This window comes from Eumetopias jubatus, unplaced genomic scaffold (genome assembly GCF_037043125.1).
Source record: "Eumetopias jubatus isolate StellerSeaLion01/CBP00866 unplaced genomic scaffold, mEumJub1_p1.0 scaffold_13, whole genome shotgun sequence".
Classification (NCBI taxonomy): Eukaryota; Metazoa; Chordata; class Mammalia; order Carnivora; family Otariidae; genus Eumetopias; species Eumetopias jubatus.
Window position 1 is genome coordinate 88,813,705 of NW_028274819.1, and position 144,179 is coordinate 88,957,883.

Here is a 144,179-nt window from a genome sequence, read left to right on the forward strand (position 1 = left end):
CACCCTTCAGATCTGTGTCCTCATTTCCTGCCATCTATTGGATTGCTTCAGGTTTCTTTGTTTTCTCCCTATCACTCTACTGGTTTACAAATTATATGCTCTAATTCTATTAGTGCTTTATGTGAATATGTTTTAGCTACCATCAATACCTTTTCATATTACATAAATCACTTGCCCAGTATTTTAATTTCACTGTTTTTATACCCCACCTAATGAACCATCATTATTTTTCTTGTTTAGTAGCCAATTCATGTATTTACCTACAGGCTTATCAATTTCTTTGCTCAACATTCCTTCTGATACTTTTTGATTTAGTTTCTTTTTTTATATATACACAATTTAATAGTTCTTCCAGTGAGTTTCTGTTCATGATAAATTCTAAGTTCTCATTAATCCAGAAATACCTTAATTTCACGGCCATTATTGCATGCTACTTTAACTGGGTATAGGATTCTAGGTTTATGATGTTAATCTTTTATCACTTTGAAGATATTATTCTATTGCCAGTGGTTTAGTGTTGGAAGTCAGCTGTCGGTCCCCATGCCATTCTCTTAAGGTATCTTATTTTTTGCTATGTTTAAAACATTTCTCTCTGACTTTCTCTCTGGTTAAAAATATTTTTCTTCATCTTAAAAAGATTCTTTGTTTTTGTAGTTTAGTTACATTGTGTTGGTTGTGGGTTTTCTTTATCATGCTAAGTATTCAGCATGCTCCCTGTATCTGAGGATTCATTTCTTCAATGATCCTGGGAAATTGTCTTCGAATATTCTCTCTTCCCTATTTTGTCAATTCTCTCATTTTAAAACCCATAATAGATATAACTTGGCATTCTTAGTCTATTCTCTATGTCTGTTAATCTCATTTCCCATTTTCCATTTTTTCTCTTTCTGAGCTTCATTTTCTTTAATTTTTTTGACCTCATCTTCCAGTTTATTCTCTCTTCAGCAGCCTCTAATCTACTTAATTCATTTTAATCTGAGTGACTGCATTTTTTTCTTCTAAAAATTTTATTTAGTTCTTTTTTACAAATTGTCTAGTTTTTTTTAAGCATTTTTGGTCTCATTTTTTAAATCATTTTGTGTCTTCAATAATTTTAAGTATATTTATCTTATGGGCTTTTTCATCTCCTTCCATTACTGAAATTCTTCAGGGTCTAATTTGTTAGGTCTGATTTTGTTTTTTTAATACTCCTGATGACTTACTTCTTTCTGTGTTTGGTAATGTTAAATTCTGAACTCACCTTGACAGTCATTTATTTGTGGCTTTATTTGTGGAAATTTGTGGAAGCCTGGATTACATCTATATTTATGTAAATGTGAAAGGAAGGGTCTCTGTCCCTCCAGGGAATTTGTTTTTGCTCTTGCCTAAGTTATCAACATAGGACCACCTTTTATGCTACTTCCTCCCCAAAGCCATGTATGTTTAAACCCCCAAATCTTTGAAGTTATATAATTATAAAGTTTTAGGGGAACTTACTTCCCTCCACCAGAATCCAGACTAAGACAAATAAGTCTTCTCATCTCCCTTTACTTGCTGGCAGTTGTTTTCTGTTTGTTTTTTTTGTTTTAAGTCTATCCTTTCAATAATACCGTGAGTATCCTAGATTACATGAAGGTCTCAGTTTTAACCAACCAGCTTTGGGGAAGTGCCAAAGGTCTTCTTTAATGAACCAGTGTAAGTATTTCAATCTAAGCTCTGTAAGGGCAAAGATAATGTATATTTTGCTTAACAGTAAACCTCCAGGACCCCACACAGTGCTTGATACATAGTAGGTCACAAATAAAGGGGTGTGGAATGGATGGAGTTGCTGTGAGATTTAAATGAGAAATGGTATGGAATTAGCATATGATAGGTGCACAATTACTAGAAGGCATTTGTTCATAGTGTCTTTTATTTTCTTCTTCATTTATGTGGATTCTTGCTTCTGAAAAAATTAAAAAGCTTCAATGGGACCACTTATCTTATTGTGAGCCTACAACTTCCCTACCACTCTCATAAGCCAGTTTGATTTGAAACAGCCTCAGATATGGAGGTGTAAAGGCTCCTCCTCACACGTGGGTGCACTTATATTTTTTGAAATGCATTGTGGAGAAGATGTGGGTAGAAGACAGAGATGGGCATTTGATCCTACTGGGCTATCTCCTTTGACCTATATCCCAACATATTTTCTTCTGGTCTTTCTCTTCAATCCGTTGCATTCTCTAACACCCAAATGGGCTCTTATTGGACTAGCACATACCTAAGCACAAAAAGACCAAAGTTCTATCCAAGTTCTGTCACTGACAAACTATATGATCTTAGGTGGTCACTTAACATTCTTATATTTTGTTCCTAATAAGGAAAATTAAAAATTGGGGCTCCACTGAAAAATCTTCTGCAATGTAAATAGTTTATAACTTACTATAAAATTGCTTGCCTGTCAGACTATCTTCAACCTTCCATCACTACCAGAGCAGGATGCTTTCTTTCTCCAGTTTGCTTGTCTACCTTCTGGCTTCACTGTGCCAGTTGCTTCCTCCTTCCAATCCATACTTTCATCACTGGCTTATCCCCTATTAGAACAGGTAAGCTACTTGAGGGTGGAGTAATATCTGTATAAAATCTACAGATGAATTAATGATTATCATTGTTATAATAATAATTACACTTTATTTTTACCCTGATCCTTTGAGCTCAAATTAATCCTGCCCTACTTTCCTACATCAACAAGTAAATAATTGCTTGGAATCTCCTAATAGAGGGATTTGTATTTTCCAAGTGTCTCACTCTCTGTGACATCTTGTCACTGTTCTCCCTCTTTTACCAAGGAGATGACAGTGGCACAAATGAGGGGAGTTTCTTTCAGAGCCTGTAGAGATTCAGTAACTCCCTACTTCCTCTCAGATTATAATAGCAATGAATGGCCTAGAAGAAGAATATAATTGAGGTTAGGTGGTCCTAGGATTGGTTTTACTAGAATATCTTGGTGTCCTAAGGTAAGTCACTTCACCTCTCAGTCGCATTGTCTTTATCTGTCATAAGAAGGAATTAGATCAGATGACTGGTAAACATGGACCTCAAAGTCACATAGATCACAATCCAAATCTGGGCTCTGCTGCTTTAGCAGCTGCATAACTCTGGAGTCATTAAACTCTCTGAGGCACAAGGCCTCCATTTCCTAACTGTCCAGCCTAGGTTAGCTATTAAGCTCAATATTTCTATCTTAATTCACTCTATTTCATTTCCTGTCCCAACTAACTCAGTTATCTCACATCCTCACTCACTGTTCTCCTTTTTCACTGTTTTTTTCTCCCTCCCAAGGCAGCTCTCATTCCTCACATTTACTGGCCCCCATCTAGGCTCATACCCCTTAGAATCACACAGACTCAGGCTTAAAGCTCCTTCCTCATATGCCTAAGATCAGCACCAAGGAAACATGTACCCAATTAAGAGTCTCCCCATCTCTACCACCACTACAACCACCCAGCCCTTGCTTACAACCCTCCAATGATAAGGAGCATGCACCTGCTGAATCAGCCTTTGCCATTTTAGGTTACCTCTCTCTCCATCTCATTTATTCCTTTCAGCAGACTAGCTTTTTCCATGTGCTGAAAAATATGGTCCTTTAATTTTTCATCATATCACTTCACTCACAAGAGAGCACAAGGCTTTAATTATCTAGATCTCAAACATACTAATCTTGGAGGAGATATTTGTTGGCCTATCTCAGATGAAAACATGATAACTCCTATAAAAGCCATCTAAATGGGGCAAGAATGTAGTTGCCAGGAGAAAGGGGACGAGCTTAGCTGACAGAGTAGAGTTGTATTTTACAGGCGTGTTCTAAAAGCATATAAAAAGTACAATTTAAATATAGCATAGATCACCCTTGAAAATCTCAAGGATGCACTGTACTAGAGGCTGAAATCCAGTGTTTCACAAAGTCCAAAGTCACCAGTGTCTCTTCCAGGGTTGGAACAGATTGTTGCTTCCTCACTAGATGATGCCTGTGGGTTATGTTTAGTGGCCATGTGATACCAAGCAAAGCAAACACAAACAAACAAAAACTCTGAGCAGACATTCACATTCATCTCACTAAGATTTACTCTGTGGGGGCCCATATGTGTTGTTTGGTGCTGTGTGAAAATGGCTCAGGATTGCCTGAGTACTTTTGAAATAACAATCGCTTACTCCCTCCCTCATTCTTTCTCCCTTTTTAATATGGCCATACAGGTGAGTTCATGCAAATTAAAACCATGGCGGTGGCCTTCCCACCCTATTTCTACAAGCAGCTTTAAAGATCTTACAGCTTAGGGGCGCCTGTGTGGCTCGGTCAGTTAAGTGTCCGCTTTCGGCTCAGGTCATGATCCCGGGTCCTGGGATCGAGCCCCATGTCCCGGCTCTCTGCTCAGCGGGAGGCCTGCTTCTCCTTCTCCCGTTTTCCCTGCTTGTGTTCTCCTCTCACTGTCTCTCTCTGTCAAATAAATAAATAAATAAAATCTTAAAAAAATAAAGATCTTACAGCTTAATATAAAGGACAGACTGGTAATGGGCAAAGAGGATAATTGCCACAATAGAGGCAAATAAAAGGTCATGGGAGTCCATTGAAGAAATACCTAAGCCAGTATAGGACAGGTCATGAAAGCTGCCCACAAGATGGGACAACCAACTGGAGACCTGAAAAACAGAGAAGAGTTAGCCAGAGTGAGGAAAAAGATGATCCAGGCAGAATGTACCAAGGTTAGGAGGCAAGTTGGAGCATATCATACTAGTTCAGGAGAGGCTTTGAATACTGTGGATATATGACAGGAGAGGCAGGGGGCTGATGACCAAGGAGAGCCTTGAATACTGTACTAGGGAGTTTGGAAATTATTCTGAAAGCAGTAGGGAGCCACTGAAGCTGAAGAGAAATATGATCAACTTGTGTAGTACAAAGAAAATTCTGGTTGTGCTTTGCAAGTGAGAGTGAAGAACAACAAAGTATTAGAACAGGGGATCAATTAACATTCCAATAATGCAGGCAAAAGATGATAGGGGCCTAGACCATTGCAGTCAAGGTTTAGCGGACAAGAAAAAGGAATTAGTGAGGCTCTCCCAAGGGTCTGGCTTGCACAATTAAGTAGGCGGTGGTGCCATTTGCCTAGGTAAAGAATCATGAGAGTAACTTCCCATTTTCCAATTGGCTTTAAATTGCTCTTCACATAACCTATCCAGTCATCTCTTTTCTTCCTCTCTCTTCCCACTTTCAGCCAATGAAGACCCGGATAGCAAAGGCTTTCCTATCCTCATTGTACAGGAATCTAGACAAAAAGACCTCAGAAAGAACCTTCTAACTTCAAGACTTCTCATTTCTTAGTCCTTAAAATGGTGACTGGATGGAAACAGACAGAAGGTAGGGCATAATGGGATACGGAGAAAGATCTATCCATGGGGTAAAGAGTGATTTGGATGGCAGTTGAGAGACGATTGCAGTCCTCCCCTTTCCCTTGGTAACTCGAGCTCTGGGATGCCAATTTCCCTGGGGTTCCCCATCTCTCCATGTCAAAGCTTTCCTGGTGATGCCTCACCTTGGCTATGGTTGCCTCACCTTACTCAGAGCCTCAAAGGTCTATTTCACCTGACAGGAGATTGCCACACAAAGAGCCATTGAGCAAAGGAAAACTAACAGGTGAAACCTTGAACATGATGGATTCCTCCTGACCCTTCCCTTTTTGGTTATAGACCAAAGGGCACACATGAATCCCAGGTTTTAGGATTAAGAGATTACCTTTAAAAAAAGAAAGAAAAATAGATAGCGTTAATTAATTTTTATTTGAGGCCTCCACCCTTTTCCTGCTCTCTATTCCTCTTTTGTCTAGTCCCAGGGAGAAACTGTGGGAGAGGCCCAGCCTGTCAGCAGAGTTGGCTCTTCCGCAGCAGGGGACTCACTGTGGCCACTGTGAGCCGCCCTGCCCCGGCCACTCCTCTTCTCCTTCCAGCTCTTACACAACAGCCAAGCAGGCAGATGGAGAGTCCAGCTTGTGCTTTTCTTTCTGGGCTCCCAGGCTTTTCAAAGAATCCCTTTGTTAGTTAATGTCAACCTTTCCCCAAAGGCCTGAAGTGGGAGCCAAGGAGGCTGAGCCCAGGTGAGGTGGAGGCTTCTGTGAGGGGTGCTGGAAGGATGGGGATTTGCTGGTTGCCTCTGGGGTAACCTTGGCATCTGTCTGTTTTCCAGGGTGAGAGTGGTCTAAGACTTTCAACGTCTTTTATAAGTCTTACCTACTAAAGGAAAACCTCCTAATTATTCCCATTCCTGCTCCAAGTGTGTCTTCGTTGGGCATTCTCTCAGGCTGGTCTGCATGTAATTCCTCTTCCTGAGGTATTTCATAGACCACTGAATACACACAAAAAAGGTACATGCTTGGGTCAGAGACAAATTCAAAGCCAAGACTCAATCAAAATTCTGTGCTCTTTCTACTTCACTAAGTTCTCTGGTCCATTCAATAGTCTAGAATCAATTATGTAGTTTCAGGTGCCCAGGGGAGAGGTTGGTCCTTTTGTAGGACATATACTACTCTCTTGCAATGCTCAGTGCTTCCTCATGGCCTGAGGTGGCTTAAATACAGTGGACTCTGTCTTTCTGGAATCCTGAGAAGTTTAGGAGTATTTAAAAGGAGGCCCTGACTGCTCTAGGCCATAGCACTCCTCTTTTCCGAGCAGGCCCTCTCATGGACTCCTGACATGGTGATATTAGGGCTAGGGTGCAAAACAACCAGCTCCAAGAAAGACAGTGGGACGGGAAGCTTACGCAGCTTGTATAATATTCTCCATCTTTGATCCATTCTCACTGACAGGAGTAAAGAAAGAGGCAGCTAATGTTAGAGAGGCTGCACAGAGGAGCATTTCGAGCATGAACTTGAAACCAGATAGTGCAAGTGGGCCTAAATGCTGGTGCTAGTCATTCGTTGGGCGGACTTAGAAAAATTTACTTATCTCTCTCTAAACTTTATTTCTTCCTCCTTAAAATGGGATTTATAATATATCTACCTAAGTTAGCTGTCATGAGGGTTAAATGCAGTAGTGTAATTAGAAAGTACTTAGCATATAGTACTTCAATAAGTGGTAGGTGGTATAATGAAAGAATTCTGTACTGACCAGCCCGGGGTTAAATCTGAATTCTGTCTTTTTTGGTTCTGTGACCTTGAGCAAGTCACTTAACCTCTTTGGCAATCAGTAATCACTCCTTTAGTGAGAGATTGCACTGATGAACTCCAAGTTCCCTCCCAGCTGGAAAAATCTTTGACTCTGTGTGTCTACCTGCCTCATCTCCATGTCTGACTCCCAACTCACCTGTAAGCATCTCAATGGCAAGGACCATTTCACTTTTAACCCTAGAGCCAAGAGCAAAAGGAAGGCTCTTGTCAAGGCACCTTGACACTTTAGGCTCAAGGTGCCTAAAAGCCTGAGGCACTGATAGCCATGACCACTAATCACAGACACACTTCACATGTGTACACTGTAGACACAGCTCTAAGATCTTCAGCTTTGTCTGAATAATAGGAACATCCGATTGGTCACGAAGCCTTGTGGGTCCCCCCTTTAAAAACTTCATGATTTCATTCCCCACTTTCCTTTCTTTACTGCCTCTCCCCCAGTGACATGCCCCAAGGTTTCACAGGTCTGTGAATGCAAGTGGGAACACATACACATACATACTGCTCTTCTCAGATCTGAAGGCTTACCTGCCACAAGAAAATCCAGCCCTTCTCAAAGTCTCCATGTTAGTCATGGATGCTCATAACATATGTCTTCTGATTAATATCTACACACACACACACACACACACACACACGCACCACCACCAGCTCTGTTGCCAACACTTTCTGTAGGATGCCCATGTTTGACCTGGGCTGGGTTCTACGCCAATCAGGGAGAAGTCCCTCTGCCCACTGTTTCGTACTTGGTCACAGCTTCTACCTGGGGGTCCACAAAGATCCTTGTGGAAATGGCTCCTTTCTCTTTTAGCTCTGCTACTTTCTCCCCAGAGTCTCCAAACCAGTCTAACAGACAGCTGTCGGGCCATTCAACCATTCTCCTCAAGGTTCCGTCTTCTTCCCCCAAACCCTGTGATGATTTTTCGGAAGGGGGAAAGAGTCCTATGCACATTGGCACATTCAGTCAAGAACCTGGGGGTAGGCAGGTGAGGCCTAACGTCATTTCTCAGAAGCACCCAAGTCCACCGTGGCCAAGCAAAGATGTCCCATGAGAGCAGCTGAACCACCATTATCTTCTGCTTGAATTATTGATCACCAAAGTCTCCTGGTTATCAGTCTCTCTTTCTTCCAGTACACCGCCCACACTGCTTCCAGAGTGTGGAAGTTTCTAATCCAGCAACAATTAACCATTGTTCACAGAACAAAGAGCATGTTTTTCAAGGACCTGCCAAATCTAATGATTGGCCCTACCCCCAATACCACCTCCTTTGCACCCCAGAATCCAGCCACTGGGTTCTCTTTCCAATTCCCTAAATAAGCCAGGTGTTGTTGTGTCTTGATCTTTCGTTGACACTTTTTTTAAATCTCAAAGCCCAGCTTACATAGCATTGAGAAGAAACTCCGGCTTCCTCTATCCCCTCCTGCTACAGAATTCTTGGAAAGGGTTGGAGCTTAGAATTGGAGAATCCCACGTTCACATCCCGGTTCTTCTGTTTCCTAGCTCTGTGAAATAGTTAGCAAGTTATAAACTCTATAAGCTTCACTTTCTCATCTGCAAAATGAGGGTAATAACCCTTTCTTCCCGAGAATATTTTACAAATTAAATGAGATAATGCATGTGAAGTGCCTAGCACAAATTCTTATGACTATTATTTATGAGTTACCTTCTCTGAGCTTCAGTTCCTCATCAATTAGAGTGCAACTAAAATACCAAATGTGAACGTATTTTTTAAAGTGATCTATCAAGTGTTAAACGCAATTCACTAATTTCAGTATTTTTGACTTACAGCTATAGGCGGTTTATCTTCACCTGCCTGAATTCTTGTGGTTTGCTGGATGATGCATATTTGGTTCTGCAGTTAAGTGTTGTCCTTGGGTTTTTCATTTGTGTTCTACAGCTTTGTCTACTTTGGGGGGCAGATTAGAAGGTATTCAAACTATGAAGTTACCACTGCCACCTTCCCCATTACAATGACACTCCATTTTTTTCAGCTTTATTGAGGTATAATTGACAAATAAAATTATAAGAAATTTAAAACATACATCATGATGATAGGCTATACATATACATTGTGAAAAATTCCCACCATCCCCCATCTACCACCTCACCTATTTTATGTTTTTTCTTTTTCTTTTCTGTGAGAACATTTAACATTTATGTCCTTCTTTCTCAGCAAATTGTAATTAAAATGCAGTGTTATTAACTACAGCCAACATATTTTACATTAGATGCTCAGACCTTATTCATCTTATAACTGGAAGTTTGTACCTTCCCTTTTACTAACCTCTCCCCTCCCACCACCTCTCAGCCCCTGGAAACCACTCTTCTGCTCTGTCTCTGCAAGTTTGACTTTTTGAAATGCCACATTGAAGTGATACCAGGCAGTATTTGTCTTTCTCTCTTTGACTTATTTCACTTAGCAAAATGCCCTGAAGTTAGATCCATATTGTCACAAATGGCAAGATTTCCTTCTTTCTCATGCCTGAATAATATTCCATTGTGTCTATATCCCATCTTATTTATCCGTTCATCGATTGATTGATTCTTAGCTAATGTAAATGCAAATAATGCTGCAATAAACATGGGAGTGCAGCTGTCTCTTTGATATCCTATTTTAATTTTTTTAGATGTATACCCAGAAATGGGATTGCTGAATCATATGGTAGTTCTATTTTAGTTTACTTTTTTTAAAATTTAAATTCAATTAGCCAACATACAGTACACACTTAGTTTCAAATGCAGTGTCCAATAATTTATCAGTTGCATATCACACCTGGTGCTCATCACATCACGTGATTATCACCCAGTTACTCCATCCCCCCACCCTGGTAGTTCTATTTTTCATGTTTTTAGGAACCGTTAAACTGTTTTCCATAGTGGTTGCACTGATTTACATTCCCACCAACAATGCACAACCGTTCCCTCTGCTCCACATCAACACTTGTTAGGTCTTGTCTTTTTGATGACAGCCATTCTAACAGGTGTGAGGTAATATCTCACTGTGGTTTTGATTCGCATTTCCCTGATCATTAGTGATGTTGAGCACCTTTTTGTGTAGCTGTTGGCCATCTGTATGTCTTTTTTGAAAAAATGTCTATTTGGATCCTCTGCCCACTTTTTAACAGATTGTTTGCTTGTTATGGAATTGAGTTCCTTATATATTTTAGGTCTTAACCCTTTATCAGACATATGATTTGCAAATATTTTCTCCCACTTAGTGAGTTGCCTGTTCATTTTGTTGATGTTGACCTAATACTAACATCACACTTAATGGTGAAATATCGAACACTTGGCCCTTGAAATTAAACAAGAGGAGGATGTCTACTTGTATCACTTGTATTCAACGTTGTACTGGAAATCCTATTCAATGTAATAAGATGAGAAAAAAAAACAGGCATAGATTAGAAAATAAGAAATGGAATGGTCTCTCTTTGCAAATGATAATTGCTCATATAGAAAATTCTAACAAATATGGCAAAGAAACCTTAGTAGAACTAACAAGTAAATTTCCTAAATTTGCAGAATACAAGAAAAATATAAAGAGCAGTTGTGTTTTTATATGTTACTAGCAAAAACTGGACAATGAATTTTTTTAATACCATTTATAATAATGTAAAAGTTATAAATATTTAGGCATAAATTTAACAAAGAGCATTCCAAACCTATTAATGAAAATTACATAACACTGCTGAGAGAAATTTTAAAAGACCTATATGAATGGAGAGATATACCATGTCTACAGACCGGAGGACTCAGCAATTCTCTCTAGATTGATCTGTAGATTTAATGCAATCTCAGCAAAATTGATGTAGGGCTTTTGTGTACACTGAGCAGCTGCTTCTAAAACTAATGTGATAATGCAATAGACCTAGAATAGCCAAAAGAATCCTATAAAAGAATGACCCTGGAAAAACCAAAATGTGTTCATACCAGAAACTTTACTGTTCTAGCAGCTATATTTAATATTGCCCCTGAAATGGAAACAATCCAAATGTTCTTTAATGAGTGAATGGATAAACAAACCGCAATGTGTTCATAAAATGGAATATTACCCAACAAATAAAAGAAATGTTATTGGTACATGCAACACCTTGGTTGAATTTCGAAGGCATTTTACTAAGTGAAAGGAGTCCGTCTCAAATGTTTACACATACTGTATGATTCCATTTATATGACATTTTCTAAAAGACAAAGCTATAATGACAAAGACTAGATCAGTGGTTATCAGCGTTTAGGAGCAGGGAAAGGGTACCAGTGTTCTGTATTCTGAGGGTGGTAATGGTTACATAGATTTATATATGTGTTAAAATTAATCGAATGATACAGATTTAAATTTGCTTTCACTAGATGTTCATTCTAAAAATCAAATTTTGGGGCACCTGGGTGGCTCAGTAGGTTAAGCGTCTGTCTGCCTTTGGCTCGGGTCATGATCCCAAGGTCCTGGGATTGAGCCCCGCATCGGGCTCCCTGCTCAGTGGGGAGCCTGCTTCTCTCTCTCCCTCTGCTGCTTTCCCTACTTGTGCTCTCTCTCTCTCTCTATCTGTCAAATAAATAAATAAAATCTTCAAAATTCCAATTTTAAAAAGAGGAACAAAGTTAAAAGACAAAATATCTGACTTCAGAACATAAGTTGTAATGATCAAGACGAGTGCTACTGGCATGAGAATAAACAAATAGGTCAATAAAATGATATGGAGACCCACATTTATATGGCAATTTGATTTTCCAGAAAGACATGAAGTCAAGCCAATGGGAAAGAAAAGTCTTTTAGACAAATGATGCTGGAACGACTACCTATCCCATATGGAAAACGTTGAACTCCTATTGTATTTTCTGCACAGCGATTAATTCAAAATGAATTAGAGATCTAAACATAAAAAGCTAAAACTATAAAACTACTAGAAGAAAACTTAAGAGGTTATCTCTATGACCAAAAGGTAGGTGAAGATTTTTTCAACAAGGTTCAGGAAGAATAACCATAAAAGAAATACTTCATAAATTAGACTTCACCAAAATTAAACACTTCCCTCAACAAAAGAAACCATGTAGAAAACAAATAAGCAAGCCACAGGCCAGGAGGAAATGTTTGTAAGGCACATGTGTCTGACTAAACAATTATACCCAGGATCTCTCTTTAATGGTGGAGGATCTTTCAGAGACTCAGTGAATGTTCACTGTAAGCCCAGTTTGTATAGATGGCCTGAAAAATGGTGTGAAGTGTCTACAGAACCCAGAACATACCCTGAAAGTTCCTTCTTGGTTAACCCCTACTGTGTATTTGTTTTCTGAGAATTATTCTCTCTCTCTCTCTCTTTTTTTTTTCTTACTGGGAAAGCCATAAATGCTACACCCCTCCACGGAGGGGCCTGATTAAAATGCATACCAGAAGGTATGTTGTTGCATCAGTCAGGTCTGTGTTTGCAAAGAGTTCCAGCCTGGTTAGTTCATAGGAAAAAAAAAAAAAAGAATGTGTGGAATTGTTAAGGGATATTATGAGCTCACTGAATTTCCAGGGGAGCCAGAGAGGCAGAATCTGGGCTGGGTAACAACCCCACTCAAGGGCTTCTCTAGCAAAAACATCTCCACAAATGTTGCTTGGCACCTATAATGCCTGGAACCAGATGCCAGAAATTCTACCACTGTCATCATGAAGACTCAGCTATCTTTACCCAGCATGCTCTGCAGATCATCGCTCCCCCTACATATGTGAGCCACCGCCTCACGTGGCCTACTTCTGATTTCAGGGCCCAGCAGAACTATCTGATTGATAGAACCTAGATCGCATTTTTGCACTGTAGTTGGCTTCTTTCTTAGAATAGGAGGTCTTAAAATGTAGGAAAATAGGGGGCACCGGGCTGGCTCAGTCAGAAGAGCATGGGACTCTTGATCTCAGGGTTGTGAGTTCTAGCCCCACATTGGGCCTGGAGCCTACAATTAATTAATTCATTAATTAATAGGAAATTAGCAAAACATTACAAGGATGTTCAAAAATGCTGGCCGCCAAGATAATCCTCTCTACACATACCAAACAGATGAGTTCAGTGGGGGACATGATAGGAATCACTACACCTGCGTCTTTTAAGTCTTAAAGTTACACAAATCTCTGTAATTTCCTTGGGGCTATAAAATTGCTTGTGTTTCCAACTGTGAGAACTGGGAATTTGGTGAGTGCCCAGACGCTCTACTGTAGTTGCTAGACACATCTCTGTTCATCAGACCTAGGAATTTTTTTTAAATCTCTTCTAGAGATTAAAAAAAAAAATAGAACACTAAAAAATAAAACCCTAATGAACTGACCAACTATTTCAGTCCTTAAGAACTTAAGAACAATTAGTAATGCTAATGGTCATTCTAGTTACCACATTAGCCCTGCTAAATTATGATAGTTATTATGGTGGCCATCCATTTCACCCTTGTCCTTGTACAACTGAGGCTGGAAAACGGAAAGCCACATTTCGTGGACACCTTTGCAGCTGTGACTCTGGATGTAATTTAGGTTCCACCAACGGGGCGTGTTTTGCATAAGATTTGGAAGGCCTAATTGAGGAAGAAACCATGCTTTTGCTCCTTCTGTTGATTCTCCTAGCAAGCATAGTTACGTAGCATGTGTATGGCTGTATTGAGTTTGTCTTTGTCAGGGTTGGCTGGATTCCCAGTAGCCAAACCTTAAATTATCCATGTTAAGAGGCAGGATTGGGGGAGCATTTGTGTTTTGCTAGTATGGGTCTAGTGGGTATCCTTTGATTCTGGAGTTAGCTGTTATGATGGTGGCTTATTATTCCATGGATGGTGGGTATGGTGGTATGTTTCTAGAGCTATCATTTATAGTGGTGATTCCTGATTCCCTATCTTCCTGATTCTTGAAAATGTAGAAGCTCAACTGACTGGCAATATTGCTGTAAATGTCAATCCCTCAGCCCTTCTAAGCATTTTTGTAAGCACTAAATCACTGTACTTAATCCTTTTCTGATAGAGTGGTTTCCATGATTTATCATTGAGCCTTTACTAATACAGACATTAGATAAAGTTCCCTTCACATACTGCTTCAGCTGCATCCCATAAAATTTGATATGTTGTATTTTTATTCAGTTCAAAATAGTTTCAGACTTCCCTTGTACTTTCTTTTTTTAGCCCATGGGTTATTTAGTTGTGGGCTATTGAGTTTCTAAATATTTGGAAATTCTCCTAGTATCTTTTTGTTATTGATATCTAATTTAATTCCATTGTAGAGAGAGAACAAATTTGATTTGAATCCTTTAAAATTTATTGAGACTTATTTTATAGCCTAGAATATGCTTTATCTTGGTAAAGGAAGTGTTGTATACCTTTACTGATTTCCTATTTGTTTTACCAATTATTTAAGGAGGCATCCTCAACCATAATTATGAATTTGTCTATCTCCCCTTGCCGTTCTCTCAGTTTTTGCTTCATATATTTTAAAAAGATTTTATTTATTCATTTGAGAGAGAGAAAGAATGCGTGGGGGGGAGGGGCAGAGAGAGCCTGCCAAGGGGCTCGATCCCTGGACCCCGGGGTCATAACCTGAACTGAAAGCAGACACTTAACTGACTGAGCCATCCAGGTGCCCCTGCTTCATATATTTTAAATGAATTATGTTATTGTTATGTTGTTAAGTGTTAGGTGCATGATATTAGGTACATGCATATTAGGTGCATGAACCTTGAAGATTGTCACATCCTCTAATAAAATGACCCCTTTACCACTATGAGCATACTTTCTTTTTATCCCTGGTAATATTCTTTGTCCTGAAATCTACTTCATCTGATATTAAAATACCCACTCTAACTTTCTTTTAAGTAGTATTAGCACTGTATATCTTGATCCATCCTTTTACTTTTTTTCTTTAAACTTTTTATTTATTTGAGATAGAGTGCGAGAGAGTATGAGCAGGGAGGAGGGGCGGAGGGAGAGGGAGAAGCAGGCTCCTCACTGAGCAGGGAGTCTGATGCAGGGCTCGATCCCAGGACCCTGAGATCATGACCTGACAGTGGCTTAACCAACTGAACCACCCAGGCACCACCTCCCCGCCGCTTTTACTTTTAACTTAGTTGTGTCTTTATATTTGAAGTGGGTTTTTTGAAGGCAGCGTATAGTTGGATCTTGGTATTTTATCCGATCTCACAATCTCTGCTTTCTAATTGGAGTGCTGTGACCATTTACATTTAATTGAGTCTTTCATCTTACTATTTGTTTTCTATTGGTTCCACCTGTTCTTTGGTTCATTTTTCCTTTTTTGATGCCAATTTTAGATTGAGTATCTTTATAATTTCATTTGAAAGTCATCTCAGGATGATAAAAGGGTCACTTCATCAGAGGATGTGAGAATCCTACATGTTCATGTGCCTAGGAATATAGCTGATCTCTCAATCTCTCCCTCTCCTCTCTCTCTATAGATACATAGATAGATAGATGATAGATAGATAGATAGATAGATGATATAGATATAGACAATCCTTTAATGTACACACACAGATAGATAGATATAGATATCTATGTAATATACATATAGGTCTATAACAATTTATTATATACTACTTCATATAACATATAGGAGCCTTACGACAATATACTTCTATTTCTCTCTTCCTGGCCTTTGTACTATTGTTATCATACATTTTCCCTCTCTATATGCTGTAAGTTCCATAATGCTTTGTTATTATTTTTGCTTAGGCAGTTATTTTTATTTATTTATTTTTAACTTTTTAAAGCTTTTATTTATTTACTTTGAGAGAGAGAGAGCGTGCGCATGAGCTGGGGGAGAGGCAGAGGCAGAGGGAGAGGGAGAATCTCAAGCAGACTCCACAATGAGTGCAGAGTCCCACAAAGGGCTGGATCTTATGACCCTGAGATGATGACCTGAGCAGAAATCAAGAGTCAGATGCTTAACCGACTGAGCCACCCAGGCGCCCCACTCAGTCAGTTACTTTTAAAAAAGGTTTTTTTTTAAAAAAGAAGAAAATCTTGTATATTTATCCACAAAGTAACAATGACTGCAAATTTCTTGTCATAAACAGCAAGCCAAAGACAGTGTGGTAACATTATTGAAATACTGAAAGGAAAAAAAATTCAGCCTAGAATTATTACAACCAGCAATTCTCCAAAAATGAAAGTGAAATAGATTTTTTCAGACATCTAAAAGCTGAAAGTTACCATTTCTGGTCCTCTTTAATCATTTGTGTAGATTCAAAATTTCCATATCTTTATTTATATACATCCAATAAATGCCATAATACATTGTGATTAATTTTATTGGCACTGTCAATTATCTTTTCAGAAGTTTAAATAATAGACAAAAATATTTGATATTGATCCATGTAGTTATCATTTCACTCATTTGTATAGATCTTAATTTCCAACAGGCTTCATTTTGCTTCTGCCTGAAGGACTTTAACATTTATAAATTGTGATAAATTCTTTCAGCTTTTATATGTCTGAAAAAGTCTATTTCACTTTCATTTTTGGAGAATTGCTGGTTGTATAATTCTAGGCTGAATTTTTTTTTTCCTTTCAGTATGTCAATAATGTTACTACACTGTCTTTGGCTTGCTGTTTATGACAAGAAATTTGCAGTCATTGTTATTTTGTTCTTCTGTACATGATTTTTTTTTTCTGGCTACTTTTAAGATTTTGTCTTTACCATATGTTTTAAGTAAGTGATTAACTATGATGGGCCTTGATGTAGTTTTCTTCATGTATCTTGTATTTAAGATTTATTGAACTTGGAGCACCTGGGTGGCTCAGTCGGTTGGGTATCCAACTCTTGATTTAGGCTCAGGTCATGACCTCAGGGTTGTGGAACTGAGCCCTCTGCTGAGTGTGGTGGAAACTGCTTGGGATTCTCTCCTTCTCCCTCTGCTCCTCTGCACCTCTCTCTCTCTCTCTCAAAAAAAAAAAAAAAAATTCTATTGAACTTGCTGGATCTGTGGATTTAAAATTTTCATCAGATTTGGAAAATGTCCAGCAATTATTTCTTCAAATATTTTTTTCTGCCACCCACCCTTTCTTTCCTTCTGGGGCTCTAATTACATGTATTGTGCTGCTTGAAATTTTCCTACAGCTCACTGATGCTCTGTGGGTTTGTTTAATCTTTTTCCTCTAAATGTTTCATTTTGGATAGCTTTTATTCTAAACGCTTACTAATCTTTTCTTCTGTAATACTTAATCTGTTGTTAATCTGATCCGCAAATTTTTCATCTCAGACACTATAAATGTTATAATGACTGTTTTAATAACTTTTCTTTCTAAGGGCGCCTGGGTGGCTCAATTGGTTAAGCATCTGACTCTTGATTTCAGCGCAGATCATGATCTCAGGGTGATATCGAGCCCCATGTCAGGCTCCATGTTTGGCACAGAGTCTGCTTGACATTCTCTCCCTCCTGTGCTCTCGCTCTCTCTAAAATAAATAAAGTCTTTAAAAAAAAATAACCTTGTTTTCTAATTCCATCATCTGTGTCATTTCTGAGTCAGTTTCATTTAATGAACTCACCTTTCCTCATTATAGGCTATATTTTCCTGCTTATCTGTATATGTCTATAAGTTTTGATTGGATGCTAGATATTGTATATTTTTCTATGTTTGCTGTTGAATATTTTATATTTCTATAAATATTCTGTAACTTTGTTCTGCAATCCAGTTAAATTGCTTGGAAAGAGTCTGGTCCTCTCTAGTCTTGTGTTTATGTTTATTTTCTTGGTGTCAGAGCAACATTTAGGACTAACACTTCCCCACTACTCAAGCAAAAACCTTCTGAAGACTCCCCATCTGATGCCTCATGAATTATGAAGTTTTGCGCTCTGACAGATGAGAACAGGAACTATTCTCAGCCCTGTGTGAACTTCAGACATTCTTCATTCTAATTCTTTAATGTGGTTCTTTCCCTGGGCCTAGGGTAGTTTCCTCACATGCATTTGCTAATCTTTACTCTTATTTACCCTCCAGGGGGATCTTCTACAGTCCTGCAGAGATTTCTCTTGAAGCAAGTGTTTTCTCTTGGTCCTTTGCTCTGCAAACCCTAACCATTTTGTTCTTTCTACACTCCCAGCTTTGTCTTGTCGATTCAGGGACATTACAAATTCTGCCTGGGTCTCCGTCCCTGCATCAAAGGAGAGTTCCCCAGAAACTGTCTCCAGAATGTAAATTGGTACCATCATAAGAGTCCCCTCATTTGTTTCTTATTTCTCAGGGATAATTTGCCTTTATTACCTGATTTTCAATTTTTTAAACCATTGTTTCTTATATTTTCTCCCATTTTTTGATATTTCAGGTGGGAGGGCAAATCAGGTTCTGGCTCTTTCATCTTGGTCAGGAGCCAAAGTCCTTGTTATCTACCATCGAACCTTGACTAATATATACACTAAGCTTGCCTTGCCTCTTTTTGGATAAATTCTGCTACCTCTGTTCCCATATTACTCCATAATCTTCATTCAATCAAAGAGATGATTTCAATAGAAATATCTTCCATATGCATCCCCAGCCTGCAGAAAACAGCAGTGACAACACAACACCAATCCATTGGTGTTCTCTTCACTAATGTTATATCTCAGGGCCTTAGAGAATGGAGTGTCTTCTGGGTTCTTTCAAGGACATAGTTAAGGGTTAGTGAGTGAGTCACATAGGATAAATCCACTCCAAGATTCCTTTTCTTTCTGTGATCTTGGGATTTCTTTCTCCCTACATTTTCCCTTGAGATGTCTAACATCTCAAGTTTTATTTGGCATAAATCCTTGCTGAGACTAAATTTTAACCAACTAAATGAGAAACCATAAAGTTATTCTCAACCATTTGAGCTAACACATTCAATTCAAAATCTCCACTAAGTGAACCCATACTAACCAGCTTACCCGTATCTAAGATTACATTTCTACTCTTACCACATCCAGTCTCTTATCCTCTATGACCATATTGTATTTCCCAGTTTTTAACCATAGAAATTAGGAAACTCTTATCAGTATTTGTGTCACTTCCACAGATTGACTTGGTAATCACCTCCCGGGGATACCCAAGGATTTGACTTTAGTTCTAGATCTGAAGGCAGTGTGAGGTGGTTAGTGTAGCCCATGAAGACAAAGGTGACTTCTACGGTAACATCATGCAGAAGCAACAGACTAAATGAGGAAGGGAGAAGTCCTCTCCTCCTGAGACTTCGGGAATTGTGATGCCTCAAATGTCCGCATACCAATTCTTCATGCCTCACTCTTTCCCAACTTCCACATAAGAATCCTCTTAAAGCAAAGAATTCAACCTATTTTAGAAACCGGTGTCCCACTGTGAATCTTATTTTCAGTTACTTCAGCCCTGTGGCTGTAAGAGATAGCATAGAAGCTACCTGATTACAGGATAGTCTCATGTGCTAAAAATTTTAACGTTTGACTTAACATTTTATTTCTTTAAAACTTCCAGCAGAGGGGCTCCTGGGTGGCTCAGTTGGTTAAGTGGCTGCCTTCAGCTCAGGTCATGATCCCAGGGTCCTCGGATCAAGCCCCGCATTGGGCTCCCTGCTCAGCGGAGAGCCTGCATCTCCCTCTCCCTCTGACTGCTGGTCGGCCTACTTGTGCTCTTTATCTGTCAAATAAATAAGAACCTTAAAAAAAAAAACCCCAAAAACAAACAAACAAAAACCCCCAAACTTCCCACAGAGTTAAAAGCACCAAGCTCAGCCTTGCTTTCCTCAGGCCCTCCAACATGGAGGCCACCAATACCTTGGGTAGGTAGGTTGTATGGTAATTTATGTAATTGTTTCATCACTGTCCCTCATGGGCTACCTGAATCCTCTCCTCTAACACCAGCTAAACAATCATTGCCTTGCCATCAAATCCAACCACTTTAGATAACCAACCATCAGGTTCCCATTTCCTTGAGTGTTTATTGCTGGTAACCATCCCAAGTACCAATCAGTGCACCTGGCAGTGTCTTTAGATGCAAAGAGTAGAAGCTATTCTGGCATTTTAAGCTAAAAAAAATAAAGGTTTAAGGATATTAGGTAACTCATCAAATCTCCTGGAGTCCAAGAGAGCTAGGCCCTGAAGGTAAGCAGCCAAAACAATGTCCATCCACGTAGTCTCACAACACTTAGTCTCACAACAAGAAACTCCACCACTCCTGAAGATCTGGAGACTTCTGCTCCCACACCTTCTTGAAGATTGATCACTCATGTGTGGCTATCTCATCATATTTCTGACTTCTGAATCCAACCCTCATGAGGGTGTGCCTGATTGCAGAACCTAGATCATATGACTGCACCATAGTTGGGTGAGGTCTGCAGTTGTGAATTTTCTGGCTTCTACCTTGGGAAGAGGGGATTCGTAAGATGGTAACTTACCAAAATGTAAGGCAGAATTGAGAGTTGCGGGATGACCACAAATAATTCATGTCCTCTATACAATATTATAATTTATAATCATTTGTACCCCTAGTGCACAATTATGAGTTAATATACACAGATACACAATTTCAGTTGCCCAAAGATCTCTGAGATTTAGGGATCAGTATAAGCCTCAATCTAGATTTTGTATCCAATACTACTTTCCTCCACTAAAATGGAAGCGTGGTGATATAGAAAGAAGCCAAATCAGCCCACAGTGCAGTCTTACCTAAGACAATAAGGCTAGATCTAGTGCCAAGAATGCCCCTCTGTCCTGGAAATCCCACCATTCTATCACCAAGCAATATGCTTCAGTGACCCTCGCTGCAATCTTGCGTATTGGTTCCTCTATTTATAAAGCAGAATTTCTGGGTAGAAGAGTCTTGGCGAATGTCAGGTTTCCTCTGTGCCAAGATAAGATTAGGGTTCTCTTGCATCTTGGTCACACCAATTACTCCCAGAAGAGACATAGGCAGGCTGGGGCTAAAATTAAGTGTTCAGCCCCACCTGACTCCCAGTAGCCAGCCCATTATGCCCACTTTTGGAACAGCTAATGTTCCCTGCCTCTCCCGGGGATCAGGTGGCTGGGGACTGCAGCCAGGGTTCTTCTGTATGGTGACGGGGACTCCAAGGTTTGCAGCAGAAACAATATCACCTGGGATTAAAGGATTCCTGCCTCTTTAAATCTGATCTCTCTCAGAGTTATTAGTAGGCTGGTCTTTGGCCCCATTTCTCTATCATCGTTCATTCAGGACAATAATTTGATCCAGAGAAATAGATCTCTGGGTTCAAGGGGATCTTTTCAAGCCAGAAGGGCTATGTGGGAAGATCATCGGTAAGTAGACACATTCATCAAAAACCTGATTTCCAGCATCTCTGCCTAGACTCTGCAGAAAGAGAAGTGGCACATCCCCTGCTTTGGGGGGCATATAACTCAGCACGGACATGGGGGCTCAGACGGCTCTGTAAAGGACAGACATGTGATGAGGAAGAGCAGGGAGCCACTGACTCACAGCCAGACCACAATCTATGGTGCTGACTTCAAACCCACGGCTGTTCACCTCCATGCAGGTCCTCATGACCTCAGCCTGGAGCTCTGTGAGCAGCCTCCTCACTGATTCCTCTATCTTCAACAGCTCCCTTCTTCGACCCACACTGAGCTTCCGTAACTCTTCTCAGAAACCTCCAGGGGCTCCCCCTGCTCCCACAAACCCTCCTCAATCATTCTGTCAAAGAAATTTACAGCTTTCCACATCATGGATGTTGTACTGTACGATCTGCTTCAAATAGCCCAAAGCTACTTCATATTCAAGAAATCTTTCATATTAAGTTATATTTTATCAATCCAAACGACATCCACACTTGCTTCTCCACTTCTTCACCTTTGCTCACACTTTTCTTGCTCTGAAGGCTGTTTCCTACCCCTCTCCCTCCATCATCATCTGCCCAAACCCTCTCAATTGTTTGATTTGAATGCCACCCACTATCAGAATAATCTGCAGGTCTTTTTTTTAAAAACATGGATTCCCCAAGGCCCTCATTTTCTAGCTCCTTAGTTCTGGGACAAAGCCCAGGAATCTATTTTTTATTGTCCCAAACAATTTTTACTTCCCCCAGATTTAGGAACCACCCACTAGGGCTACGGATCCTAAACTTTTGGATTTCACAGAAAAACAAGATTTACAGACGCATGTGTGCATGCACACACAAGTGCAACCGAAGGACGTAATGTAGGCTGCCAACTCTATATTTTGCTCAATAAGGATATTATAAAACATCAGGAGAAAAGCACATTGCTTTTTATGTCTCTTGAATCAAACCATCAGCCCAGCAGCATTAGTTGGTGGAACCTGAGCAGGGGCTCAGTCCTAGCCCAGATACTGGGGCGTTGGGGACACTGGAGGATGGTCCCTGCCCGAGGGACCTGTAGCCTCGGGGGTGTGGGGGGGCACAGGATAAGAGTCATCAACTGAAGAACGATTCAAGTCCATGTCGAGGTCGGAGCAGGAGCTGACTCCCTGGAGCCGAAGCCACAGGGGAGGACTTCACAGGGAGGGTGGAATGCAGTTCCCATGAGTGGGAACCCAAGGGAGGGGAGGGGACAGATGAGATGGTAGGGGGCAGCCTGCATGAGAACTACCAGCCGAAAAGAACTTTGTATCCTCAAGACAGAACTTCAGTAGCCTTGTCCCAAAACAGAACTTAACCCAATAAGGAGGGAAATAGACACAAATATCAGTGTTATCACCTGAGCTTTAAAATCGGGCTCTGTAACTCTGCTGTGTCTCTATAATTTGGCAACCTGTGTATAGTTTGTAGAAGTGTAATGGAGCAGAAAGGGCAGGGGGCCTGGATTCAACTCCCAACTCTGCCTGGACAAGTCACATGGCTACACAGAGCCTCAGTCTCTTCACCTGAATGATGGGAATAGTATCTGCCTGCCTGGGATGTTGTCATTAGGTAAGAGGAGTGATCCGGCTCAACCCTTACCCTTTCTGTGAAACTTCTCTGTTCTCAGCCTCCCGATGTCATAGTTGAAAATAATCACTTCATGTTTTATGTCCTATTGTACTTTGTAGAGATTTCCAACACATCTTCCTCCATGCTTATATCCCTCTACTAGACTAAGAGCTCCTGGAGAAAAGAACTGTATCTTACTCATGTTAAGTTCCGGTGCCTTATGCACTCTTAATACAACTAAAAACTACCCCTTGGATGACAGAAAAAAATAAGTGTGCTTTATAAGGTAAATAGATATTAAGTATATATAAATATTAAGTACATACAGAAAAAATATGTGGTGTAAAACACTATAAAAATGGTAGTAACTCTTTCCATTCCTTTTAGGAACTTCCTGCATTTGCAGTATTTTCCTGTGGTTTGTAATGGCTGAGTGGTCATATGACAAAGGCAGTTAGCTAAAAGAGAATTCAAGGTAGGAACTGTAACAATAAAGCCTCTCTTTAAAGAAAACAGCCCCCTGAATTCTTGGGTGGTGAAAGATAATGTTTTTATGAGACCTCCTGACATTTTGTGATTATAGGTCAAAGGCAGCTCTCACTCATGGAGTGGTGTTAACGCCATGGCTTAGGGTTCAGCAGAGGCTTGTAATTAGTAAATGTGTTCACTGTGTATATTTTCATTCCCAGAGGCAATTATTAAGTAAATATTTTGGCCTGATAATAGATAATCATAAACCAAAGTGCACTCACATTTCCTCAAGTATGTCTGAAATTCACAGATCTAGCCAGGATCACTAGACATTTGTTATCACCTCTAATCAGAGTAAGAACCTTATGTAAACAGCTAATTGGCCTTAAGAACAGAAGGGCAAATGGGACCATGATTTGTGAACATATTAATTATCTTTTGTTGCTGTGGCTATTAGTTGACTTTTAGTCTTCTCTGATCATGAAGCTGGTAGAGACATCCAAAATCATCTAGTCCAACTTGCTCCCAACACATAATTGCCTCTGCTCTATTGGATAGATCATTATCTGCTACCAAGAACTTTCAGTGACAATGTGCTCTCATTTTCAGATATTTGTTTTTTTTTTCATTTTCAGATATTGGTAATAAGTATGAAAATTCTTCTTGATTTGGCAGATTCTGGCTACCTGCTCAGCAAACCCATCTCCTTTTCTTCCTAGGAACACAGAAAGACTATATCTCCTGGGTTTCCTTCAATGAGATGCAGCATGTGACTAAGTTCCAGCTATGCTTGGCAGAAGCATGTATCCCACCTCTGGGCCTGGGCCAGTGAAACCTCTACTGTGCTCCCTGCCGCTCATCTTCCAGCTGGATGCAGAGGATTTAGAGAGGCATTAAGAGATGGCAGGGGCACAAGAGACATGAGCAGACAGTTCTCCAAATAAGACATCCAGAGGGCCAACAGACACATGGAAAGATGCTCACCATCACTAATCACCAGGGAAATGCAAATCAAACCTACGATGAGATATCACCTAACACCTGTCAGAATGGCTATAATCAACAACACAAGAAGCAACAGGTATTGGCGAGGATCTGGAAAAAAAGGAACCCTCCTGTACTGTCAGGGATAATGCAAACTGGTGCAGCCACTCTGGGAAACAGTGTGAAGGTTTCTCAAAAAGTTAAAAATAAAACTGCCCTATGATCCTGTAATCTCACTACTGGGTATTTACCCAAAAAATATAAAAACACTAATTCAAAGGGATACATGCACAGTTGCATCTGTTTATTGCAACATTATTTACAATAGCCAAACTATAGAAGCAGCCCAAGTGGCCAATGATAGACAAATGGATAAAGAAGATGTGGTATGTATATACAATGGAATATTACTCAGCCATCAGAAAGAATGAAATTTTGCCATTTGCAATGACATGGATGGAGATAGTGAGTATAATGCTAAATGAAGTAAGTCGGTCAGAGAAAGACAAACATCATATGATCTCACTCATGTGGAATTTAAGAAACAAAACAGGATGGGACGCCTGGGTGGCTCAGTCAGTTAAGGGTCTGCCTTCAGCTCAGGTCATGAACCCAGGGTCCTGGGATTGAGTCCCACATTGGGCTCCTTTGCTGAGCAAGGAGCCTGCTTCTCCCTCTGCCTGCCTCTGTCTCTCTCTGTCTGATAAATAAATAAAATCTTAAAAAAAAAAAGACAAACCAAGAAACAGACTCTTAACTTAGAGAACAAACTGATGGCTACCAGTGGGGAGGTGGGTGGGGAGATGGGTGAAATAGGTGATGCGGATTAAAGACTACACTTATGATGAAAAAAATTTTTTTAATCTATTCGAATCAGACAATAAAACCACGAGAAAAATCGAGAGAGAGAGAGAGAGAGATGGCCGAGCCTCTAGAATGAGGTCCCTGATGCTAAGTTTGGAGGAAAACCATGCAGGAGAAACACGGGACTAGGAATATTCACGTTGGACGTCTGCGGGAACCAGTGAATTTCACTATGCTATGTGATAGAAATTGGGGTACTGTCTTACAAAGCAACTAGCATACCTTGACTTGCACAAAACTTTGTACCTTGAAATAGAGCGCTGACATCTCAAAAAAAAAAAAAAAAAAGACCAACCCACAAAAAACCACGATGATATATGACATTGGCTTAGCAGTGTGATGACAAGAGAACTGGTAATGAGGGCTGGGAAAGATATATACAATGGCAAAATCTTTGGTACAAATCTGCCTGTGTTAACTCAGAAGGCAGCCCTGTGGGTACTGAGTGTACAGCTCCAGGGGTGATGGCCGGAAAGAACCCAAGTGTTAGTGTGTGTTTGTTACTAGGGGCTGCCTTCAATAAATACTCTAAGAAAGAGATAAGCTCAGGAAAGAAACTGACCTTGATTAAAGATGAGATTAAGGGTTGTGGCCTCCTCACCCAAGCCTATTAGCACAGCTAGCTTCAAAGGAACAAATAAACTTGTTGAGGAAGCAAAGTAACTAAGCAGGTTGAGAAATGCTTGGGGAAGAAATTTAGGTATAGTCACTGGCACAGAGCACTGACTAGAAGCACACAGAATGGAAGTCCAGAAAACTTTTAAGGCTATTATATTACCAAAGAAGCCACAAAACCATACTAAAGAATCTTTCACTGTTCCAGCTCAAAACAACCCCTTGGGCCTCAAACTGTCCACAAGCGTGAATGAGGTACCAAGGCTGTACAGGAAGTGATGTCACAACTTCTTTGTTCCTTGAATAAAAAGGATTATTTGCCTCCTGCTTATCTCCTTCCCTTACCCTCTGTCCCAGGATTATATAAAATTTGAGTTCTGTACAGTAGCTCCCCCCCATTCTGCGGGGGATATATTTCAAGACCTCCAGTGGATTCCTGAAACCACGGATAGTGCCAAACCCTGTTTATACTGTTTCTTCTTATACATACATACCTATGGTAAAATTCAATTTACAGATTAGGTACAGTAGAGATTAAACAACAATGAATAAGAAAAATAATAATTATAACAATATACTGTAATAAAAATTATGTAAATGCGGTTTCTTTTGTTCCCTCAAAATATCTTATTATATTGTTGTTATATTATTTTTAAACCACATCGAATCAAACACCCCCTGTGAGAGATAGCGACATGAACCTCTGCAGTAATGGATCAGAACAATTAGCTAATAGGAAACGGTAGTTTGCCAGAAAGTGCTAGGATAGAGGTAATATATGAAATAAGGAACATGAGGGGGTAGAAAGGGTCAAGAATGCTCTCTGGGTTTCTGACCTGTCTAACTAGATGGATGATAATGCCACTCACAGGGACACAGCATAATCTACCTTGGCTCTCTCTCTTTTTTTTTTTTTTAAGGAGGAAGGAAGACCAAGTTTGGGAGAATATCATGAGTTCAATTTTAATATGTTGAGTTTACGAGGCATTTTTCAGCAGCTAAGTGTAAATGTTGCGTAGGCAACTAAATTATATTTGAAGTTGTGAATTTTGATGAGATGGACTGTAGCCAGGCACAGGGGAACAAGAGCACCTGGTTCCGGGGGTCCCAGACAGAGCAGGTTTGGCCACTCGATGCTGATGAAATCCACAGGCAGAGAGAGGAGTGGTGGGGAATCAACGGGATTTATTTCAGTGAGGCCAGCACGGGGAAAGACAGCTGATTAGCATCTCAAAGACTGTCTCCAAAGTGCCGAAAATACTTCCCGGTTTGCGTAAAGAAAATGTGGGGCAAAGGTGGGTAGGTCCGAGCAGGTGGGCAGGAAAGGTCAAGTCAATCATTGTCTTGGGGTCAGTCACACAGAGTATCGTGTCTTGTTGACTCAGGGCCATCCTCCATTGCTTGAAGGGGGTAGTTTCAGTTCCCATCTCGGGATGCTTTACCCACAGGGTCTTCTGCCTGAGCCAAGAGACCCGCTGGAAAGAAGAACCCAACTACAAAGTGTAAGGTCCAAACAGAGACAGCCAAAGTCTTCTTTAAGGACCAGGGCGGCAATATGGATTATAGAGAAAATAGGGGGTCTATGTAGAACCTAGAGAGATGACAAGAATTTACTGGCCATAGATGAGGATGAGGCTACAAAGGAACCCATGAAAGAGATGTCAAAAGACAGAGAGCGGAAGAGCATGGTGTCATCAAATCCAGACTTAGAGGATCCAAGAATGAGGGAATGGTCAAACAGGTGGAAAGTCCAAGTAAGATGAAGGCTGAGAATTGTCCACCAGCTTTAGAGACATAAAAATCTTAGCTCTTCTTCTTTTTTTTATAAAGATTTTATTTATTTATTTGAGAGAGAGAGAATGAGAGATAGAGAGCACGAGAGGGAAGAGGGTCGGAGGAAAAGCAGACTCCCGGTTGAGCAGGGAGCCCGATGTGGGACTCGATCCCGGGACTCCAGGATCATGACCTGAGCCTAAGGCAGTTGCTTAACCAACTGAGCCACCCAGGCGGCCAAATCTTAGCTCTTCTTAATTTAAAAAGTGCTTCAGGGCACCTGGCTGGCTCAGTGGGAAGAGCGTGCTGCTCCTGATCTCGGGTTTGAGAGTTTGAGTCCCACGTTGGGTGTAGAGATTACTTAAAAGAAACTTAAAAACAGCAGGAAGGGAAGAATGAAGGGGGGGAAATCGGAGGGGGAGATGAACCATGAGAGACGATGGACTCTGAGAAACAAACTGAGGGTTCTAGAGGGGAGGGGGGTGGTGATGGGTTAGCCTGGTGATGGGTATTAAAGGGGGCACGTTCTGCATGGAGCACAGGGTGTTATGCACAATGAATCGTGGATCACTACATCAAAAACTAATGACATAATGTATGGTGATTAACATAACAATTAAAAAAACAGAAAAAAAAGAACAATACCTGGCATAGAGTAAGTACACAATAAATGCTCCATTTTAATTTGAAAAAAAAACTTAAAAACAGAACAAAACCATAAAAACCCACTTCAGTGAAGGGACAGCAGAAGCTAGATTGGAGTCAATTGAGCAAAGAAATGGAATACAGACAACTTCCAGGGAACGTGGCTGGAGGAAGAAAAAGGTCAGTAGCTGAACATAAAGATATATTTTAAAATGTATCTTGTTTCTTAAAATGGGAGAGTTGAGATTTAAATATGTATGAGATAGATTTCTGCTTCTGCCCAAGATGGAGTCACAGTGGCCAGATTGACCCTTTGCTTGAAACAACAGCAGATAAAATATATGAAAACAAATGATAGGAAACAGGACAGAGATTGCCCCGAGAGATGGGAAATAAATGAGCAAAGCCTTAAGATTGCCTCAGTTTACTGCCTTGAGAGAGTTTCCAGGCTGTGGTTCATGGAAGAGGAATTCAGGCAACATCTGGTAGACCCTTGTCTCCCTTTGAACAGACAAAGCCGAGGGTTCGGGGATACAAAGGCAACTGGAGTTTGCAGGCCAGAGTACCAAAAAGGAGAACATGGCCCACAGGGAGAATCCTGGAAAGCTGAAGACTGTTTCCTTGAGTGTTTGGCAGAAAGCTGACTATGTACAATAATATCAGATTATCAAATACTTAGGGATAAATCTGACTAACAATAGGACAGACTTGCACCCCAAAATGACAAAACCTTGTTGAAAGAAATTAAAGAAGACCTAAGTAAATGGAGACATATGCCTTACTCATGGGTGGGGAGATTACATATTGTTAAATTGTCTAGTCTACCCAAATTAAATGCATTTCCCATCAAAATCTCAGAAAAAAAAAAATCTCAGCAGGCTTTTCTGTAGAAGTTAACAAGGTGATTCTAACATTCATATGGAAATGCAAAGGAACTAAAACAGCAAAATGAATTTTGCAAAAGAAGAAAAAACTTGTAGGGTGAATGCTAGCTGATTTCCAGACTTATTATAAAGCTACAGTAGTTAATATAGTCTGGTATTGATATAAAGATAGAAAATAGATCAGTGAACAGAATAGTGAGTTCAGACGTATGTGAGTGAGTCTAGACATATACAGACAACTGTTTTCTGACAAAAAAATATAAAGCAGAAATGTCTCTCACTTACAATTTTTTCAATATGGCTATGAAAATATTGGCTATCCATATGCAAAGAGAGAGAAAGAAAGATTAAAGAAATGATGAAGAACTTTGATCCATTTTCACATTTTACACAAAAATTGACCTAAAATTGATCGTAAATCTAAAGGTAAAAATCTAAAATGAGGGGCACTTCAGTTAAGCTTCTGCCTTCGGCTCAGGTCATGATCTTAGGGTCCTGGGATCGAGTTCCGCATCAGGCTCCCTGCTCAGTGGGAAGCCTGCTTCTCCCTCTCCCTCTGCTGTTCCCCCTGCTTATGCTCTCTTGCTCTCTCTGTGTCAAATAAATAAATAAAATCTTAAAAAAAAGAAAAAACCAAGTATGCTGAATGAAAGCCAGACAAAAGCATAGCAGTTGGGGATACCATCAATATGAGTTGATATGAGATGATACCATCTATCTAAATCTTCAGAAGACACCAACTAATCTCCAGTGACAGAGGCAGTGGTTGCCTGGGGAAGTGGGGCAGGCGGAGATTAGCAAGGGGCATGTGGAAATCTTTTTGGTGGTGGGTATGGTTACTATCTTGATTGTGATAATGGTTCTCCATGTATATACATATGTCAAACTTGTCAAATTACACAATTTATGTGAAGTGTATTGCATGTCAATCGTGCCTCAATAAAATTATTTAAAATAATACTTATGTGATAGATAAAGAGATTGAAGAGTTGAGAAATGAGACGTTATAACCTATGTGACAAGGTTTCAAAAGTTGGAGGTGGGCATCCAAAACACAGGTCAGAGATGTAATTGTGCATAAATGTAGGGATACTTCTTCAGTAACAAGAGGAAGAAAAGAGAGGCTGGGGACAGAGGTATAGGTTTGTTGCTTTGGTAGCAGAGTGTTGAGCGAGTCCCATCTTCTTTTTTTAGTGGAAAGTTGGAGGTTTCATTGCAGATGCAACACAATGTGTCTATTAAAAAGAAGGATGGGGGACACCTGGGTGGAGTACCCGTCTCATGATTTCAGCTCAGGTCGTGATCTCAGGGTCGTGAGATTGATCCCCGCATCCGGCTCCATGCTCAGTGTGGAGCTGCTTCAGATTCTCTCTCCCCCTGCTCCTCCTGCTCATGCGCTCTCGCCCTAAAATAATACATAAATACGTCTTTAAGGTAGTAGAATGGAAGTCAGCATCAGAGAATAGTTGTAGGGGAAACGGCTGAACAAAGAATGGGAAGCATTGAAAGTTGTAATGAGAGAGCAGAGAGTAAAATGTTTCAATTAGTCATTTTCCACGTAGGTAAGTATGGGATGGTGACAAGGTTCACGGTGTGACTGTTGAGGTAGGACATTGAGGGTGACTTGGTGGGGGAAGTTAAGAAAGCCCATTCAGATGTGTTATGGGGGGAATCGTCTGGATTTTGCTGATTGCTTCACTGGAGCATCATTTAACATGTCCACTGTCCATTTATTTCCTATAAAATTGATATCTTGAGGTAGGAGCTCAATCAGGTTCAGATTCAATTTTTTTTTCCTTTGCAAGACTCCCTCATTGGTAATGGTGTGTACTTTAATCAGGATACACATCTTGTGGCTCTTTCTGTAATACTAGCATGCATTGGTGATCTTCACCCAGATTCATTCATTCCATGAGGTTCTGAATGGTGACATTCGAAATCAATCATTCCTTGTTCACTTACTATTTTTTCTAAAGAGAAATCTGCCTCATCAATTATTTCATTACCTGGCGGCACAGTTCATATAGGGTAAATGCTTGATGCTTTCCCTTTATTCACCAGTTTTCAAAATCATAAATTGGTTTCCCAGCATCCCTTCAGAGGTGATGAATTCATTTTGTTTTTTAAATTCTGGACACAGGGATTTATACATATTTGATGTACTTCAATCCATTGCAATTATTATTCTTACTGACACTCTCATGGCCTCACTTGTAGTCAGGGGAAGCTTCTTCAAGTTAGCCCTGTGGCCCCTCTATCTTTTTGACATGACCCAGCTTCACTGCTTTCTAGCGTAAGACTTTCCAAAACAACCTTATGCAATTTCTGCACTTGACCTGGAATGAGTCATTTCCAAGGAGTCCCTGTTCCTTTTAGTGGAAAATAAAATTATGAGATCATCATCTAGGTGCAAGAAGTTTCCACCGCCACCGGGCTAACCATTGTTCTTGGTCTTTTCCAAAGGCAGAGCTAGAAAACATTTTTTTTTTAAAGGTAATATACATCAGGAGTTCATACTGATGGCAATATCTTTAACATTCATGGAAACAATATGTCCAATTAGTCAATAAATTGGAGGTGAGGAAAAAAGAGAAGGAGAACCTATAGACAAAAAGGAGACTTAGGGAGCCACCAGCGCTTAAGCCCAGACTCTTGCTTATATGCTAGAAAGGTGAAGAACTGGGCATGTCCCTTCCTATAGTCCCATTCACCAAAAGAGAGTCAGATGCTTTTAACTACAAGATGACCCCGAATAATTTTAAATTAGAACCTTCCTTCAGCATATGTAAAATAATATGTAAAAATGGAAAAGACCCATTTATATATCTTGCAAGATGTAAAATATAAGGTGAATTGAACACTGGAGACTCGGGTGAACTAAACTCACAAAAATTCTCTTATGCTATTTCCGTAAATACTGTTTCCCCACCGCTATGAATTAAAACTAGCTGCTTTTGGAGCACATTCGGTATCAGCCAGGGTTTTAAATAGTTAGAACCTGACACTAAACCAGTTTGATTCTGGAAAGTAAGTCTTGTACAGCTGCCTCTGTGTGCAGAAGACTTTTTTTTTTTTAGAAATATGCACTCACTGAATTGTCATGACCACACACGTATTCCAGGGTCCAAATAAGCACAACAGCCTCGATTAGTTACTAAAAGCAAATGTTTGCCATCCTTAGAAAGCAATACAAAACAACCAGCTCCAACGCATCCCCAGCTTCTGTATGTGTGAACGAACGCCGCTTCTTGCTTCACGTTTGCGTGCTGAACATGGGCTTTGACCGTGCATTCTACCTGTGTCACTATATGCTGTGATTCATAGTGACTTTCTCATATGGAATTTCTTTGCCTTGTGCACAAACTTCAAATAAAAAACAAATAATTGGCTGAAAGGGAAGTCAGGAAAAAGGAGGAGGAGGCAGGGAGCAGGAAAAGGAAGATTGGTTCTACGGTCTCTGAGGGGCAGAAGCATGATGAGCTGGGGCCAGGGCCAGGGCTCCGAGGCTGGCTTTGACCTCAGAGGGTCACTCCCAGGGCTGCTGAAAAAGAGCAGCGTCCGCGTTCAGAGCTAGAACGGAGGACTCAGCATTCTGAGCAGCTTCTACCCAGCATCCTCAAGCTTCTACTCGTGCCACTCCCATTCTGGGACGGAAGCCAACATCCTCTAGCACTGCTTGCCATCGCAAAGTGAGGATGCCATCCTGTGAGTGTGCCCCAGACGGGACCCCTTCCCCCGAGCTGGGCCCAGCCTTCCTTTCCAAAGTTACTGCGAATGACAACACCGTACAAGGACTATTCCCAAGCCCCTGGATCCGCAAGAGAAGAGCTGGGAGGGGCCTGGACTGGTTGCTAGTCCGAGTGGGTAGATGGAGGGCTTGCGCATTCACATCGGAGGGGCAGACTGAGGTCTATTGTCTGCACGCCAAATGCGAGGTCATGCTGTGAGGGGGTTACAGCAATGTGAGGACGGGGGGGGGCAGGGTGGCGGCAGGCAAAGGCACCTGCAGGGGAAGCTGAGGGACAAAGGGGTCTACCTACCTCCATGCTCTGCCCTGATTAGACTCAGTCAACTCGGCCTTGGGAGAAGTAAGACTGGCCCAGTTGAGGGACGAGCAGTCCCCCCAGCTGTGTTGGGCAGCTTTGTGTGGTGACTTACCTCGCCACACGTTGTCTCAGCTTCCCCGTGTCTGAAGTGGGGCTGGTAACAGTGCCTCCTCACAGGGCTACCGAGATGATGCAGGGCGATGATGTGACCAGCCCTTGTGACAGGGCCGGGCACATAGCAGGGTGCGTGAAGACACCACCCCAGAGTCTTGCTGCTTCCAGCAGAGCTCCGTGTGTGTGTGTGTGTGTGTGTGTGTGTGTGTGTGTGTGTATCCAGGTCCTAGGGAAGAAATGCCACCTGGAGGAGGGAAGCCCTGGCAGAACCAGGAAGTCTCTCAGATCAAGGATGTTGTCTATGGAGCCCCAAAACGGCAGGGACTCAGCCTGACATGCCTTGAGGTTCTTGGCAACCATTTTGAGCAGGTGCACAGCCGCCACTCAGCCTGCCCCAAGCGGTTTGCTCTCAGGCAGCTGAGACAAAGGAATGAACTCTAGACCCCAGAGTCCTGTGGGGGAGATGACACACGTCTTCACGGACAGGGTGAATTCAAAGCAACTCTGAGGGCCCTGGCTACATTCTTGAGCTCCAGGAGAGGCCGTGGCTTAGGTTTCGGTTGTTCTTGGCCTCCTGGCTGACCTGGGGCACTATTTCCTCCTTCTCTCCCCCATGCCTCCCCACCTGCTTTTTAAAAAATGTTTAAAGGGTTTTGTCCGTGAATGATCTTATTCATAAAGCAGGCGTGATGACAGTTTGCAGAGCTAAATGGGCACTTAACTGTGTGTCTAATAAATCTGCAACAAAAATAAACAGAAGGGAAGCGGGTTTGGGAAAGAAAGGAGGTCAGGTATGAAAGGGGCCTGTCACAGTGATTTACCACCGCCCCCCTCAGCAGGCAGTGTCCGCCCGGTCCCTGCCTGGCCACTGTTGACCTGGAGATCCGGGGGGCTGACAGAGAGACCCGGGTGGAGGCCACTCCAGAGCACGCAAGGAAGCAAAGGTGGGCTGGAGTCAAACCTCCTTCCTTTGGGCATCCAAGCCCAGATCACAGATGGTATGATCTGCATCTTTCTTCCTGCCCCAAACCACCCAGGATTTGGGTGACAATCTCTGGGATTAGAGGCCCATTCAGGTGAAACTAGCAAACACCTGTTGTTCCAATGTTAATCACCCTTCCAGGTGAATAAGGGGCCTACTTAAAACATTAACCCTCCCTTAAGGGACTAGCCTGGTGAATGACAAACCAAGGGATGTATCGTCCATAAATCACCCTCCTTGCTCTGAAAGAACCATCTCGCAGGGAAGGGCGGGTGCAAACACCTCACAAGCCTAGCTAGAATCCCTGCTGCTCCTCCAAAGTCACTAAAATAGGAGTTTCTCCGACAAGATGTTAGCTTATTTGAGGCGGGGCCATATTACTTTCACCTCTCCTTCCCCCCAGCCTCCACCACCCCCACCCTAGCCCGGTGCTAGGCACAAGACAGGTGCTCAGGAAGCACCTGTGGGTTTGAACTGTGGCTACCACTGCTTCTGGTGGTAGAAGCCCGGAGCACTCGGCTTCCTGAGGGCGCAGGACAACCGCACGGGCCTGCCACCTGGTCGGCTGGGGGTCCTCTCTCCCAGTTTCCCCCACTGTGAGTGGGAAGGATGTTTCTGGCCTCTGCCCATCCCAGGGTTTTAGACTTGGTTGCAGTCCTCAGTGCTGAGCCCCGAGGTACACGGCGACCTTCAGGCCACGGCCCTCCCAGCCGTACTTGAGGATGAATTCACCTTCCTTCAGCCACTTCATATCACCTCGTGAATCAGGTCAAACAACTTCACCAACCCCACCGCCCCCTACCGAATATGATTTTGGTATAGACAGGATGTTAATTTTTGTTTGAGACAAATGTCTTAGCAGGCATCTTCCTCCCAGCCTGCCCCCTGCAACCCTGCCTGTGATCTCCTTGCGGAGAAATCTTCCGAGAGCATCTTCTTCAGAGCCCTGTCAGTACTTTTTCCAAAAGGAATTAACAAAATGGATGGGGTGGGATGGGGGGATTGATCCTTAGCCATGAAGGTCTTCAAATCTGGGTTCCTCGTCATCCTTTGCCTTCTTTGGCTCTGGGGAAACGGGCCCAGCATTGCTTCCCGTGGGTGATGGGAATGTTTCCACGGACAACAAAGATCTTTTGCTCCGCCTTCCCTCTTGACTCTGAAAAGTACTGGCAGGCCCAAGCCCTATAGCCACTGAGTGTGGCTCTAACAATGGCCAATGACCAGGAGAGTTGCTTCATGATTTGGGGCCTCAAGGCTTCATGACAGTGGGCTGTACCCACCATGCTGCTGAGAACTCAAAACATCTGGGCCTCCAAGAAAGACGTCAACAGGAGACCAGGAGCATCCGGATCCTCTCATTGCCTACTCGTGGACCTTTGGAGCCCTGAGCACAGAAAAAGGAACTCAGAACACATAAGCTGAAAAACAACCTTAAGGAATTTAGGCTCTTAATAGGGAAACAAAACTAATCCATGTCCTCTTTGGAAAGATGGCAGGCCCATGGTGTTAACGACAAAAGGTGCATTAAGAGGGAGAGGTGGAGAGGAATGAACAGGTTAGACTGGAGAGGAGGTGAGGTTAATAAGGAACAGGAAGAAGTGGCTGAGAAGGGTAAAGGAGAGGGGAGCCAAGGCAGGTCGGAGAGAGGATGCTGTCTCCTGGGCATGGAGAAGGCTAGGGTGCAGCCCCTTGGAGTGCCACTGAAAGAGAGGAAGGTGGCGTCTCTCGTGGAAGATGCAATAGAAGGCAACACAACGGAGAAGAGTGGTGACGGCGGCGAGGGGTGCCTATTCAGACAAAGAGCCACGGCAGCTCCTCAGGGCTTAGGCAAACATAAGCAACTCAGTGCACAGAAATCCTGAGAAACAAGTTTGCTTTTTTTTTTTTTTTTTCGCAAAGCACATTTCAACCCTCTAACCCAATAGTTCCTGCCCTTCAAAGATCCTTCCGACATGATAGGGGGCAAGATTTAGGCAGCACCTATGGAAAATGGCCGGAGGATCAGGCAGTGACCTAGCAGCTGGCCCAGGCAGGGGGGAGATGGGGGAGAACCCCTTGGGACAAGCTTTAATCTGGTCCTTCGAAGTCCCTGCTCCTTTTCTGCTGAGTGAACAACACGTGACCAGGCTGATGAAGCACAACCTATTGAGGAAAGCGCTTGATCCCCTGCAGTGGAGTGCTAGCCCAGCCCAGCCCAGCCCAGGGCATAGGGCGGGTGGCGTGAAGTTGAAAGGTCGTGAGGAGGACAGGGAACTCTAAGCGCCTGGGGAAGGGAAGAGGGGCTCACAGAGTTCCCCAGACCCCTTCTCTAAGGCAGCTTTAGAACTGACTCGTCTCTGAGAGAAACTGAAAACCAGCCTAGTGAGGGTTGGTGTCTGATGGATCTGTTCAGACTAGTCTGAGGACTACAGGCTCCCAGCAGGAGACCCATTTGGTTATTGTTTGAGTCAAGCTAGGGCTGAGTGTTGTTTCTCAATCAACCCTTGCAGACTCTGGACAAGCAAGTCAGAGGGTACGGTGACCCAGAACACAAACCCATTGTTAGGCACACACACTTCGATGCTTACTGGGAGCCTAGAACCTGCTCCAGGAATCCTTACTCTTTAACATAAAAGATGCGGGGGGTGGGGGAGGCACCTGGGTGGCTCAGTCGGTTAGGTGTCTGCCTTCAGCTCAGGTCATGATCCTGGGGTCCTGGGATCAAGCCCCGCATTGGGCTCTCTGCTCCGTGGGAGGCCTGCTTCTCCCTCTCTCTCTGCTGCTCCCCCTGCTTGTGCTCTCTCTGTCAAATAAATAAATAAAATCTTAAAGTAAATAAATAAAATCTTAAAAGATGATAGATAGATAGATAGATAGATAGATAGATAGATAGATGATAGCTAGATAAAGGATACAAAGGGGGGGAGCAGAGGCAGTGGTTCCTGGTAGCCTCACCTGTAGCCAGGAAATCTTCCCACCCCCAATCCCCGCCTAGGACAAAGCTGACACGTGCGGCAGACCGCTGCTAAAAGCCCCCCAACCCCCTTACCCCCCTGCCGCCTTAGGAGGGACAGTGTGCCAGTGCTCACCTTGAAGGTCCCCGCAGGGAACCTGGCCTGGGCTTGGTTCTCAGCCTGGCTCCTGACCAGCTACCTGACCCAGGGAGAGCCAACTTCTCTCTGGTTAACAGGCTTCCTATAAAACTGGAAGAAACAGCCCATTTCACAGCCCAAGGGGGAGGCATCAGCTAAAAGTGCTCATAAAAGCATTCTCCAATGCTCAGAGCAGAGACGCTACAAAAAAAAAGGGGGGGGGGTGTTGCAAGGTCTCAGTGGTCGGCTTCCCTGTGTGGGCAGTTGGCTTCGGCTCGCTTCCTTCCTCTGGAAAACTTCAGAAAGCATCAAATGACCAGACCCTACAATAAGACCCTGAACCCTCACGGGGTCACCATTCTGGATGCCAAGCAAGGGCAAGAATGCTTTTGTTTAGTGAGGCCCACAGAGTTGAGCTCAGGTCCAGAGAGAGGCCTCCTAGAAAGGAGCAGAGAAAGTGAGCAGACTGGGCTTGGGGCAGGGAAACCCTGGGGTCAGAGGTCCCTGAATAGCCCTGCTCCAGACTGCACAACGTGACCTCCTATGCACAACTCAAAGACACCCTGTGGAGTTGGGTTTCTGGGTGCCATCACATGTCGTGGGAAGTAGAGGGAAGATGGGAAGACTGGAGGGAAAAGGGAAAGGCGGAGGGCGAGCAGGGCTTGGTGCGGAATCGATGCCCACTCACATTCCCGAGGCCCAGCCCTCACCCCTCCTGGGGTGCCAGAGCAAGGCTACACAGAGCTGAGGCCAGAGGACAAGCCCAGGGCTCCCAAGTGGAGGTGCCCTTGGGCTCAGGGCTTCCAAAACAGCGGGAAAGATCAGGGGAGGTCTGAGACCATGCACTGAAATACCTCCAATCCCTGGAAGCACTATAGATGACAGGCCAACGGCTAAGGGCCGCACGTCAGAAACAGAGTCCAGAACCCTAGCTCAGGAAAACTACATGTGTGTGACACAGCCACCGTCAGACACCTCAGAGGGGGGCGGTACAAGAGCCCATGACAAGAGACTGAAAACCCCCACAGGAAGCCAGCATCAGTGAAAAGCCTCTCTGGGGCAGGGCTGAAGAGGACAGAGCAGTTCCTTAGGAGTGAGCCCAGACTGGCACAGACCCACCTGCTTACTGTGGCCAGGGGTACACTTGGGCTCATTAGGGCACTGCTTAGTAGGCAGACCATAAAACTGTCCCCAGGGGGTGGGCTAGAGATGCAGGAGGCAGCTTTTCGCCTGCATAGCACCAGAAACCTTGCACACAGCTGGGTGTGGTCTGCACAAACTGGTTCTTGGAGGCCCAATCCTTAGCTCCTTTGTTCACAAGAGGTAAGAAAAAGACAGCTTTCTTTGTGCAGATCTCAAGAGCAGAGGGAATGAAGGCGCTATGGCAGTCACTGTGATTGGCAGTGTTAATGGAGGGAAGCAGGAGCCCGATGGTTGAAAACAAGCAGATCATTTCGTGTGTAAGTTTCCAAAGAATTACATGAGTTGTTTACAGAACTAGCAACAGGTTTTGCTCTAGTTGCGGCCATTACAAAAGCGGGTAGATGTTTCCAGAACCCACAACAGGGCAGAGTTACCCCATAATCAATAACTGTCAGTCGGCAGGACATCAATGCTGAGAAAGAGGACCTCTGTGGGTTCAGGCCTCGGGGTCCACAGGCACGACAACCAGACAAGAAAGGGTCCGAGTTCCTACTTGAGCGAGTCTGGAGCCTCCCTCTTTCCTGTTCTTCCTGAAAGTGGGACATGGTTTTAAATTTAAAATCGCAGAGCACCTCTAGCCAAGAAGCTCTCAAGTCTTTTGTTAAAAGGGCAGAGCCCATCATCCAAATGGATACTTGATAAACAAGAAGCTCGTAAAAAATGGTTACCTGTGCAGGCTAGGGGAGGGCAGAGGGAAGGGAGTAGGTGGGAGAAGCAACGCTTCTTTTTGTTTGACTTTTGAAGCACATGTATTTATTATCTCTTACAAAAAAGTGAAGCCGTTTTTAAAGCTGGAAGCCCACAGTGGAAAGTGGCTGACGACAGAGCTGCTCTGGCAGAAGGTGGTGGGAGGGGTGGTGGGCAGAGACCGATCTTTTATTTTATAGCGGGGGAAATGAAAGCCCAGGGAGCCGGGCTATCTCTCTGGGTCTTTCCATAAGACGTATACAGACAGGGCTAAATATACTCCCCAGAAGACACAAAACACCCAATCCTTTTGAAAGATTTATCTTTAATTAAAAAATAAAAGTTATCTTAACATAATCTGCTTTGCAGTTTCAGGGATGGCAACTCAATAAAGCAAGAAAACCAAAGCTTCTCAGTTCTTGGGTCACCTAACCATCTTATAATGGGTACAAAGGCACACGTGTCTTCAAAGGAACTTTATTCAGAAACAATTCTAATAACTCAGAACTCGCTTCCCCCAACTCTTCTTTGCCCACCCTCACCGGCCCCACCCTACCCCACCCCCCCCAAAAAAAACAACAACCAAAAACATTAAATTCTCTTTTAAAACTACAGAAATAAGTGCTGAGTCAGCAAGGAAGCCAGGCCTGCTGCCCAGGCTCCTCCATGATCTCTCTGCTTTGATGACTGGCTGCCCAGGGGCTGGAGGGAGAGAGCCCGGGCCAGTCCTTCACCAGCACCAGGGGGGTGCGGGCCCCACAGCCCTCACCCCAGCAGGGGCAGGCAGTTCCAAGGCACTGTCTCCCTTCATCAAGGGCATCCCGTGGCTAAAGCAGCCTTTCAGGAAGAGAAAGGCCTAAGGCAAGCAAGTCTTCGTCAAATGCTTATGATGAAAACCACTGAGACCCGTGGGGGTTGGGAGATGTGGATCTCTTCTCCCCAAGTTTACCAGGGTTTGGGAAGCGGATCTCTCCCTATTCTCCCTGACTTCCCTCTTTCCATTCCTCCCCGTCTCCCCCTTCCCCCAAAAGAGTTTTTATTTTAGCTTGATGGTGGGGGTTCCGAAGAGGCTACTGGCAACTCCTGGGGCTGGCCGGGGGGCTCTGCCACCTCTAAGGGGACATCGCATGCTTTTGGTTCCTGTGGGTCACAGAGCTCCTCCTGTCTCTGGGAGGGTGCAAAGCGCTCCTGGCTCCGGGCCTGGCTGTTCATCTTCTCTTCAGCTTCGATCTCTTCTGATGTGGGGATGGAGTTCTTCTTGGGACGACCTTTGGGTTTTGTAGGTGCTTCCTGTCCACCTTTAAGAACCTATGTGGGAGAAAAAAGTCATTAAGTCTAATAAATAACTCCCTCCCTCCACTTTCCCACTCAACAGTGTCTATACCGTTCCTTCCCAGCAGTGATAGTCTGCCAAAAAGTATTTCCAACCCATCATCTCTAGAGTATAAAGACATCTTCATTCTTTATTATTATTACTATTATTATTATTTTAAGGTGACATTTTTCAAAAAATTTTATTTACTTATTTGAAAGAGAGAGAGTGAGCACATGCGTGCACGAGCACAAATGGTGGAGGGCCAAAGGGAGAGGGAGAAGCAGACTTCCCGCTGAGCATGGAGCCCAACGACTCAGGGCTCAATCCCAGGACCCCAAGATCATGACCTAAGCAAAAGTCGGACACTTAACTGACTGAGCCACCCAGGTGCCCCAAGACATCTTCATTCTTTAAATGTTCAATGTACTTTCAGCAAGTATCACATATTTCGGCTTTAAATAAAATGATCACAAACACATTAAAAAAATCCAACTTCAACAGTATGGAAAGAAATAAAAATTAAAATATTAATGCATTATCTATCAAGTTGACAAGTTAAAAAGACAGTATTGGGCGCCTGGGTGGCTCAGTTGGTTAAGCAACTGCCTTCGGCTCAGGTCATGATCCTGGAGTCCCAGGATCGAGTCCCGCATCGGGCTCCCTGCTCAGCAGGGAGTCTGCTTCTCCCTCTGACCCTCCCCCCTCTCATGCTCTCTCTCTCTCTCTCATTCTCTCTCTCAAATAAATAAAATCTTAAAAAAAAAAAAAGAGTATTTGTAGCAAGCAGGAAAATAAATCGTGTGGAAGGGTGACTGGTACAACCTTCTCAAGAGGCAATCTGAGAATTCGAATCAAAAGTCTTAATATGTGCATACTCTGACACAGAAATTCCACTTCTAATAATTTAGCCTAAGTAAATCATCAAAGACTGAGATAGATTGATTTGCAAAAATCATTAAAAAATTGGTTATAACAGCGAAAACTGGGGGGAAAATAAACTTTTGCTATATGATTGGGTAGATAATTACAGTATATCCCAAAAAGAGAATACTTGATAACCATTACAATCATCACGTAGGAGAATGTTTAATAACATGGGAAATATCATTAATGTACTTTTGTGGAAAGCAGGTTATAAACCAGCATAACCCAATCTGGAGGACAGACAACCTATTCGCAGTGTCAAGATCATGGAGAATTTTTAAATTTTTTTTCTTTTTTGTATTCTCTAATTTTTTGGTACAATGATCATGTGTAAGTATTTCTGTAATCAGAAAAAATATTATAAGGAACATACACCTGAATGGTTCAAAGACCGAGTAGAGAATACAAAGTTCCAGCTAGCTTTGAAAGTCGAATCACTAAGTTAAATTCTAATTCTGCTCCTTAGCAGCTGCTTCTTAAGAGGGTGACCAACAGATATAATGTATACAAGAGAGCAAGAACTCTTTCTGCTGTGCAGAACAGGCCTCCCACCTTCCTCCCCTGGTGCATTCCACTTAGACCTCCCAGGTCCACGTCAGAGGCCCTCGACCGTGTGCACGATGAGCTCTTACATTTCCTCCATTAGAGCACTTGTCACAAACCACTGTCCCTGCATGTGTACTTGCCTGCCCCTCCCACTCAGCCCCTGTACGTAGCAGGCATTCACCAAGTGGTATTGAACAATGAGCCTTTCCCTGGAGGTGAAGAAAGGTACAAAGCAAACAAAGTAACAGTGTCCCAAATAGCCCTTGCTGATCTCAAAGGACTTGAACATTTATTATCCCAATGTGTGATGTCCACGAGAATACTGTGACTTACGAAGGGAGAACTTTAAAAATACGTATAGGTTACTTTAGAGTATCACAGACAGTGCCTTCTTCCACTGGCTCTGAACTCTGACTTGCTGCCCTTGTGGCTTTTCTGGGCAGCTGGTGAGAAGGGCTTCAGGAGGACCTGGATTAGCACAGATAATTAGGAGTGAAATGTGCTTTTGCTACTTACATAACCCGCTTAATCTTATCTTCCATAGTTGAACAGAAGTTCCTTGAAGGTAAATCTTGCAACTATCCCTTGCTTCATGCTCCAGACAAATAACTTTCAACTGACTCTACTCAGGCACTAAATACTTATCGGTTACATCTCTTTCCTTCAAGAGAACAGGACCTCCGGGTGCTGAACTGTAGTAATGGCAGGCAGTAACTCAATAAGCCAAAAGTTCTTTTTTCAAACAGCTTTATTGAGATATAATTCACATACCATACACTCCACCCATTCATAGTGACGATATAGTGATTTTGAGGAGTCAGAATTGTACAACTATCACCAGAATCCAATTTTAGAACATTTTCATCACCCCCAAAAATGAACCCCACACCCATTAACAGCCACCTGTATTTTGCCCCAGGCCCTGCCCCCCAAGCCTAGGCAACCATACATCTGCCTTCTGTCTCTACAGATTTGCCTATTCTGGCCATTTAATATAATATGAATCGAGTTATACAGTATGTTATCCTTTGCGACTGGCTTCTTTCCACTCAGCATGGTGCTTTCAAGGGTCATCCATGTTGTAGCCTATATCAGTATTTCAATTCCTTTTTATGGCCAACTAATAGCCATTGTAGGAATATACCACATTCCCTTTACCCAATCATCAGCTGAGAGACACTCGGGTTGCTGCTACCTTTTGGTTGTTGTGAATAGTGCTGCTGTGAAGAGGAATATAGAAACATCTGTTCACTTCTTTTGGGTGTATCCCTACAACTGGAATTGCTGGGTCATATGGTAACTCTGTCTTTTTTCGAGGACCTTCCAGACTGTTTGCCAAAGCGACAGCACCATGTTCCAGTCAGCAGTTTATGAGGGTTCCAGTTCTCCATATCCTCCCCAATACCTGATGGTACGTCTTTCTGATTACAGCCATGCTAGTGGGTAGGAAGTGGTACCCCGTGTTTGTGAGTTCCATTTCCCTGATGACTAATGAAGATGAGCATCTTTTCCTGTGCTTATGGGCCAGCCATATGTCTTCTTTAGATAGGTATCTATTCAAATCCTTTGCCCATTTGAAAATTCGGTTATCTTATTATTGTTGAGTCATAAGAGTTTTTTATACACATTCTGGATACAAGTCCATCATCAGATACAAGATTTGCAAAGGTGTTCTCCCATTCTGTGTGTTGTCTTTTCCTTTTCTTGGTGATGTCATTCATAGCACAAATGTTTTTAGTTCTGATGAAGTCCAATTTATTTTCTCTTTTGTTGCTTGTGCTTTTGGTGTGCTCAGAGAATTTTGCCGAATCCAAGGCCATGAATATTTACTCTTACATTTTCTTCTAAGAGTTTTACAGTTCTAGCTTTTACATGTAGGTCTATGGTTCACTGTGAGTTATTTTTTGTATAAGGTGTGAGGAAACCCATAAGCTCTCAAAACCATCTCCTTTTAGCTGGGAATCTGCTCAGCCACCGCACTTTGCACACGCACAGCTAACACGCAAATATGAAGGGGACCTCTAACAAGGTATAGATGCTGACAGAATCCACCTCTGGGGAGAAGGAGGCCCTATATTCCTTTTCACATAAGTCAGCATCTGATTTTTATTTCAGTCTGAGTGCAGGCTGTTGAGAGTGCCCAGATGTGCCAGGATGGAATTTACATGTTGAAAGCAGCTCCACTTGGTATGAAAGAGGTTCTGCAAAATTAAGTTGCCCCATATAGTAATCAAGTTATAAAAGGGCAGGTCTAAGGAAGCCACCTAATTGGCAAAAGAAAGTCCAGCCCAGCAATTAGCGAACACCACCCACACAGCTTGGATAGACCCCACCTGGCTGTTTTCCTACCGGGCAAAAAAAAAAAAAAAAAAAAAAAAAAAAAAATCAAAACAATCAGACCATTTTCTAAATGGAATAAAACATTCCAGCGCAAAGAATAATTAGGAGATAACTACCCTCTTGGCTGCTTCCCGCGCTCGACCTCTGGCCCCTTGCCTCCCAGCACACCTGAAACATGCAATTATCTCACAACCGCCCCATGCCAGGAACTGCGCATTCTCATGCACCCCGTGGCCCTCCTCCCGGGATCCCTCCTGCCCAATTATTCCTAAAGCCAATTTAGTCCCCTTGCTTGGGGAAGTCCAGACAACCCACTGCAGCACCTGAGGTCACATGCCTCTCGGAAAAACAGCTAGACACCATCTACTTCTATTGGCTGTGCTTGCTGCCAGCTGCAGAGCCCCCCCCCCACCGCCCCCCAAACCCTTAAACTAGATATTCAAATGTTCTGTTGCTGAAGAAGTCAGGACAAGCCTGTTTCCTTCCCAAGGTGCTCAGTTGGGAGACAGGCAGTCTGACAGCAGAGTATGGACTGTCAGTGCAGGGAGGAAGCTTCTGGCCTCCCCCATTACTGAGAAAGGAAACCGAGCAGGCAGAGGTAGTTTGTCATGGTCCAAGAGCAAAGCCAAGGGCAGGGCTGGGATTTGAACACACAACCTTGCCCACTTGAATCTAACGCTCTTACCCGGATCTCATCGTGCATAACGAGCGAGGGATGCGTCACATGTGCCACCGTGTTTTCTGATTCTAATACTGATCTGCAGTCCCCCGGTCTCCCGGCAGACGCTGGGTAACGGACTCCTTCACTAGGGGGTACTTTCTGCCCCTTTTTCTCGGTCTTCATCTGCGGCTCTCTGGAGCAGGGAGAGCTGGATCAACCGATGACTATTTCCACGAAGCTGAGAAGCAAGTTTGGATTTTCCGGCACAAATCTCTTCCCAGCACCCTGTTCGGCAGCCTTTCTCTGCCTGGAGATGCAGTGCTATCTCGGACGGGGCCCCACATGCTAAGGCACTGAGTGGGAGAAGGCCCGGCAAGTGAGGAACGAGCAAGAACAAACAGCCAGGATTGTTCTCACCCAGAAGAAAGGTTCAGGGCCCCAGAAACATATAGAATTCATTTTCTGTCTGTATGTCTTCTGGCCTCCCAAACTGTGGATTCTCTGGAGACATGGCCAGGTAAATAATAATAATAATAATAATAATAATAATAATAATAATAATAATGATACTGGAAGAGGACTAGGATGGCGGCTAACACTTCTCAGCTGCGCTCTACGCAGCAAGCACTGTGCGAAGGCTCGTACAGGGATGAGCTCAGTTAGTACCTATGAGGTACACATATGTATGAGGAATTTTACTAATGAGAAAACAGGCCCACAGAGGTTAAGTAACCTGCTCAAGATCACATAGATAGTAACCATTAGACATTTCATGGAATTGTTGACCATCTGGAGATCTGCAGCGCCAAAGATGATGACGGTGCATGGTATGTGGCACCACCCCCCCAATTCTGTGACCGGGCAGGAGGGTGGTATCCATTTGGATCCTCTCATGGAACTAGGTTTTAGAGCTGAAAGAGATCTCTGAACAATGAGGCACTTTCAGCCTGTTGCAAAACTCTGGGTCCTCCTGGAACTCAAGCCAAACAGAAATGGAATAGAGGGTGAGCATCCCACCTCGTGTGCAAGATTAAATTTACCCAACCCGCTATAGGTTACAAATGCTGACCGGTAAAAACTAGTCCAAGATGCTATCTGGCCTCTGGCAGTGCTCTCCTTGGCTGCCGTGTGAGTAACTCTTGAGAATCAAGTGCTAATCTTTTTCCAGTTCCAATTAGGTGACTAGCCTTGAGACATCTTTATTACCCAATTAGCTTTTTCTTTTCCTCCCAGTACTTGAAGAGATAGCCTTGAAAGAGTTCTACCAGGAAAACACATGAGGCAATCAGGATCCCAACAATGCCTCGCTGTTCTGGGGGAGTCAGAATTCAGACCTGCAACGGAACCGTCACCCTCCCATTTTTAGCTCTGGCCATTCTGAAGTCGTTCAAAGCGCCCCAGGTGCTCCAGCTCCTTCCTTCTGCCCGTGACACCCTCCTCACCTTTGCTTGGCATACTTCTATTCATCCACTGAAACCAATTTAGACAGCACCTCTTCCATGAAGCCCTCCCTTTCTCTATCCTGATTCTGAACGCAGTAAATCCCACTGTGGCCCTGATCCCTCTGAATAATTACTAGTTTCACAGGGCGGTCTCCTCCCACCTGATGGGAGTACTTTTTTCTTATTTTATTTTGTAATGGACAGGTTTGTGACTTATCTTGGCATCTCCGTCACCTGGTGCTCCATTCCTAGGCTCAACATTTAACTGCTAGAGTGGACAGAGAGCTTGGCACTCCCGCCTCCCCAAGGGACCTAAATTTGGTCGGCCCGTGGAATGCTCTCTGAGGTTAAATCTGCTAACTGACTCCATGTTGCTTTATGCGACGTGGATGACCCTCAATACCCAGAGCTCCCACTTGTGCCGCCGGCCCAGTGGCTGGTGAACAACAGGTAACGTCAGGGGCGAAGGCACACGCTCGTCCCAGGGGCATCGGGTGGTGCGGTGCTGACAGGGATGGCAGGCTGTCAATTCCTTAATCGTCTGACTCATGAAGAGATCGCTGATAACCGATTTCAACAATGCCTCTGCCACTCAGGAGACCTTGATGATGATGATTGACGAGGAAGGAGGTGGGTGGCGGACTTGCCCAAGTCCAAAGTCAGCCAGGGAGGGACAGGCATGGGAACTCGCCCAGAGTTTCTAACTCCCCGATCTGGTTCTTTCTGAGATCAGTTCCCCGGGAGGTTTCTGCCATCATTTTCTTCTTTTCTTTTCTTTCTCTCTTTTTGTTTATCAAAGATTTCATTTATTTGTTTATCAGAGACAGAGTGAGTGTGGGCACGCGGACAAGCAGGGGGAGCGGCCGGCAGAGGGAGAAGCAGGCTCCCCACTGAGCAGGGAGCCCGATGTGGGGCTCGATCCCAGGACCCTGGGACCATGACCTGAGCCGAAGGCAGCCGCTTAACCGACTGAGCCACCCAGGCGTCCCTTCGCCATCATTTTCATGTGTCTGTAGCATTCTGGAGGTTTTGGAACGACTACATATTTAATCGAATCCCATTTACCCTTCAACGTCTCCCTACACCTTTCTCAAATGCCCATCCCCTGAACATTTCCGGACTTATACACCGACAATAATTACAATTCAAAGCAGCCCTGGCTGCTTTCTGGACCTTGATTCTCCAACAAGATCACAAATGCCATGAAGGCAGGTTTCTATCTCATTTCATTACTTCCTACAGTGCCCAGAATAAGGCACCGTTCACAAGAGATGCTAATACACGTCTGTGGATTCATCCGGTATATGTGTTTGTACTGACATCCCGGCCTCACTTTGTAAGCACTCCGTGAGCCACGCCGCCTCCACCTGAACATCCTTCCCTCGCAGGCTCAGGTCCCCCCAGAGGAAATTATGAGATTTGCCCCGGAATTCCCTTTTGGGAATATAATACACACTGCCTCGCTGGCTTTTAAAAAAAATGTTGCCATCGATATTAATTTACAACGTATTTATTTTTCTCATTGTTAGTAGGCAACAGCAAGAACTAACGTTTTCAGAAAAAAATTATTAGACAAAAACACAAAATTGAGAAAATGTCTCCATATCTATTAGCTATTTTCTTTTAAAGACTTTGAGAGAGAGTAAGAGAGAGAAGGAACGGGGGAGCGACAGAGGGAGAAGCAGACTCCCCGCTGAGCAAGGAGCACAGTGCAGGCAGGACTCGATCCCAGGACCTTGGGATCATGACCTGAGCCGAAGGCAGACGCTTAACTGACTTAGCCACCCAGGCACCCATATCTATTAGCTATTAAAAGTATCTATTAACTTACCTGTTTTCCTGAAAACTAGGGATGAAAGAAGGACCTCAGTTCCAGTAATTGTAAAAAAAAAAAAAAATCATATTCCAGCCCTTGAACACCAGGAAAGATGGCCTGTGGCCAGATGGGTTAGCAAATTAGTGTCATCCAAGCAGGTCTGGACCGCCTGGTCCGTACAAGAGGAAAAAGGACCAAAGTTCGGTGAGGGTGTGAGGAAGTCTCAGGGCACAGGCCATCGTGTACCTGGTCTCTCAAGGAAACAGGCTGCTTCCCACCCTCTTTTCCCAGCTCACCTCTTTTCTCTGGGCTTTGACCTTTTCCCTTGTGGTTTCCAAAACTGGCAATGAAACACGTCAACCACTTTGGAAAATATGGATTTAACAGATTATTCAAATTTGCTCTTTTTTCAGAAAGAGTGAACTATTATGAAGCGGAGTCCCTCAAATTATGGAGATGTCTAGGGGCGCCTGGGTGGCTCAGATGGTTAAGCATCTGCCTTTGGCTCAGGTCATGATCCCAGGGGCCTGGGATCGAGCCTCATGTCTGGCTCCTGGCTCAGCGGGGAGCCTACTTCTCCCCCTGCTCGTGCTCTCTCTCTCTCCCTCTGTATCTGTGTGTCTCCAATGAATAAATAAAATCTTCAAGAAAAAATTAAAAAAAATATGGAGATGTCTATTTTTTTTTTTTTTTTAGAGAGAGATAGTTGTTTATGCTAATAGGTCCATTTAGAAACCAAAGGTGGAATGATTCATTAGCTAGGCAGTAAAGCAGTATTAGGGAAAGCTTAGTCCATGATACCATGTGCATCAGAGGAACCTGGGAGCTTGTGAACACCACCTTGTGTTCCGTCCTGCCCTGTCACGGACCTCTGCACTCAGGATCCTGGGAGGGCCTAGACTTCTGCATTTTTACCTGCAATCCAGGTTCCTCTGACACCCACCGAAGCTTGACAATCCCTGCATTACACTACACGAAGCCCAGGAACAGATGCGCCCTTATATGTCATTATAAACAAACAGTCCTGACTTCTATTCTTGGTGACTGGTGGGAGGGGGAAGGAAGTTCTTTGAAAAGGCTAGCAGGTGGGGTTAAAACTAGCAACTGAGAAGCTTGTGGGCTTTCTTTTATTTCTAAGGAAACTGTGAAAAAGAATATCCTGCTGGTCAGGAAATCCAGGTCAGGAGGAATGGCTTATCTGACTGCCCCAACTACCTCCCTCCCAGCCAGCCAGCATCATAAAAGGCCTTCCACTCTCTGGAACCCCAAACCACCAATGGTCCTTCCTGCCTTCTTCCCAGCCCTGGAGTAAGAATTTTCCCTATCATGATGGGGGCACGGTGAGACTCACTCTCTTCTTTCTTACCATTTTCTTCCACTTCATCCTGCGGTTCTGATACCAAGTCTTCACCTGCAGTTGAGTGAGTCCCAGAGACTGGGCCAAGTCCAGCCTAGAAGGCGTGAGATACAAAGGAAGGATGAGGAAGGAGGAAAGGGGCAGCAGGGATGGGGTCCTGTGGACTAGCTCCAGGCACTGCTATCAAAGCGTGGACTTCCCCCATTAAACCAGCTCTTTCCCCAAGAATCTCATGGATGAAACTCTGAGAACCTAAGAAACAGATGCCTATAACCCAAGGACACCTGGGGCCATCACCCAGAAACATTCACTGTCTGCACGGGACCTGAAAAGGATTTCTCAGCCTTGATCGCAAAGTCCTCTTTCTGACCTGACAGAGTCTTTACTGGGATCCCATACAAAATGAGGACTCTGCCCCCAAATCCAAACTGGAAAGGAAAAGTAAAGACCTGCCATCCTTGTCAAAATCCTGCTTATCACCCCAGATGCAGCGCAAGACCCCTCCTACAGGGAAGGCTCCCCACCCCCATGACACCTCCCACAGGTTCTACCCTCTGGACCCTCCCACTGGTCAGCCATCACCTGGGTGGCTCCACGTTCTCAAGGGTTCTCTGTTTCCCACGAGTACTTTCTGCCTTCCTGACTCAACTGCAAGGGCTTCTTTTCTGTCCACAAAAGTGCCTATCAGGTTCTCAATCCAGACCAAGGGCTCAAAAATACTTTCCAAAGGATGGATTCATTCACTGTAGTTGCCCTAAACTGTTACAATGTTGGGTTCCAAAAGAAACATTCAATCTGTAGCCCCTCCTGCTTCCCATTCTACTGCTCACCGGGGTTCTGCATTTCTCTGCAGCCTTCTGGAAAGTCCTGAATGTCAAAGCCATTCCTGGGAAGTGTGAGGCTGGAGCTACTTCCAACAACACAGCAACCGTTTCCGGAGAACCGTGGCATCCCAGGCCCCAGGCTCAGCCCCCGACCTCTGCTGTCTTATTCATTCCTTTCATGACGCTGGGAAGTAGATATAATCATTCCCATTTTATGGATGAGAGATCTGAAGCTTGGAGAGATTAGAATCTCTCGGTTACCATGGCCAAATCCTGTCTGCTGCCTGTTTTGTAAATAAAGTTTTTGGTGGAACACGGACACCCATTTGTCTGGTACTGTCCACGGCTGCTTTCCTGCTCCAGCCTCGGAGGTGAGTGGTTGTGACAGAGACTGAAATTATTTTCTCTCTGGCCCCATACAAGAAAAACTTTGCTGACCCCCGGTAGATGATCCTAGAGTGGAGGTGGACCGGGATGCAAACCTACTTACATCTGGCTTGTATACCTCCGCCTGTATGGGGGCTCCCCTCCACCCGCCATATTTTTGCACAAGTTTAATCTGTCAAAGCAAAGCTCTTGCTCTGGTTTTTGAGGAGAAAAGGCGAACAACCCAACTGGAGCATATTATATGAGAAAGAGAACCAGGATTCTAAACTCAGTCCTCAAGACTACAACTATGGACCTATATTGAGAAGAACCCCAAGTCTACTACCTGAGCGCCAACTGGAAGGACCACCTCCCTGAGCCGACGTCAGCGGTCTCCCTGTGGCTCCAACCCTGCTCACTGCAGCATGGATTTCTAGAGCAGCAACCTGGGATGGGCACCCTTGCTACAGGGAACGGGGTCATCACTTTCGAAGTCCTAGAAGTCTGAACATTACAGTTTGTGGCTCTGAGGTCCCTTAGGTCCCATAAACCTTCACAGCCACAAGCCTGAGCCACGGGGACTCCCGGGTGTGCATTCTCGGCCTCAACTTTCTCTCCCCAAGGAGTGCTGAGCAACGTCCCACGTGAGCAAGGCCAGTGGGTATCGGCAGTGAGGTTCCAGGTGCTGATTGTTGGCACTGCGGCTGCTCAGCCCCCTGCTCTGACCAGAGGACACGATTTAAATCTCCAATAAGAAAAACAGTCTTCCTTCCAAAAAAGCCTCAGAACCTGTCTTACATCTGCATTCACATATATCTGGTTGTCCTAGGAAAAGGGCTACTGGAAGCTAACAGTTTTACTCAAAGTGATTAACAGACTGAAGCTAATAAATTCCCAGCGCCAACAGCACTTAGCTCTCCCCACTAATGAAGCGCTGCTTCCCAAGCAGCCATTCATTAAGAACCCAAAACCCAGGGGGCTGTCCCACAGGCTTCTGGTCTCCCAGGCTCCCACTGTGCCTTCCAGGCCGGTTCACCTGAGGCCATCAGGTGCATTAGTCAATGGCAGGCTCAGTTCACAGCTCTGCCACTGCATTAGCAAATGGTGTTAGCTCACTTGGGAAAAATGCACCCCTGACTCACTCTGGCTACAGAAACGGGCTTCACTGTCATCAGCTTTCTCTCATTACCTGCCACCGTTACAAATTCTCACTTCCCTGCATATTCGCTTAAATGGGGTCTCCTAGGAAACTGGAAAAACAAACAAAGGGGAAGAGGCAGAAAGCTGTGGGAGGAGGGAGTGCTCATGGCCCTGGTCACGTAGGGAGATGAGGAACATGGGAGAGGGCGGGTTAAGGCGGCAGCTTCCATGCCAGCCAGATGGTGTCCTTCTCCCCAGGCAAGTGAATCAGTCCTGCGTAGGTCACCTGAGAGGTGCCTGGGCAGGTATCAGGAAGTCCCAGGAGCTTGATTAGGAATGAACATTTCTGTTAAAACATTCTCTGACTTCTAGAAAATAAGCCTAAAATTCTACCCAGGCCTGTTGAAGCCCTTTCGGTGTACTACCATGCAAGTCATAAATAATGGCACCCACCTCCACTGGCTGCCCAACTCCCCGAGGCTCTCCATTACCTCCTGGGGGCACCAAAATAGCTCCTGGTAACTGGGGATCCCTTCTGTCAATTCCCAATTCACAGCCGCATCTCCACCGTCTGGCCAAAGGCTCCCCAGATGCTCACGTCCAAACAGAACTCACTCCTTCCCCCACCAAACCCACTCTGCCCTCTGCCTTACAATTTCGGTCCTGGTATCCCTGTCTACGCTGTGGCCCAATCCAGGAGGAGCAGATTTCCCAGCTCTCTTCTCTCTTCCTCACGCCAGTGTCAAGTCTGTCCATTCCACCTTCTAAACTCTTCTCCAATCTACTCCCCTTTCTCTGTGCGCACTGTCACCACCTTAATTCCAGTCTTCAGTGACGATCCCTGGGCTCCCTCCTACCCCCTGCTCCATTGCTTCCCTCTCAAATCAACCATTTAGGGTGCCACCAAAGCAAGGAGTCTAAAATGTAAATCTGGCCACGTCCCTTCCCGCTCTTAATGGCTGTCGATGAAGACAAAGTCGGCATTCTCTGGCCAGGCATGTGAGCCTTCCCACCTCCAGCCTCATCTCCTGCCAGGCTCCCATTTGCCCCTTAGCCTGGAGACATCATGACCGCCTGCAGTTCCCTCGACGTGCCCAGTGAGATGTGCTTCTGTGCCTGTGTGGGCCATTCCCTCTGGAGTCAAAGCTCTTCTTAAGTGTTGCCTCCTCTGAGATGCCTTCCTGAGCCCCATCTGACACACTCAGCAACGTCTCTGGGCTCCTCCAGCCCTTGGAAACACACTGGCACCAGGACCTGTGCCCTGTGTTGTGGGTACTTGTTGTCCGTCCTTCCCTAGGATCTCCTCCAGAGCAGGACTCTTGTCTCCTACTTTCTGGACTCACGGCCCCTGCCGCAGTGTCTGGCCCCCAGCAAACCCCCAGCACACAGCTGATGGGGGGCTCGATTAAGTGAATCAGTAAACAGATGCCCTTTGATCAGTGATTTGTATACTCCTCTCTCTCTCTTAAATTTGGGTCAAACAGCTACTAACTAGCTTAAGAGATGCATGTGAGTTTCCTTCCCTTTCTCTCTAATAGGACTAGAGACAAACCTAATACAGACAAGGAAGTGAGCAAAAGAACAGAAAAAGGACCTGGAAAATCCTCCCAACAAAGAAGATCACATATTAGCTCAGCCATCTCTGGCCAGATCCCCAGAATGAGTTTGAAGGAATAAGATAAGATACATTCTTGCATATTTTGTAGTAAGATACTAAATTAAAGAAATAAGGTGAGATATTAAGGCCTCTGAGTAAGTCAGGGGTCACAGTCCCCTCATCTGGCTCTCAAAGGCATTTAAAGAAGGGACTCACATCTGGGTCTTGCCTGTCTCTCAGCCAAGTGGTTCTGACTTGATATCCACCAAATTTACCAGGACATCTAACAGCTCCTCAACCGAATCAATCCAGGCCTTCCCAGTCAAGAGCCAGGCCCGCAGCCTGAGCCAGCTGGCAGTCGGAGGGTGGGAGAAGCCTGAGAAGGTCACAGGTCCCAAACGCCCAGTGAACCACACTGCATCTGATCCTACTGTAAGTGGCTTTAAACCCCAAACCTATTTTCCAGCTCAGAGCCTGGGCAACCATACACTAAACTTGACTTTGCTTCTTATGGTGGAGTAGTTAAGTTAAATATGGGGATACAGCCAGGGCTTAAGTGTGATGCGTGCAGGTGGGCTGGGCTGTCGAACAGGCTGAGATTACATAAGCCACGCACGAGACTCCTGCCATCGTGAGGAACCTCTCTCTAACACAGTCCTTGTGGCTCTCCGTCCCACCCCGAGAGCAAAAGGCATCTTCCCTTCCCCCAGGGCCTTCCCTGCAGGCAGTCCTCTTTCCGGGTTCTCACCTGTCCGGGGTGGACAAGTACTTCTGCTTCTGGAACTTCTTCTCCAGGCCCATGAGCTGTAGCTCGGTGAAGATGGTACGACTCCGGCGGGGCTTCTTCTGCCGCGGTGTGGGCTGCTCCGGCTCCGACTCGCTGCTGCCGAGAGCCTCGCCCCCTGGGGCCTCGGCAGAGGCGGCCTCGGAGGCCGGGTGGCAGGACAAGGCCTGGGCAGCTCCTGGGGGGGCGGGGACCAGGTGGGAGATGACCGCGGGCTGTCGGGTGATCACTGAGAGGAGAGGGTAAGCCCGAAGGGAAGCGGGGCCTAGAAGACAAACAGGGCGGCAGGTCATGAGACGAGCCAGGGTAGAAGGGAGCCAGGGGCACTCAGAGGACCACTCACCCACACCCATCGGATGGGTGGGGCCTCCGGAACATAAGGAGGTAGAATGGAAGAAGCGGAAGAGGACCTAGAACTGCTGGGTGGGCCGGTGAGCTGTGCTCAGCCTGATGTGTGCCAACATTCGAGCTCCCCGCAGCCAAGAAGAGGTTCCTGAAATTCGTCTGGTTTTAAGTGGGTATGTCCCCACCCCCTCTCTTTTAAACCCCTAAATTCTGTCTTCAGAGATATGGGTCAATAGTCTGAGCAGATGAAAAGTAGTTAGAAAAAGCTAGAAACCCACACTGAAGAATAGAGAATAGATTTGTAATATACAAACTGCCTGAGAACCCCCTCTGGTCTTTATAAAAATACATAGTTGCAACTATGAATTCCTGCTAGAGGTCTCCAGACCTTGAATCGGTGACATTTTTCAGAGCTGGAAGGAAGCTTAAAGATGATTTAATTCAACTTCTTCATTTCGGAGACAAGACCAAGTGAAAGGCTCAGTGACTTGCCTAAGATCACAGAGCTAGGAGTAAGAAGATCCAGGAGTCAAACCAAGTTCTTCTGGCTTAAAGTCTAGAGCTCTTATCACATCCTGAATCACATGGATACATCAATGGGGGGGGGGAGGACAGCAAACAGAAATCGATTTTAATTCACATGAAAACTCAGATCCATTACGACCTGCGGCCTACAGCACCGTGTGAAGGAGGACAGTCAGGCTGGGTCAGAGCGTGGCTGAGGAAAGGGAGCGGAGTTTGACTGCCGATGTCTGCCGTGGGCATTTGCGGGGGTGTATGGTGGCATGTAAGCTAGTTATGTGCCACTCCTGCCTTAGGAATTTCCAGGCAGAAGTACTTTTCTGTCCAAGACTCTGTTATGTCTTTAAAGTTCAAGAGCTCTTGCTTTTCGTTATTCAATAGAATCGTGTTTAAAATGTCATGATCATTACCTACGTAAGTCATTTTCTCTCTCTGGGCCTCAGTCTTGCCATCCATTATAGTGAGTAAAAAAAGTAGGTAACTTCAAGGACTTCTTCAAACTCTAATATACTGATGCCATAAAAGTACTTCTCATCCCAAGCCCATCTTGATACCTGATGAAAATAGGGAAGACTCAGGGGTCGTCCTTCGAGACTCAGCCCAGCCCTGATAGCTCACTACAAGGGCAAAGGCAAGCCTGTGAGCCAACCAATGCTCACACTAGCTCTGGGTTAAAACCAACCCATGTCACAGAAACACCCGGTTGCTACTTGTATATTGTATTTCCCTCCTCTGGGTTGGCATTTCTCTTCTTATTCATTTCCGTGCTTCTGTTTTGGGCCCCTGTCATTGTTATTAAAACAGGTAACTTCTCTTGTTCTTTGACTCCTTCTCATAAAGCCCAGTACAAACCACAAAGTTGTTAAATAATAAATCACCAATGGCTACGTCTTCCATTAACTCTCCAGCCAATGCTAACACTTGAGGTTTTGTGTGGTGGATTCTTTTTGAGGGGAAAAAAAAAATCATCTGGGAATGAATTATAGCAAGAAAATGAGGATACCTGGGCCTGTGGTTTGGGATCTCCCACGATACATTATGAAATGTCACTTCTTAAAAACACTATCTGAAAGCTTCTTTACAGGTACAATGTAGTTCTCATCTCAAATCACTTTATTCCTTTAATTCTGACATTTTTAAAAAGGAACTATCTTTAGGAAACAGGCTAATTTAACATCTAGAAGCTTAGGAGCTTACCAGTATAGGAAGCGGCTAGTTATCTACCTGTCCATAAGGTTTTTAATCACCAGAGTTTCAGCTTTCTCTTTTGTAAGAGAGTTAAACTTTCTTCCCCTAACGTTAAAAAATATTTGGGACGTGTGGTAATATCTAGTGCTGGCCAGGATATGGGGAAATGGGTACTCAATATTGTTGGTGAGAGTGTAAATCAGTATAGTCTTTTAGAAAGACAAACTAAGCAATACCTCTGAAAAGTACTGACCAGGCAATTCTATAATTTGAGACCAATTTTCCCATATGCACAAAGATTTATGTACAAGCATATTTACTGCAGCCTTGATTATAATAGTGAAACAGGGAAAACAACCCACATAACTACAACAAAATGATTAAATAAATTGTGGTACCTCTATAGTATGAACTACAATGTAAGCACTAAGAAGACCTATGTAAATAGATAGATTACATGGAAAAATAAAATAAAATGGAAAAATATTCTAAAGTAAATTATTGAGAGAAAATAAAGGTATGGAACAATTTGCATTCCATAAAAAAAAAATCTGGATGTGTGCCCACATTTACAAATGTATTGTTTTTAAGCCCAGGAAGTTAGTCACCAAACTATTAACAGTGATTACCTCTAGAGAAGGCGTGGGAGTGAAGTAGGGCGAAAAGTAGTCTACATGTATGACTCTAATCCTGTATTCAATCCTGTCATACATGTTTATTGAGCATCTACTATGGGCTGTGCTCTGTTCTAGAAGTTGGCGATAGAGCAGTGAATAACATCAAGTCCCCACCTTCAGGAAGCTTACGTTTCAGTTGGGAAGGTAGACAGCAAACAAACAGATATATGTATATAAGGCCAGGTCGTGATAAATTCTATGAAGAAAAACAGAAGATTGTGAAGATGGGGGAGGTAAGGAGGAGCAAGCATTTCCAAGAGGGGAGGCAAGGAAGAGGTAACAATTCTAGCAGATAGGTGACTCAGGGGAGAGGAGAACATTGGGAAGGGCACCCCAGGGGCAGAGAACCAGCTCAAGCAAAGCCCTAAAGTGGGAATGGTCTTGTGTTCAAAGAGTAGCAAAAAGACAGAGTGAGCAGGGCGGGGGGAATGTCACAGGAAATAAAATGTGGAGAAATCTGCCATAGTCAGATCACGTAGGGTCTTGAAGGCCAGTGCAAAGAGTTTGGATTTTCTTCAGAATGTGATAAAAGCATTGGCGAGATCTGAGCTGGAGGAGGACATGATACACTTTGCATCCTAAAGATCCCCGTGGCTGCTGTGCAGGGGACTGAGCGCAGGGGTGAGCGTGGAAGCTGGGACGCAAGCTGGGAGGCGAGGCACCCTTCTAGACCAGGCACCACTGTGGCCTGAGCCAGCAAGGGAGCAGCTGCATAGTGAGAGGTGGTCCATTCAGTGTGTGCCTTCCAGTGAGGGGTGGAAGAGACTGAGGAAGCGCTGAATGTCCCGTCTGAGCTACAGAGAGTGCCATGTCAGGTCTGGGTTTTTGGCCTTGGCACACAGAGGAATGACGGTGCCATTTGCTAAGAAGGGAAAGACGGGACGAAGAGCAGACCAAGATCTCTGTTTTATTTATTTATTTTTTAAAGATTTTATTTATTTTGAGAGAGAGAGAGAGAGCACAAGCAGGGGGAGGGGCAGAGGCAGAGGGAGAAGCAGGCTCCCTGCCAAGCAGGGAGCCCGATACAGGACTCGATCCCAGGACCCTGAGATCATGACCTGAGCTGAATGCAGATGCTGAACCAACTGAGCCACCCAGGGGCCCCCAAGATTTCTGTTCTAGACAAGCTGCTGTTACACATGGTAGATGTGCTGAACAGGCAGCTACACATACCAGTCTGGAGTTTAGAGAAGAACTTAGGCTGGAGACACAAACTTGACTCCTGGGAGTAGATGTGGCTCACAGAACCACAGGATTAAATGACACCACCTACAGAGCAAGTGAAATAAAGAAATAAAGAGATCCAAGGTTGGAGCCCTGGGGTACACCAACAGCTGAGGTCATAAAAAGGAAGAGAAGCGCATCGAAGGGACCAATGAAAGGAAGCAGAGAAGTAGTAGGAAACCACTCCCTAGGTGATATTTCTGTAGTACACTTGACCTCTAAACAATGTGGGGGCTAAGGGGACTGACCCCGCAGTTGAAAATCCTTGTATAAATTCTGACTCCCCAAAAACGTAACTGCTAATAGCCTACCAGTGACCAGAAGCCTTACTGATAAGTAGTCAACACATATTTTGTATGTTACATTTATTACATGCTGTATTATTACAGTGAAGTAAGCTAGAGAAATGTTAAGAAAATTGCAAGAAAAAGAAAATGCATTTTCAGTACTGTACTGTATTTATTGAAAAAAATCTGCAGCTAAGTGGACCCATGCAGTTCAAGCTCTTTTATTCAAGGGTCACCTGTATTTAGATTTTACTACAAGCATGTATTATTTTTGTAATTTAAAAAAGGAAGAGTTAGACTAAATGAACTTCAGTTTTGTTCTCATTGTAAAGTTTTAGTATATGTCCAATTTGTCAAAAGAGAATTTTCATGCCCATAAATAGTTAAAACTTCTTCTAAAAAGCTGGGCAAAACAAACAAACAAAAAAACCCAAAAATCCCACAACCAACGAAACAAAAAACCTCAACAACCTAGAAATCCCAGCAATATATAAAATATGTTTGGTTTTATGACACTGCTAGTAAAACAAATATTGTGGTGTTCTGAGCAAAGGGGACTCTCTCTTTCAGCCACTCCTGAGCCAACGGGTTGAAGGAATTTTCTCCTTTCATGATAGAAGATGTTTGAGTTCTCATGCTAGGTAGAATCACATTCTTTCTTTTAAAATAAAAACTGTATAATGTGGAGAAGTGATAGTCTTTAACAAGTGGTCCTGGAACGACTAGATATCCATATGCAAAAAAAAAAATGTTAACCTAGAACTCACAACTTATTTTAAAAATCAAATGAAAATGGATCATAGATCCAAAAGTGAACATAAACTTATAAAACTTTTAGAAGAAAACATAGGAGAAAAATCTTTATGACTTTGGGTTAGACAGGGAATTCTTAGCTTTGACTCCCAAAGAATGTCACATTAAGGAAAAAAGTGAAAAGCGGGTCTCCATCAAAAGTAACAACTTTTACTTGGCAAAAGATACTACTAAGAAAATGCAACTACAGGCTACTGACCAGGAGAAAATATTTGCAAATCACATACCTGACAAATTATTTGTATCCAGAATATACAAAAAAACTTTTCAAAGTTCAGCAATTTAAAAAGTCACTCAATAAGAAAATGAACAAAAGTTTTGAGCAGACACTTCACCAAAGTGGATACATAGACAGTACATAAGTACATGGAAAGATGCTTAGCATGATTAGCCATTAAGGAAATGCATATTAAAACTACAACAAGGGGCGCCTGGGTGGATCAGTCAGTTAAGCAGTGGGCTCTTGATTTCAGCTCAGGTCATGATCTCAGGGTCCTGGGATCAAGCCCCTCATCAGGATCCATACTTAGCGTGGAGTCTACTCCAGATTCTCTTTCTCTCCCTCTGCCCCTCCCCTCGCTTGAGCACATGTGTTCTCTCTCTCTTTCAAGTAAATAAATAAAATCTTTAAAAAAAATAAAACTACAACAAGATATCACTACACATCTGTTAGAATGGTCTAAAAATTTTTATAAACTGGTAACATCGAGTGTTGGCAAGCATATGGAGCAACTGAAACTTTCATATGCTGCTAATGGGAACACAGGCAAACAGTATAGCATCTTTGAAAAGGAGTTTGGCATTTTCTTATGAATTTAAACTTACAGTTACCATATAATCCAGTAATCCCCCCTCCTAGGTATTAATCCAAGTGAAAAGCAAACATAAAAACCTATATGCAAATGTGTATAGTGGCATTATTAGTCATTATCAAAAACTGGAAATGATCCAAACATCCCTCAACTGGGATGGAGAAACAAACTGTGGTACATACATACATACAATAGAATCATGGAACACTATTCAAGAATAATAAGGGAATACGTAGCATCATGGATGAATTCCAAATGCATTACACTAAGTGAACAAAGCCAGACTCAAAAGCTGCAGAATTCCATTTACAAGACATTCTGGAGAAGGCAAAACTAGAGATGGAGAAGACATCTAGAAATCAGTGGTTTCCAGAGATTAAGGGTGGAGGAAGAATTTGACTATAAAGAGGCAACACAAGATAACTGGGGGTGACAAGGCTGGGTTTTTATTATTATTATCGAAGTGCAGTTGACATACAATGTGACATTTGTTTCAGGTGTACAACATGGTGATTGGGCTACTCTCCACCTTACACTATGCTCACCACAAGTGTAGCTACGACCTGGTGACAGGACTGGTTTGTATCTTGACTGTGGTTCTGGGTTATACAATTTGATGCATTTGTCAGAGCTCATAACCAGACACTAAAATAGTGAAATTTTACGGCATATAAGTTAAAAATAAAATTTAAAAGGAGGAACACTCATGCACTATTGATGAGAATGTAAATTGGTACAGCCATTGTAGAAAATAGTATGGAGTTTCCTCAAAAAATTAAAAATAGAGCTACCATATGATTTAGTAATTCCCCTACTGGGTATAAGACATCAATTCAAAAAGATATATGCACCCCTATATTTACTGTAGCATTATTTAAAACAGCCAAGATATGGAAGCAACCTAAGTGTCCATCAATAAATGAATGGATAATGAATGTGGGCTATATAAATATATATATATAATATATACATAATGGATAATGAATGTGGGCCATGTAAATAAATATATATAATATATACATAATGGAATATTATGCAGCCATAAAAAGGATGAGCTCATGCTCTTGGAGACAACACAGATGAGCTAAAGGGGATTATGCTATGTGAAATAAATCAGACTGAGAAAAACAAATACCACATGACTTCACTCATGAGTGAAATCTAAAAACAATTTAATAAACAAAAAGCAGAATCAGACCTATAAATACAGAGAACAAACTGATGGTGGCCAGAAGGGTGCGGGTTTGGAGGATGGACAAAATGGGAGGTACAGGCTTCTAGTTATGGGATGAGTAGGTCATGGGAATAAAAGGCACCGTGTCGGAAAGATAGTCAATAATACTGTAATAGCACTGTATGGGGACAGATGGTAGTTACCCTTGTGGTAAATACAGTATAATGTGCAAACTCATTGAATCACAATGTTGTACACCTGAAACTAACATAACATTGTGCATTAACTCTACTCAAACAACAGGTAAATGGCTTTTGGAGATTTATGCGAGATTTGGTTCTATAATGCTTAAAACCAACAAAAAAACCTTCATCAAAAACAAACAGGGGCACCTGGCTGGCTCAGTCAGTAGAGCACACGACTCTTGATCTAGGGGTCATGGGTTCAAGCCCCATGTTGGGAGTAGAGCTTACTTAAAAAAGAAAAACACAAAGTTCTAACGAATGACAGTGATCTACAGCACCGTCCTTCACCAAAGCCTGTAGTTGCAGGAATCCTGACCCGAACTCTGAGGCAAGTTCAGTGACAAAGCTGCACTCTACTCACTGGCTGGGAGCACCGTGTGATGTTGGAGGCACACACACAAGGCCACTGGGATGAGCATATATGTTTGGGGGTTTCAGGAGGACCGCCCTTGTAAATAATATGACTGCAGTGGGGCAGTGTGTTGAGTTGTGTGGTCCTTGGAAGGAAGGAGCTCAGCTGCACCAGAAGTCAGGGTGGGTAACATGCATGCTACGCACTGAGTCTCCCAAAAGGCAAACCAACCGGGGAGCAGAAAAGTGAGACAAAATACGCTTTAGCCAGATGTTTGCTGTCTTTTCTTGTTTTACTATATGACCCGATTCCCAACGAAACCACACTGGCCCTGAGCTTTAATTTCACAAAGCTCTGGCAACTCCCATTTCATATTCCCACAAAAGTACTGTGAGATCATCCAGCCACATTTTTATATTTTGGCTAAAAATCAAATGTAGGTTTTAAAAATAGTAGGGAGAAAATAGTAGGGAAAAATTTACAATTAACACATATGTTAGGGGGCACTGCGGTCACTGGGAAGGCAGATGATGTATAACGCTATGTATTAAGTACATCTTTCTCTTTCCCTGAGAATTATCACTATGTGAAAATGTTGACTGAAGACAGCTGCCCTGCTCGGCCGGATCATTTACATACACTTGTGAAATTCAAGCACATTATCTGCTACCGAGTAATGACTGTCATAAACCAAGGACATTGTTTAAACAAACACATTTTTAGTTGACAAACGGAGTGTAAACATGACCACAATGAATGGACATTTTCTAATCATTGTTTTCCCTCAACCAGTCCCCCTAACCAATGTTTTGCTGCAGGACGGATATCACATAACTGTCTGTATTGTATGCCTAGAAGTCATTCCCTGCCGAACGACTGGCTGTTTTGAGAATCTGGTTTTGGATTAGAAAATCTGAGTGCACCAGTGGTCGGTATGCCCTGGGACATCCCAGGGTGTTTGGGATGATACAGAATATTCGGCAAGCTAAACAGAACATTTTCCGGTTGTGCTGATTCTGGAAACTGTAAGCTCGTGTGTATGAATGTATTTGGGCCAGGGAGAGGCACAGTCCAGGCACATCTCCTCAATATAAATCTTCCTTCATGGCAGAAGTCCGTCCCCTCCAACTACAGCTGTCCTTGAACTTCAGAGCAGAATCCCCAAAGAACAGTTTCTGTTCCTACGCATCCCCCATGGGCTTCTCTTCCATTCTTCCAACGTACCAGTCCCCAAATTGACTCTCCACACCCACATTTCCGGTTGACACAGGCGAGGGCCAAAGGTCTGAGTGGATAAGAATCTCTAAGCTGCTTGCTTGACTGATTTATGTTCCAGGAATGTGTGACCTATATATCCGCTGAAAGCTTCAGAGGGTCGAAAGCAACACACACAAAGACATGGTGCCGAAATACTCAGATAACCTGACAGACTCAATGGGACAACTGGGTGTGGCTCTTAGCTGAGCTTCCTGGGAAAAATCATAAAATCACCCATGCCAAATGATTCCTGGAGGCTCATGTTCCTACCAATTGGCTGGTAATCTGGGGTAGGGGAAAGAAGAGGATCTCTACCATTGACTTGTGGAGTGATCTTGAACAGGTTACCAACACTTTCTTCGTTTCAATTTCCTCTTCCATGAAGCAGGGCTAATCATAGTTCACCCCTGAAGATTTCTGTGAAGATGAAATGCATTACCCTTTGTGAAGTGCCCAGTGGGCATTTCATTGCTGTGCCCTCCCTTTCCTTTCCTGCCTTCACTGGAGTTGCCTGATGCTCTGTGAGGAAGCCAAAGGAAAGCAGATACATTTTCTTTTCTTTTATTAAAGATTTTTATTTATTTATTTGAGAGAGAGACAGAGATAGTGAGAGAGAGCACATGAACTGGGAGGTGAGGGAGAAGCAGGCTCTGCAGTGAGCAGGGAACCCGACATGGGGCTCGATCCCAGGACCCTGGGTTCATGACCTGAGCCAAAGGCAGCCGCTTAACCAACTGAGCCAACCGGGGTGCCCCGCAGATACGTTTTCTTACCGAGAAAGCAGAACATATTCGTGAACTGAGCACTTGGGTCTCCTCCGCCTCTCTGCATTCATATGCAAAGCAAGACCTCCACACCATAATCTGCCAGTTTCTCTTTGCCACATGGACGTCCTCAAATGCCCTTACAACTATATAGAGAGACTGACAGCAGCAAGGGATCTAAAGGAAACTGGTAGAAGGGCTGACCTAGCCGGACATCCCCTAAAACTATCAAGATTCCAGAAATCATTTGCAGGTTTTGCAGACCTATAAAAAGAAAAAATCCATAGAACACTTAAGAGGCCCAAAGCACAGTCCTTCCCAAGGTTAAGAAGGATGGAGCTGGGGAGATGCTAGAAAGACCAAAGTCAATTTCTGACAACTGCAGGGAAAGGAGATGCGGGGACTAAAATTCATTTGCCCTGTCTTATGCTGAAAGAGGGTGAAGGAAAGGCTGAGTGGAGGGTAAGTGGTAACCAGACATGAAAATTCAGTTACTGTGTGCCTAGATGGAGAATCTGTAAGCATGAGAAAGAAGGGGAAGAGGGATGAAAGCAAATATAAAGATGTTCCAAGGGGTCTTTTAACTTTGGCACGCACCAAGTTTCTAGGATGATTTTGTACGACTAAAGAAAAGAGAAAATGTTTTAAGAGGCCAACTCAAAGGCTGACAAAAATGCCTAAGCCATTAACTACTTCATTAAAAAAAGGGGGGGCATTTTGATGAGTTAAGTGTGAATGAATTAAAAACACATGGAATAAATTTATTTCAAAATCCACATGAGACTGCCATACTGTCGAGTCTGGAATAAACATCTGGCTAAATAAAAACTTAAGAAGGTTCACAAGGTTGAAAAATTAAGGAAGTCGGGAGAACACATTGGGGGGGTAGGATTTAGAAAAACGTAGGAAGTTCGGAAAATGAGCAAAGGACATGGGAGCAACCCTGGTAGGCTGACGGCATGGTGCCATCTTTCCAGATTCTTGATTTTTGCACAGAGACAAGCTCAGTCTTATCACAGTCAGCCTGCAATGTCATCAAAACTGCAGCCGCCCACAGGAACACTGGGCTACATCGAGAGCTCAGTGAAATCAATTAAGCCAGTTGGGGCCGATAGGTTTAGGGACCTTCCCCTCCTGCCTAGAATGCTGAACTACCCAAATGTGGTCACCATCCACCCTCAGCCTTCGCCACTCCCCGGCTCCTTCTGCCAAGGAACATGCTGGAGATGGCACTGTCTCTCTCCTCCCGGCCATTCTGTTTTCTACAGACGCCCACACCTGCTTTCATCCACACCTCATAACCACTCACTGACAGAAAGCTTCCCAGAGCAGCTGTTGCTCAGTACAAAGGCTGAATTAATCACTCCTCTCTTCATGCACCCACAGCATTTTGTTTGCGTCCTTATTCACCCTTAACTTAATTCAAACCTTGGAGTAAGAGTTAGTTTGTTTACTCCTCTATTTCTCACAAAATTGCAAACTTCTTTAGGCCAAGGGCAGGAAGCGCATCTTTCCAGTGTTTAACTCCGTGTCTTACTTGAGCTGATTTTTACCTGGGACCAGAAGATCAGAGCTGGAGATGCGCTTCTGCCACCTTTGGGCTCTACGGCCTCGGGTCAAACCAGATTCCCAAGCTTCTGTTTTCTCTTCTATAAAGTGGCAATATGATACTTCTCCACAAGCTTGCTGAAGGTTAACATCAGATAATGAGGAGGAAAAGAAATATCTTCCAACAATGAAGAACAATCCCAAAAGAGACACTGACTTTTTCCAACGCTCAGAAGGAACTCATGTTCCGTATTTTGGAGATGCCTCTTTTCATTAGAAGTAACAACACTGCTCTCTTGTGTTAACCTAATCCACCCCTTGGCTTCATATCTTGTGCTTTGCCAGTTCTAGTTAAGGTCTTGGCATCCCATGGATGCTGACCAGGAGAGTCCTCCCATTCACTGTCACGGTCATCAGTGAACCTGCCCCACAGCTATGCAGCTCTATGCTAACTGCTAGAGACAGGAAGACAAACAATTCCTCATCTCTGACCTCAAGAAGGTAATTAGCTCACTGGGAAAATGAGACATTAAAATTAAACAAAACAAAACAAAACAGGAAAACGAAGAAGCACGTGGCAATGCTGGGTGCCATAAGAACCCGAGGAATTTTGGACAGATGGCTGGGTTCTAGAGAGTACAGGGCCTCATCGCAAAAAGAGGAGCTGGGTGGTGGGGAGAAGGGAAGGAATGGATGCCAGAGTTACTGTCAAGGAAAACCCAACAGGATCTGGAAAACCACGAGACGGGTGGGAGACAGGTGCAGACACATGCAAGGCACAGGGAGACTCAAAGACTCTGGCGGTCCCTGCCGGAACTGTGGCACCCCTGCTGTGTGAGAATGTCCTGGTAGAAAGACAAGGCTCACAAAGGCTTATTTAGTTTGAAGTGACAATCAGATACCCAATCGATGATACCTAACAGGCAGGGACGCTCACAGACTGTCCTGCCCAGAAGCGCTCAGAGATGGGTATGGAGATTGTCCCGAGAACCAGAGTTGAAGGGCTGAAAGTCAAATCCATCTCCCAAAAAGAAACACTCACAAACAACAGAAGATCAAGGACCAGGCCCCAGGGTACAACTTTGTCAATGGGGCTGGAAAAGGAAAAAGCAGCAACAAAGCAAGACACTTGCCGAAGGAGGAAGTAGCATAAGGGGAAGGAGCACAGGCTCAATGAAAATGGCCAGAGAATTTCAAGAATGACAAACTTCCAGCAAGTTTACTCACTAGGAAATCTTCTGACTAAAGTTCTGAAACTCCCCACCGCCCCCCCCCCCCCCACCACAACCTATTCTCTGCTACGTCCAGACTGATCTTCATAGTATCGGAATCTCTACCAGGCAAGCTGGGAAAATGTGTATCACGCCAGAGCACTGGGCAAAGTTTCTAGAAAAAGCCACAGGAGGTTACCTTTCTGGAAGTGGCCCCATGGGTCCTTAGGCAAGCTCCTCATTACCCAGAAGGAAAATCATCTGCCAAACTTAGAACCTATCTCATGCCAAAATGTAATTTTCCAAATTCAAGTTCATTTCCTCCTTCTCCCTATGCATTCTAATCCTGGCTTAAATGTATTCTCTTTAGCTTGCCTTTGGTTGCAAAGAATAGAAACAAAGTGGGATAAAAGAGAATAAAATTCAATTTAATTTGACAAATTATGGAATACCTCCTGTAGACACTGTGCCAAGAACTGGGGATAAAACAGTATGCAAGACAGACCAGGTCCCTGCCCAGCTTATGGTCTGGCCAGATGGTAGACACTTAAGAAAGCAGTAATTCAGGGTGCTATAAAGAGCATTCAGCAAGAGGATTTAACCAAATATAGGTGGTCAGGATGCCCCCAAAAGAATGTCATTTAATGGAGATGTGAAGGATGAGATTAGCTGAGTTCCTAACCAGAGACTAATAGAGAATAAAAAGAAACAGGTAAAAGTATACAAATTTGCCAAATACTAACTGTAAAAAAAAAAAAAAATTAATAAGGACAAAAAACACAGGCTGGGAAGGCATTTGGGCCTTACCAGAGAATACCTAAAGAGCTTCTAAGGTGGAAACTGGTTCTACGGAGTGGGGCCAGTGGGAAGAATTCTCTGCTGGAACAAGAAGGCAAGTTGCTAAACTGGAGTGCTCTCAAACAAACCAGGGTCTGGTAAGGCCCCCCAAACATACTCAGGCATCAGAAGATTTCCCTCTGCCATAACGATCGGCAACGTACAGGCATTTTCATCCAGTTGTCTCCATGTCAGGCAGTCCGTCTTATCATTTCTGTGGTCGAATCTCCTCTTCCTGGTAATTCGCTTGTTTTCTGATAAAAATGCATCCTTAAAGGTTATACAGTGAATGAGGTCAGGAAACACAGAACTACGTGGCAGGAAGGGCTCAAACTTAGGAGAGATGCACCCTATCAAAGAGAGGAGGAAAGAGCAGCTCCGTATTTGGTGGAAGGATCTTGTTGGATGGAATGGACAAGTTTCTCTCCCTTTCTCTCCTTCTCAAGCCATTAAGATCAAGTGGCAGATAAACAGTAGTCGGAAAATTATACAGCAGAAATATCAATATGTACTCATGCTTGAGTCTTGCTCCTGTAGGTAATAAAAGATAAGAGGAATAACAGCAATAAGATTCTGCAAAACAGTGGATGTGAACCATGTGGACCATGGTTACCCAACCGGCCATTGAGGACCAAAGATGGTTGCTCCCTACAGCAACAAGGCCTCCCCCTTCCTGCACTGAGCCAAACCCTGTCTGTTAAGATCCAACTCTACCCTCAACAATACGAACATTAAGCTTAAGCCTTTAGCCCATAATGAGATCTTTGTCGGAATCTTCCTCATCTGTACACGAGGGCGTTAGATAGTTTTTAAGGTCCCTTTTTGGTACTGAGATGCAATGATTTTATCAGCAGTTATCACACTCAGAGACAATGTGTCTCTCTTAACATTTCTCAATCCAACTGTAGAGTCTTATATTTCTATCTCCCACACTGTACTTCCCATACTATCTCCCACACTGTACTTCCCATACTTTGCAAGGATACTAACTGAATAAATATTAGCTGAATTAAACAAGGGTGCTGAGAAAGAGAGTATTAATGCATGCAAGTAAACTTCTCCAGCATAACTGAATCTCTGTGCACAGGGAGTGCAGTGATAAACTGTGTACTCATCTGATATCCCCATAAGTGATCCAGATTGCAACTACTCAAGGCAAAAGACTATCTTTGCACTAAGTCTAACCATTTACAATGAAGACTTTGAGGCTATGTGCTTTACAGCCAATGACACAGTGACTAACAGAACACAGACATTACTTTTTCTAGCCTGGCCTTTGATGTATGAGGCAGACAGTAGTTGACAGACTCACACAGAAAGTGGAAGTCTGAACTAGGACCAGAGCTCACACCCCTGGAGGTAAGCACAAATGTTCTGTTCATGTCATGTATTGCCTTTCTAGGCAGGAACTACCAAAACACTGAGTAGTGGCTGGCCTCAGACACTTCTTTTCTTCCTTCATATCGTCTATTTTTTTTTTATCATTAACTGACTCAGCAACCTATTGTTAAGAGCACTGTGCTTTTAATAATCTGAGAGGACATGGTAAATACTACTTTGGAAGTTTCTGGGCCTTTGCAATTCCCTTTTATCCCCCCAGCTATACTGAAGCATGACCGAGAAATAAAAATTATATAAAGTGTACAATGGGATGATTTGATATAGGTACACATCGTGAAATGATTATCACAATCAACCTAATTAACATACCTATCAGCTCACATAATTGCCTTTTTTGTGTGTGGCAAGAACACACTTGGCAAATTTCAAGTATACGATGCATTATTATTAACTACGGTCACCACCTGCTGTGCATGAGGTCTCCAGAACATATCTGTCCCATAAATGGACGTTTGTCCTCTTTGACCAACATCTTCCCATTTTCCCCAACCACCAGCTCTCTGTAACTCTTTTCTTCTCTGTTTCTGGGAGTTTCGAGACTGCACACATAAGTGAGACCATGTAGTATTTCTCTTTCTGTTTCTGGCTTATTTCACTCAGCATAATGTCCTCCAGGTTCATCCATGTTGTCACAAATGAAAGGATTTTTTTCAGGCTGAATAATATTCCACTGTATGTGTACACTACATTTTCTTTATCCACTCACCTGTCAATGGACACTTGGATTGTTTCCATGTCATGGCTACTGTGAATAATGGTGCAATGAACATAATAGTGCAGAAATCTCTTTGTGAAAATGATTTTATTTCCTTTGGATGTATACCCAGAAGTGGGACTGCTGGATCCTATGGTAGTCCTATTTTTCATTTCTTTAGGTACCCTCCATACTGTTTTCCACAGTGGCTGTAATCATGTGGCCCATTTTTTAAGGAAGCTTGAGTGTTTTAGAGATTAACAACTAATAATCTGATATGTCACAAACCAATTTGAAAGACTTCTGCTTAGAAATTTCTCCTAAGTCAGGCAAATACACGTTTAGGAAGAGAGGAGGAATGTAAGGGCAGACTTCTGATTTATGTATTACAACCTGATGGCCTGCAACATTGGCATTAATTTGCTCACTAAAAAAAGATTAATAATAATAACTCACTCTGTGTTAAGGGCCGTAGGAAGGGTCAATCTCTCTAAAAGGAGACAGGCTCAATGTGACACTGAATTAGTGTCACGCCTCTTAAATTCTACCCATATCCGACGGCGATGGAAAGACAGAGGAGACAAAAGAAGGAAAGCTTATCGAGCATGACCATGGGCTAGACTCTGTGAAAACCTACCTCTTAGTTTGAGCAAAAATTATCAATGACATAGGCACATATCTGGAACCTGAACAGATATCTATCTGATTCATGGCCATGCTCTTTTAATTATATCACACTACCTTCCAAAATTCTAAAATACAATTTACCAGGGAACTTTCCTTTCTGATATTTCTAGTGTTCCAGGTAATCAATGTACATGCATACACAGTTAAAGCCTTCTGCTTCTTCCAGGGAGTGCTAATGAGTTAAGCACTGGTGTTGGCTCATATTGCCTGAGAAGAGTCAATCCTTATCTCAAGGCTCCCATAATTTTCATGATATGGTGCCCAATTCCCAAAAGAAAAAGGCAGGCAAGGAGATATTTTGGTTTCTTCTTAAATCGCATTAATTTTTTCCCAGTAGGAAGCAACATGTTTCAATGTACAAAATTTAAACCTACAGAAATACAGACACCAAAAAAAGTATATTCCCACATACAGAAAAACTAGTGAAGTTCACAGATTTCTGAAAGATAAAGGAGATCCTATTCAGAGACGCTGTGCTTGGAAGAAAGATGGCACCATGGTTTTAGCCCAGGCCAGAAAAGAGAACAAACAGTTGTGTTTCCTGGGGAACAGCCTGGGTTGAAACAACATATTACATCCTGAAATCCATCTAACACAGAAATAATGGCCCTATTACCAAGACCAAAGAAGTGAGCCAAGCCATCCACACTGGCAAAGAACTCAGATTTGCAGCCAGATGCCCAGGTACTTTCTCATTTTCCATGAGCCTTTTCCCCATTGACCATGTGAGAAGTAGAGAGGCATTTTTATAGAACTTGCAACCATTATTCCCAGAGATATGTATCAATATTGCCTTGGGTTTCCCTTATTACTCAAATACATTTCCCCCCGCTGGTAACAAGTTAGCAAATGCTGGAGTAACCTAAGTGGAAAAGCAAATGTTCCCTTTCTTCATTTGATTCTGAGCTCAGGATTATAGGCTCAAAAATGGTCACTCTATCAACAGAAGAAAAAATAAGATCAATAAATCGCAGTGTGGAATTGTACCAAGATTTACGTCAAAGGCACAGATTTTTAAAATAAGCATGTGTTTTTAAATTTTAGGATCTCTTTGGCCTCCTAAATAAGATGGATGTCAGAATAAGGTTTTGAAATGTAATCAGAAATGTTAATGTCACGGTCAGCATATTTCACTTTCTAGGTAATATTATCAGCTGAGAGGGGCAATATAAACGTCTGCTATTCTTATCATCCAACAGGGACCTCTGGGCTAGCACAGTCTTTCCTAGAATATCTCCCTTCTTACCATCCGCACTACAGAACCCACTTCCCACGCCAAGTAGATCCACCAACACAGACACAACTTGGTTCTGCCACAGGCCCCCGGTCCCCCTAACAGCTGCGATGTGTATTCCTCAAAAGAGGAGTTTTGACAAGAGCAACTTGTAGGCCCCCAAAGAGAAGAGCTTCAACATGCAATTTGCCCTGCTAGCTTGCACTCGTTTACATTGGGCCATGGCTCTCTTCCACTGGCCCGACTCCACAGGCTCTCCATCCAGCTGCCCATCCAGGCCCTCCCCCACCACACAGCTGACAGCATGAGATGGGAGCTACTCCGGGGCCAGTGTCTTCCCTGCCCTGGGGGACGGGGCTGAGAGTGAGTCAGAACACAGCGGTGTTCTCTCTGATCCAGCTGTGTCTACCTTATGACCCCACAACTCAGTGAAGGACTGGCAGAAGGCAGGGGTGCTACATACAAATAAAACCATTGGATAGACAGACTCCCAGGACACTCCAAAAACAGCCTCAGGCAGCAGCCAAATTATACCAGACCAACAACATCTCAGTAGAAACCATCCATTCACAGAGGGGAGGATGAACCACCGTTGATCTTTTTACATTTTTAGGCCTATAATGGAGTCACCAGAGTCAGGTTCAAGCCGTTACTTTTCTAAGGCAGTAATTAAATACAAACTAGTGGTGACAACTTGTTAACCCACTCACCTACTGATTAAGACTCCTGGTTGGTCACAGTTCAAGGGGGAACTGATTAGTCCTGACATATCAACTCCAAGTACTGTTGATGGACTCTGCAATTTCTGCTTGTTCTTAACTAGCAAGGCTCGATACAATCCTTAGCTTCACAATTCTTTGCACACTATTCAAAGATAATCAATCAGAAACACTGAGCCAACTCATTTCCCCTAAGCCATCTCTGAAAAAGTTTCTGCAGGAAAAGAATGTCCTGCCAAACGTCTCCATTCCCCGGCACTGCTCCTCCAACTTCTCAACACACTGACATTTGTTAGTCTTTCTTAACCAACATTCCCACCTCCACCCCTAACCACACCCTACTCTCTCCACAACAACCACTGAGCATCACCCATCTGTCAAGGCTGGGTAAACAATCTAGGACCAAGACACCGGCCTGATTCTCAAACACTGTGAAATGAAGCAGCAGAACTCACAGGGACACAGTGTGAGGATTTAAAAATAAAAAGCACATTCAGCCTCATCTTCTGTACCAGCCTCTGGCCCTGAACGCACCTGCAGACCATGGGAAGGCCCACATAGAGAACAGCGGGCCCATCTAATTCAATGTTTTCCATAAAAGAGACAGATAAAGCAAAGGACAGGAGATTCTTAAGAAATCTACATCTCTGAAACGAGATGGGTCTTTCTGGACATGGACTCTGAAAAGCCTAAGAAGGGAGCTAAAAGCCCAGGTGACACGAGACCCTATAATAAGAAGTCTCAAGAAACAGTATCATGGGAGATACAGGCAAATCGGTGGGATGTTAAGCCATCCACTCACTTCAAAAACACCCAGGGTCTGTTATGCACAAACAATGAATCATGGAACACTACATCAAAAACTAATGATGTAATGTATGGTGATTAACATAACAATAAAAAATTAAAAAAAAACCCACCCAGGGTCACTACTTTTCTTCAGGAGGAAGGGTACAAGGGAAAGTTGGGGTAAGACGAGAGGAATCTGTTAAACCAAATCTTGATAAATGTCTTACTAAATCCTGTGCAATGAAGGATACTCTCATTCCTCAGCTCATGACTCTTTGAATGATTTAGTTCTAAGAAAGAGTCAAAACGTCCCAGGTCAAAGAAAGAGTCAAAAGGTTAGCTGGCCAAACTTTGGGGCACCCGGGTGGCTCAGTCGGTTAAGTGTGTGCCTTCTGCTCAGGTCACGGTCTCAGAGTCCTCTGCGGGGAGTCTGCCTCTCTCTCTCTCTCTCCCCTTCTGCTCCTCCCACCGCTTGTTCTCTCTCTCTAATAAATAAATAAAATCTTAAAAAAAGAAAAAAAGAGGTCCTCGGATCCAGTGCTTCCTGATCTGGGAAATGGTTTGCAAACATCTGGTCTTAATCTTGAGGGGAAGAAAGAGGTGCTGAAGGTGATAGTTGATACATTTAATATACATATTGTAATAAATGGGCTCAGCTGAGCAACCATAATTGCTTATCTGAAATCTCTGGACAGCTGTAGGAAGGAAAGCTTGCTGCATGGAATGGTTATGTGAAAAAGCATTTCCCATGATATCCTGCAGGCTTTGCCAAATAAATAAATATATAAATAAATAGTAGTAGTAGTAATAATAATAACAATAATAATAATAATAATAATGAGGTGAAAGGCTTTTCCTGATGCTTCTGTATCTAAAAGGGGAAAGGGCCATGAGGAGAACAACTGGCCAGCCTAGCCCTACACAATGATGTCATGGAAAACATCAAGAGTCTGTCTTAGTAGGCAACACTAGCACACTTAAAACTCATCATTGTCATGATTAATACCACCAAAACATTTATTAAGAGCCTAATTATGAGGCCTATCATAGGGTGTGAACTGAGAGCACCAAAACCACTCTTGCTCATAAGGTTTATAATGGGGCTGAGGTGAGGGGAATCATCTAATTTTTAAATTAAGATTGAATATTAAATTATAAATCAAAGTAAAATCAATTAACATTAAACTAACAGTTTTAAATAAAGATATAAATGAATTGTACTACTTACCATGACTTAAAATGAAATACTTAATGCCCTAGAGCCAAAAAGAACAATGAGTCCATTCATTAATTGCTACCTCATTATTTGGGAGCTTTGTTGACAGCTCTACTGTTCACCCTAATTATTTTTGGCCTAAACTCTTTAGCCCTTATGAAAATCATTAGCAATAATGTGTTTGAATTTTTCACACCTAGCTCAGGTAGTATTTTCACATACCTAGCATACTTGCAATTGAGGCACTGGGTCTTTCTTAAGCCAGTGCATGACGATGATCACAATAGAGCTACAAATTGACTAATTCATTCCCATCTTCCTACCTCTGGCATTCCTGCAGAGAGCTAACATAGGATTTGAAGATACAGGTATCAAGACAGCATTATGGAGGCCTATGAAAAGGATCTATGGAAGTTTCCCATCCCAGAGCTGGAGATCTCATTCAGCAGAGGAAGGTCTCAGGTTGTTAAAAGAATGACCTGTACCTAGTAGCCGTAATTAATGCTCAAGAGAAGACAGCAGGGGAATGAGAAGAGAGGTTTATTGGTGAATCAAAGATTGTACTTTATGTAATTCCTTTGTCTCAGAAGCTCTTCGAGAAGCCATATAAAGTAGCTTAGTCACAGGGCCTAAATTAAATAACAGCCAAAACTGAACTGGATCAAAGGTCATACTATCCTTACAGGCCTAGCACTTATGTAGATAGAGCTTAATTTCAGAAAAATCACCACTTGCCTTTCCCTTAATATTCGCTCAAAAAATGTATACTCTTGGGGCGCCCGGGTGGCTCAGTCGTTAAGCGTCTGCCTTCAGCTCGGGTCATGATCCCAGGGTCCTGAAATCGAGCCCCGCATCGGGCTCCCTGCTCAGCGGGGAGCCTGCTTCTCCCTCTCCCACTCCCCCTGCTTGTGTTCCCTCTCTCACTGTGTCTCTCTCTGTCAAATAAATAAAATCTTAAAAAAAAAAAAAGTACACTCTTAACTCCAAAATCTCTCTACCTTGTTCATGTAAGGAATTTCAAACTAACATCAAACCAAAATTACCCCTGAGGTATTTATTGTCCAATTCCACGTGCACAGCCATCTCTGGACATAAAGAACAGCCATCCGTCTCTGAAGGGCCCCACACCATTCCCACCCTTTCCCATCCCGCTGACTGACTCTGTTTAGGCTTCATGCCGTGACCACTGAGACATCTTTTTAACTGGTGTCCCTGTCTTCAGGCTTGAAGGTTTTCCGAAAACGACTTTTCATCACTGTACTCGTTGCCCACCAAAACCTTCAAGGACTCCTCAGTGTCCAGAAGATAAATTCCATGAAATGACAATCAAAACCCCTGACGAATGGAACTGGTCCCCAAGTTAGCTTTCGAATAATCACCCAGTTACTCAACCTAAGCCGCTACTTAGTCAATGCACAAAAATCCACTTTGCTCCCTCCTCGGCTCACGCTGGTCCTACAGATGGTGGTCACAAGCTCAGCTCTTTCAAGAGCCAACACCACTTAATCACTTGTGTGACCTTGGACACATTTCTTTAGCCTCCCTAAGCCTTGGCTTTCCCACCTGCAGCACAGAGAATGACAGCACCCAGCTCCAAAGCACTCTTCAAGAACTTAATCTGTGTACGGTGCTCTGCAGGGTGCCTGGCTAGAAGCCCGTCCTCATTGTTTGCTTTATAAATTATAAAATTAAGTGAATTCTTTGCAACTCTTTAAGGTTACACTCAAAGTCCACCTGCAACTAGAAACTTGTCCCAAATACATCCAAGGCTACCTCTTGGAATCCTTAGTGCGCTTAAATTTCTAGTCAGAACATAGCAGCAAATAACTCCGGTTTTCTTCGGGCTTGTTGTTTTTGTTTTCCTCTACCCAAAACAGAAGTTTCTTGTGTGTTAGTCTCTGTGTCTCCTTCAGAACTTTCTTCAGGGCTGGGTGCATAACTGGCACTTAACTACAAGTCAACGGATTCTTGCTGATTTACTGATCGGCAGGCCTGCTGAACTCTAAGGAAGCCTCCCAGTCTTCCTGTCTCTAAGTTAATCAACTCATTTTCTGTGTTCTTTGCCCTACATGAGCCTCATCCCAATTCCTACCGTTCTCCTGATCCACCCAGCCCGTTAGCCCAAATTTCAGTTACAGAATTTCCATCTAAGCCCAGCTCCCTGAAGATTTAAAGGGCTATTTACTGAGCATAACTTCATTGTGTCCATAATATTCTCATTGATATCCACTCGCTGCCTTTCTTTATAGACTCTCAGCTTAAGATGGAGGGTCACCAGAGCACAGCCAGAGACCGTGAAATCCGCTGTATTACAGACCTATTTCAAGCCAGTCCAAGAATGTACTTGGAAGGAATCCTGTTACAGTGCGGGCTTGTCTAATATGGCCATTACTCTGGATTCTGGATAGTGTATTAGACTCCCCTTTGATTAGCTAAGGGCAGCAAAGGACATTGTCCGTCTCTTAGGGTTCACAGTCAACCATATTCAAGTAGTATTCCCATAGAAACCCTCTCTTTTAATGGCACCTAAATATTTCCTGAGCTCCTGCAGTAGACAAAATAGACAGGATCTCTCTTCTTGGGAAGTTTACAATCGAGAGAGAGAGCGGGCCTAAATAATAATACAACAAACAAGTAAACAAATACACAATCGTAACTCAGGATAAGTACTATGAAAGAAAGAAACAGGTTGAGTGATGGAGCGTAGCGGGTGTGGTTTGGGGACCGAGGAGGTGGAGATCTTTTAGAAGATATCTCAAGGTTAAGAACCAGCCACAGAAAACGTTCCAGAGAGTGGAACAGCATATGCAAAGGACCAGAAATAGAGAAGAGCTTAGCGTGTTCCAGGAACAGCGGAGAAGAGGTCGACGAAGCACAGCAGGAGTTCAGACGGCCAGGTCGGGCCAGGTCGGGCAGGCTGAAGTGGGCTTTGTTAGGCCTGCTGACCCCGGTGTTCGCAGCTCCCTTCCGAGGCAGGATGAGGCGCTCAGTCCTTCTTTTATTATCCCTTTTCCCTACTTTTTTTTAAGGTTTTATTTATTTATTTGACAGAGAGAGAGACACAGCGAGAGAGGGAACACAAGCAGGGGGGAGTGGGAGAGGGAGAAGCAGGCCTCCCGCCGAGCAGGGAGCCCGACGCGGGGCTCGATCCCAGGACCTGAGCCGAAGGCAGCCGCTTAAAGACTGAGCCACCCAGGTGCCCTGCCTTTTTACTACTTTTATCCAAAATTGGTCTAAAAGCAGAAAGGGTGTGCTTATCCAATCCTCTCATGTCACAAAGAAGTAAAATGTTGCATGACATAACCAGGATTTTTAACGCTTGGAATGGGCTAAAGTCAACAGGGATGACTCCATCCTTCAGTGGCTTTCGGGACAAAACCCAATCTCTTTAGCTAGGCGTGCGGAGCCCTGCCCACCTCGAGGCTTCCCCTCATCTGGGAGCCTATTGTTCATCCAGTCCTCCACATACCTTCAGGCCTTTTCACGCCCCTTAGTCTTGCAAAGTTTGCTCTGTCTGCCTGGTTCTCCTTTACCTGGTTAACTGTTACTTGTGTTTTTAGAGGTGACAGAGGTACCAGATCCTCCAGGAATCCTTGTCTGGCCCTCTCCCAACACTCTTTCATTTCGAGAGCGTTCGATGGCCCTCCTTGGTTGATTGCACAGCAACCTGCATACAATCCTATCAGAGCACTTGTCCCACCATATCGGGAATTTCCATTTATTTGTGTTTTTCCTACAAGACTGAGCTTGATGCCAAAACTACATCGTGGTTCAGAACTGCATCTGAGAAACAGTACCTAGTAGGGCCCCAAATATTTAGTACTCAAAGTTTACTGAATGAATGAACAAATGAATTAAATAAATACAGCATGGAAACCATCCGACTTCACAGTTGTTTGTGGAGTGCAGATGGGTGAAAAGTGGGATTTGAGTCGATCACAGTTCCAAGAGCACAGCTCTTAAGCTTCACTAATGGAAGTACAAAGCACAGACTGTGGGTTGAGAGTTGGGTCCAATTGTTGAAACCACCCTTTAAATGCAACTTGACTCTCTAGGATAGGGTGATGGAAACAAAATCATGTCTGGAATTTCTAGATGAACTAGACTGTGAGCTCCTAAAGAGGGGGGAAAGCTGTGTCTTATCATCTTTGTATCCCTAGCAAGTAGCATTATACACAGAGTATGGGCTCTGTGTAGGCCCACTGCATATATTAAGTGAAGGTGGAGGGAGTTTAGTCCAATGTGACTTAGCAGGACTATAAGAAGCTGCCTTCAAATATTTGCGGCGCCTTCACCTGGACAATTAGATTTCTAATGTGTGGCTCCAGAGTATGAAATGAAGGCTCTGAGTCGGTGGCTTTACCTTCATGAACACCAACAAAGGAATGGGCTGCATAGCCAAGCAGCATAGTGCCTCCCTCCCCACTGGACGTGCAAGCAGAGGCTAGGACAACCTGTGGATTCTGTGGAGGAAGTGCCCTCCGGCACATGGGAGGTTAACCAACTGGTCTCTCTGGTCCCATCCAACAGGCTTTAGGACTCGGGAGACTCTACACTTGAGCGTGAGAAAGGTATGTGTGCTTCAAATATCCTTTTGGTAGACCACTGTCAGGGTTTCTCATTAGATACCCACTCAGTGCCCCCTTGGCTCTTCTCCACAGTGTGGATTCTAGAAAACAACAGAAAATCACAGTTGCTTTTTTTTAAAACTGATTTTTAAAGTTTTTTTTTTTTTAACCAAACACGTATTTTATTTTATTTTTTTATTGAAGTGTAGTTGACATACAATTTTGTATTAGTTTTCGGTGTAAAACATACTGCTTCAACATTTGTATATGAAGTGATACATCTAGCTACCATCTGTCACCATATAAAGTTGTTCCATACCATTAACTGTATTCCCGATGCTATACATTGTATACCCACGTCGTCTTTATTTTATAACTGCAAATCTGTACCTTTTAATCCCTTTCCCCTATTTTTGCCCATTTACCAGCTCTTTAAAACAAATTCCTATAGTCTCTCCAAGTGGTCTCTTTGTTTTATGCATTTTATAGACTTACCTATTACCTCAGAAGCCATAAAAATCCAAAAACTCGAGGGTAAATGTCACTGTTTACCAGAAAATGCATGCTGAGCTAAAGGGAAACCCTAAAGAACAGTTACACACTCAAGCCCCGTTGAGACTGGTTAGCTCAGCACAGAGAAAACCCATGCGTCCATCCTCCTCACAGACCCCTCTCAGACACAGTCCCCTGATTCTTGTGATGTGCCCTTACCAGTGTACCCCCTCCCACCCCCACAGTGCCTGACCACAGGCACCTCTCCTCCGGCAGCCAGAGTGACGGTGGCCTGCACCTTTGTCTCTCCGCCAGCCTGCCAGGCCCTGGGAAGCAGCTGTGCTTTACGTACCTTGTCTCTACATGGGACACCTGAGGGACAACACGGCCCCAAAATATAAATGCCGGTTTTGGGAGTCAGACCTAAATTTGAGTTCAGACAAACAAGTTGGGTGGTCCTGATGGAATTCATTCATCTCTCTCTGAGCCCCATTTTTCTCAACTGTGAAATGAGGACAAAAGTAATTAATTATGCCCTAGGATTATAGTGGGGATTAAATGACATTTTTGTGAGTTTTATTCCTGAAGAGCTCCTTAAACATCTGCTTAAAATAATGGACACAAAGACAGAGAAAGACAAATACTGCCTGGTATCTCATACATGGGATCTAAAAAAAAGTCTAACTCATAGAGACAGAGTAAAAAAGCGGTTCCCAGGCGCTAGAAGATGAAGACAGTAAGACAGGTTGGCAAAAGGGTACCATCATTATCATCAGATGAGTAAGTTCTGAAGATCTAATGTATAACATGGTGACTATAATTGATAACACCATATTGTATAATTAAAATTTGCTGTGGGAGTAGAACTTAAAAATGCTCTTTCACACAAAGAAAAAGAAAAAGAAAAAGAAAGAAAAAAGAAAAAAGGAGGGAGGGAGGAAGGAAGGAAGAAAGGAAAGGGAGGTGATGGATGTGTCAATTAATTCCATGGGAGAAATCCTTTCGCAGTGGATACATGTATCAAATTATCATATATACTTGAAAATCTTAAATTGCATTTGTCAATTATACCTCAATGAAATTGGAAACAAATAATGGGCACTAGGGATATTAGGTGAATGCGTAATTATCATGGTTTAGAAAGTTCCATTTCTGTTTTAAAGTATTTATTTAGGAGTTAACCTTACACAATGCATTACGCTTTGCCCTGTAGTAACAAATACAAATATGGAAAAAAAAGAAGTCTTTTGTCCAGGAATTCATAATCCAGTACGGAAATAGATAAGTAATTCCCAAAGATATCTATAAAGCAAAGCATTCAATTAAATGTAGAATAAAGAATAGAAGGCCTGTAGAAATTCGGTAGAGGGAATGAACATTTCTGCCCACAATGTTCAGGGAAGACAATGGCAGTGAGCTGTGCTCTGAGTAACAGGATTTTGATCGGCAGAAGGAACGAATGCAGGCACTCTAAGCAGAAGTGCTTAGACCAAGATAAAAAGACCAAAACATGTAAGACAGCCTAGGGAGAAAAAGTCATGGGAGAGAATTAGAGGCTAGCATCCAGATGTGAAAGAGTTTCTATACTTTTAACCTCTCTTGTCTTTTGAAAGTCACTGTTTCTTCCAAGTTCTCCTGGGAGCCAACATGGTATGTCTGAGCTTTTCCTTCTACCATATGCATTACTAAAATGATTTTAATTTATCATCTTTAAACGTAAAGGTATATTATTGCTTAGGAAGCTGTTACATTAGTCTGGGTAATGATGGCCTGAACTATGAGTATTGGTGAAGAGACAGGCAAAAAAGAAAAACTCCACACTTTATGGAGACGGACCAGAGGTGGGGGGTAAAGGAGAAATCAGGGAGACTCATGCCACAGCTTGCTGCCTGGGACCAGGCAAAGGGTGATCCCATTAAATAACTGATGGATGTCAAAAGCAAGACCTCCTTGGAAGGAAGGGACACAGGAAGGACGATGAATTTGGTTTCAGACTTGCAGACTCTATGGTACGAGTGTAAATTCGTCACCTCCATGAGACAGTCAACTCAAGTCACCTACCCTCTGGAGGGTGAGCGGCATGGAAAACTCCCTCGGTTTTATTACACTGTTGTTGGAATGTCTCGGAACTGCTTCAGGTCCAGAGGAAAGAAATGCTTCTGCCCAAATGCTCAGAGGCCTTCAACCCCTCAGAGCATTAAGGGGCTGGATTTCACTGCATCCGATGGAAATCTCTCTCAGATCATGCGATGGTCACAAGGAAGCAAAACACGGATCAAGAGGCTATATGTATGAATGTATATATAACCCACATATTTTTTGCATACTTCCAAATTGCATTGTTTATGCAGCTGTTCACAAACTCAGCTTCTCTGTTTATTTTTGTCCTTAGAGGAAACAGAGCAGAGGGTTCTGCCTATTAGGCAAAGGGAGATCAAAGAGTCCCCTTCCCGGCCGGAGAGGGTATCCCACTAAAGCCTTCCATCTGAGCGGAGATCAAAACAAGCCCGCTGCCCTCTAAATGGCTCCTCCACCAGCAAGCTTACAATGGCACCTGTTAGAAGCCTCCTTTCACTGCTCACACCAAATGGACAGGCTTTGTGTTTGCCTGCAAACGAAACGTGAAGTAGCAGCCAGGCTCTCCAAAGAAAAGCACTTCCCACCAGGTTTATTAAGACAACATTCCTCTCACAGAGCAGGTAGCCTCGCTGTTGTTTTATGAACCAAGGAGGGACAAGAGCCCAGAAAGGTCAACCAGCAAAGGAAGAGTATCCAGCCGTTTGTACACGGACTCGGGAAGCAGGCAGATGGCAGACACTTGCCTTCTCTCTTGGGCCAATGCGGGGGGGAAGAAAAATCAATGCCCTCTGTGTTTTCTCTTCCCGTCTCTACGATGTGTCACCCCCTTAATTGGTTCTAATCACCTGAAGCAAGACTATGGAGTGACATCTCTTCCCAGCACCATTTTGGTTGGCACAGGAGACGGGCCTGCCCTTGTAACCTGTGAATAGAGCATTGTTCACCATGTCAGCCTGCGGCCTCCCATGAAGCCCTCTCCAATCAGACTGGGGTTTACATCAGGATGGGCCAATCCCATCAAAACTGCAACACAGCTGACTGGGTGCGTGACTGTGGGCTTCGATGCTTCTCCTTCTGGGAAATTCCAGGGCGGAATGGACACGAGGCAGACCATCTCTCACGGAAACTTGGATCAGATCATTATTTAGGATGGGAGCCTCACTCCTCACCCTAAGCCCTGTTCTGGGGCTGCCCTTACCCCTACTGACCTTGTGCCTTCAGAAAAGCACAAGTTGCCATTTGATCCCAAATCCACTTGTGGGAGAAGCCATACAGGACTAGCCCTGCAGGAAACGGGGTGGGGACTTTGGTTACTGCTTTTGGGTCTGGGTATCTTCAATTCTCCATCAAGTCTACAGCAAAAGACACCAGTCTGTCGTATGACCAACATAAAGTGGACAGTCCTGCGTGGTAGAGGGATACACCTGGCACAATCCCACTGGCCAGTGCAACGGGTGCTGAGTGAGCCCTGGGGCCAAAGGCAGGGGGGCGAGCAGGGGCAGAGGCTGCCTTCGGGAGGCTGAAGGTGGTGATGCCAACAGGGGCCTCCTGGAGGAACTGGGACTAACCTCCAGAGACCGATCCGGATTTCACTCAGCCTTTAAATAGGACTCCTTCCAAGAAGGAGTGCAAGGATCCCCCAGTTTCCGTGATAAAAATTACAGTTGCAGCACTACAGTGCTGTACCCACTTCTAGGCAAGGAGTAGTGGAAAGGAGGAGAGAATTTATAAGTACACGACTGACAGTGATGACCATCCCAAACAGCTAACTGCTGACTGAGAACCCTTAAGAAGGCTGAGAAAACCAGTGGAGCTCAGAGCTCTAGAAAGCCCCGGACCTGCCCGGGAGGCCGGGTCAACCCAAGGACTGTGGCACTTCATTGCAAGGACACCATCAGCATTCCACCGCTCGTCTTGCAATGTGCCAGTTTCTCCAAATACTGCGCATGTGCGTAAGCAAATACTGCGCACCAACTTCTTGAGGTGCCCTGTTGGAGCACCTCCCTTGGCCCGAACCACTTCCCTCCTAGACTGTCTTCTCCTTGGACAGACCTCACGCTCCTCCTGGTTTCTACTGCTGTTGTCTGTTTGTCTGTTTTGGATCTCCCTCAGTGTCTAGAATGTTCTCTTACCTACTTCAGACATTCAATTAGCAGTTGTTGCCTGATCGGCTAACTGATTTCTCCAGGAGAGGGTCTACTAGGAACCTGTCACAAGAAGAGTCAACCAACCAGTTAATCTTCGGACCACTGAAGTCGCAGTATTTACAAACATAGTGAAATGCTTCCTTTAACTTCTGAAACATTAACATTTCATGAAAGCATTTCATAAATAGCTCATTTTTATCTTTATAAAACCCTGTACATAATGAAGGCGCTATTATTCGCCCTTCTTCACAGATAAGGAAATTGCAACATTCCCATCTTAAACAACCTACCTAGTCATGCACTGATTTTCGTTATCAGTGCACTTAACTCAATCATTCATTCAAACATTTGTGGAGTGCTTATCAGATCTATACCAGTATGTGACACCTGAGAGTTTACATGCATACTTTTTCATTTAATCACCATAACAATCCTACGTTTTGTGTATCGTTATGCCTTTTTTTTTAAAGATGAGGACACATGCTCAGAGTCTCTAAATAATTTGCCTACATTGACACACTTGATGGGCACGGGCGGAGAATTCAAACCAAGTCTGTTCCTTAAAAAGCTGTAGGCTATGATTCATACATAATGATGCTTCTCAACGAAACCTGGGAAAACAGAGCCAGCACTGAGAGCCAAGCCTCACCACTCCAGGGCACCAATCACCCCGCTTCGTCCCACACGACAACGACTTACATTTGTTCAGACACTTCTGTGTGAGGGTATGCATGTCTTCGACATATTTGTTTTTACGTTACCCACCTTCCTTATCATAAACCGCAATCTTTCTACTTTCCTGTAAGCCAAACAACAGGCCCTCAAGTCTCTGCCATGCTAAAAACGTGGTTTCTTGACTTATCCCCGTCTCTGACAATTTCTCCCTTTCCCACTTTTGCCAAACTTCTCACAAGACTGTATTATCCTCGCCTTCTCATTACACAGTCACCCCCAAACTCACCACAAGGTTGGTTCTGTCCCAACCATCTGAATGAAAATGGTGTGTCAAGGTCATCGACAGCCAAGTGTGGATCATGACTCTGCATTCCTAACCAGCTCCCAGATACCGCTGGTACCACTGGCCCATGGACCACACTCAGGATAGTGCTGCTCTGGACGCTTCTCAGTCTTGAGTTAATTGGATCCCTCAGCACTTAACACGCTGATCCCTTATTCCTTTTGAGATTCTCTTCTTGACACTCTTTTCCGATTTTTCTTTCATCTCTCTGACTGGGGTTTTGCTCAGGCTCCTAGTTCTCTGCTGCTCATTAAATGCTGGTGTTCCCCAAGGCTTCCTCCTCGGCCCATTCCCACCACTGCCCTAGTTCACCTTTTGCCTGGATAATGACAAGAGCCTCCTAACTGGTTCTCCTGCCTTCAACCTTGTGCCTGTCAAAGCCATCCAGTAAAATGACTCTCCCCCCAAACCAGACCCGAGTGTCAATCCCTTGCTTAGACCCATGAAGTGATTCCCCAGGGCCTCCAGAATACCGCCCCCCCCCCCCCCCGGCATGGGACCCTTCCTCGTCAACCTCACCTCTCAGCACCGTTTCACATTTTGTTCGTACTGACCTGCATGCAGTTCCCAGACATGTACTATGCTGTCTCAAGCCACATTATCCTTGGTCCTATTTTCCGTCTTCTCAGAATGCCCCCGGCTTCACCCCCAGGAGTCTCATTCCGCTGGCTAATTCCTATTCATCCTTTAAGATTCAGCTTGGGCTTTCTTATCCATAAAACCTTCCCCAGCCTTTTCCTGCTGCCTCCTACACAGACTGAGCTAAATCCCTTCCTTTGTGCTCCGCTCCCACAGTGCCTCCATGCTTACCTTTTCCAGGGCTCTCCACAGAGCACTTAACTGACTTATAATATGTTTGTATCCCTTTACCACTCAGTAAGCTCTGAGGGGATAATTCATCTTGTAGCTGCTCCCTCAACCTGGCAAGGCGCAGGCATCCAATGAACGTTTTCTGAGCTGACTTAAATCTCTATTGCTCCTGTGCCAAATGAAGGTGCACGGCAGATGAGCTGCCATGGAAGGGTCTATGGTTCTAATCAAAGGACCATCTCTGTAGATTCAAGAGAAGCAGCCTCTGACTTCCCGTCGAATTTGTTCTCCTGTCCTCCCACTTTGCCCCCTCCGCCAGTCTGAAAGTCTTCCCATGAGAACAGGGATCCAGATGGGAAGCTGGCTAGTTCATTCCACTCCTGGAGAGACTACAGCGCTGACGCACTGTGTATGACCAGTGCTGTACTGATGGGCTACTCTAGCGGGCAGACAGGAGCCAATCCAGTGGCCACCACGTAGGTACACAGACCATCATACAGGGAGCCTGCCATGATGTTCCTTGAGCAGCTACTGGCAAACGTGGTTATGCTGTTTCTCCTTCTGCAAATATCCCTACAGTTGAACTGCAATCCCCAAACGGTAGCTTAAGTAGGTAAAGTAGTCTGGCATGATTTTCTCTGAGCCAGTCTGTCACTAAGGAACAACACAATTAGCCCAACCGTTCTGAGAACGAGAAAACTCAGATCTACACAGGCCCCTTCTCACCCAAACCCTATCAGAGGCACCCCACTCTCTCAAGGTTTTATAAGCCACGTATTCAGAACTGGAATCAAACATGGCTTTTGCCAATAGTGTCCAACTGTGTTCTGAACAAGGTGAACTAACACATTTGCTAGACTCCCATGCAGATTCTGATGAACTCAGCCAACCAAATGATCAATGAACCCGAATCAAAATACTCACACGTGAAGCTCTGAAATTCCAATGGGAACAACAATGATACACTTTTTTTTTTTTTTAATTCACCTGTTGCAACTAGGATTCTAATGCTTTGCAATGAACTGTGAATGGTTAAGCTCTCAATTAAATTTACTTCCGCAAACATTTATTGAGCATCTGCTTAGAAGAGGCAAATGTGTATGCATGTAATTATATTTTGCATTTTCCTAAGTTTCCTAGTTGATATTGAAGAACCTCCAAGTACGCCACCAATGAACATGATATCTGTGTTCAGAAGAAAAGTTGCAAAGAAGTGAAACAATTTACTCTCGGAATGTAAGTCACTCTAGAAGCTCATTACAAAATAAAAGTAAACTCAGTAAATAAATGAGACTCCATTTCTGGTAAAAGAAAGCCCTAATTTCGTCAAGAGACATGGATGCTATCCTGACCCCTTAAGACAGTAATGATGGAAAGGGGGGATTTTTGAAGCAACAGTGACTCATGAGTCGAAAACACACAACTTACCCTAATGGTTTGCATTGTCCTTCTGCTACACAGGTATTAGGTTGAGTTTACGTGGGTTTATTTTTATTTTATTTTATTTTTTAAGATTTTATTTACTTATTTGAGAGAGAGAGAAAGTGCAGGAGGAGGAGCAGAGGGAGAGGGACAAGCAGACTCTACATTAAGCGTGGAGCCCAACACGGGGCTCGATCCCAGGACCCTGAGATGGTGATCTGAGCCCAAATCAAGAGTCAGTCACTTAACTGACTGAGCCACCCAGGTGTCCCTATGTGGGCTTATTTTTAAAGATTTTTAATTTTCATTTATTTGAGAGACAGAGAGAGAGGCAGGGAGAGAGGCAGAGGCAGAGGGAGAAGCAGGCTTCCCGCTGAGCTAGGAGCCTGATGCGGGGCTCGATCCCAGAGCTGAGACACTTAACTGACTGAGCCACCCAGGCACTCCGTGGGTTTATTTTTAAGACACAACTTGCAAAGAGGCATTTCAGACAGTATTATCATTAATATTCTACTAGTATTTTATACAACTACACTTACAACACTACATAAAGACTGGTGATAAAAATAATTGCCCCAAAGGTCACAAGGTCTTCAGCCATCACAATAATGTTCAATCCTATTTGCTATAACATTCAGGAAAAGGAACTCATTTTAGAAACCTCTGCCTCTGCCTATTTATCCTGGAGCCTTCAGCTTAGAGGCTGCCTTCCCTGGGCCTTCCCTCACTGCTGCCCCAAGTCCTTGTCTGGGTTAGGTGCCCCTCTGCACACCTACCTACCCCCATCCTGGAATTTGCCATTGGATACTGTACTGATGACTTCATATTTACTCCTCTGAGTCTCCCACAAGAATGAGGGCAGAAACTTTGATGCTCTGTCATCACACCTGGGGGATAAGTGCTTGAGAGTTTTTTATTAATGAACTCTAGTTGAAACAATAAGGGCTATTTTCTTTGTTTTATTTTTTTAAAGATCTATATTTATTTGGGAGAAAGAGAGAGAGAGAGAGAGAGAGTGCATGCACATGAACAGGGGGAGGGGCAGAGGGAGAGGGAGGAGAGAATCCTCAAGCAGACTCCCTGCTGAGTGCGGAGCCTGACTCGGGCTTGATCCCAGGACCTTGAGATCACACCTGGAGCCAAAATCAAGAGTCGGCTGTTCAGTCAACTAAACCACCCAGGTGCCCCACCTTTTCTTTGTTTTAATCAGAAAGTTCAGTGTGGATGACTCCATCATTTAAGAGTTAAATTTAATTCACTAGATTTTTTTAAATTCCAGTATAATTAATGTACAGTGTTATATTAATTTCAGGGGTACAATACAGTGACTCAACAATTCTATACATTACTCAGTTCTCATTGAAATAAATGTGCTCTTAATTCCCTTCAGCTATTTCATCCATCCCCCCACCCACCTGTCCTTTGGCAACTACCAGTTAATTCTCTGTATTTAAGAGTCTATTTTTTTCTCTGTCTCTTTTTTTATTTGTTCACTTGTTTTGTTACTTAAATTCCACATACGAGTGAAATCATACAGTACTTGTCTTTCTCTGGCTGACTTATTTCACTTGGCATTATACCCTCTAGATCCATCCATGTTTTTGCAAATGACAAGATTTCATTCTTTTTATGGCTGAGTAATATTCCATTTTACAAACACACACACACACACACACACACACGGGTGTGCATGTGCGTCCCACATCTTCTTTGTCCATTGATCTACTGATGGGACACTTGGGCTGCTTCCATAATTTGACTGTTGTAACTAATGTTGCAATAAACATAGGGGTGCATGTATCCCTCTGAATTAGTGTTTTTTATACTCTTTAGGTAAATACCCAGAGGTGGAATTACTGGATCACATGGTAGTTCTATTTTTAATTTTTTGAGGAACCTCCATACGGTTTTCCACAGGGGCTGCATCAGTCTGCATTCCTACCAAAGGTGCACGAGGGTTCCCCTTTCTCCACATCGTCACTGACACTTGCTGTTTCTTGTGTTTTTGATTTTAGCCATTCTGACAGGTGTGAGGTGAGAGCTCATTGTTAACTCACTCAAGTTTTTAATACAGACATTGTAAATTTTTGATAAACTTGTTCAGAATCTGATTTGTATAAAATCTGAAAAAAATCATGGCCATCTGTACAATTTCCTGGGCAGGAAAAGAGGCAAGTGAGTTCATTAATAATTTTATATCCAAATGGGTCACACTCTGAAATGATGCTATGAACATTTTAGGGTACCTTCCAATAACTGCCAGCATGCGATGGATTCTTTCATGCAAAGGTGTTTAATACCAGTTTTCTATACCAGGTGACTTAATTCTTTCAGTTTCTTAGTGCTTTTCACTCGTCAAAGTCCTAAGAGGTTTTGCAATTATTCTGATTGTCAACTTTATGGGACACGAAGGTGGCAAGAACTTTATGTCTCTATTATACGGAAGTTTAAGGAAGAAAGGAACGGATGTTGTGTGACAACGGGGTGTAAAGCTCCCTGAGCTACACTGGAACCTGGCTGATGATTCCACCAGCCTTTCTTCTGAGGCGTCATGGGGCTAAGGGTTCAGGGTCTCTGGTCTTCTGAGGCGTAGTCATTGTCTACAACTGCAAGTTCCAATCCCATGTCCTCTAGCACACAGTGTCCTCATCAAATTCCAGCATATTCTATTACTCCCATTCCCTTTTCATGTTTAAGCCGCTGTGAGGAGTTGCTATGCACTATTTAACAGCTGCTGTTGAGCTCCTACCCGCCCCCCACCCCAGGAGGTTACACTTTAGTCTTGTAGATTAACTTGAAATGAACCATTATCCCTGGTGGGGAAGTATAATCAATGCGAACTTAGAGAATTAAAACCACAGCAGACCCTTTAATATAAATAATAAGGGCTTAATACAAGGATTCACACACTAGGGCAGACAATTCCACATAATAAAGTCTATTAGCCAAGTGTGACAAGCTGCATATCAGAAATACTTAAACCAAAAAAAAAAAAAAAAAAACCCAAAGTGGGCCCGGGGAGGAGCAGCAACACCTGAAAACTGGAGGTATAGGAACAAGATGGTCCCTAGATAGCAGAAAGATCAATTGCGTGGAGAAAGAAGGGAGAAGGTGAGCAAGAGAAAAATATATTGCCTAGAGTAAGGCAAGTGCTGGGAGGAAACACCAGACAGAGACAAATCTCAACGGGTTCAGTTACGTCTTAATAAGGTTCAAAACCACCCTGCTTTCCGGACCTATTAAGCACCCAAAATATGCCAGGTGCTGGAGGCACAAAGATGAATTAAGGCACAATTCTTGCCCGATGGAAGCTCACAGCCCCGCAGGAGAGACGGTCAAATAAACACAAGATTTCAGTACAGTATATTGGCTAAGCCAGGTGCCGCTGGAGCGGAGCAGATCGCCGGGGAAGAGGCCAGCTGGTGTGTGACATGCTATGCATCTAGCCATCTCTGTGACCTCTGACTGCAGATGCATTCCCCAGCTTTCTGATGCAGAAACCTAAGGACACGTGTAGGATATATATATGTATTTTAAATTTATTTCAGAGGTGAATTCCTTTGTCCCCGTGAGATTCAGGAGATCTACCTCTGGCAGTCTCTACAGCAAACCCAGGGGCACCAGTACTCTTACACACCCATTTCCCAGCCCAGGAGGGAGAGGCCGAGAAGAGCAGAGCAGCTTGCCCAGGTCACCAACTCAGTGTTCACGCTCTGTCTCCAAGTCCCATTGCATTCCTGTGCCATTCTTAAAACAGACTGTAAGCTTTCAGAGGCTGTCCTTAAGGAGAACAAGTCAAAGCCCACCTCCCCCCCCCCCCCGGCCCCCGGCCCCAGCCCATCCCCCTGGCAAACACAGAGCTCACCAGCCCAGCAAGATGAGAAGGGCGAATGTCTTCCTTGTGAACCGTGGCTATTTCAGGATGGGGGCAGAGGCTGATGGCTGGGCACGGCGCTGGAGGGGTGTGACAGGAGGGCCCAGGGTGATTGCAAGAACACGAAGAACCTCACACCCACCCCTAAATGCATAGAACTCACTGCCCCTTAACCCAGTCTAATCCAAATGGCCTCATTAAGATCTCTCTTGCAAAGCTGCCGCTTCCTTCAGAGGGAGAGCCCCCTGCCAGGCTGCGGGTGGACTGAGGACGAGGTGCCCTGGGCCAGGGCTGGTTGACCAGGCAGCGGGATTCTTCAAGCTTAGTGCTTCTCCTCCAACGTTGGATGGTGGCAGCTGAGTCACGAGCGAATGGAAATACTGTCAGTGACAGAAGCCAGGCTCTGGGAATGAAGTACAATCTCTCTGGGGTCAGCACAGTTGACAGGGTGGGGAAAAGCATTTAGAAAAATCAAACCTTACACTGTCATGATAGATTTCATTAATGATTCCAGTGATGCTAAATAAGACACATTGAAGCAAAAAATAGGACTATGACAAGACACTGCTGGCTTCTAAGTTACAAGAGGAACTATAGGTTCATACAGCTATCTTGGAGAAGCTGTATTTAAAAGGCATAGCAAGGCCTCGCTGTGATCTTGGTTAAGAAACTTAGTTACTCTGGGCTTTCATTCTCTTTCCAGTCAAAAACAGCGGAGTGGACTGCAGATTCTTACCTGCCTTAAACCTCTGTGCCTTTGTACAATTCTGCAGAATAATTCAGAAAGTTCTTAAGGACTATCTTTTTAAGTTGAAAACTGTGCAAATTAAATGTTTCTTTTCTAGTCTCCATATAAACAGGGGGTGGCGCAAAGACCAACTTACCTAAATAACTGCAGGATTTGCTATTTGTTGCTCTGGATGACAAAAGCTTATTTAATGTTTCACTAAGAGAAGAAAGTACTTCACATTCTAGTTAAAATTATTTAGTATTTTCAAACACTTATTAAAATATATATATAACCTCTACTATAAAATTGGACAGACTTATTTTCCAGTGATTTTTATAATAAATGCTTCAATTTGTTTAGAAAATAAAATACACAAATCATTGTCAATTCTGGAAAAAAGTTAACCACAAAAGCAATTAAAAATAAATCCATTTAATATGCAGTCTGAGTCCCCAAATGAAAACTACACACCTACCTATGCAAAAAATAGGCATTACCATTTTCATTAAACTGTAAGACTAACCTTTTCATAGGAAAACTATTTAAGTGAGTCCTCCTGATCACTGATTTTAAGAAAAGGCATTTAACAAGAATGTTCAAAGGAACAATATCCCTGGGGTGCCTGGCTGGCTCAGTGGGTAGAACGTGCGACTCTTGATCTCACTGTTGTGAGTTCGAGCCCCATGTTGGGTATAGAGATGACTTAAAAATAAAACCTTAAAAAAAAAGAAAAAGCAAGGCAACAATATCTCTAATGAAGACTGGACACAACCCAAAAGCCCATCGACAGAATGGGTAAATACACCACATTATATTTAGACACTGCGTAGCACACAGCCACGAAAAACTGAACAAACTGCAGCTACATATAACATATATGAACCTTGGGAATGCAATGCTACGTGCAAACACAAGTCACCAAAAATACACATGGCACGCCTGCATTTATATCAAGTTCAAAAATGAACAAAGCTAAGTGATCTCTGATTTAGGGATACAAACATATGGTGAAACTACAGAGGAGAGCAGGGCATGAACAGAGAACTGAGACACTGGTTGCCTCTAGTGGAGGGAAAGAAGAGGGCAGCGTCAGGGAGGAGCACAGCGTAAAACCACAGAAGAAATGTCCTTCCCTTCAGCTCAGTGGCAGGTATACAGGTGTTCAGTTTTATCTACTCACATTTAATTTTGTTCTGATATCAACAATAAGATCAAATTTAGTTAAATTATACCCATCCTGGAACAGTACCTAAGGCAGTTAAGCATAATGAGTAAAATACTGAACCGCGTCCCTCTCTAGCTCACTTTGCAAATATGGATACTAATAGATTCCCTAGGACTTCAGCCATAGAAGAACTTCATTGTTCCTCAGGGGAAAATATGTCCTAATCATTGCAGGGACAGTTGGCTAGCCTGGAAATAAAGAACTAGGTAAGGAAAATAAAATGAGTCGTAATAAAAGAAAATCAATTTTTTTTTTTAAGATTTTATTTATTTGACAGAGAGAGACACAGTGAGAGAGGGATCACAAGCAGGGGGAGCGGGAGAGGGAGAAGCAGGCTTCCTGCTGACCAGGGAGTCCAACAGAGGGCTCGATCCCAGGATCCTGGGATCATGACCGGAGCTGAGGGGAGACGCGTAACTGACTGAGCCACCTAGGCGCCCTGAGAAAATTTTTAAAAATACTGCTTACAATCTATTCTGTACCCAGCACTGCTTTTAAAAATAAGAAATTTGGGGCATCTGGCTGGCTCAGTTGGTAGAGTATGCAACTCTTTTTTCATTTTTTATTTATTTAAATAATCTCTACACCCAATATGGGGCTCAACTTGCAATGCTGAGATCAAAAATCACTCGCTCCTCCGACCATGCCAGTCAGGTGCCCTAAGCGTGTGACTCTTAATCTCGGGGTTGTGAGTTCCAGCCCCACATTGGGTGTAGACATTATTTAAAAATAAAAGCTTTAAAAAAATTTTTTAAATAAAAAGTCAATAAATAAAAGTAAAAATAAGAAATTCTTCAGGTGTCTAAGCTCCCTGTTAAGCAACAGAGTTCCCCATGTGTGACAAAGTTGGGATTTATCTTCTGCTCTTCCACCCGTATTTTTTGAGTATTATTTTTTGTCACACTCTGTATTAGCTTTGTAGAAATCAGAGGTTACCCCCTAATGTATTTAATCTCTAACCACCTAAAATGTGATTTCCTCTCTTCTGCCATACTATGCCAACCAAGGAGAGGTCTGTCTCTCTACTTCTCTGTTTCCTCATTTTTAAGTGCAAAGAATAATGGTCTCTCATACGATTGTGGTAGGAATTAAATTCATTAATTCATGTAGGGCATTCAGAGCACTGAGTGTTAAGTAATGTTAAAGAAGTATTTGCTGTTATCTTTACTTTTGTTTTTATATTTATTTTGCTTTTCGTTGTCGTCATTGTCCTTTTGTCAAATTCATCTCCACTTGGAGTAAGAAATCAGAGGTAGCGTGTACCATACATTCTTCTCTTTGAGATCAAATTTTACCTACCAACATCAATGATTGCTTCTTCTTGAGTTAACCTACCTTCCAGCGTACACACCACCCACCAAGTCCATTTTAGGGCAACATCTGAAGGATTCTCAACCCAGTTGGCTGGATAAACACAACGGGTAGGAAGTTATCTTGAGTCAGCTTCATTTCACACCTCCACTTCCCAATGGAAGGCTCGAAGGCTGCCTAGGACACCAGAAGCCTCATCCTAACCCGAGTGCCTGAAATAAAACAAGAGTGTACCGAGGCACCAGGAGAATCATGCTTTGTCCTTCTTGAAAGGTCTGGGAGCCCCTGAACCCGAACAGGTGAAAATTCCAAAGGCACATACAGACGGGCATGCATTTCTGCAGCAGAATGTGCGCCCACAATCAAGTGCTTTACCCAGCCATGCAAAGCCTCCCAGGTGGGGCTGTGGTGATGTAATTGCAGAACTTGTATTATTATTGCTATTAATTCCAGGGATGGGCAACAAGTTAAAGTCAAATAAGAAGCATATACAATGTCATCCAAACCTCAAACAGATAAATGTCAGTAATTTTGATACTCTCAAGCTCTTATAAGCTGTCATCCTCAGCTTTCCTCTGGGAAAACCAGTTGAGGGTTAGGACAGCAAAGAAAAGTCCCCAGAATTCAGCTGAATCTTGACCACTTTACTGTCAATATTTTTAACCCCTCTCTTGGTGCAGAAAAATCTTGTGTTATATCTAGAAAGGTTTAGAAATTCATCCTTAGTTCCAAGAGCCTTGTCTCAATTTAAGAGAGTCCCGGCAAAATTCTCCACTAAACTCCCACTTCCAAGGCCGTTCACACATCACAGGATGACAACAGAACCTTGGTCTGTGATGAATCAAAGGGGGGATTTTGTGGCCCTAGAATAACGAGGATGACATCATCTGTTGTGGATCAGCAACAACTATTAGCCAACTGAGGAAACCTGCTTCCAGTAGTCTAGTTTAAGGGCCTGCAAACTTTTCCTGTGAAGGGCCAGGCAGTGAAGAGTTTAGGTTTTGTGGGCCATACCCTCTCTACCGAAACCGCTCCCCTCTGCTGTCGCCCAGTGAAACCCACCAAACACGGTATGTATGCAAGTGGGCGTGGCTTTGCCCCCATCAAACTTCACGGACACCGATATCTGGACTTTGTGTAATTTTCATGGGTCACAAAATATTCTTCTTTTGATTTCTTTTCTTCCATTTACAAATGTAAACACCATGCTTAGCTCCTAGCAGTAGAAGAACAGGTGGTAGGCCAAATTTGGCCCGCCTCTGGTCTCGCTGTCCAGAAAAACACAGTCATGCGTGTTATTACCCTGAAACGGAGGCAGCGAAGGGCCCAGGAGGGGTTTTCTGACAGAATCTGCACTGTGAACTCTGCTCCCACACGGCCTCTTCACAGCAAGGACACGCGATTTCCTGCCCGGCACTGCACGCACACGACTACTGTATTATCATGTAATAATAACGATCTTTTGTGACCCAGGATGATGAAATTCTTCAATGCATCATTAATATATATGATAATTATGCAACATGTGTGGTTGGGCGGGCCGCTGCCCAATCAGAGGTCATCAAGCTGTCGGTTATGAGGAACGCCTCTGGTAATAAGCAGGTACTCACAGGGCAATTTCCAAAATGAAATATTCCATTCTCATTTTTAAATCTGTTTTCCTACGGGTGTCAAAGGACCCAGGCTTCAGGCTCCAGCAGTAGAACCTGTTTCCGAACCCCCGACTCTTCTTTCCCCATTTGCGACATTCCTTCTCACACCCCGCCTCCCACCTCTCATCCATTTCTGCCTACTCCCCTCCTACTGGGTTATAAATGCACGCACACTGCTTTTCCGAATTCACAGCTTTAACAGAATATTCTCAACAGGCTGCCCAAAATCCATATGTCCCACTGAGTCCTATTTCAACAATGGTCCTGAGGAACTTAGGGAACCAGGTGAGTCCTCCCTACGCAAATCAGCCCCACTCCTTGGGACGCCTGGGTGGCTCGGTCGGTTAAGCGTCTGCCTTCAGCTCAGGTCATGATCCCAGGGTCCTGGGATCGAGCCCCACATCGGGCTCCCTGCTCGGCGGGAAGCCTGCTTCTCCCTCTGCCACTCCCCCTGCTTGTGCTCTCTCTGTCAACTAAATAAATAAAATCTTAAAAAAAAAAAATCAGCCCCACTCCATGTGGCCATGGTGACACACCAACTGGTCCTAATTCCACCTGCTTCCACTTGCCCCCCGCCCCCACGGAGCCTGGATGATGTCACTAGACACTGCTCGTAGGAATCATCATTATAAATGGTGGGACAGACATACTGCCCTGTTCACCAGGGCTTCTTTCACACCATGGAAGGGGAGAACTCATCAAGAGAATTTTTCTCACCCTATGGAGGGGATTCATCGATTAAAGTATTTCATTAGCAGATACCGGGCCTCCTAAGATACCAGTGGCTAGTTGAGAAACACAATTCCCAGGAGAAATCCATGTCAAACCCTTGTCCACACACTCCTTCAACACAACAGCCACCATTACCACTTAGAATGTGATCTTAAACTAGCCCCACAAGCAATTTAAAAGCTGTAAAACAGGGGCTTTATTTGGAACTCCCTGTGAATCACAGACCCAATAATATACTAGGACAACAACTGTTTCCCAACCTGCTACCTTTTCCACATCGCCAATTAAAAAAGATCACAACTGAATTTTTCTCTCTCAGTACTCTGAAATAAGAGAATATTCATATTCTCTTGCACAAGAAAAGGTTATCCCTAACTGTACTTTTCAAAGAAGAAAAGAATTCAAACTTGTTGGGAAATTCTGCCACTTTTCTGAAACAATTCTTGAGGTACCCAGCTGCATGATGAAACATTTCCTACGGGTAATTAATCCTGAGCAACTCTTGTAAAAGAAGAAAGTAACAAAGCACATTTTGTGACGATGTCGTGTTGACCTGTTTGTGCCACTCGTTTAGGAATTTACAAAATTCTGAATTCATATTATAAAACAGGAAGGTGGGGGAATCAAACGTACCTATTCATGATGACTTGAACTTAGCTCACAGACCACCCAGGATGCAAGAGGCCTCAAGAGGCAGTTAGCACTATGACATAACTCACAAGAATGCCCTGGAGTGAAGTAGTTTTTTAAAGATATTTAGTTTTTCTTGAGTTTAATTCATCAAGAATAACGATCTTTCTCTGAAGGGCTGTGCTTCAGTCAACCAAGATGCAGTTATGATTATAAGATTATTATTTTTAATAGAAGCTATCAATTACTGAGCACTTACATGCCAGGAACTATGCTAAGAGCTTTATATGCATTATCTCACTTAACCTACATGACTAACCCCATTAGGGAGTTAATATTATCTTCCTTTTGTAGATGAAGAAATTGAGTGTCAGGGAGGTCAAATGACTTGCCGAAGGTCAAACAAACAATAAAATGCACACAAACCCAGTACCATCTGACTCAAAATCCATCCACTAGGATCATTTCCACTAAACAGCTTCCTGTATTTAAGTCATGGGGTACAAATTACATCTATCTCACCATTAAGCTGATATCTACACTACAGTGGTTCCCAAACTTGACTTTTCATTATAATCTCTTCTTAAAAACAGAGATTCTCAGAACCCACCCCAAGCTCCACAACATATAATGTGAAACAAATTAGTCTCTTAACCTTTGAAGTGATGCCAAACAAGTGGCCAGATTTTTCCCCCACTAAATTTAATAATGAGTATTTCATGAAAAATATTCCAAGTCTTAACTCTCCAGGCAATTGGCTGTATTTAGTTAAGCATATTCTCTCTGATTCACAATAATGAATGGATGATGGATGGATGGATGGATGGATGGATGGGAATTCCACCCTTGACCCCTACAGAAAACTTTATTCAGAGAACCACAGCTCATGGAAGCAATGTGACCAAAGAAGCCTTAGGCATGTCACACCAATAAGGACACCCAGAGGCAAGGAAATGGGTTCAAAATCACACCGCCAGAAGGCAGTAGGTCTATGATCTTGCTTCCTCCAAAGATAGTACTGCTTCTTAGAATTCGTCTAGAATCATTCAGAGACCCAAATAATCACGGGAAAGGAAAGACTGACTGGCACACACTAAGTGATTGTAAATATGGGTAAAGGAGTGAAGAGGTGCAAAATAAATTCCTTCACGTTCATCGGACCTTGCTTTCTATACAGTATGGACCCTCCATGGAAAGGGACAGGCTTGACTTCTAATTTGCATACTACCATATGGTTATACATAGTATGGAGCTTTATGCCGAAAGAAATAGACCTGAGTTCCGATCTCAACTGTGCCACCTACTCACGTGATCTTATTGCCATTTCTTCACCTCCCCGAGTTTCCCTTTCCTCATCTGAAAAGCAGTGATCGCAACAACTATTTCATTAACTTAAATGCCCTCGTGTCTGCCACAGGGTTACCATTTATAATTATTGTTATTTCTATTTTACGGTTACCTAAAAAAAGTTGCGCAGCTAATTGTTCCAACTGCCCAGGCTCCATGTCCCAGTTTAAAGAAACCAAACCCGCACTCCAACAGAACGTTCCTTTACGCTGTACTCTAAACTGAGGACTGAAAACATGCTTCCAAGTTACACAGCTGTCTAACGTGCTAAGAGCAATAATGAGTTGCCATGATATCCAGGGATAACAAAATTAACATCCTCCGAAACAATCTCCTCCAGGGTGATTTACCAATTATTTCAATAAAATGTTCAATCATGAAAAGAAAAGGACTTGGACTGGAACCTAAGTCAAATATATTCCTATCTCTCTCCCTCAGTGAAACTTGCTAAAAAGTGACCATAAATATTCTAAGTCCTCGCCCGTTTTTTCCCCACGTAGTTCCAAACAGAAGATCCAAGGTGGATCTATCCAATTTGTTGCCAGTGAACAGACTCCATGGGTCGCGAGAACAAGTCCTTCAGCATGTTATCTTACTTAGAGAGTTGCACGGCAGCTCTTTGGAACTTGTCTTCATAATGTTTTCTCCATTCGCAGCCTCCAGCCTAGCTAGTCCATTTTATGAGGGATAAGATTCCACTGAAAAGATCCAGAAGGTTGACTGAGCAAGACACAGTGAAAATTGCAGTCCGTCTGATTTACTCCAGCCACTGCATGCATCTACGTGGGTCAGATAAATTGCAGACTTGGTCCTGCAACCCATGAAAGTCTGCTCACTGGCAACAAATCTGACAGATCCACCATCCCTTCAGTCATGTCCAATTTGGCCACAGTCCTCTAGATGTGGTCATTAATTCCTGCTGACCATAGCTGCCACTGCCAAGCACTGAAGAAAGCTCTGTGACACGGGCTGCAGATGGTCTGGGTGGGACGCACGCCCTATGGTGCTTGGACTGATTTGCTTCTCTGTATGTACAGTTGACCGCTGAACAATAAGGGGCTTGGGGGGCGCTCAAAATATCACCGTCGAACTTCCACTCCCCCAAAACTTAACTACTAACAGCCCGCGGCTGACCAGAGAAGCCTTACCAGTAACATAAACGGTTAACACATATTTTGTATTCTGCAAACAAGTAAGCCGGAGGATAGAAAATGTTAGAAGAAAATCAGAAGGAAGGGGAAAAAATACATTTACAGTGCTGTACTGTATTTATCAAAAAAAAAAAAATCCTATTTATCAAAAAAAAAAAAAATCCATGCATAAGTGGACCCATGCTGTTCAAACCCGTGTTGTTCAAGGGTCTGCCATATTTAGGCAGAGAGGGATGGTCTAGGAGGAGGAGCGTGTTGGCCAACTCTTGACCGTACAAACTGTTTCACCCCCCACTGAAGAGTGTTTTCTCTCTGAAATGGACACAGGAGGAAAAAGCCCCCAAAGGCGACCTTTTGGTCAAAACGTCTTAGAGCTCTATTTCTAAATTGGAACGAAAGAAAAAGCAAAAGGTTCTGGCTGTTAAGATAGACTGAGCAAAGCACCTGCCACCGCAGATGTCACGGTAGAGTAACATGGTCTAGGTTACCTTCTCCAAACCATAGGATAACCACTTATTATCCCTAACACACAGCAATCTGTGGGATTTCCACGGTAACGGTTCTCATCCCTTCCTAACCAGGTCTGCTACCACACATCAAAGTTTTCACAGCAAATCTGTGGTTCCAAAGAACAAGGAGAAATCAGCCAGTTTATACGCCAATACCAACATCATTCGTCCCTGCTAATAAGCTACATTTTAACATTTTTAGATTCTTTGGTATTCACAGCTGTCCCTAGACAATTTTTTTTAAGTTAAATTGTCAATAGCAATGGACTACAGGTCAAAAGCCAAGAGTGGTATATCATCTCAGCAAATAAATAGAAAAGCAAGATCCAATAAAAGACAACTTATTGACGGGATGCCTGGGTGGCTCAGTCATTAAGCGTCTGCCTTCGGCTCAGGTCATGATCCCAGGGTCCTGGGATTGAGTCCCGCATCGGGCTCCCTGCTCAGCAGGGAGCCTGCTTCTCCCTCTGCTGCTCTTCCTGCTTGTGCTCTCTCTCACTATGTCAAATAAATAAATAAAATCTTAAAAAAATTTTTTTTAAGACAACTTATTGTGATTTTAAACATCATTAAGAAGGGAAAAATCCTGATGACTCCTGCTTGCATGATTATTTATGTATATCTGAAATAAACACTTCACGGAGCAAACCCCTTCTAGCCCTTATGCTGGGCTCAGAGAATGTTTACTCATATGCCAAAGTATCACCTGGGGGAACAGCAGCTATCTTGGTGATAAATAGTATCCCCATCCAGCCAGGGGAGGTAAGTGAGATCCAGAAACCAATTACAGAAGCCTACAGTGGTTGTTTTAGTGAGAGTTGTACTCGTGTCTAATTATAAAGTGTTCTTATTTCCCTACTGCGAGACTATGTACAACAAGCCCTGCATTTAAAAGCTTCTGTTTCAGGACAGAAAAGCTATTAAGAAAGCCATCAAGCGTTCCACAAGATCAAGAGCTTTGTGAATATGTGAGGTCTCCCATACCTATCATTTTTCAAGGTTTATATTATGAAAAATTTCAAACATACAGAAAAGTACAAAGAATAATGTAATGAACATCTGTATACCCATGACCAAGCTTTGTTAAATCTGAATGCTTAGCCATATTTACATTAGGCCTTTTCTTTTCCTTAATAAATAAATTTTTACACGGGAAAATAAAAACCCGTGGGCAGCCCTTCTCCTCCCATACCCTTGTTTACAACCAGTATATAAATAGTATCAGACTGTAAGTATCAATCTACAACTCGTTTTTTTCTCAACACTGTATTTCTAACACTTATCCATATTCATACATGCAGAATATGGTTCTGGTTCATTCATGTTCTGGTTCATTCATTTTCATTACTTAGAATTTCACTGCATGAATAGACATATGTTTTTATCCTTTTTCCTTCTGAAAAGTGGTTTGATTGTTTTAGCTTTGTCACTATCATAAACAACATAGAAATGACCATTCTTAAACATGTGTCCCTTCCCACACATACAGTGTTTTCTCAAGGCATCAACCCAGAGGTGGAGCTGCTGAGCTGCAGGGTATGTGTGGATCTGCAGCTTTATTGGGTGTTACCACACGGCTCTCCAAAGTAATCGTACCAAAAAAAATATATTCCTACCACCAGTGTATGAGAATGTCTATCACTCTACATCGCTGTCATCAATCGTGTCAGGTTCTTTAATTTTTGCCTATCTGATGGCTGTGAAATGGTATCTCGTTTTAATTTGTGTTTTCCTGATTCCCAGGGAAGCAGAACATCCTTTCATCTTTACTGTCTAGATATTCATTTCTATGAATTGCAAATCTTTCTACTTGCCTTCTTATTGCTTTGTAAGTGATCTTTATGTATCCTATGACTTTGGGAAAGTTACTTAATTTCTCAGCTTCCCATCCGTGGCAATAATAATACCTACTTCCTAGAGATGATCTCTAGCTGATCTTAAAGCACTTAGTCCAATGCCTATTACACGATAGGCATGCTTTCTATTATTGTTACAAATGTGAAGAAGAGGGTTCAGAGTATTTCTAGCATTTCTCCCAAGTTTGTAGCTGCCTTTGGGATAAATAAAACAGGACACAAGAGGAGGAGTCTCCGCAACTTTCTTTGCCCAGGCGGTTCCCCCACCACAGAAGACATAATATCAGGACTCGGTTGTTTGTAGGCTACTATGAGGGAAATGTACAACGTCGATTCTCTTAGACATAGCTTAAACTAAAACTTCCATTATTACACTTCCTTCAATATACAAGTGGCTTTGATTTTGTCTGTGAAATCACCATAATCCTGAATTTCAACAAAGGTTAAGTTACAGAGTGCAAAGAACTCTGAGAAGAGGGAAGTGGGGTGCTGGAGGCTGGTAGGTGAATCAGAATTAGGGACCTGCTAGGCATTCCTGGCATGGAAATACAGCTAGGACTTCCTAAGATTCCACCAAGCCCTAGACCATTCCATTTTCCCACACGTCATAAGCGATCCTTGAATTAGAAAAGCAAAAAGAAAATCATCACATCGCTTATCACACACATAAGGTTTTTTTTTTTTTAAATAATGACATTGACATCACTGAGGCAGCAGGTAATCTTACTCAACGTACACTGTGAGAATGTCCCCCAGTATCCAGAAGAACATGTTCCTAAGGACATGCTGGTAAGCTAGAGGGATGCAATAAAAAGGAGCCACATAAGCTTGTCTGCTTGGACTCTTAACATATTTAGTTTCGTGTGGAGATCCTCCCAGATTGGCTTCTATTCAGTGGTATCTTGACCTTTCCTTGGAGAAAGGCCATGTTCATCTTTATGAACTCTGCCAGGGGAGTCAGAAAGCACAGATAGCTGTCCTCCAGGCCTATCAAGTAGTCCTGACATCAGCTTCAACTGGTGACTGGCAGGGTCCCTTTTCAGATGTACTTGCACATCATCTAACGTTCAGAATTCTCTCCCTCCATATTCAATTTCAACGGGCACTGAAGAAACCAGAGACTTTCCTTCGCAACTAAAGAAAGAGGCCCTCTATCCCCCTATCTTCTCCAGAGCAATCATGTGTAAGAATCAACTCCAGCCCAAACATAATTAGACCATCTTCTGATACCTATCTAGGAGCACTGCTTTCTTCCTTAAACGTGTGCCAAGTTTCCACTTTCAAGAAGTTAAATTGCCATATAAAAATGCCCTGGTGATGATGAGTAATTAGACACTGTAATGGAAAATTAACTGTGTTTTTATTTAGAGCATTCATTTTAACAAGACTTTTTTTTTCCCTAACTGTTCTTAAGCTGCAATAAAAATACATTAAATCCTGAGGGGTTGCGGAGGTTTTCTGGTTAAACACACACACACACACACACACACACACACACACACACACACACACACAAAGCTTCTCTTTCTCGAACCACTTATTTTGTGAATATCACCAAGGTTATACAAGGTTCTGATCTGAACCGCATTATTAATACACTCTAATGCCAATTTTCATCCCGTCATCTGTGCTGTGGAGGAAGAAATAGCCATTCCAACCTCACAGGCCGCTAACGCCGAGGCAGGCCCCAGAGAGGCGGCACACAGGGGCTTGTCACACAGGGGGAGCCTTCCCCCGAATATCTCGCAGTCCCCTCTTCCTCTCTCTGTTCACGCTGCTGCCAAGGGAAGCGGGTCGCTTGCAGTCGGGGCTCCTGACAGCTCTGTGAGCACCTGCGGGCTCTGGGCAGCCCTCAGTGAGCAAGCTGTGCGAGTGGGTTTCAGCTCCGTGCCACATTAAAAATGACTCCACGACACGGCGTGTACGACGGCCTTCCCCAAGGAAGAATGGCAAATGAGGCTGAAATCTGGACATCTCATCCCAATCCCCGCGGCCCTCTGTTGCAGGCCTCTAGTCCCACATTCCAGGGACGAGTTCAGCAATGGGTTCAGCCACAGGACCTGAGCGCACTTTGCCCTGAAGCTGGACGAGGGGCCGGCGGGGCAGGCCGGTGACACCCATACAAGTTCACGGGCTTCATACCAATGAGGGAGCCTCAGATCATGTGGCCTACCTAGCTTTCCATCTCTGTTCCTGCTGGGCCTCAAAAATAAAGCGCAAATGACACCTAAAAATGCTTCTGGCCTCACATTTATTCAGTCCTCCCCAGTGAATGCTGAATGCCCAGCAGGGCCCAGGCCCTGGGTCTCTTGTTTCAAGGGGGTTCCATGTGTATCTAAGTAAAATCAACCTTCGCCACCACTGACTATCCAGGCACGGACAAAAACTTCAGAAGCCCCCGTAGCTTGGCCTGAGCAGCCATGCTAAAGGACCCTGGGCTTTGGGCAAGGCTCCCTGGAGCAGCTACAAAAGTTTCAGGGAAACCTGCTCTTTTTCTTTTTCCCTATTCCTTCCTTTTGTGGGTTTTGTTTGTTTAATCTCTCCTTACAATGTAAACAACCTTTTATAATCCTTACTGCTTTTCCTATAGATTCCTGGGACTTATTCGACCTAACAATCTTTTCACTTTGATTCCGGAGGTGGGTTACAACTAGCAACTTTATACAGTCCACGCTTATATCCAAATGCGGTTTCAGTCCAGACATACAACCCACAAGAACACGGGCAGACTGGCTTCATAACAGAGGTTCCATAAACACCGTTTCATTTTGGCTGTATTTAACGAGGTTAATATGACAAGTTGGCTGGCGATCACACCCTTTAGGGGGAGTTCAAACAGAAAATTCCATCTGGCGAGCAAAAGTATTCAATTGTCACAATGTTCCCTGATCCCAATTCCAAACTGCCCAATACATTCTAGAGAACAACAAAATTGGGCTTGGCAGTGGTTCTACAGATAGTTTAGGGGAATCTGTAAAGTATCCCAAGTGTGAGTCAAGATTTAGAATAAACTGAAATGTAATGAACTCGTTAACAGTGCCATCACCAAGCAAGAATGAAGATCTGTTGAATGAAAATGATGAATTAAATGATACTAAAGACTGCAGACATTCAGAGAGGCATTTTAACTCATGGACTAAATTTCTAATCATTTTCCCCTTGGTTATTAGGGAAACCAGAACCGGAGAAGAAACTGCTAATGAACTATATTCACCAGTTAAAACTGACTCCTGAGGAGCCACTCAGCTTGTCTGTTTAACAAAGGAGTTATAAAACTTAAGGAGTAAATGAGACAACAGCTGAGGGGGCCCACAGAGCCCAGCTCCAAATCTCTTCTGACCCTGGATGAGTCCTATGTCCTGTGCATCCCTTGATTTATTTACCCTTAGAATGGGAACAGGAGAAGCAGTTATGAATAATCGCTCTAATAAAAGCCTATCAGCCTCTGGCAGAAATACAAATGCTTGTTGATAATGATCACCCTCCCAAACCCCAGTTTACATTTTTTCCATTAACATTCCAGTCCCCAACCCTCAGGTTCCCAAGATCCTACGGGCTTCATTCTCAGACTGAAAGACCACACTGAGATTTAGGAAATGACTGGAGCCAACTCCATGAAGCAAGAGCAGGCTGCCTAACTTCCAAAAAAGCCATTACACGTGTCCCCACCTCATTTCATTTTTCACTGGGATGACACCCAATCTTTGTGATAAAAATGAACCCAAGGACACCACCCCAAAGAACTTGTTTCTCTTGGACCCACCAAAGGATAAAATGTTCTCAATGCCATCTCTTAAGATAAACACCCTTCCCCAAGTGCCCCTTTTAATTGGCTGGTTGACTGTCCCTTGGGTGTGACTGCACGGATTTATCCCGGGTGTGTAACCAAGTTGAAAAAGTCTTCCTGATTTCTGAGTATCCTCAGTAACAAGGAGGACGGCGGTGGACAGCGTGGACTAAAACTGTGTCTAAGCACTGATGTGACCCTAGCGCCTCACAAAAAAAGGATATTCTGCTCGGGGAGATTGGTCCGTGATCTCTGTGATCCCTTCCAGCTCTGTACCTCAACAGTCGGTTCTACAAGGCTGGCCACTGAAGGTCACCGGGAGATCCAACAGAACCATTCCACCAGGGAAGGAGAAAGAAATTCGCCTGTAGGTTTTAGTGGATTAATTAAAAGCCATGTGCTGGTCACAGGCTGCAAAACATCCAAGTATCTATATTCACCTTCCCCCCACCCCCCGCAAAACACGCATGTGCAAGTCTAAAGATAATTCTAGGTTGTAAGTATAAATAACTAAAATAGAATTTTAAGTAATTAGCACAGTAGGTTGGCTTCTCGGTATCCTCAAAAAACTCTTAGGATAAATTGTTATAGCCTTGTTTTTGTGAAGCAGGCTATTCATCTTTTCCAAACTCTGCCTGTCTCTACAGACCAAACTGAAAGAGCCTTCAAAAATGCCCGGCCGATATCTCTGCACATACTCCATCCTGAGAAGCCAGATTTCTTTAAGCAACTCTTCCACCAAGAAACATTAATCACAACCAGAAAAATGAAATAATGCACTCGAGAGTTAAGTAGTATTTATGTTACTCTGAACTGCGCCTTTAATCACTGTCAATGTTCTAACATTTATGAGAGATTGTTAACTGATTTCTAGATGGCAATATATTTCCATTCTAAATGGGAATGACTGTTGGCAGATTTTTTTTATTTTTTATTTTATTTTTTTAAAGATTTTATTTATTTATTTGACAGAGAGAGACACAGCAAGAGAGGGAACACAAGCAGGGCGAGTAGGAGAGGGAGAAGCAGGCTTCCTGCTGAGCAGGGAGCCCAATGTGGGACTTGATCCCAGGACCCTGGGATCACGACCCTAGCGAAAGGCAGACGCTTCACCGACTGAGCCACCCAGGCACCCCTGTTACCAGATTTTAAAATAATCCTAAACATATTTCACACCTCATCAGTGGTCCGAGTAACAAACTTTTTTTCAAATGGAGGCTCTCTTTGGGCTCGGTGTTTTAAATTTTATTTTAAATCTAATGACAAATGTTCCTTCAGTTTGGCTTCAAAGGCTAGGATTCCCTTTCTCACTGTCTATTATGTGATGTAGAACATCTCTTGGGAAACTTAAATAAATTTAGAGACAGCCTGCTAAGCCTAAAATTACTGTATTTGTAGTAAGAAAGGGCCTGCTAAGACAAACAATTTTTTTTGGAGGGAAGTATTCCATCAAGGTTAGAGTGTCTAATAATAAATTACTGTCAGGTGATGATCTGCCTAATGAAAAATGTTTCCATTTCTCAATTTACTTGAACACATGACCTTCTGCCTGAGGAGATTTAGTACCATAAATTGGCATTTGGATTACTAAATCTAAACAATGTGGACTGCTTAATTATGTAGAGGCCTCTTAAATGCTGTAGCTTTTTTTTCACCCCAAATTTATATACTTATTGTGCAGGGTGGTAACTTTTTTTTTAAATCTTATTTCATATTTTACCTGGCAAAATTCACTTTTGGTAGTTATTTAAATCTTAAAAATGGCAAACCGAAGGATGAGAGAAAGTTCAGTAATTTTAATTCCAATGTATGCCTTTCACTTGATTTGAACTTTTTATACATCGTTTCTACCAAAAGTGCTAAATATTTATCTCTATCCAGAAAATATATATATATATACACATAAATATATATAAACAGTTGTATTGAATGTAGAATGTCAGCAACTTAATGCCATTTTTAATTAATAAAAAAAGATAAAATTTATCCAGTCTAAGATTTTTGATCTTGAACATAACCGTTAAAAACAACAAAAATGCTTTGAAAGTGTGGTATTTGCAAAACCCTTGAGAAGTCACTAATGGGATTCCCATGATCTAATATATGTTAGGCTTTAACTGTAATCGTAAACCCACTAAAGGCTTATGACCTGAGAGTATGGACTACTGTAGCCAGTTTTTATGGGTTTAATTCCACTGGCAAATCCCAGTCTCTATATTTTAAATCTCAACTACCACAAAATCACGACATTTTTCAAAAGAACAATCTAAAGAAAGTAAACACTGGAATGACAGGGCAAGAAAACCATTACCAAGAACCAGCCTTTCACACAAACCATCAAGGAACTTCAAAAGCACAAGACCAAGCAAAACTTTTAGTTCGTGATACACGTGCAATTCACCCTTAACATTCTCAAAACTACGTATGAATCATCTTATTTTCCTCTGACTTATTTCCATACAAGACTCAGTGAAACAGAACTTACTCAGCTCCTATTGATGACTGGATCACGGTTTTCTGAGGTTATTTATTACCTTTTTTTTTTTTAGCATGTTTTTATTATGATCCAATTCTGTGACTGCTAAAAGCCAGGAAAATCCGCCTTTGGGTCAATGCAGAGCACAAAGTCACTAAAAATTTTGCCGGCCCTGTGCTATACCTCAGTGTTCAGAATTATTGTTTTGTCCTAGGGTCATGTGATGTTGTAGCAGGGTGCATTGAAATTTGTGATTAAATCTTTTTTTTTTTCCTCAAAGAGGTTTGAGTTATTATAGCAAGTGATGATTTATGCTTAATACAAAACTTAGCCTACCTCCCCTATTTAATACATATGTAGACTATTCATTCAAGGGTTTACATATGCATGGCAGACACGTAAATGTAAAAATATAGCTTATTTCTAAAGTTTCTTGTCTCATATACTTCTTGGCCCTTAAAATTTAGTATTGCAAGTCCTGCTATGAGCTATCAAGGCTAATTCTATCCTACGGATAAAATTTATTTTACAAAGGCATACCTGAATACTGTATTCATTTCATAACCAAATACATGTGGAAACAACTTGGTTTTCAAAGAACTTTGCTGTATTTACATATATTAACTGATCGTTCTACAGGGATAACCCATCAAATCAAAAGAAAATATAGGTCTCTAAGCATTGTGCACTAGAAGCTTCTGGCCTGAAAGGTCAAAAAAAAAAAAATGTCTTTTAAGAACACTGCTAGCTCTTCACTTTACTTTTTCAGTGGAAGTATAACAAAATTACTTATTTCAGGACACCCATGCAACAAAACCTCAAAGTTTCTTTTAGTTGGGAAATACTAAATTTTTACCTTTAGTTGAAAGCACACACAGTCACTTATTTTTGATAAAAACTGCTTTAACTTTTTTTTTTCTTTTATACCTGCTTTTCGATAGCCTAAATCCTTATAAAGCCAGGGCACTTTGAAACTTGGAGCTTCTCTTAATGCACTCAAAGTTTTAAAAATACCTTCGGATTTACTTTCCATATAAACTTAGGACTTTTTCAACGTGTTTATTAAATGTTCTTTATCTTTCCTAGTGATCTTAGTTAGGCTCTTGTGGATAGAGGAAACCAGACGTGAAGAATGTTTTTATTGTTATAACTGTTGTTTTTTCAGTCCCTTAAAACAAAAGGGTCACCTCCTCAGCTTGCACCACAGGGGATGGATTCCAGAACTACTGCCCCAGAGGGAGATTCTTTTAAGTAAAGTTCAATGATTTCTGGATTTTGTTGAGAACCTCAGGACACTGATTGACTTGTAAAATTCCCAGTGGAGACAAGAGGAGGTTGGACAAGTTAACTCAAGGGGAGCAGCAACACCATTTCCTGAAACAGCGAGTTAGGCGCCGAACCGGGTCAAGCGTTTGAACTTTCTGACCGAAAACGACAGGGGCGCCGGGAAGGAGGAAGCTTTCTCCCGCGAGCGGGATCGCCGGCGTGGCCCGAGGCGCCGCTCCGAGGGGCCCGCTGCCTCCGCTCCACCGCCAGCCTTGCGATTCACACCTTGCCTGGCCCGTCCCAGATCGCGGCCGCCCTTGCGATGCCCGCCGCTGACGAGTCTGGTCCCCCATGGCACGGGCACCGGGAAGAATCCCCCCGCCCTCCGGTGGGAGGACGGAGGCGGGAAGGCGCCCGACACCCGCGCGAAAGCCACGACACCCCACTAATTCCCCCACCCCACCCCCCGGCGGGGCGCCTTACCGGTACAGGAATGCAGGGGCTTGGGTCGCACGACCAGCGACGGGCACACGGAGTAGAGGGAAAGTTTCTCAAAGTAGTCGCAGGTCTCCTTGGAAAGGATCTCGTCGATCATGAAAGTCTTGTAGCGCCGCCTGGCTGCTTTGAGTTGGCCGGGCGAGCTCAGCCGCAGCTCCGCGTGGCAGTGCATCGTGAGCCGGGGAGAGCGCCGGCCGGCCGGGGCCGCGGGGGCTGGCGCGCCGGCGGGGGCCTCAGCCCCGCTCCTCGGGCGCCGGGGAGGCGGCGGGCTCGGGAGGCGCGCGGACGGGAGCGGGCACCGGACGCGCCGGCCGCGCGTCTAGACCCACCCGCGGATCAGCATCTTCGCGGAGCCTTTTTGGGACGGCGCAGCTGTCAATCAGCGCGCGCTTCCTGCGGGGCCGGGTGCCGAAGCGCGCCGAGGGGCGTCGGCGCCCACCCCGCCCAGCCTGCTGGTGCAAGCCGGCCGCGGACCTGCACACCTCGTGCCCGCCTCTCTCGCTCGCCTCCTCCCGCCTCGCGGTGTCTCGCGCTCCTCTGCCAGCCTCTCTATTTTAAGACACTCGCTTTGGCTCTCCTCCCCGCCCCCCTCCTGGGACGAACTCCAGGTGTGTGTGCCGAGTGTGCGCGCTCGGGTGTGCGCGCGGTGCGGGGAGCGCGCGCCGCCCCCGCCCGCGGGCCGGGTCTGGGCCGCTCCTCCGGGACGCGACCGGGTGCGCCTCCTGGGCTGGGTCCCGTGCGCGCAGCGCGCAACCCGCAACCCGGGGAGCAGGCGCGTCTAGGTCTCTTGCTAGAAGTAAGTCGAGTCCTTGCTGAGGCTCCCGAGGCTGCGGGCCACAGAGCCGGCGCCCCAAAGACCCGTGTGTCTTTCTCCCCGGTTTCCCAAGGACCCGCGGCCTCCCCTGCAATTCACTAGGCTCTCGGCTCGCGCGGAGCCGCACACTTGACCGCCCTCACAAATTCCCAAATCGCAAATGACCCTTGCCCCTGACCGTTATCCCAATAATAAATTGTAAAAATGAGAAAGTAATCCCCCAAAAGCGTGCGTTCTTTTATGTTTTAACGTTTATGAACTGTTTTCGCCGCCGTAAAGGCAAGCGCAGCGCGATCCCGCGGTGCCCGCCGGCCCTCAGCCCCACTCGAGGATTCTGGCCGCCCGATGCTCCGGGCAGTGCCGCTTTCGTTCCCGGGTCCCTCAGGACGCTTAGGGTTCGGGGAGCCCCGAAGACACACGCTTACTGGGTGCCTTGCCTCCCCCTTCCTGGGCTCCTAACCTCCGAGTCTGTTCCAATCAGTATCTGTACGAACTTGTGTTCGATTGGAATTGGTGGCCGAGGGGGACCCCCACCCAGTCTCGGCGCCCGGGACGGCTCCAGCTGCCTGCGTCCTGCCACCCCGCACGGCGGCCGGCCACAACCGCCCGGTGGCACCGCTTTCCCACGATTTTGTCTCCGAACTGCTGTGCGTGGGATCGGAAGGAAAACGCACGAGAGAGAGACAGAATTATAGACGCGGATGGCCTTCTCCGAAACCCGAGTTTGGGGCTGGTGACATCTCGCTGGAAACCTGGAAGCGGCCGGGAGTCGCGGCGGGCTCGCCTGCAGAGCTGCTCGCCCAGGAGCCCGAGTCGCCGCGGTAGCAAGCGGACGCGCGCCCCTGGGCTGGTGGTTCAAGTCGGACGGAAGGGACACACCTGGAGGACTAATAACTAGGCATTTAAGAGAAAATAGCAGTCAGCCGAATTAGAGCCCGGTATTAGACATGGCTCGCAGGGCGACTTTGAGGATCTTCATGCTGGATGTGTTCACGTGTGCCAGGGCTCCCTACTCCTCCCCTCCTCTCCGTTTAGAATTGTTTTCGTTCATTCTCCTCCACGCGCAGGCGGCTGCAGGGCCTGCGAACACTGCGGCCAGGTGTCCCGGCGGCGGCGCGCGTCCCGCCGCGAGGACGCCAGGTCGCCGCCATGGGCCCGGGAGCGCCCCGGGCTCTGGTGACCGGCAGTCCCCGCCGCCTGTCCGCTGTCCGGCGAGGGCGGGGCAGGACCACTCCCGGCTCAGCCGGGGCCCCGCCGCCGGGTGCCAGCCCCGAGGGGTTCTCCAGGCCGCGGGCGCAGCGGGGACCAGCGGCGCCACGAGCCGGAGACGAGTCCCAAGGGCGCGACGCTCGCTCCGAGGACAATCTTGGGTGGGGGGGCTATATTTTGCCCCTGGCAAGCGCAGAGCTGTTGACAGGCGCCGAGAAAGGGAGTGTTTGGTGGGATTCGAGAGCCCGCGGCGTGGGGGCGACTCCACGGGGAGCGCGGGCCGCTAGGCGTGCTCAAAGCTTGGGGCGCAGCACCTGAGCGACAGCCTCTCCTTAAACTCGGCGACCCTGGCGAGGGACTGAGCTTTACCGGTGTGGACTGTTTGTCCGGTCCTGCCGGGCGCTTACGGGACGCGCTTACTCCGAGTTACTCTTCTGGGCCCTGTCTTTGCCCGGCCTTTCCCCACTGCAGCCTCTTTTCTCCCTTTCCAGCCTTATTCCCCTCGCCCCGCTCCGTGCCCCGTCTCACCCTCTGTGTTCCTTTAACTGCCTTGACTCCATCCCCCCTTTCCTCCCATTCCTCCCTTTCCCCCCCCACTCTTCCCAGCACTTCGGCCTCCCCTCCCCTGTGGGACGTCCCTTCTCTTTCCTCTTCTGCCCTCCCTTCCCTTCTTCACCCCCATCTTCCATCCTGGTTTCTCTTTTTCTTTCTGCCCTTCTCTTCCCTTCCTTGCCCCTTCTCTTTGTCTCTTCCTTCCCTCTCTCCAAACCCGGATCTGCAGCCGCGCTCTCGCGTCCTTGCGTTGCGGCGCTGCCACACGGGAGGCTGCCGGCAGCGCGCGGCGGGGACAGCGCCGAAAGCCCGGGTGACCGTGCCCGGCGGGAATCGGCCTCGCCTCTGCTCCCCGCTCGGATTCTTGACCACAGGCACCAAATTTGCTCACACTCTCCCCCAGACTGTCCTTTGATTGGAAATCTGCCGTGTTTAAAATAGCTAAAGAATTTCGGTTCAACTCCTTGGATCTTCCAGCTTCTCGATTTTCTGCCACAGAGGCAAGACCTCTTCAAGGCGGTCTGAGGGAACACGTCCCAGGTGTAGGGGAGAGAGAGATTCCAGATCGTGGAATCTGGGGCCTCCAGCTCTCTGTCGCTTATAATCAAACCTGAGCCTCCGTTTTTTCATTTATAAGTGGCAATGGTAATACCTACCTACTTCACAAGGTTGGCCTTTCATAATCCATACCTTCACACAAGCTGTTCCCCTTACGGGAATGCCCTCCACAGCCCAGTCCCTCCCTCCTTCATTGCCCTGAAAAACTAGTTCAAGACCCATCTCAAATGTCACCTCCTCTGAGAAAGGATTCCCCACTCCCCAAGGCTGTTGATTCCTACCTCTGCTGCACTACCTTTTGCGTGTTTATTTCACCCACTGGTGAAATAAACTCCTGGTGTGTTCTCCAGCATAGCACCTGGCACACCGCAGGTTCTCAGTAAGTGTGTCATAAATAAATGAATGCAGAGGGGAGCTTGGGTGGTGCAGTCTAAGTGTTGGGCTCTTGGTTTGGGCTCAGGTCATGATTTCAGGGGTGAGATGGAGCCCCAAGTGGGGCTCCACGCTCGGCGCCCAGTCAGCTTGAGACTCTCGCTCCCTCTCCCCCTGCCCCTCCCCTGCCTCTAAAATAAATAAATAAATAAAATCTTTTAAAAGAAATGAATGCATGAAAGCTGGGATCATTACGTAATATGCGTAAAAGACCCAAGCACAGGACAATACTTCAAATCTTAATTTGTTGTTCTGAATTTGTCTTTCTCCTCACATGAGACTTTGCCACTCTCTTTCCTCGGTATTTTTGGGTTTTTAGCAATGGCACCTAGCCCAATTCCCATTTTGCTTCCATTTTTCTCTTTTCACTCCCTCTCTCCTTCTCTGTAAAGGGCTTCGGTGGGAGGAAGCACACCCTGGCTGTCAATCACGAAGTGGGGCTTTTGTCAAGAATGGTCAGGGGTTTAGTTTCCAACATTAATGAAGTGGCTGGAACAGCAAACATCTGCCAAAGAGACTCAAACCTTTTCCAGCTGCTGGAGACCCACAGACACTTCCCAGCCTCTGGTGACTCTACCCAGGCAGTGTCTGCCCCCGTGCCCAGGGAGGGGAACACACACAGAGAGGAACGGGCCCATCTGCACTGAGCCACACTTGGGCAGGCATAGAAGGGGCTAACAATTCCTACCCTCCAAGAGGCTTCAGGAAATCAGTCCCCCATTCCATCAGGTACCTGATTCCTTGGGGATAGAGCCCAGCCAGAAAGAAGGGGACAAGGACATCTTTGCAATGTTAGGAGGCTCTGATAATCAGAAACCAAGGAATCCCACTTTCCTACTTCAGCTCATACCTGGTATCTCCACTCAACTAGTAGTCATAAAAATGGGTTTTTTAAAAAAGATGTATTTATTTATTTTAGAGGGTAGGGGAAAGGGGCAGAGAGAGGGAGAGACAGAGTCTCAAGCAGACACCGTGCTGAGCGTGGAGCCCCACATGGGGCGTAGAGCCTGACCCAGGCTGTGGAGCCCAATGTGGGGCTCGATCTCATGACCCTGAGATCACTACCTGAGCCGAAACCAAGAGTCTGAAGCTTAACCAACTGAGCGACCCAGGCGTCCCTAAAACAAAATGGTTTTTAAAAATCCTAGGGCACGGGAGCCTGGGTGGCTCAGTCAAGTGTCTGTCTTCAGCTCGGGTCATGAGTTCCAGGGTCGAGCCTCACATTGGGCTCCCTGCTCAGTGGGGAGTCTCCTTCTCCCTCAGCCCCTCATCCGGCTCCTGTTCTCTCTCTCTCTCTCTCTCAAGTAAATAAAATCTTTTAAAAAATAAAATAAAATAAATAAAAATCCTAGAGCAGCATTGAAATTGCATGTAGGCTCTAACCTTAGCTGAACTCATCTTGATGCCTAGTTTATTCCTTTTATGATCTTGGGCTATGTGTCGATGTAGATGTTCAGAAGAGCCATGCCAGAAGTCTTATAAGTACATTCCCAACCAGCTTTTCTCCAAAGAGGAGTAGGGGACAAAAGCACTTTTTATATTCTAGTAAAGTGTATTTAATAACTTGTATTTCAGTCACTAAGTTTTGAAATAGTTTCAGACATGTAAAAGCAAGAGAGGGAAAGCCTTGTAAGTTAATATTCCCCGGGGCCCCAGGGCCATGCCAAAACTGCTGCCTGTGGAGTCCAGCGTGGCCCGCCTTGTACAAGAAGCTAAAGAAGGGGGGCGCCTGGTGGCTCAGTCGTTAAGCGTCTGCCTTCAGCTCAGGCATGATCCCAGAGTCCTGGGATCGAGCCCCACATCGGGCTCCCTGCTCAGCGGGGAGCCTGCTTCTCCCTCTCCCACTCCCCCTGCTTGTGCTCTCTCTCTTGCTGTGTCCCTCTCTGTCATATAAATAAATAAAATCTTAAAAAAAAAAAAGGAGCTAAAGGAGGTATACAAGGAGGCTAGCTCATTTGTAATGATATTAATTTACAAAAACTGCTCTCATACATTGTAAAGCATCTTTTTAAGAGAGGGCACAAATGTAATCCACTTGACAAATGGGTTTGGGAAGGTCTGACTACGTCCTTCTGTCCTTTCTCAAAACATCTTTCTGGAGGAAAAGTTTAAACTGAAAAAAAAAAAAAGCAAATCAACTAACACAATAGCTGTATCTACAGAACACAGAATGTTTACACGCAGAGTGGAAATGCCATTAATCCACCAAATGTTTCCAAAAATTTTAGAGGTTTGGTATACAGATTAAAATCATTTCTTTTGCTAATCCTTTCCCTTCCCCCCCCCCCTTTTTTTTACTGCTGCGATCCTGGCCTCAAACAGCCCTATTTCTGCCAATAGCCTGTGTGCCTTAATTATCTCAGCTGACTGACCATAGCCAGGAAAATAAAATGTAATCTCTCCTATCTTTCTCATACTGTGGTGAAAATAAACACGGAAGTTTAGAGCATCCCTGATTTTGACATTATTTTAACCCTTCACTAAGGAGAAAGCTACAACCAGAGACAAAAGGCACTTCTCAACATTCAGTGGAGCGATGCCCTGGGTGTCTGGGGTAAGTGGAAAGAACTCTGAGCCAGGCGAATCTGGGTGCTGTCCCTACCCAGTCTCTCAGTAACTTTCCTGACCTCTGGTCTCCAGCAGTAACATGTGGGTGATATAGCCAACTGCAAGGTTTGCTGGAGGGTTTCACGGAAGAGCCTGTGCCCAGCACTCACTTATGCAAAAGCCTGTCTTTGAGTCCAATACAATAAGCAATTGGCTACCAAAAACCATCACAGGGATTCCTGGGTGGCTCAGTCAGTTAAATGTCTGCCTTTGGCTCAGGTCATGATCTCAGGGTCCTGGCATCGAGTCCCGCACTGGGCTCCCTCTGCCTGCCTCCCTCTCTCTGACAAATAAAAAAATAAAATCTTAAAAAAAAAACCCATCCTAAAATAAAACTGCATTTTCAAAACCATCAGAGCCTTTGCTGTTTTACATGTGTTTGGGGTTGGTGTTGGCTCAATGTTCAAAGGCCAGGATGGAAGGAGAAATAGAGTGGGAGGAGGAGGTGTCGTTAACTATAAAGGAAATGGCCTGGCCACCAAGAGTCCCCAAAGGGCTACTTTACATCTGGCACCTCGAGCCACGGACCCGGCGCATCTGCAGGAGTCAATCATTCTAACCAGCACTTCACAAGGCACTAGCTCATTTATAGTTGTTACATTGTTTTGTCTGCCAAAAAAAAAAAACCATGATCCTGCACCCACTGGGTGACATCCCATTCAAATTATCTCATAAAATATTTTTATTCTCTGTTTTGCCTCAAGCGTGCCTCCGCTAGGTTTCTTGTGAATTCTTGGTAATCTTCCCTAACACAGGGCCAGTCAGCAACCCAGCAAGGCAAGATTTCAGAGAACAAGCAGTTAGCAGTTGGACAGTCACGTCGCCTGTTATCAAGGACAAGAAGTTTCCTGTGTCAGCCAGCTCAGGGAAAGCCTCGAGGGGCCCGTCAGCCTTCTGAACACATAAAGGTAAAACAACATTCATGAGGGCTTTGGACGATTAAAGAAATCTGCTGACGTGATTGTTATTAGCTAATTAGCTAATACAGAACAGCATTTACTAAGAACACCGGCTGCCGCGTGCCCATCAGAGAATGTAATATTCTCGGTGCTCCAGGTTCTTAAGGAAGATTGTAGAAACTCCTGGACATAGGTGCTAAGCACCTACCTAGGTCTAAGTGTAGGGGGCATGCATTTGCACACACACACCTGAATGGGCCCAGAGTCTGTAAACTTTCTTTTTTTAAGAGGAATGAAGGGATGGGTAGGAAAGAGGAATTTTTAAAAAGGGTTAAGGAGGGACATTTCAAAACCTTGTTGGTTGGGGCGCCCGGGTGGCTCAGTCGGTTAAGCATCTGCCTTGGGCTCGGGTCATGATCCCAGGGTCCTGGGATGGAGTCCCACGTCTTCTTCTTTGGGTTCCCTGCTCAGTGGGGAGCCTGCCTCTCCCACTGCCTGCCGCTCCCCCTGCTTGTACTCTCTCCCTCTCTCTCTGACAAATAAATAAAATCTTAAAAAAAAAAATCTTGTTGGCTAAACAAATTCAAGAGAAAGGCTTAATTTCAGGAGAGAAAGGGAAATGGAGCTGAGTTACCCAGCCAAAGGTTCATATTTGTAGTGTTCTCTCCTGGGCTCAGCCCAGGTTAGAAGGCCTTGGTGCGGGAAGCAGCATGTAGACAATTTCCTTTTCTTTCTTTCTTTTTTTTTTTTAAATATTTTATTTATTTATTTGACAGAGAGAAACACAACGAGCGAGGGAACACAAGCAGGGGGAACAGCAGAGGGAGAGGGAGAAGCAGGCTCTCTGCGGAGCAGGGAGCCTGATGTGGGGCTCGATCCCAGGACCCTGGGATCATGACCTGAGCTGAAGGCAGATGCTTAAAGACTGAGCCACCCAAGGCACCCCTCTTTTTTTTTTAAAAATCCATCTACACCTTTTTTTCTTTTTTCTTTTTTTTTAGATTTATTTATTTGAGAGAGAGAGAGAAAGAGAGAGCAAGGCGGGGAGGGGCAGAGGGAGAGGGAGAGAAATCCTTAAGCAGACTCCGTGCTGAGTGCCCAGCCAGGCACGAGGTTTGATCCCGGGACCCCGAGATCATGACCTGAGTGGAAACCAAGAGTCTGATGCTAAACTAACTGAGCCACCCAGGCACCCCTAGACTGTTTCCTTTTCTAAGAAATAAACCCCAATTTGAAATATTTCTTATGACAATTGGCTTCTAAGAGAAAATTGACCTCTGTGAGCTATTCATAGTGAATATTTTTATTATCAGTAGAGATTACAACACAGCACATATGTTCAAACAAAATGGAACATCAAAAAATAATATGGAAAGTTCTGGTATCGAACACTCTCATCTAAAACGCCCAAAAGTTAAGAAAAACACAAACATATAATTTTTTAGACAATCTGAGTCAAATGAAATTTTGCTTCAATTTTTTCATCTGGAGATTTTTGTGCAGAGAGATATTTCATTTCACTCTGAGCAGACAGCCTCAAGGACAATCTTTATAGATCTCTAATGCTTTTGCTTGCTTACTTTCAAAAGTTACAGGGATGCTCAGATCTAAATAGGCTATAAATTACTGAAGTATATGAGGTGGTGCCAATCTCTGCGCATTTCAATTACACAAGCAGCCTGCGTTTTTTTAAAGGAATTTGAAGTCATCACAGAACAGAGAATCCCGATACTATTGCCAATCCACATCCTGATACGTTTACTTAAGTCAATTATTGAGTCTCTTAGATTATGTCTACATAAGCTGCCAAAACATCTGGTCATTTCAATCAGTTCAATAAAAGGTTCTGCCAAGCCAGGGGAAAAAACTAGTCAAATTAGTCCTTTGTATAGGCAGAACAATGGATTGTTTTCTCAGGGAAGACAGCGGATACAGCTCAAAAGGTTTTGGTTTTCTCTTCTAAAACCAGAAAACAGTCCATAGTTCCTGAAGGAGGTTGTGAGTTTTATCAAGTTAATGTTTGGGAGGTGTTCTGACAGAATTTCAGTCCAAAATGTTATGGGTATGAAGATGACTTAGCCACGTTTCTGAGACAATTCTGTGCTCATTTGAATTCCATGTTCTCAAGGTTGGGACCACGCCAGAATTAAGCTGGTCTGTGTTTGCTAAATGTTGAGAAATAAAAGTAACAAAACTAGAAATCACAGAATAGCATTTATTACCACTGGACCTTACTAGCATTCCTGTGAACATGTGACCTCACTTTGAGGAAATCTGACACATGATGTAAATTACCAAATGTAGGTGCATATAGCTTTTCATCTAAATCACTGTTGCACAAAATATTTCTCTGTAAAATAGAAATAATGCACTTCTTTCATTTCTTCAGATTCTTACATGATATCTTCAATGGATATTTGGAATTTCAAATCATTATCTTTTGGGGGTGCATAGAGACAGCCCCAAGAAGAAACAACTCAGAGAAAGGGAGGGAGAGTTTTGGGATCCCAGCCCAACTTTCTGCTCATATTACCCCATTTTCCTTTCATATTAAGGTTTTCACTCATGGACTAAAAATCCTCTGATCTGAAATGTTCTATGGAATGATTTGGTTCAGAAATCTGTATTAGCCTGCAAGCTCCTACTTGAATAAATGCACTTGGAAGAAAATATTTTCATATTTATTTCGGGCAACATTAAGTACAGCGAATCTACCCATGTCCAATTTTATATGGCTTTATTCTCTGTGCATTTATTTGACATTTTTTAAAGCCATGGACAATTAGAAATAATTATTGTTATAACTGAATAATGTAAACTTTATATTGTCTGAGATGACTCACCCTCCCACTGAATATTCCAGAGTACATGATCTCTTAGGCTGATGTCTGCACATAACTTGTTAAATGTCTATAGCTTAACTACTAAGGGTTGTCAATGAATTTGTGAAGAAGAAGAAGGAGGAGGAGGAGGAGGAGGAGGAGGAGGAGGAGGAAGAAGAAGAAGAAGAAGAAGAAGAAAGAAAGAAAGAAAGGAAGGAAGGAAGGAAGGAAGAAAGAAAGGAAGAAAGAAAGAAAGAAAGAAAGAAAAAATCTTTCTGTCTCCTTTGGGAGAGAAAATAGCTCTTTACTTCAAGCACAAAGAAATTAAAAGAAATCCAGTTTCCAGGTAGGAGGAAGATAAATTTTGAAAAAGAAAAAAAGAGTTGTATTTAGAACTTCAATCCGAGGAAAATCTTGCTTTATAAAATCTGGGGTCCAGTTAAAGAATAATGCTCATGTGGCCAAGAGGGAGGATTTTAGTTTTGACACAGGGAGGCTGGAGGTTGGTAGGTTGAAGATTTGTTGAAGAATTAGGCAGAAAGATTCTGGAACTAAGAACAGGATGAGTGAGGAAGATGAAACAGGGGGTGGAGGGTAGATCGTAGTTGATTTCTTGTGGAAAGAACCAGAATTTGTTTTCCATCTGTAAGGACTGATTATGAAGAGTTTATGCCTTCATGTATCCTGTATAATTTTGGAAAAATAGGTTTTACTGCCCTGAAGATGATGGCTTGGAGACCAGAGAAGGAGCAGGGCCTAAGGGAGGGTACGGAAGAGATGAGAGACACAGACTGGGTGTCGTGAACAGAATATGCAGACAGGGTCCTGAGAACCGCAAAATGATTAACAAGTGCTTGAAGAAAAGTGCTCGACCTTGACTTCAAACTTTAGAATACACATGAGCACTCGTGCACACGCGCGCACACCCACAAAGTAGCCTACAAGTAGGTTACTGTCCTGATGACAGACTAAGAAGTAATTTACAAGGTAATATTGTAGCATACAGAGAGACCCAAACAAAAGAGGCCACATTAGTCACACACTGTTTGTGAGAATGTAAACTGGTATGACATTTCTAGAAGGCAGTTTGGCATTATGTCTCAAATTCAAAATCAATCCAGTAAGCCAATCCTAGGAATTTAAACCAAGGTTGTGGTTCTCAGACATGACTGTAAAAAAAACAACCTGGTAGGAGAGCTTGTTTAAAAATTCCCAACTCCTGGGTCTCTTTCCCCAGAGATCTGTAGGTGTGAGAACTGCTATTTTTAAATAAGCGGCCTTCTTAATTTTGCTACTGTCTAACAAACAGGTGCTAAAGAGATAATAATAAAAGTGGGAAGAGCTGTAAGCAGAAGCAAATATGTTAATTGCAAAATTCCATGAAATTGTAGGAATGGGAAAATCTCTTTCACATCTCTGAACCTCAGCTCCCCCTCTTTACAATAAAAATGCATACGCAATGCCATTGCTGTGAGATTAAGTAAGGATTCCACATAAAAGCCTTAGACAATGCTTGACACGTTGTTAAAGATCAACAAATGCTAGCTACATTATGCAATGTTGAGTGGGGGGAAAAGGCATTTAAGTAATAGAATGTATAATACAACTCAATTTTTGTAACACTGTTTAGATGCATATAGGGGCATGTAGAGATGCCTGAAGGCCTGTTCAGAAATTAACAGCAATAAGTTCTTCATAGTGGAAATTCAAGGGACTTACTTTCCTTTCTGAAGTTTTGAGTACTGTTTGAATTGTTTTACAATTAACATGTATCATTTCCCCCAAAAATATTAAGTTCAAAAAAATAAGTTGTACTTCAATAATATCTTAGGTCTGTATAATGCTTCCATTTACAGAAAATTTTCAAGTATGTGACTTCATGTAAGCCTCACACAGTCCTGTGAATGAAAAAGGACGTCTTATTTCCATTTTACAGATGAGGAAAGGGAAGGTAGGTGACTTACTTGACACCCGCTCGCTGCTAACGTTGCAGATCCTAGGGTTTGAGAAAACCCAGGTCTTTTGAGCCCAACATCATACCTTCTACTACACATTGCTTCCTCACTGGCCCCTTTAAAAAGGGGGAGGCGGGATTCCAGTTTTACCGATGTGTGTTTTTCTTATCCTCTACATTAAAAAAAAAAAAATGCTTACAGTTGATAAAACTGAGATATGTTGAATACTAACGAGCCTGATATGGAAACATCAAAGTCAGGTGTCTGATGCCAACCTTCAACATTCACATGCCCGGCAGCTTTAGGGGACACAAGCAGTCCTCTAAATACGGTCCCAATCACCTGTTAAAAGTTAACAGAAATTCCAGGAGCAAAGCAAATGAGTTGAAAATGATGTAGAATGTGGACTGTCAGCGGGGTTTCTCTGACTTCTCACCGGTTTGTTCAGCAACTAGCTGTCAGGCCCAGGCGTCCGACAGAGCTTTAGGGCCGAGCAAGTTGGACTTTCCACCGCGCCTGGAACCGGGAGAGGATTCTAAGCGAGCGGCCGCGTCCCCGGCCTGCGGTGTGGCCGACACTGCCCTCTACCGGGTGAAGAGGAAGTGCAGCGTCTGTGCTGTGGAATCCCGTCTCCCTCTACTGGCAGAAAAAGTGACTACACCGAAGACGCGCTTCAGTGATGCGCAGAAGGGGCTCATCACTACTGTCTTGGTCGCAGCATCGTCTCTGCACAGACAAGCTCACGTGGTTTTCAGCAGATATCGTTCTGTGGGTGTTTGGGGCAGACATTTAAGTAACTCTGCCAATGGCTAACAGGTTCTCCTCTTCTCCGCTCTGGGGGCTCCTTAGCCCCAACTCCGTGACAGAGGTGTCAGGAGTTGTTCTTCTTTCCTAAAATAGTGAAACGGATCAAGGGACACTCTTGATCTTTGCTGGTCCTAAACTCTAGTCTTAGTCCTAATACTCTCACTCTCAAAGATTCAAATTCTCCACCTAAAATGGTTTTATACAATTTAATTCTACTTCTACTTAATAAGGGCATTTAACAAGGGAGAATATGAAAAGAACACATGCTACAAGCAGAAAGTCTGTGGCACGCAATTACAAGATCCCGGACTGTGCCCCCATAACACGGGTTAAGAGAGAATGCAGCTCTAGTCCCACATAGGTTTGGGGGCCTCAACGGTAAGGAAAGTCTCGCTCTCCCAAATTAGTCTCAGAGATCTAATTAGCAGATGTTGGTAGGTCTCTCGTGCATTCAGCAGTACGTACATACTTTTACATTTTAATGATGGATTAGGTGCCCTAACAGTACTCTGAATTCATCCATGACACCTGGTCTCCTTTCACTCAGGTTATAAGCCCTCTTGAAAAAAAGAGTTGAAAAGGTCCGACAAGGGAAAATGTAAGGCGTAAGATATTAATAATGAGATGAATATAAAAGAAGAGAAATAGAAAGAACTCAATATTTCCTATGGAGAGAAAGCCCTGACCCTATAAATTGTAAATTCAAAGCTGCCAGTGACTTTGCTATTTTCTCATAAAAACAAAAAACAAAAAGAAAAGCCATTATTTCCTTATCCTCTCTCTTTTTGCAATGGATCATCCTGAGCAAATCAGTCTTGCCAGGTATGAAAAACAAGTTCGTACATAACAGCAACTCCCCGCTCCCTCCACAAAATTTTCAAAACAAAACTTCAATTCACGTGACTTGCTAACAGCACCCTGACTCCATGGACAATGATTAAGAAGCTGGTTGAGGTGCTGAGTTTGGGAACAAGATATTGTGTTATTTCAATATATTTAATACCATGTTCTTCTTTGCATTGCATTGCATTGCATTGCATTGCATTGTCTTAATGGTGGCAGTGCCTTGTGATTTTGTGATATATCTAATGTATGCAAATTGAACAAAGAGATCATTTATCCTACAAATATTTATTAAGCATCCACTTTGCCCCAAGCACCGTGTTTGTTCAAAGAAATACACACTGCCGGTCCTCAGAGTAATACACCCATAACAGACAGACTGATACCCAAGATTATGTACTGGGAACTATGGGAGCACGAAAGAGAGGTACCTAGTGTCAAGAGGGATCAGGGAGCGATTTCGAGCTTTTTCCTAGATAGGACCTGAAGGTAGAGAAGGAGTTAGCAAGGGGTAAGGGAATTGGGGACAGCATTCGAGGCAGACAAGAAAATCATCCAAGACCTAAAGCCAAGTGAAAGGGTTTTGTTGTCCCACCAACTGCAGTACTGAGTGTGGCTGAAGCATAGGTTTAGAGGGGAGAGTGTTGAGAGAAAGTGAGAAGAGAAAAGTAGGGCCGGATCATAAAGCATCTCTTAAGCTATGTTTTTGATTTACATTTTCTTCTGAAACAATGGTAGGTGCTGAAGGGTCTATAGCAGGATGATGACATAACCCCAGTTGTGCTTCCAAAAGCCCTGCCCACAATGTTTGCTGAGTATAGACCAGAGCAGAGCAGGGACATCAACCTGGAGGCAGGAAAACCAGTTCAGAAGTGAGTACACAAGCCACATGAGAGGCAGTGGTCTTCCAAAGGAAAGGTGATGAGATTGAAGTGGTTTTCAGAAAATAGAATCTGAGACTCAAGAATGATTTTGATGTGGGAAAATAAGGAAGTCAAAGTAAAGAATGAGATCCATTTAATATCCAGAATAAAAAGAACTCCCACACCAGCAAGAACACAAATGACCCAATTAAAAAATAGGCGTGAAAAATATTTCTCCAAAGAAGAGATGCAAGTGGCTAAAAAGCACATGAGAAAATGTTTGATGTCATTATCGCTAGGCAAATGCAAATCAGAACCACTATGAGAGTTATCACTTCACACCTGCTAGGATGGTGATAATCAAAGAACACAGAAAATAACAAGTGTTGGCAGGGAAATGGAGATCAGAGCCCTTGTACATCGTTGGTGGGAATATACAATGGTGCAGCTTCCAGGCACAATAGATCAATAAAATATGATTCCATTAATAATAATAATATTATTATTAATTATATAATATTATTATTAATTATTACATATAATAATATTATTATATTTGTAATTATAATTATAATTAATATATTATTATATTATACAATTATATTATACAATATACAATAATAATATTATTAGTAATATTATGCAACTACTCCATGCCAGGCACAGTTCTTTTTTTTAAATTCAATTAATTAACATATAGTATATTATTAGTTTCAGAGGTAGGGTTTAGTGATTCATCAGTTGCATATAATACCTAGTGCTCATTTCATCAAGTACCCTCCATATTTATTTATTTATTTTTAAATTATACATCTCTCCTAAAGGAGTATGTGAATTTTTAAAAATATTTTGTTTATTTACTTAGAGAGAGCAAGAGAGAGAGCATGAGCAGGGGGGAGGGGCAGAGGGAGAGGGAGATGCTGAGCAGGGAGCCAGACTTGGGGCTTGATCCCAGGACCCCGGGATCATGTCCTGAGCCGAAGGCAGATGCTCAACTGATTGAACCACCCAGGCGCCCCCCATTTTTGTTATTTTTAAGAGCAGACCAAACTAATCTCTAGTGAAATAATAAGAATGGGGTCTACCTTTGGCAGATGATGATTCCCTGGGCAGTGGGAGCCTTCTGAGGTGCTGGAAATATGTTATACCCTGACCTAGGTGCGAGTTACATAGATGTGTACTTTTATAAAAAGTCCTGAGGGACACCTGGATGGCTCAGTCAGTTAAGCATCTGACTCTCGGTTTCAGTTCAGGTCATGATCTCAGGGTTGTGGGATTGAGTCCCACGTTGGGCTCCACAATCAGTAGGGAGTCTGCTTGAGAATCTCTCTCTCCCTCTGCCCTTTCACCCACTCACATGCTCTCTCTCTCTCTCTCTCTCTCTCTAAAAAATAAGTAAATAAATCTTTTTAAAAAACCCCTGGAGCTATAAACATAAGAGCTGTGTCCTTTATGTGCGTTTTATCTCAATTTTTAAAAATGTTTTTAAATGTCCTTAAAAGTTAATGACTGGCTTGTTTAGACAAATACAGAATGAGCAAACTATCCTAGAAAGGGAAGTCAGCTTCAGTTTTGTCTACTGTTGACCTTGCTGATGCTCACTGTATTGTCTTCATCAGCTCAGGCTGCCATAACAAAACACCATTGACTGGGTAACTTAAACAACAGGAATTTATTTCTCACTGTTTTAGAGACTGGAAGTTCAACATTGTGGTACCAGCAATGGGCTGTGTCAGCAGGTGAGAGTGCTGGCCTTTGGTTGCAGATGCTGCCTGCATGCTCTGTCCTCATGTGGCCTTTCCTCAATGTGTATCCATGGAGAGACAGAGGAAGCAAGCTCTCTGGTGCCTCTTCTTATAAGGACACTAATTCATCACGAGGGCCCTACCCTATGACCCCATCTAAAACTAATTACCTTCTGAAGGCCGCATCTCCAAATACCAACACATTGGGTGTTAGGGCTTCAACATACAAATTTGGAGGGAATACAGTTTAGTCATTGACAGCGGTGCAAGGTTCCCAATTTAGAGAAATCTAAAAACAACCTGAAGAAAAATGAAAGAACCAGATGGTCCATTTCATATAAATTCAGGGATATTGACTAGATGACATGAACAAGTAAAATAACCCTTCACAGGTGTGAGAGAATTCAGAGATGTTCCCAAGATCCCTGCCCCCTGGTATACATGATCTGTATAGTGCCTGGCACTGTAATTATGATGGAATATCACTCCTACGAGTATATGGCAAAAGGAATTTTGCAGAAGACATTAAGTTCCAAATCAGCTGACCTTAAGATAAGGAGATAATGTGGGTGGGCCTGGCTTAATCACATGAGCCTTTAGATTGAGGCGTAGAGGTCAGAGACAGATCTAAAGCACAAAAAGGACTCAATGCACCATGGCTGGCTTGAAGAATGAAAGGACCACGTGGTGAGAAATGGTAACAGCAGCCCCTGTCTGAGAGCCAGCAAGGAGTAGGGGGCCCCAGTACTAAAACAGCAAGGAACTCAATTCTGGCAGTGACAAGACTGAGCTTGGAAGCAAACTTTCTCCAGAACTTCCAGATAAGAATTCAGTGGCCACCTTGATTTCAGCCTTGAGTAGGATTATCCACCCTTGGCTCACTGGAACTATGAGCTGCTGAGGAACTGACCTGCGGAACTATGAGCTACTAACACATGAATGCTGTTTGTGGTAATTTGTTTCAGAGCAAAAGAAAACTAATTAGCAAAGCTGTCATAGCTTTAGAATTATATACATAAAACGTCAATACAGTGAAGGTGCTCCACCAATGGTAGCTGTTATTACCGTGTAAACTAACAATTATGTGATAATGACTATAATGAAGATGTTTCTACCAGGTGCACTTCGAGAAGGGAATCCTAAATCTTTCTGAGGGATTCGTGAAAAGTTCCCCTGAGAAGGTAGACTCTGAGTTGAGATTGATGAATGAGTGAGTTTGTAAGTTACCTCAGCCTGAGCCGTCAATGAGAAACAGAACTGCACGTACCTCACTCAAGTGAAAAATGTTGTCTGAGAAGAGAAAGTAGGAGATAAAGATGATCAGGTCTTCAGGGTCCAGTTCTTCCCTGCTTACAACCCTCTATATGGCGAGGGGGCTGGAGGGGTGGCTCCTGGCTGGTCAGTCAGTAGAGCATGCAATCTTGATCTTGGGATCAAGAGTTCCAGCCCCATGTTGGGTGCAGAGATTACTTAAAAAAAATTTTTTTTTTAAGATAAACTGAGGCATATCAAAAATTTTTTAAAACCCTCTATGTGGAAAAAAATTCAAACTCCTCAGGAACTACAAGAACTGGTTTGTACCCATATCTTCCACTCACATCCCAACACTACTCTTCAAGTGCTGTTGTAAATTTCATTATTTACCCCAATTCTTCACTCTTCCCTGTATCCATCCTTTTGTCATGTAACTTTTCAGCACCTTTTCACTCAGCAATGTGACTTGTTTGGCCAATGGAATGAAGCAGCGGCGATGTGTCTGTTCTGTGTCTGTCTGGACCAAAGACCTTTTCCGTTTGTACTTAAACTCTCTCACTTCTGATGTCACCATGAGAACAATATACCTGGCTAGGTCACTGCCTCCAGAAGGCAGATGAGAGACATGCAGAGGAGAACCAAATTAACGTCGCCAGGTTCAACCCCAAGCAGTCAGCCCTCAGCCAACCTGCCAATCCAAGCGCAGAAACCATTGCTGGTTTGAGCTTCAGGTTTTTTTTTTTTTTTTTTTAAGCTAATTGTGGCAATAGCTGATGATAAAAAACAAAACAAAACAAAACAAAACATGGAAATCTGAGAAACCTGTTTGTATAATTTACTTGCTGGAGTGGCCACAATTCTATGCTGTTTCTCTCTTCAAGAAGTAGCGTCTGTTTCCTTTTGCCCATGAGTCTGACTTGGCCTTCTGACTGACTTTGACCAATAGAATGCAGCAGCAGGGACACCTTTTGGGGCCTGGTACTGAGGAGAACTGGCAGTTCCACTTTTCTCTCTTGGGAGTCAGCTGCCATATAAGAAGTCCAGTTACCCTGAGAGACCACGGTGCTGTGAAGAACCTAAACCAGCCATGTGGCAAGACAGTCACCATGTTGGGGAGTCCAACGGAGCCAGGCATGTGAGTGAGACCCTTTTGGACCATCCAGCCCAACCAAGTTGGTGACCTCACAACATGGAGACACAACAGGGGGCAAATGAACTGCCCAGCCAAGTCCTTCCTGAATTCCTGACCCACATAGTCATTAGAAATGATAAGTCATTGTTTTGAACCACTAAGTTCTGGGGTGGTGCTTTGCACAGCGATACATAACTAAAATACTTGTGCCTTCTGGACATCTTCAGGCCTACAATGACATACTGCTCTGTAGTCAATGTTATAGTTTGGTCGAGCAGTTAAGATTCAGTTCAAGGAGAGTGATTCAGGTTGTATAATTACTTGGTGTCCCAGAGTCAGACATTCCATCTCTGCTAGGGCCCAGGAGCAAGTAAGCAGATTGAGAACAGTTGTCCATAGAAGAAGGCATAGCCCTGCCCTGGGGTCTCCTACTGGAGCTTGCCAGAAGTTTCATAGCATTTCGCTCTGCCAGAGTCACTTATAATAATTTTAGGTCTGCTGGGTTTTATAGTGAAATTGGCGGGGCAGTTGGAAATAAAGCCTGGACCCCTGCCAAGACTTCTTGTACTGGGCCCCACCCAAAATAAGCAATCTTATGCCTTACCCAATGCATGAGTCAGACCAGCACAGCCGAACATCATACATGATACTCTGAAATCCAAAGAGGTCCACAGACTGTGCCCTTCCTTTGTGATGAGTGATGCAAGGTGTAGCAACTTATCTCACTTAGAAGCAAATATCCCAACATGCCTCAAGCCACAAGACCCTAGTAATTTCATCCCTAGTAGCAAGCATGTTGGAGCTCCCACCCTCTAGCATATATATGTCATATCAAGGCAACCAGAGTGCTTTCTAATGCCTTCTTCCAGATACAAACAGAAAAACAACATCAATGTCAAAAGCCAGCACGATGTCCTGTGGGATAGCAGAATGACCAAGCTCCTCCAGATTATATTATGCCAGAGAGCAGGAGACATGACATGGCTCTGAGACAAGAAAGTAAAGGTAAGGGGCGCCTGGGTGGCTCAGTTGGTTAAGCGACTGCCTTCGGCTCAGGTCATGATCCTGGAGTCCCGGGATCAAGTTCCACATCGGGCTCCCTGCTCAGCAGGGAGTCTGCTTCTCCCTCTGACCCTCCCCCCTCTCATGCTCTCTATCTCTCATTCTCTCTCTCTCAAATAAATAAATAAAATCTTAAAAAAAAAAGAAAGTAAAGGTAACACTATTATTCCTGCCATGTGAAGGCAAACTGCTTCTAATTATCTTCTCTAATAGGAGTGGCAGGCAGGGAAATGTGTTTGGCCAAGAGTCGCATACCAGGAGCCAAAGGCCATGTTGATATGCTCCAAATAAAGATGCTCTCTCTAGAAATGCAGCCATGATTAGCATCACTACCTGATTAAGTTTACTCTACTCTATAATCACTTGCAACTATTCATCTGGCTCTTGCACAAACTAAATACAAAAATTTGAAAAGGATACAGAAACATGAAAAATATTATGTAATGATGGCATATTTTTTTTCTCTTTTCAATAGAATAAAATAACTAATAGATAAACCAAAAACCCCTTTATAGTATTTACAGGGAAAACTAAATAACAAGGTATCCCTATGAACTATAAAATGCAAGCAGTGAGGGCAACCCACCGATAGCACAAGACCAGCAGGGCACTGTTACCTGTGTGAGAGAATGCAGATGGAAGCAATGGGTTATCTGACAAGCCAACAACAGGTGAACCCCAGAATAGCAACGGTATTCCCTGGAAAGTGTGATGCTCTCACTTAAGAACAGCAGCTAAAACTGAAAAGTTTTGCCTAACCCAATGATAAGTGAGCGCAAGGAGTCCAAGGTAAAGACAGAAAGGTCTGGAGTGCCTCATCTCGATAACTCTCAAAACTGACCTTCCAAGACTCCCTTCCAGAATAGGACCCACACTGAGGAGAAAAATCCCAAGAGTGAAATCAAAATTTCATAGGACAAGGATAATAAAGACAAAGGAAGAAAAGGCCCAGATGAAGTAAGGGGAAAGGAGATCTCAGAAAGCAAGCCACTATATTTTTTTTAACACTACTGTGAAGTTAGAAAAACCACTCTGAATAATGCTTCCTTCTAAAATTTCAGGAAAACTAATTTCACATAAAAAATTAGCAATAAGAAAACATCAAGGTCAAATCCCATGGAAATTCTTACAAGAAAAGAAAGAATAAGGAGCAAAATAACACCTTTCCTGAACCATAAACATGTCAAAATCTTATTCACAGAAGAGAACCGAACTTCTATTTCAAATTAAGTTAAAAGATATTTTTAAAATAATATAAGCTTTCTTGCTTCTGAAATAATTCAAAGAGCCATTAGGCAGGCCCAAGCAAAGAGGGAGATTGAGCAGAAAGGGCTTGGCAGGAGGTTATGGACAGAGGGAGAGAGGTGGCCAAGTGAGATCCAGGGAGGGAGTCAAAAGACTGGTTACATAGGGTGATTGAGTAAATACATAAAAATATTAAAGGCAGGAGGAACCAGATTTTTCATCGTCAGAGAAGGGAATCATAAATTTGAAAAGAGGGAAAGCTACAAGGAACAGTCTATTATTACAAGGGAATTGGAGATGTTGGTAAGAATTTATGGTCTTCCATATAAAAAGAATAATTAAATATAGATGTGTATATATGTGTGTGTACTAGTCTGTTCAAGCTGCTATAACAAAACACCATAGACCATGTGTCTCAATCAGCACACATTTATTTTCATAATTCTGGAACTGGGAAGTCCAAGATCAATGCTGGCCAATTCATTTTCTGGTGAAAGCCCTCTTCCTGGCTTGCAAACAACTGTCTTGGTGGAGAAAGAGATCCTCTTTCTCCTCCTCTTCTTATAAAACCACTAATCTCATCATGAGGGCTCCATTCTCATGACTTCATCTAACCTAACTGCTCCCAAAGGCCCCATCTTCAAATACTGAATTATTGCAGGGTAGGGCTCAAACATGTGAATTTGGGATGGACACAGTTCAGTCTGTAGGAGTGTGTGTGTGTGTAGATATGCACATAATTCCTAGTTCTGTCCACTAAGTCTGCTTTGGAGCAGCAATGCCCCCATAGCAATGGGCATACCTTGTATACTGAGACCTTGGTTTCCAAATACCATTCTCCATTAAAAGGAGAAATGGCTAATTCTAGGGCTGGGGCAGAAAAAATACAAGATGAGCCTGGAACATCTTATTGTGACCAAAAGTAAGGGAGTTAAAAGAATGATGGGGCGGGGGCACACCCCGGTGGCACCATCGGTTAAGCGCCTGACTCTCGGTTTTGGCTCAGGTTGTAATCTCGTGGATCATGAGATCAAATGCCGCATCTGGCTCTGAACTCAGCTTGGAGTCCACTTGAGTTTCTCTCTCCCCCTCCCTCGGCTCGTTCCCCCAACTCTCTGTCTCTCTCTGAAATAAATAAAAATAAATCTTTTTTTTTTTAAAGGAAAGAAAGAATGATGGGGACATGTCAAAAGGGCAAAGAAACCCTATGAAGGGGCTTCCACTAGATAAACCTGGTACAAATTCAGAACCAAAATAATGACAGTAAACAATTATATCCATTGAATAAAAAGGGATTCCATGAGCCAACACTGAAGTAAATATAAATGAATAAATAAATCAGGAGAGTGAAAACCCTTCCTTATAGTAAAATGCTAAGTAGTAAATAGAGAAGAAATGATGAAATAAGAAAATCACTATTTAGGAACCATCATAATAATAATTTAGGCAAGGACTATTAATATTTCTAAACTACCGGAATAGAGTTGGGTAGGTAATGAAGTATTTACATAGTTTCAAAAGATCTTACCACAAAATAAGTATTAATTATAAAGGGGAAAAGTATAATTTTACAGTGGAGAAATAGCACTTTAACTTAAGTGACCAAAGTAACATCGCCAGTGACAGAAGAGATCGACACCTGCTAGAATGCAGTGGGTAGAGCGCAGCATCAATCGTGTTAATTCCCTCATCAACTCTCAAGAACATAGGGAATACTGGTGCCACCACTGGGGAAAACAAGTATGGACATTCCTCAAAAAATTAAAAATAGAATTACTATATGATCCAGTAATTCCACTACTGGGTATTTACCCGAAAAAAACAAAAACACTAATTTGAAAAGATAGATGCCGGGGCGCCTGGGTTGCTCAGTCAGTTGAGCAGCAGGCTCTTGATTTCAGCTCAAGTCATGAACTCAGGGTCCTTGGGTTCCACGCTCAGCAGGGAGCCTGCTTGAGGATTCTCTCTCTCCCTCTGCCACTCCTCCCGCTCACTCTCTCTCTCTAAAATAAATAAACATATCTTTAAAAAACAGATAGATGTGGCTCTGTATTTATTGGAGCATCATTTACAATAGGTAAGAAAGATGAATGAATAAAGAAGATGTGGTTTATCTATACAATGTATTACTCAGCCATAAAAGAGAACGAGCTCTTGCCATTGGCGATGTGGTTGGACCTAGAAAGTATTATGCTATTGTGAAAAGAGTCAGACAAAGAAAGACAAATACCATATCATTTCACTTATATGTGGAATCTAAAAAACAAAACAAACAAAAAAGCAGAAAGAGACCCATAATTACAGAGAACAAACTGGTGGTTGCCAGAGGGGTGGGGAGTGGGACACATCTAGAGGCTGACTGTGATCCTCCCCGGGAATGTGGAGGTCAGTAGATGCCATCACCACTTTCCCTCTGCCCTGCTCCAGGATGCTGGGGCCTCCCTGGAAGAGCCTGTGCACACATCTGGTGCCCTCGCTTCCTGGCTCCTGCCCAGGGTATGACCTCCTTGATCACTTGGCAGTAGTGGTCAGTAGGGTTTCTGTTTGTGAGTTCCACAGGACTTTAGCCAACAAAGAAACAGTTCTTAACTGACTCCCCCAACCACCACCCCCTCCCAGCCCCCAGGGCCCAGCACAAACAGAGCCCCAGATATGCCCATCTCTTAGTCTTTCCTTGAAAAAGGACTATTTGCATACTTTAAAAGTTGTTGCCTAAAGATCTGGCTTCAATCAGCCTCCCTCTAGGTGCGGACTGAGACCCTCCCCTTTGGGATGCTGACAGGTCTTGACATGCCCTCAACTACTAGAAGCTGCTAAGAACAAAGAGTGCAGTTTGGACAATCACAAAGGTTTGAGAGAAAACAAAGAGCACCTCCCCTCGTGCCCCAGGCCAAGCTAAACAATAAAGTTTATCTCCTACTCAGGACCATTCCATCAGATTGAGAGAAGTGGTTGTATTATCTGATGTACAGAAACCAACACAGAGAATCTATCAGCAGATCTTTCAGCAGAAATTTTAGAGGCCTGAAGGGAGTGCCATGATATATTCAAAGTGCTGAACGAGAAAAACTACCAACCAGAACTCTACCTGGTTAGAAGATTGTCCTTCAGAATTGGAAGAGAAATGAAGAGTTTTGTTTTGTTTTGTTTTTTAAAGATTTATCTATTTATTTGAGAGAAAGAGAGAACACGTGTGTGTGCACGCGAGAGCAGGGTGAGTAGCAGAGGGAGAGAGAGAAGCAGATTCCCCACTGAGAGCAGAGCCTGGACCACAGAGCCTGACACGGGGCTTGATCCAATAACCCTGAGATCATGACCCCAGCCGAAACCAAGAGTCAGAGGCCCAACACACGGAACCACCTAGGCACCCTGAAGAGTTTTCTAGACAAGCAAAAACCAAAGGAATTCAGTACTGGCATTACAAGAAATGTTAAAAAGACTCCAAACTGAAATAAAAGGACACTAATTAGTAACAGGAAAACATCTGAAAGTATAAATTTCACTGGTCTAGTTAAACATATTGTTAAATTCAGAATACTCTATCAGTGTAATGTATTGGGTAAATCATTTATAAATCTAGTTTGAAGGTTAAAAGACAAAAGTATTAAAAAAAGACGAAAGTATTAAAAATAAATATAACTCCAATAATTTGTTAATGAATGCAGGGTAAAAAGATGTAAATCATGACATCAAAACTGTAAAATGTCAGAGGAGAGAGTAAAAATGTAGAGCTTTAGTGTGCAGTTAAAGTTATTTTTAGCTTAAAATAAACTGTTATATGATGTTTTATGTAAGCTTCATAATAATCATAAACCAAAACCCTTGATAGATACACAAAAGATAAAGAGAAAGGAATGTAAGCATACCTCTATGGAAAATCGTCAACTCACAAAGCAACAGAGCAACAGAAGAAGAAAAGAACAAAGGAATTCCAAAACAGCTAGAAAACCAGTAACAAAATGACAATAATAAGTCCATACCTATCAATAATTACTTTAAGTATAAAGGGACTAAATTCTCCAATCAAAAGACATAGAGTATAAATGAACATAAAAAAAAAAAGACATAGAGTGGCTGAATGGATTAAAAAACAAGACCACCTGTACAGTGGCCTACCAGAGACTCATTTCAGCTTTAAATACACACAGACTGAAAGTGAAGGGATGGAAAAAGATATTTCATGCAAATGGAAGCCAAAGGAAAGTAGGGGGTAGCTATGTTACTATCAGACAAAACAGAATTTAAAACAAACACTGTCATAAGACACAAAGGGCATTGCTCAATGATAAAGGGGTCAATCCAACAAAAGCATACAATATTTATAAACATTTTTGCAACCAACATAGGAGCACATAACTATGTATAAAGCAAATATTTATAGACATGAAAGGAGAAATTGACAGCCATACCATAATAATAGGGGACTTCGATATCCCATTTTCAACAATAGATAGATCATCAAGACATAAAATTAACAAGAAACAGTGGATTCAAATGACACATTAGACTAGATGGACTTAGATACTTCCAGAGCATCCCATCCAAGAGCAGCAGAATCACACTCTTCTCAAGTGCACATGGAGCATTTTCAAGGATAGATCATATGTTAGGTCACAAAATAAGTCTTAATAAATTTAGGAATATTGATATTGTATGAAACATCTTTTCCAACACAGTGATATAAAACTAGAAATCATTTACAATAAGAAAACTGGAAAAAACCCACAAATATGTAGAAATGAAACAACATGCTACTGAACAAAATGGGTCAAGAAGAAATTGAAAGAGAAATAAAAAAATATCTTGAGACAAATGAAAATGAAAATACAACATACCAAAACATATCAGATGCAGAAAAAGTAGTTCTAAGAGGGAAGTCCATGGTAATTAATGCCCACATTAAGAAAAAAGAAAGAGTTCAATAAACCACCTAACTTTACACTTCAAGGAACTGAAAAAGAAAAAAAATAATTTCAAAGTTGGTAGAAGGAAGGAAATAACAAAGATCAGAGAGTAAATAAATTAAATAAAAAGTTCCAAGACAATAGAAAAGATCAATGAAACTAAGAGCTGGTTTTAATTTTTTTAATTTTTTTAAATTTATTTTTAAGTTATCTCTATGCCTAATGTGGGGCCTGAACTCAAAACCCTAAGATCAATTCGCATGCTCTACCAACTGAGCCAGTCAGGCACCCCTAAGAGTTGGTTTTTAAAAGATAAACAAAATAGACAAAACTTTAGCAAGACTTACCAAGAAAGAAAGAGAGAGGACTCAAATAAATAATATTAGAAATGAAAGAGGAGACATAACTACTATGCCACACAAATACAAAGGATTGTAAGAGACTATGCCAACAAATTAGTTTAGAAAAAAAATGGATAAATTCCAAGAAACATACAACTTACCAAGACTGAATTATGAAAAAATAGAAAATCTGAACAGACCAGTTACTAGTAAGGAAATTGAATAAGTAATCAAACACCTCCCAACAAACAAAAGCCTGGGCCAAATGGCTTTGCTGATCAGTTCTAGCAAACATTTAAAGGAGAATCAATACCAGTCCTTCTCAAACTCTTTCAAAAAATAGCAGAGGAGAGAATACTATCAAACTCATTTTACAAGGGCAGGTTTTCCTTGATACCAAAACCAGACAAGGACATTACAAGAAAAGAAAATTACAGGCCAATATCCCTGCATAGATGCAAAAATCCTCAACAAAATATTAGCAAACCAATTTCAACAGTACATTAAAAGGATCATACAACATGATCAAGTAGAATTAACTGCAGGGATGCAAGGATGGTTCAACATCTGTAAATCAATCAATGTGATATACCACATTAACAAAATGAAGGATAAAAATGATCATATGATCATCTCAATAGATGCAGAAAAGACATTTGACAAAATTCAATGTACATTCATGATAAAAACTCTCAACAAACTAGGTATAAGGCAAATATACCTCAACATAATAAAGGGCAAATACAACAAGCCTATAGGTAACATGCTCAATGATGAGCTTTTCATCCCTAAAAGGTCAGGAATATGAAAAGGAAGCCCACTCTTGCCCCTTTATTTAACATACTACTAGAAGTCTTACCCAGAACAATTAGCAAGAAAACAAATGAAAGGAATCCAAATCAGAAAGGAAAAAAAAATTGTCTTTGTTTGCAGATGATGACATGACCTTATATATAGAAAACTATAGGGGTGCCTGGCTGGCTTAGTTGATAGAGCATGTGACTCTTGATGAGGTGGTGAGTTCAAGCCCCACATTGGGTGTAAAGATAGATCACTTAAAAATACAATCTTTAAAAAATAAATAAATTTTTAAAACTATAAGAACTCCATCAAAAAATTGTTAGAACTATTAAATGAGTTCAGTAGCATTGCAGAATACAAAATCAATACACAAAAATCAGTTGTATTGCTATACACTTGTTGGTTTGCAAACTGTCCCCCTATCTGCAGGGCAAGGAGAGACCCAAGAAAGACAAACCACTACAGATTGGTAGGTGGCAGTTTTAATAAGCAAGGGAACCTAAATATGAGATTTGTCTTAGCCACAAGATGAGTAGATTTACACACCCACCCACCACCAGAATCTTAAAAGTTAATATAGAGTCCTTAACTGGGTTCATTCATGTATACCGTCCAGGTGGTCTCAACAACACAATACTATCTCAAGGCTATATTTCTGAGGCAGCTTCTAGTGTAGGGAAGGCAAGCAGAACACACATTCCAAGGGAAGAGTGTGAGGATCCTCTGATTTCATGGGTCCAACTCATGGATCAATGGAGGGTCATATTCCCTCAAAGACCTCCCCCAACAACACTAACAATGAACTCTCAGAAAGAGAAATTAAGAAAACAATGCCATTTACAATTGCATCAAAAAGAATAATACACTTAGGAATCAATTTAACCAAGGAATTTAAATATCTGTGCATTGAAAACTATAAGACATTGATGAAAGAAAATGAAGAAGACACAAATAAATAAAAAGATAGTCTGTGCTCATGGATCAGAAGAATTAATATTGTTAAAATTACTAAATCACTAAAATTTATTCTAAACGATATTTATACTTTCAAATTTTTAGGAATCCATATTTTTTCAACTTACAGTTTAATGTCTCACTTTCCCTTGAAAATAGCAAATAAAATTTTGTACTTATGAAAAAAAATTCCCATACTATCCAGAGCAATCTACAGATTCAATGTAATCCTTACCAAAATTCTAATGGCATTTATCACAGAAGTAGAAAAAACAATCTTAAAATTTTGTGGAGCCACCAAAGACTCCAAATAGTTAAAGCAATCTTAAGAAAGAAGAATAAAGCTGAAGGCATCATGGTTCCCGATTTCAAAGTATATTACAAAACTATAGTAATCAAAACAGCATGGTATTGGCATAAAATCAGACACATAGATCGATGGAACAGAATAGAGAGTCCAGAAATAAACCCATGCATATATGGTCAGTTAATTTGTGACAAAGGAACCAAAAATATACAATGGGGAAAGGATAATCTCTTCAATAGATAGGGTTGGAGAAACTGGACAACCACATCTACAAAAGAGTGAAATTGACCCCTTATCTTTTGTGTGTGTGTGTGTGTGTGTTTATTATATTTTTTATTATGTTAATCACCATACATTACATCATTAGTTTTTGATGTAGTGTTCCATGATTCATTGTTTGCATATAACACCCAGTGTTCCATGCAGAATGTGCCCTCTTTAATACCCATCACCAGGCTAACACATCCTCCCGCCCCCCTCCCCTCTAGAACCCTCAGTTTGTTTTTCAGAGTCCATCGTCTCCCATGGTTCATCTCCCCCTCCGATTTCCCCCCTTCATTCTTCCCCTCCTGCTATCTTCTTCTTCTTTTTTTTTTTTTTAACATATAATGTATTATTTGCTTCAGAGGTACAGATCTGTGATTCAACAGTCTTGCACACTTCACAGCACTCACCATAGCACATACCCTCCCCAATGACTATCACCCAGCCACCCCATCCCTCCCACCCCACCCCACCCCCACTCCAGCAACCCTCGGTTTGTTTCCTGAGATTAAGAATTCCTCATATCAGTGAGGTCATATGATACATGTCTTTCTCTGATTGACTTACTTAGCTCAGCATAATACCCTCCAGTTCCATCCATGTCGTTGCAAATGGCAAGATCTCATTCCTTTTGATGGCTGTGTAATATTCCATTATATATATATACCACTTCTTCTTTATCCATTCATCTGTCAATGGACATCTTGGCTCTTTCCACAGTTTGGCTATTGTAGACATTGCCACTATAAACATCAGGGTGCACATACCCCTTCGGGTCCCTACATTTGTATCTTTGGGGTAAATACCCAGTAGTGCAATTGCTGGATTGTATGGTAGCTCTATTTTCAACTTTTTGAAGAATCTCCATACTGTTTTCCAGAGGGGCTGCACCAGCTTGCCTTCCCACCAACAGTGTAGGAGGGTTCCCCTTTCTCTGCATCCCTGCCAACGTCTGTCATTTCCTGACTGGTTAATTTTAGCCATTCTGACTGGTGTGAGGTGGTATCTCATTGAGGTTTTGATTTGGATTTCCCTGATGCCAAGCGATGTTGAGCACTTTTTCATGTGTCTGTTGGCTGTTTGGATGTCTTCTTTGGAAAAATGTCTATTCATGTCTTCTGCCCATTTCTTGATTGGATTATTTGTTCTTTGGGTTTCTATAAAGAAATCAAGTTCTTTATAGATCTTGGATACTAGCCCTTTATCTGATATGTCATTTGCAAATATCTTCTCCCATTCTGTCGGTTGTCTTTTGGTTTTGTGGACTGTTTCTTTTGCTGTGCAAAAGCTTTTTATCTTGATGAAGTCCCAATAGTTCATTTTTGCCCTTGCTTCCCTTGCCTTTGGCGACATTTCTAGGAAGAAGTTGCTGCGGCTGAGGTCAAAGAGGTTGCTGCCTGTGTTCTCCTTTAGGATGTTGATGGACTCCTGTCTCACATTTAGGTCTTTCAACCATTTGGAGTCTATTTTTGTGTGTGGTGTAAGGAAATGGTCCAGTTTCATTCTTCTGCATGTGGCTGTCCAATTTTCCCAACACCATTTGTTGAAGAGACTGTCTTTTTTCCATTGGACATTCTTTCCTGCTTTGTTGAAGATTAGTTGACCATAGAGTTGAGGGTCCATGAAATGGACCCCTTATCTTATTACCATCTACAAAAATCAACTCAAAATGGATTGAGTCTTGAACGTAAGACCTGAAACCATAAAGTTCCTAGAAAAAAAACATAGGTCAAAAGCTTCTTGACGTAAGTCGTGGCAATGATTTTTGGATCTGAGACCAAAAGTAAAAATAAATAAACAGGACTACATTAAACAGAAAACCTTCTGTAGAGCAAAGGAAACCATCAACAAAATGACAAGCCAACTCACAGGATGGTAGAAAATATTTGCAAGTCATATAACTGATAAGGAGTTAATATCCAAAATATATGAAAACACAAATCAAAAGCAAACAATCTGATTTTAAAACAGGCAGAGGAACTAAATAGAAATTTTTCCAAAGAAGATATACAGATGGCCAACAGGTATATATCAGATGGTCAGCATCACTAATATTCAGAGAAATGCAAATCAAAACCATAATCGGATATCACCTCACACATGTTAGAATGTCTATCATCAGAAAGACAAGAGTTAAGCGTTGAGGATGTGGAGAAAAGAGTATCCTGCTGGCAAAATGTAAATTGGTGCAGCCCCTATAGAAAACAGTATGGGGTCTCCTCGGCAAATGTGTAAAAACCCACCATAACCTGGCAATCTCACTTCTGGATATATATACAAAGGACATGAAAATAGGATATCAAGGAGATATGTGCACTCCCATGTTTGCTGCAGCATTATTCACGATAGCCGAGATATGGAAGCAACCTGAGTGTTCACCAGGGGACGCATGGATAGAGATGTGGTGTATTTCTACAAAGGAGTACTCAGCCATGAGAAAGAAAACCTGCCATTTGTGACAACAGGGGTGGACCTTGAAGGCATTCTGGCAAGTAAAATAAGCCAGACAGAAAAAGGCAAATACTGCGCGGTATCACTTACATGTGGAATCTGAAAAAAAAAAAAAAAAAAAAAAAGCCAAACTCATGGAAACAGGGAGAAGGGAAGTGGTTGCCAGGAGCCGGAGAGAGGGAAGTGGTAGAGAATAGAGAGAGAGATTGGCAAAAGGGTACAAACTCTCAGCTATAAGATGAAAAACTTGTAAGGATCTAATGTAAAACATGGCGACTATAATTGATAACACTGTATTGTGTAATTGAACTTAAATATTCTCACACCAAAAGAGGATACATACTTGAGGGATGGATGTGTTAATTAACTAAGTTGGGGGGATCTTTTCTCAATGTATGTGTACATCAAACAACCATGAGGTACACTTTCAATATCTTCCAACTTTGGGGCGCCCCGGGGGGCTCAGTCGGTTAAACGTCCGACTCTTGGTTTCGTCTCAGGTCATGATCTCAGGGTTGTGAGATCGAGCCCCACATCAGGCTCTGAGCTCAGCACGGAGTCTGCTTGGGATTCTTTCTCTCTCCCTCTGCCCTCTCCCTGTTTGTGTCCGTGTGTGCTCTCTCTCTCAAATAAATGGATAAAAACCTTCCAACTTTACATGTCAGTTATACCTCGAGAAAACTGCAATAAAAATTAAAAAACATAGGGAAAGGATCCGACCAGACATTTCTCCGAGGAAGATACACAAATGATGAATAAGCACAGGAAAAGACGCTGGATATCATTAGTCATCAGGGAAATGGCAATTAAAATCACAGCGAGATACCGCTTCACACCCAGCAGGAGGGCTCCCTGTCAGAAGCACTTCCGGGAATTCTAACAGGGTCTCACAGGTGCTCCCCAATACACTGGTCACTTTAATTCTCTCCATAGAACTAGGCAGGCAAGAAATCCAAGTGACAGGCATTTTTTCAATCATTTCTCCCTTCAGGAGAGTGAGTGGGACTCTTTTTGGGGGTCAAGCATATGTAGTTGTTTTCTTCTGTCTTAGGGTGACTTCTTTTCCAGAACTTCTAAGTCCCCTGCATGATATCCCTAGAGTAGTGAATCTCTGCTGGGCCTTACAACCCGTTCACCGGCGACTCTGAGCATGTGTGAACCCCAACATTGCCCATAGCTCTGGTGCCCTTCCAGGCATTTCCTAAACCCACATACAAATTACTTTCTGGCTTATTGTGTTCGAGCAAACATATTTCAATTTTATTCAGACACAAACTAAAATCTCCCTACTCATATTACGTGCTTGTGTAACTGACTAATTTTATTCCTGACTTTTGGCTGCATTGTGACTGTAGTGGGTCCAAGGCAATTTTGCCTTCTTGGATTTCTTCCTCCATAAAAATGCTAAAAATTATGTTTTAAAAATAGTAAAATTGTATTTAAAACTTGCATTGGCATAAAGATGAGTATATTAACATTACCTAGTAACATATTTTCTTCCACCTAAAAGTTTATTTTTATTTCTGATATTAAAATAAATTAAAACATTTTTGTGGGTCCCTAAAAATATTGCAGACTCCAACCCTGGGCCTTCTGTACCCATTGGATTTAGTTGGCCCTAGTCTTTCCACTTTTGTATCCCTGGCTCCCTGGCATGAGAACAACCAATATTCAATACATTTTTGTTGATTGAGGTTAATATTCTAGACCAGCCTACTCCAAAAAGTTGTTTGAGAATCAAATGAGAGAGTAGTTTCAGATGCAATTTCTAAACTGTGACTTCTATGCAAATAAAAGGGACTTGGGAGAGGAAGAGAGATGTCAATTTGGTAAGTGGAATTCAGGATTTCATCCAGAAGATAGGAAACCCTAGGTAGCTAGCATCATTGGAAGACAAAAGAGGAGAAAATCAAAGACATTTTTGCCTCCTGATATTATCCAAAGACCTGGGCCTGTGTAGTTCTCACCCCTGAATTTGGACAGCTGTCAAGAAAACCAGCAGGAAGTGGGGAAAAACATATGTCAAGACACAGGCAACATCAGAGGGTGAAAGCCAAACCACAGGTCCCACTCCACCAGATGGCAGTATGTCAACGGGGAGTCAGAGGGAGCATTTCTAAGAAGCCTCAATTAAATGGACTTGGGTTGATGCCAAAGCAGGGGCACTGTTTGTTTGGATTATTGCTGATAATTTTTCTTCTCATCTCATGAGAATTTTTTTCATCAACAGCAAAGAATACAAAATGAGGACATTATTATTGTAATTGCCCATAGTAAGACTACAGTCAAGGTAGTTAAGACATGCTAATAAACCAGCAATATTTATTGAAAGTCACTGTATACAAATTAAATCATCATCATCATCATTATCAATTACAAAATACCATTGGTATCAACTTCTCATTGAGTTCACATTGGTGAGACTTTTGAGTCTTGCGGGTGGAAATTAATTCTTTGGGTGAGGTTGTAAATTGTGGAGGCGCAGCCTGGGACAATGTTCCTTCCAAGAGTAAGGAGAGGGCTGGAGCAGGGCCGTGGTGTCAGAGGCCTCTCCCTGTGCCAGGCACAAGCCCCAACCTCCCATCAGCAGCTGAGAACTTGCAGAAAACTCCCGCCTGGCATCCCAGCCTCCTCTTATTAACCTGTGGAGGCAGTTACAAGAGCATGGGTCTTGCAGTTGGGACATCTGTAGTAGTTTGCTAGGGCTGCCATAACAACCTCCCACAGATTAGGTGACTTCAACAACAGAAATGTATTTTCTCACAATTCCGGAGAATAAAAGTCCAAGATCAAAATGTCAACAGGTTGATTTCTTCTGAGACCTTTCAGCTTGGCATATAGATGGCCATCTTCTTCCCATATGTTCACATGGTCTTCCCTCTGCAGCGATCTGTGTCCAATCTCCCTTCTCCATAAGGCCATCGGTCAGATTGGTTGAGGGCCCCCCTAGTGACCTCATTTTAATCTAATTACCTCCTTAACGACTCTGTCTCCAAATATGGTCACATTCAGAGGTACTGGGGGTTAGGACTTCAATATGTGACTTTTGGGGTCACACAACTCAGCCTGTAACACACCCAAATTCTTTTTTTTTTTTTTATCAGAGAGAGAGAGCACAAGCAGAGGGAGTGGCAGGCAGAGGCAGAAGCAGGCTCCCCGCTGAGCAAGGAGCCCAATGTGGGAGTCAATCCCAGGACCTTAGGAACATGACCTGAGCTAAAGGCAGCCGCTTAACCGGCTGAGCCACCCAGACATCCCCCAAATTCTTATCTTGGTTTTCTCACTAACTGCGTGATGTAGTAACACTAAGCAGGTCA

General features: G+C 43.3%; 1 protein-coding gene across 1 annotated transcript; it reads right to left on the bottom strand.

Annotated features, from left to right (window-relative positions):
- Window positions 1-40,394: 40,394 nt before the first annotated feature.
- BARX2 (BARX homeobox 2) lies at window positions 40,395-110,213 on the bottom strand. The gene is made up of 4 exons (XM_028120780.2): window positions 110,027-110,213; window positions 54,430-54,730; window positions 49,764-49,848; window positions 40,395-40,661 (listed from the first exon to the last, which is right to left on the bottom strand). Exons 1-4 carry the CDS (start codon window positions 110,211-110,213, stop codon window positions 40,395-40,397), a joined length of 840 nt encoding a protein of 279 aa, XP_027976581.1.
- Window positions 110,214-144,179: the final 33,966 nt, after the last annotated feature.

Bases quoted from the DNA above. Each gene is read 5' to 3' on its own strand.
- BARX2 (XM_028120780.2), bottom strand. From the start codon at position 110,213: ATGCACTGCCACGCGGAGCTGCGGCTGAGCTCGCCCGGCCAACTCAAA. The intron at 54,731-110,026 runs GTAAGGCGCCCC...TTTGTCTTCTAG, and splicing joins GCCCCTGCATTCCTGTACCG to GCCCCGCTTCCCTTCGGGCT. The intron at 49,849-54,429 runs GTGAGAACCCGG...CACGCCTTCTAG, and splicing joins TACTTGTCCACCCCGGACAG to GCTGGACTTGGCCCAGTCTC.